Genomic DNA, 144,179 nt, shown 5'->3' on the forward strand with positions numbered 1-144,179 from the left:
ATAGGTCTAGTATCAGATAGTAGCACCAGTGGAGTAAAGTAACTATTTACTCAAGTACTGTAGTACAATTTTGTAGTATTTTTACTTTACTGGAGTATTTCCAGTTTTCAATACTTGTACTTCTACTCCACTATATCTCAGAATATCTACAATTATTTGAAAACTTTAGTTACTAGTTACTTTGTAGATTTTGATTATCATTACAAAACATACAACCACTTGTACAACCGCCAATATTGTGAGCTTGTAGATATGCTATTTTCAAAAGATTTTTTTAGACATACTGCACAATGAGTACTTTCCACTTAATTTTGTACTTTTAGTAAATGTTGAATTCCGGACTTTTACTTGTAAACAGTATTTCTACATTGCAGTATTGATACTTTTACTTAAGTAAAAAATGTGAATACTTTTTCCACCACTGATATATACACAGCTAAACTGACGTATGTGCAGTTAATATACTATGTGGCTCCAACTCAAAACAGGCAAACAGAACCCAAAGCAGACGAATTGATTAAATAAATAAATATATTTTTGGACAAAAAAGTAGCTTTTGGCAACTTCTGGCTGCACTTAATATCGGCAATAAAGCAATGTCTCACCTTGTTGATGTTTGATTTATTTCCCCTCTTGAACAGAAAAAAAGAGATCCTCTATCATTTGATACTTTTAGTTGTATACTACTTCGTTACGTCCACAGTGTCCCGTGCGCTCACCGTTGTGTCGTGCGCTTTGCATGCGCGGGTTATGCTGTTACAACGACATCAGTGCCTTAACGAATTAGGTGACCCCAGAGAGGTTGTACGTTTTCTCGGTTTCATCAGTGGTGGAAAAAGTAGGCTACTCACATGTTTTTACTTAAGTAAAAGTATCAACACTGTAATGTAGAAATAAATACACTGTTACAGGTAAAAGTCCGGAATTCAAAATGTACTTACTAAAATTAAGCTTGTAGATCAGCTATTTTCAAATGACCAAGCAAAGTGGTTAGTGTAGGTTTTTAATAATAATCAAAATCTACAAAGTAACAAGTTTTAACTAAATGTTTCAAATCATTTAGTGGAGTAAGTATAATATTTGCCTCTGTCATGTGGTGGAGTAGAAGTAAAAGTACTGAAAATTGGAAATACCCCAGTAAAGTAAAAAAAATACCTCAAAATTGAAGGCCTACTCAAGTACAGTACTTGAGTAAATTTACTTAGTTACTTTACACCACTGCTTTTGGTTGCCTACATCGGCCTATTTATGACATCAGAGCACTTGCCATTTTGTGTGCGTGGCATCAGATTAATAGTGAGGATGAGGATTATACCCAGTGTATGTGGACAGAGTAGCTATGTGTTCAAAAGGTATTCAAAAGTTATTTTCAGCCTTTTGAAGATCACGTGAATGTGATCCTCTGGCGTCAAATAATTCAATAGGTAACCAAGTTCGGTGTAACAGCAAAGTGGAGGACTGACACTGGGCAAATGTCCAGTGGGGTTTGGCTCATAACACCTGCATGGTTAATAATATGGATGCATTCTGGATTAATCATGGATTATTACATGCCTTTTGTGACACAGTTTGTCTAGGTTTAGCTAGCTAAACATCGATAAAACATTTAATGGCATCTAATAGGTCTTATTTCGTTTCCTGTAAAAGGAAACCAGTGTAAAGTGGATTTGAATCAACTGTTTCAGTAAGTAAGAGCTTCTTAATGTGATCTGTTGGCAAGACACCTAAGGAGTGACCCATGATGTCAAGCTTTGCCATTCTAAGTAAAGTTCAGATTGCAAATAGTGTGGCTAGACTGGGGAGAATGTTGCAGACACTATACTCACTTCACTTTAGAGTGATTTAACCACTTTCAATCTGGCCTCCCTGTATGGCACAAAAGGCAAAAATTGCTAAAATGGCATTTCTACAAGTAATGGTCCACAATGTGTGGTCTTGAAGAATGGCTACTTTCACTATTTTTTGCCACTTAAATGGTTAATACAATACCATATAATAAGGCTTAATGACAAGAATACGTTGTCTCCTTAACTATAAAAAAGTATACAGAATAGTCAGTTGTAAATGTAGGAAATAATTCTACATCATAAGTTAAGCTGCCATCAGATACACAGAATTGTGAAATCATGATCACCCATGCATCCAAACATGCATGGAGTGTAAATTCAACCACATTCAGCATGGTGGCCAGCCAGTGAAATGCAATCAAGTGACAAGTGATCCTGAAACTTAATATGAGAATTACATGGCAATGTTGTTGAACTTGAATGGAACTGAATACATATAGGCTACTGCCATCACTTATGCAGCTGGCCAGTTTACGCCACTATTTATATCTTGCATAAGAAGTCTGTGTGAGGAAAGAAAAAACGCACTAATTGTAATTGACCAATGGAAAAATGTCCCTGGGGAGTGCGCAGTAGCAGAAAGAGAGAGAGAGAGAGAGAGAGAGAGAGAGAGAGTGCGCAGTAGCAGTAGTGAGAAAGAGGCCTTGGGGAAGAGGAAGACTAGACAGAATTGTGAGCTTGTAGATCGGCTATTTTCACTATTTGAAGTCAATAATTAAAAAAGATCAATTAAAATGTGTTGCATCGATTTTCTGATATAAAAAAAAGTTCAATTATTGGATTAATTGAAAAAGTTATCAATAGAATAATCGCTAAGAAAATAAATAAATCGATAGTTGCAGACCTGTTGGAGACCGAGCTGCATGTCTTTCTAAACTGTCAGGTATCAAAAGTCCAAAAAATATCTGCACAATGTCTACACAGTAAAAACCTCAGTGATGATTTAACTCCAACAGTGTGTATAGAATGAAACCAAATGCTCCCTTGCACCTGCCGAAAGGCTACACAGAAAATTTAGGGGTCACCTTCAATTTATTGTGTATCCTTTTGGCAGGTGCAGCAAAATATTAATTAATTTTTTTCCTCTCTCCCCAATAAGCCAATTTATTTCACTGTGCCATTTCTCTTGTCACTGCTGACCCCTACTGTTGGTCCAAGGAAGGGTGTAGTCGACAACCATGTCTCCTCTCACACACACATTCACTAGCACAGGGGTAGCAACAGGGGTCCGGGACCCCTAGGGGGTCCTCAGAGTTACTACAGGGGGTCCGCCAAATCTTTGTGTGATATGATTTTTTTTTACATTAACCACTTGAACCCTAACATCCCTTTTCTGAGGAGAACTCTTTGCCAAAAATAGCAGATCTACAAGCTCACAACGCCGGCCTCGCCCAGCACTAACAGCTTCTTCTCACCTGACAGTGAGGAGTTTCACCTGGAGCGAGTAACGCGTGTGGAGGAACCATTGAGTTATGATATATCGGGAGGAACACGTTACACGCTATCCCTCCCAGTTCCTCTGGCTCTAATTGAGTGTTAATATGCTCTGTGCAAATGTCATAAAAAATTCCAACTAGTTACTCAAATGTGATTCTGACTTTGTGCCACCAGGGGGCAGATCGAATCCATCTTTTCATACATGACATCCAAGTGGTGGCAATCACTGGAGTGTCAGAGGTGACACATTAGAACCTATGATTAGAATGCAATGATGCATTAAGCTGGAACCATCTGCATCCGTGCACTTTACTTTCCGGGCTAGAAGACATAGCAGGTGATATAATACTGCTCTATAAGGCTATAGTGGAGTATACCTGCATAGTGGGGAAACGACAAAGTTTATCTTTTGCACTTTAAAGCTTATGTCCACCCAGGGATTTGAACCTGCATCCCCCGGGTACCACTGAGCACACCTCATTGCTCAGGGTAAATATTGAACTTTCAGACAGTGTCACTTTGTCAACCAGTAGTGGTACCTAGTACCAGACCACTCAATAGGGCATAGCAGTGGCGGCCATTTTGTGGTGCCACAGATAGAAAACCCATTAATTTTCCCATCCAGACTCCTGGTGAATCGTGACCATGAAGCATTTGATTCTGTGTAAAAAGAAACACTGAAAACTGCAAAAAGAGGTATTTATTAAATATAGTATAAAATAAAATAACGTATTCAAATATGTTTTGACACAGAATCAAATGTTTTATAGTCATGATTCACAAGGAGACCGGAGGGCTTGGTTCGAGGCTTAAAATAATTTATATAAATATTTTCTGAAATCTCTATGGGGGAAATGAACGGGTTTTCCATCTGTGGCACAACATAATGGCTGCCACTGCTATGCCCTATCCATAGACATATAAAGGTAGACGCCTTCTCTGGCTCTAAAGCGTGTGTATGGGGACGCACTTCCGCTTCTGGGGGGCAGCTGGAAATTTCCGCGTATGTCACAGAAGGGGGCGTTCAGTAGGCCAATGAGAGGCAGGTGGGGGCGGGACAACTAGATTCTGACAAGTCCTGGAAAAGACGTGCTGTGATTGGCCAGTAGTCAACGCGCTGTGATTGGCCAGTGCCCGTGCCCCCCGGAAATATGGCGGCCACCATACCAAGCACGTCGCTCCAATGAACTGCAGAGGCCAATGAGGTATCTAGGTTTCTATATCTGTGGCCCTATCCACCTGTTTCCTAGGCTTTTCACTGTGTTCCACTTCCTGTCTTTTGATCCAATGAAATCCAATGAAACCAGATGACTAATGATATCCAATGAAATCCGACAGGAAGTGGAAAACACACAGCCAAGAAACAGGTGGATAGAAGAGCAGGGAGATCAAATACAACCACCGCAGTTGTGTTAGTTGTATTGTATTAACCATACATTGATTGGTCAAATTAAAATTGTATTCACAAAAAAAAAGTTGCATAGTATTAGTGCAGCTTTAAGTAATGTCGTTACAGACAAGGATAATGTTGAGTAGCATTGTTGAAGCTTCTACATTATACATTTGCTTATTTGAAATCTAAACCCTAGTCATGATCTTTGACACAAAAATGTTGTCTCTGCTGCTTCCTTTTATAGGGCACAAGATGATTTGAAGCCAGTGATAAAATCATTAGACTAGATTACTATAGTGACTAACAAACATGCTGCTGTATTCAGACTTTTTGTGCTCATTTCCATTCTTCACTTCTAATTATTTTCTTGAACTGCAAATGTGAAAGCTTGACACAGAGGTTTACCTGCAATTGTATTGTGACAATAAAGTTGATTGATTGATTGGGGTGGGGGGTGGCTAAAACACCTGGTTTTAGGGCTGTAATAAGAAGGCAGAGGCGATAATGACTAGGTCTGTGTACATTAAAGTAACAACTTTAATGTGAGACAACTCTAAGTAGACGAAGAGACTGGTAGACACTTTATAATGGTGCCCTTGTAAAGCTCAGACATTAAACTGTCTAGTAACATCTGGAAATGTTTGGTAAATACAGATTGATGCTGTGTAAGCATTTATTAACTTGTAATGCATCGGTACAAGTGTATTACAATTGCAAAACAATACAAGTGCCACCAGTTATGTTTGTGTTAAGGCTTCAACTGATTAATAAAACACGTTTACCCTCTGAGGGAATATATACAACCTGTAAAGTAAAATACTATAGCATAAAGTGAGAACGTTATAAAGTAGGCCTACTTGTGTTCAGGGGACATCAAGAGTCAAGATTTCAGATTCGCCACCTCTATAACTTTATGGTGATGTTAAATATATGAAGGCATTAAAATTAATGCATCACGTCTATTTTTTGGCAATTAATTTAAGGAAATCAAAAACTGGATATTCTAGATGCTAAGTATTTAAAATTAATAGCGCTCTTTTTTCCCTTCCACCGGTATCATTTTACAAACATGGTTTGGATTTATTAATTTATTAAGTATAATGTCTGACACATTTTTTTTATTCCTGAGCCTTGTGAAGCCAATGTTCAGTATTGCTGTCTATTAGTAATTAGCTTCTTGTACAGGGGCTAAATGTGTCCACAGCAAAATGCTCATTGTTAGTTAAAACTGTATGTTTTTACACTCTCAGAGTGAAATTAACACTGAGGATTTTGCTGTGTACCAAACTCTCAGCCCTGTGTTTATTCTGAGCACACTGTGAGACAAATTCCTAACAGCACTTTGTTGATATGGCGATAAACTACCGAATTCTGGGTAATTGATGTTGCCAGTGGCGGACATTCACAACATTTATAAAGTACTGTACTAATTTTGAGGCACTATTACTTTTGCTTGAGTATTTCCATTTTTAAACACGTATACTTCTATGGCACTACATCTCTGAGGAAAATATTGTACTTTTTACTCCACTACAGTTATTTGAAAACTTTATTTACTAGCTACTTTGCAGATTTAAGTTATTACAAAACATACATTAACCAAGTAAGCCCTATTTAACACTTAGGCAATTTTACATTTTTTTTGACAAATTTGGAAAATCTTTTCTGCGTAATGGGTTAGTATTTGTACTTTTGGTACTTAATTTTTTGATGCCAATACTTTTGTACTTTTACTCACGTAAAAAATGTGATACAGGACTTTTACTTAATAATAATAATAACAGAGTATTTCTACTTTAGGGTAGTGCTACTTTTACTTAAGTGAAGAAACAGAATACTTCTTCCACCACTGGATGTTGCTAAGTCATCCCCCTGCCTCAGCATATTGCAGTGTGAGATTCCAAACTCCCTGCTGGCTGGCTGGCTGCTGCGATAGCGTTCCATGGAGGATTGTGAACGGCTGATGTGATTCGTGCAGACAGAGCAGGCGAGCGGACGGACGCGGGCTGCACTGTACCCTGTAACAGCTTCCAGATTCTGTCATGGTCACGCAGCATCCAAACCCCAGCGGCTCCACACCATACAGAGCCTCCACCATATTGATTCAATGTGTGGTGTGTCAGGGGCCTGCAGACTCCAGGGGCCAACAGACATGATCCAGAGAGGTCACTCTCTGTGGTTCCAGCAGGTTTGGAGGTCTGAGTTGGGGCTGAATCTTGATTATTTTGATAGATATTGTTTACCTTTGATTATTTTAATATCCATTTCTGTTTCAATGGGCAGTATATTGAAGAGACGCATGCATGAGACAGAAGGGATGACGTATGTCACAGGACATGAGTTTGGACTCAAAACCATCAGTGGTGTAAAGTAACTAAGTACATTTACTCAAGTACTGTACCTAATTAAGTACCATTTTCAGGTGTTTTTACTTTACTGGAGTATTTCCAATTTTCAGTACTTTTACTTCTACTCCACTACATCTCAGAGGCAATAAATGTACATTTACTCCACTACAATTATTTGAAAACTTTAGTTACTAGTTTACTTAGATTTTGATTATTATTACAAAACACACATTAACCAATTCAGCCCTATATACATTTCGGCCATTTGAAAATAGCCGATCTACAAGCTCACAAAGCGTCGCATCGCGACGCTTTGTGAGCTTGTAGATCTGATATTTAAAAAATATTTGTATACATTTTATACATTTGAAAACGTGTGAAATGGGACAGTCTGCATAATGTGTTCTTTCTACTTTTGGTACTTTAAGTATATTTTGATACCAATCCTTTCGTAATTTTACTCAAGTCAATTTGAATTCCGGACTTTTACTTGTAACAGAGTATTTCTACATTGCAGTATTGATACTTTTACTCAAGTAAAACATGTGAGTACTTTTTCCACCACTGAAAACCATGGCGTTCCATTTCACAAATCACAGCATAGTGTGACCACAGTTGTTAATAACGTTTATTATTCTAAAGGAATTGAGGGAAAATATTAGGTTGAATAATATCCAAACCTACTGCTATGACTGAACTAAATTAAATGCTTCAATTACAGTAAGCTATACCGTACATCAGTGGTTCTGAAGCAATCATGAAAAAAGCCTTTCATGAACAAAAATCCTGCACAGGGTCTTGATGTCTAGACACTCTTGATGAAGGTCCAGAGGGACCGAAACATCTGTCAATTTGAATAAAAGCTGATGCTGCCGAGCAAGAGCAGTGTGCGGGATTTTTGTTCATGAAATGCTTTTTTTCATGATTGCTTCAGTTGCTACTGTCCAACGCACCTGCATCTGAACAAAGTGGATGTGCGAATATTCCCTTTGCATAGATCAGTGATTCTGAAACTTTGTTTGCTTCAGTACTACCCCCGTTCCCCGATTTCTGAACCCAAGAACCCCCTGTACGTCCTGACAACAGCATTATAAACTGCAAGAGAAAACCATATAGCGTATGATTCTGAATGCATGATAATACACCTTTTGAAGAATATAATATAATAAGAAATAGAGTGAAAGTTGAAATTGGTGCCTACTGAGCAGATATATATGTATACTGTGTGGGCAACATCTCTGTAAGCAAGGTTTGAATATGTTCAAACAAGTATTGTTTTCTATAATAACAGTTGTACTAGTTACATTATTGTATTCATTTGGTTTAACACAATACTGACCAGCGACTTCAAAAGTTTGTCAATGTTTCAACACAATAAATTATTCCATTTTCCACTTTCTCTCACGTACACCCTGTAGTACCTGTCAAACACTACTGTAGAAGATTAATAGGACAAGCCTAATTTGTGTTAAAAAAGGCAGGAAATCTCTGAAACATTCAGACTGTTGGAACGTTTTGCTGCGGTGTTGTAATGCTTAATTTATGCTGTGTCATTTAATTGTGAAAAAGATTATGTATCCTGGCAATACAGACAAAACCCTCCCCCCGACTCTTTTGCATACTGCCCCCCCCCCCTCCTCAAGCAGTAAAAGTAGGGGATAAACTGTTTGCTGATGTTGTCCCAGCATCTACAGCCCCCATATAAGTCTAAAGTAAAAAGCGACAGTTTAAAGCAGCTCAATTCAGTCTCATTGAAAAGGCTGGGTACAACCTAATTTACATGGATGCAACATACTAGCCTAAATTCTGGATATCGTCTCTGTCGGGTGGAAACCTCATATGTCCAATACTGTTACTTTTCAGAATCAAATAAAAAACATGGCCTTCATACTGTATGCAATATGCATGGATACAATATAGCCTACATACTGCATACATGGATACAACATAGACATATTTGTCTCAAAGGATAGGGGATTCTGATCCCAAACCTTGATTTATGTCAAATTCTGAACCCGGCGTGAGATGACGAGGCGTGACGTCATCACATGCCGAAGCTTATTGGACCCCATTTAATGAAAGGTGCAGCTTCGGATAGACCAGAGGAACTGGTAGAAGAGCAGTAAGAAGGCGAATAAGGAATAGAGGACGTTTTGTTGTCATTACAGGATGAGTAGCATTGAGCATCCCAAGGTGACCACCGTCCCTCACATCATGTCAGAAGAGGTCGTTGCAACAGGGAAATGGCTCCAGCTTGAGAAGACAACATATGTGGACCCTGCAGGAAGCACAAGAACCTGGGAGACTGTAAAAAGGACAACCAGACCCGCCAACACAGAAGCTGATGGTGTGGGGATAATTGCCCTGCTGAAAAGGACCCTCCATAAAGATTGTGTTGTTATGGTAAAGCAGTTCCGGCCTCCTCTAGGTCGTTGCACTCTGGAGTTTCCTGCGGGACTGATTGACGAGGGGGAGAGTGCAGACGTAGCTGCACTGAGAGAACTCAAGGAAGAGACGGGTTACAAAGGAGAGGTGGTGAGAGTCACCCCAGTGACCTGTTTGGACCCGGGCCTGTCCAACAGCACCACCCAGATTGTCACAGTTGACATCAACGGAGATGATCCGGAGAACATCAACCCCACACAGCAGCTTGGTGATGGGGAATTTGTTGAAGTCATTCTTATACCTCTTGGTGAATTCCAACAGAAAATAGATGAGCTGCTCAAGAAGGAACAGATAGTTGTGGATTCTAAAGTCTACATCTTTGCCATGGGTATGGTCCAGGCATCCTTCAATCCCAATGAGCTCCCTGTCATCAAACAGTGACAAGAAAGAGATCTGTTTATGTTACATGACATCCTATATTAAAATTGCTTTGTGGGGTCGACGGCAGACGTCACAAACGTAACATGGCCATATATAGACTGTTCTTTTTTTTCATTTTTTTTGGGAGCAAGTTTAATATTTTATTTTTGTAAAAAACAGGTTTGAAATGATTTATATCAAGAGCTTTTCATCCATACTGTGTCACCATCTCACCAATTCAACAAGTCAACACAGTTTGATTTAATTTAGATTTTCACTGAAACAAATATGCATCCATTTCAGATTAGAAAAGGTCTTAGGATATTTTCAACAGTACACAACAGTGTTATTTTCACGACAGTAATGATTTTTGACAAAGAATTAAATGTATTCAAATTATGGATATTTAATTTCAAAATGGAGCTCTTCACTTCCTGCCTTGCTTGTGGTGTGTGTTTTCTGGATCCCAGTTGAAACAAATGACCTGATAAGGACATCTGCTTAGAGGTGCCAGTTCACAATAAGTTGATATCGAAGGGCGGCGTGTTGAGACAAAGGAAAATGCTGTCGCTTAAGCTGCGTATTTCAGTGAGAGAATTCCATATGCTATTTTTGCTTATGACACATGAAATATAATAATAACAATAATTTAAAAAAAAAAATCAGGAACTATCAGGAAGAATCAGATGTATTCTAAACAAAAAATATGTCTCTGCAGCAGATATCATTCACTATAACTTGGCAAGCACTTCACTCTCGTCAGTGTATTTGTTTCCGTTTGTGTTACGAGTCAGCTCTGTCTGTGGGGCTGCCTTCTGTCTGGGCTGAGTGAGCGTCTCCGTTTACCCCATCCTGTGGGTTCTGTGTCCCGGTACTGTTCTTGGTGAGCACACTGTTCTCAGCCTCACCATCAGAGTCACTGTCGGAGTCTTTGCCATCCCGGTCCAGGGGCGTGGCTCCTTTCCTCTGAGGCAGCACGGTGAAGAAGGCCTCCTGCCAGTCGCCTTTCTCCAGGTACGCCAGAACGATCTCGAACACATGATTCACGGTCAGCACTTTGCGACTGCTCATCTTGACAAAGCTGCTCAGTGGAAGCTGTGCGTGTTCGATGCCCAGTTCCTTGGCCTTCTCAAAGGTTATACCCTTGTGGTGGTTGTGGTCCACCAGGCCTCCTATAACGTAGGCCTTGGTTTGGTCCAGCTGTGTCAGCACGTTGGGCGAGTCTGACGTCAAGTAGACCACCTCTTCCTTGGACAGGACTTCATGGTAGTGCTCCGATTTAACGGTAATGTGCTTCCAGTTGAGCCAGCCTTTGTCATTGTCATCCATGTACTGTTTCAATTGCCCACCCATGCTTGTCAGATAGAACTGAACTGGGTGTAAGGCCCGCCTGTTCTCTGCGTAGCACCGCCGGATCTGTTTGTGAAGCTTTCGAATGTCCTTCAGTGACATGAGGCTGTCAAAGCCACAGTCCACCACCAGGCGTAGAGAGCTGGCCACCAGTGGCTGGCGGAACCTCTTCCTGGAGCTGCAGTCTTCATCACCCTGGGTCTGTCTCTCTGCTCGCCGCTGCTGTTTCTTCTCTTTACGCTTCTGCTTTCTGACTTCTCTCTCTTCCTCCCATTTCTGGTGTTTCAGGAGCTTCTTGCGTTGCCGTTTGGAAAGAGATGCACTTTCATTCCCATCACTGGTACCAGTACCAGTACCAGTTACTGGTCCATCATCGCTGGTACCAGTACCAGTTACTGGTCCATCACTGGTTCTGTTCTGTCCATGATTGTCCTCCTCCTGGGTAGATGGAGCAGCTTCTACAGTCTCATGATGATCAGACATCCGTTGTAAATTATAAACAAATTCTCAATGAATAATCACTGTCTGTCTGTAGCTACAGCTATTAGCTGGTCGGCTAACAACAGCCTGGTACTGATGATGAAGTGTAAACAAACAGGATAAAGTTGAACAAATGGTTCTGGATGACCTTGCGAAGCTGTGTACAGAATTCAGTGGTGCTAATGATGAAGTGACAAATCTTTTACCTAAAGAAGAGGTTACTGCTGATCAGAATAATTGGTATGAACCGAAGATAGCACCAGTCAGAGATTGTCATAGCAACTCAAAAATGGATTGATGGCGTGCGTGAAATAAATAAAGAAGGCCCTCTCAAAGAGGGTGAAGAGGAAGATGACATCAAGCCTGGTGACAGTGCTTCTAATGTGCAATCTTCAAGAGCTGTTTGGAAATATACAAGACAGTAGCACAGCTACTGAAGGAAAACCAAAGAGCAGTTTTGATACCAAGACCCTGAAGTCTACCAAGCCAAAGGGAAGAAGTTTTGTTACAACTGTAACTTCTGCTGAAGAGGAGAAGTCACAATACTCACCTTCCAAGAAGAATGTACCATCCAACACTGTAAATGCTTTCCAGAAACCCTGCTTGTTCTGCCAGAAGAATCACGCTCTGGATGTATGCAGAAATATAAGAGAAAAGAAGGGTAAAGACAGAGTTGAGTTCCTGAAGAAAAGAGGCCTCTGCTTTGGTTGTCTTACGCAGGGACACTTAAGTAAAGACTGCAAAAAGAGGATGACATGTCGACATCTTGCATGTCGACAAAGAAGACAGTGTTCAGTCAAAGAAGAATGAGGACAGCAACACTGAGGAAAGGAGCATCACAAACGCCCTTGTGTCACTAGAGCAAGAGACCTGTGGACGCACGGGGGCCGGAGATGAATGTATCCTTGCAATAAAAATGATACGGTGTAATCTTCACCTGTCTGACAATCAGAGCAGTTCATATCGAAGTAGCCCACTCTTTGGATACCGATTCTTGTATCAACGCTCTGCGTCGCTTCATCAGTAGAAGAGGACAGGTGGCTGTAATTCGTTCAGATAATGGTACGAATTTTGTCGGAGCAGAGAGGGAACTGCGTGAAGCTATTAAGAAACTTGATCAATCCAAAATACAGGATGTGATGATGAAGAAAGGGATCAAGTGGACATTCAATCCACCAGCTGCTTCCCACCATGGAGGGGTATGGGAAAGGCAGATCCGAACAGTAAGGAAGATTCTGAATTCAGTGCTCAAGCAGCAGACCATGGATGATGAAGGTCTTCAGACTGTCTTGTGTGAGGTTGAGGCCATCATAAATGATCGTCCCATCACCAAGGTCTCAGATGATCCGAACGATCTCGAGGCACTTACTCCGAATCATTTGTTGTTGTTGAAGACACAACCAAATGTGCCTCCAGGAGTTTTCAAGAGAGAAGATCTGTACGCGTGACGGAGATGGAGACAAATCCAGTACCTTGCTGACCTGTTCTGGTCAAGATGGACCCATGAGTACTTGCCGCTCCTTCAGGAACGGAAGAAATGGTCGGCAGTAAGAAGGAATTTCCAACCTGGAGACGTCGTTCTGATTGTGGATGACTCCGCTCCTAGAAATTCATGGATGATGGGAAGAATCCTCAAAACCATGATTCAAGGGGAGTTGTGCGTTGTGTCAGTGTGCAGACGAAAACCAGCACCCTTGAGAGACCAATTACGAAGCTCTGTCTGCTACAAGAGGCAGTGTGAAGAGTTCCTAACATCAGTAAAAGAATGTATTTCAGTTGATTTGTTGATATTGTTATGTATGGCTCTAAGTAATGCTAAGTTGTAATTGTTATGCTTCCCGCCTAGCCAATTAGGGGCCGGAAATGTGAGAGCCATATTTAAAAGAAATCTGTATTAGAGTATTTTTGAGTATTTTGAGTATTTGGATTACATTGCGTGATTGCTATTATTTTGTACATGCATGTGGGTTTGCAGCTAATTAAGTTCATTGAGCCAGTTGCTAGAACAGCCTTTGATTAGAAGCTTTCTGTATTAACAGCACCTGTGTCTAGCAAAGTTTGTCAGTCTAGAGCTGGAAGCCTAAGAGCAAAGACAGTTTTTTGACCCTACAAAACGTGTTAAGTTAGAACTAGCCCTGAAACATGACTGTCATTCCATGACAGTCATGGTGCCAGTTGCCCCTGGGTTTTCGCGGATTTCTTTTTGTTTAGATTGCCAACTCTCACATGTACATAAACGTTCAGATTTCAAATATAAAGTGCTTACCACAGAGCCACGGATGTTACCTCGCGATGCGGACCACATTAAGCACCCTTATCTCCCGTATTGTTCAATAAAAAGCATTTTAATCCGATCGCCGGCCATTTTCTCCAAATTTTCTCCGATACTTTCAACCATGCGACACCTAATGGTTGGGAGGTGTATTGCACTCTGATACATTAAAAAAAAAAAAAACCTGAAAAAAGGAAATGGCCGGCGACGGGCTTAAAATGCTTTTTATTGAACAATACGGGAGATACGGGTACTTAATGTGGTCCGCATCGCGAGGTAACATCCGTGGCTCTGTGGTAAGCACTTTATATTTGAAATCTGAACGTTTATGTACATGTGAGAGTTGGCAATCTAAACAAAAAGAAATCCGCGAAAACCCAGGGGCAACTGGCACCATGACGCTTGTGTATACAAGCGTCATGTGAACCATGGCTAAGTTAGAACCACCTTTGACACATACATCCAACACTTTGGATGTATATGTCATGTTTGTTTTTTCTGTGCACCTTTTTCTTCACTAAAAAGTTAAACTCATCAAGGTGTGATTTTTTTGGAGTCAAGCTTATTGTTTTTTGGGCTTTCACTGGAATTAAGAATTGGGACCAACACTTATTCTTCTTAATCAGTTAGATGAAAATAAACCCTTGTAAAGAGTCTCTTGGGCAACTAGCAACAGTTGACAACTCTCCCCACTGTGTATACTGTAGCCTTGTGTCTTTCTGATGTATCTCGTTATGAGCTAGGGTAGAGGACCGCTTCATGGGACCTATGGTCATTAACCAACCAGAGAACAGGCAGCATGCTACCCATGGATTAATTATTATTATTAGAAAACAGTGATAAAGACAAATGACTCATGAGTCATTAAAGCCTATAAGGTATACTGGGTTGCCAACCGCCCCGAAAACAGCACACCCACAAGCCCACAACGTGCCGTGCTGCGACACATTGTGAGCCCGCAGATAGGCCAGCCACCCCCAGTACGAGACACCAGTGCGCAACAAAGCATAAATCAGGCGTCAAGGCCAAGATATTATGGAGCAAATAAGCTCTCTGGTTATAGTTCACCTGAGCAAGAGTACACTTTTGTTTTGAGAGGGATCTTCATTTTAAAGCTACAATCCGCAAATTATGGACATCAGATGTCCATACCCACTTTTTTACCTTGTAAACCTGTGATGTGACAATAAACCTGATTCTGATTCTGATTCTGATTATTTTGATGAACAAATATTACTTTAACCAATCTATATGGTATAGCATGTTGATATACAATATAACTAGCACATCTGCAGTGGTTGTTATTTTAACCAATTGAAATCCCTGGTGCTACAGTAGCAATAAACATAACATAAAACTTACAGATTACAGCTTTAAATTACTTATTCAAAACACATCCAAGTAATGTTAATCAAGTAATGTTAATTCAGGATTCCCAGGAGGGAGAATCAAGGATAACGGCAAATGAAGAAAAAAAAAAGGAAAAAAAAATAGCAACTGGGAGAGAGCTGGGTTTGTAAGCGGGACCAGAAAATGCACCAATGTGAATTGTACATAACACACATCATCTGTTTGTGGCCCTGCCTGTGAACACCCCTAAACCCTTCATATAGTATTCTCCAAACTTTAGCCTCTCACACACTCCTTTGCATGGTAGGGCTGAATCATAGCCTATCAACAGCCAAACCTCCACCTGTCCAATACAGAAAGTCCAGTTATAAATCACAAGGGGGCGTCTAGCCACCCCGCCCCAAGTCATCCTCCCCAAGCAGAGAGAGAGAGGGGGCAGCCCCGGGTAGGTGACCTCTTAGTTGGCTTTGGCACGGATCTGTGCCCTCTTGCCGGTTACAGCCTGGAATCCGGTCCTGATGGTAGCGACCGAGCGGCGGGAGTGGCAGGTCTCACATTGTAGGAAGTAGAGACGAGTGTCCTTTTGAAGGATGGTGTCTGGAGAGCGGCAAGTGCTACACGTCACATAATCCTTGATATATCCTCTCAATATATGTTCTATCTGTTTCTGCTGAAATCTGCCTTTAATCACAAGCTGGTTATTTCCATCTATGGAACCACTTGTACCCAACTCAGCCAAGAGGAAAGCCAGGAGATGCTTTGGCTGACGATGCAACTGTTTGCAGATGTCTGTGAAGTTCACAAAGGACGTTTTCTTGGTACCCACACGCACCACCTGAGGAGGCTTTATCACAAACTTCCTCTTCTCTCCAGCCACCATGTCTGGGTTCTTCTCCCTCATGAAGTTGAAGACTCGGTTGAGCAGCTCGTCATATGAGTAGTCTCTCTCTGCACCAGCCCAGGCTGGTTCTGTGGAGGAGCTAAATTCGATTCCATCATCGTTTTCCCCCTCATCATCATCCTCAAGAGCGTCATCCTTCTCCAGCAACTCTCCCTCCTCAAAGTTTACTTTCTTTGGCTTCTTCTTTTTGGCTGGAAACATGAGATCATGATCATCCTCCTCCATAACCTCAATCTGCTCACCTTCAATCTTCAGCTCCTTAATTCCCTCCTCAAATTCATTATCAAACACTTTCTTCGGTTTCTTCTTTTTTTTCTTCTGGTTGAAGAAGTTTAGGTCATCCAGATCTTCAGATTGTTCTTTCTTCTTTCCTTCATCCTCATCTAGACCAAACTCCTTGTCTTCTCCCTCTGGTTCCACCTCCTTCGCCTCCATCTCCTTGGACTCCTCTCCTCCGACCCCCTCTCCTCCCTCCTCATCCAACATGAATGGCTTCTTCTTCTTCTTCTTAGTCATGTTGGGGTCGAAAATCATCTCATCTCCTGACATGTTTGTGGACTGGAAATTGCCTGGAATCTGTTCTAAATCTCACTCACTGCGCCGAAAAAATAAAATGATACAGAAACTGTTCTGTCACAGACAGTTGTACCATGCTGGTGTCACATGATGATGTCATGCTCGCTAGCATCATCGCTGACGTCATTGCTTATATTGAGTTCCCTGATGTCATATGATATCATAGTACTGATATGGAGTCCTTGCCTGGACTCCATATTTGGGCATGCCTCACACAGAACTCCTCTATATGGGCATCAAAAGAACACAGGTCAGTAGGAATCCACTGAGGACACTAGCTGGAGCACTGAGGACAATAGCTGGTGCACTCATCCAATGTCATTTTGACTATGCATGCACGAGACAAAGATATGGCTCGCAACTCACTTTTGTGCTCCAGGTTTTATTCAAACAAAACAGCTGATGATACGTCGTTTCGACCCTTTCTGTCTTTTTCAAGTATAGTATATCATATATCATACTTGAAAAAGACCGAAAGGGTCGAAACGTCGTATCATCAGCTGTTTTGTTTGAATAAAACCTGGATCACAAAAGTGAGTTGCGAGCCATATCTTTGTCTCATTATCACTGTTTTTACAGTTTAAGCTCAGCACCAAAGAACGGAGGATGTGCGTTATTTGTTTTTCTGACTATGCATGCACCTCATGGTACTCTAGCACCTCAAGGGCACTAAAGTCAAAACTACAGACCTCTCAAAACAAACTAGTCAGACTACTATTAGACCTCACACCCAGAATTCACCTACTTCACCCCTATTCACCATTCACCCCTACTCATTATGCTAGGGTGGGATGGCTCAGGGTAGAGGACAGGGTACTGCAATTTGTAATGGGCCTGGTTTTCAAGATACTCAAGGGACCAGTGCCCATGTACCTGTCTAATTACTTCAGAAAAGTGATAAACGCCCACCGGCACAACACTAGAGGGAGCTCCACTGATCTTGTTCCCCCCAGATTCGGCACAAACATGGGGATGAATTAATTCTACTATTTTGCCATAAAAGAGCACCTGTCTACAATTTGCAACTGGACCTAGACAAGTCTTCTAGCTTGCTACAAGAAATTACATTTCTTGTGGCAATTTCTGTAAATATATATTTTACTGCTCCTAGTATTGATGATCTCTTGTATAGTATTGTATGTATTTATATGTCTTGATTAATTTTAATACATAGGACCACAATTGAAACAAGCCCTCAGGGGTGTTTGTGTTATCCTTTTAGCATTGTTGTATAACTGTACATCTGTACTTTTTGCAAACTGTTTAATAAGGTATTCAATCAATCAATCAAAGATACATGCCTAAGCCTTGCTGCACCTTTGGGGTGGTAAAGGTCAATGGCAGGTTTTGTTACATTGCTGCTATAATGTGGAATATGGCAAATGTCCTACATAGTATTTGTGATAATTATGAAAACATTCCTAATCCTAACCCATGCTAACATTACTTTGCTTAATTACAATGTAATTCGCCACAGAGGAGTAAAGACTAGTCTTTACTGGAACATTGTGACCAAGCTACTGTACTTAACATATTCCAGCCCAATACTCAGAAGACTAGCTTACGGCCGCCACATTGTCGAGTATTTTACAATTGCTTAGTTACGATCACCCACTACCCACTACTAGCGGAAATTGCCAGCTATTCAGCAACAGTTACTCTAGCTCTGTCTGAAGCTGCCATTTTTGTTAACCCAGATGTTAAGGGAACTGGACAGCCATCCTGAGGATCAATTACCACTCTAGCCGGAAACATGGCTGCTGTGTCACACTTGTAGTACAGAAAATTATAATTTTCAATTGCCCATATAGCCTACATACTATATACATTGTATATAGGACTATATAGGCTTTGTTGTATTCATGTACATACATAATACACCATTGCCTACATATCGATGCATATCATTGTCGGATTGAAATGTTTATGTTTTTTCATAAATTATTGCCCTACTTAACTGCCCTAACCCTAACCCATCATACAAGATTGTCACACAAAAGTAGTGAAAATAGCAGATCTACAAGCTCAACGTGTCGCACCTGTGATCTTGTAGATCTACTATTTTCACTATTTTATTTAATATTTTAAATAGTAATTAAAAAGGAACGGTTTTGGACATACAAGTTTTCCACCCGACAGCTACGATATATTGTATGCATGATTAGCCCACATACGGTATACATGAATACATAAAAACTGTACTTACCAAAACACACACCAAACAACACTACCTGTGCAATACTAAACACACTTGGCCTTGTTGCAAACATGCAAAAAGAGCCATAGAGATATACTGTGCATGATCATACTGTACCTAATCATGCTAAATCACAGCATTGTAAAGCATAAATGCTGGCTTGGCATTGGTAAGAATGGGGAGAGATTGACAGACAGCTGTTAAACATGGACCAGAATGCAATGAGGATCAATAACTCATCGCCAGTTGCTAATCAGCCCGGCCCAACAACCGTTAGTCACGCACCACAAACTGTCCACCCCATTTAATCAAAGCCGGGGTACGAGGGGACAGTAAACCGCTGGAGCAATATGTCACACAGTCTGTTAAGAAATGGACAGAGCTAATTAGCCAAATGAAGGCAGAAAAGCAAGGACAGCCAGCGGTAGGTTCGGGAACTGTTAGAGACGACGTGTTGCCTATTAATTTGTTGCACGCCGAACTGTGTCTCCATCTCCCTTGGTGGGAGTGCTGCCATAGCAGACGATGATATATAGAACTAGAAAAAGTGCTCCTCGGAGCACAGGTCTCCGCCAGGTCAGGTAGGTTATTGTGGCCTCCTGGTGGCGCTATAATAGGCCAATGTGAAAAGGGTGGCATTTCTTCTTAGGCCTTTCAATGGGATGACACTGCATTCATGATTTGAGGCATTTTGTTCCAAAAATGTGTTTTGCTAAATTAGACCTGCTGGTGGCGCTATAAAGGCCAATGTGAATGTGAAAAGGGGGGCATTTCTTCCTCGGCCTAGTGGGAATCTGCATGCAAACTTTCACGGAAATTGCACACTGCATTCATGTTTTGAGGCATTTTGTTTAAAACTGACCAATCCTGCAAACTTTGGAAGCCACTGTAAGCCAAATAGGATGGAATATGAAATATCGGACAGATCCATCAGAATCACATGAAATTGCGTGTTTTTTGGACATAATCTGAAGGAATAATCTCCAAAAATGTATTTTACATAAATCGGCCTCCTGGTGGCGCTGTAAAAAGCAGATGTGAAAAATGCAGTCCAATGTTTTTCCTTGGCCTCTAGGGAGTGTGCGTGCAAAGTTTCACGCAGATCGGTGCAGTTATAGTTAAAAATGCAAATCGGCCAGTTATAGCGCCACCATGAGGCTGATTTGAAAATGTTCAAGTGGCATTTCTTCCTCGGCCTAGTGGGAATGTGCGTGTGCAATTTTATGGAAATGGCAAGCTGCGTTCATGATTGGAGGCAGTTTGTTCAAAACAGACCAATCCTGCAAACTTTGGAAGCCAACCTTAGCCAATGAGGATGCAATATGGGAAATCGGACAGATCCGGGTTGATCACATGACTATAGAGATACTGTGTACCGATTTGCATGACGTTTGGTTAAAAGCTGTAGGTGTAATGAGAAAAAATGGGTTTTGCACAAATCGGCCTCCTGGTGGCGCTATAACAGGCCCATGTGAAAAATGTGGGGCAGAGGTTCTGAATTGGCATCCATGGAGTGGGTGTGCACAGTTTCGCAGCGACCGGGCCAACGGTGCCGGAGATTAGCTGTTAACACACAGACAGGACACACACACACACGGACGGACGGACGGACGGACGGAGGGTAAAACATACTCTCTCGCCATGCCTTTCGGCCTGGCGGAGACAATAACAAAGTGTGTTTGTTCAAGGGAGTGTGAGAGTGATTCTCGTTTTCCTTTGGTGTTTTCATATTCTCAACCTCTGTGAACTCTCAGCAGTTCAAAGACATCTCAGAGACCCTGCTTGGTGCCATTATATCATGACAGGCTGAGATGCAACAAGTCCATAAAAAGAAACGTATAAAGCAACATATATAAAGCCTATATACTTAGGTGACAAAGAATCATGCAACACGTCCCTTGACACTTGACACATTTACTGTATGCGGATCGCTTGATAGTCGCACATTCGCACAAATATTTGGTGTTAATTTAAAACTCCAGTGTGTACAGAGTAGATGCGGATAGAGCAGATACAGTATAGCCAATGTCCTGTAAATGGAGCTCACAGGTTCAATCCCTTCAGCAGCCAATGTGTCCACACCCACTCATCAGTGTCCTTGAACAAGACACTAAACCCCTGCCTGCTTACTCACCAACTGCTTCTCTGGATAACAGCGACAGGTTGAAACCATAAATGTAAATCAGTGTTTTTTGTTTTAATCCAAGGGTCTGTCATTACGAAGACCCTCTACAGTAGCCTACCTTTGCATGCAGAGGACTGACTTATACATGCAAATCCATGCATTACAGGTTAAAGTGCTGAAACAAAGCTCATAGCTCAGGTAAATGTAATTGGAATTCATTCAAGACATGGACGTGGGCACGGATTTATATGATTAACTGAAAAACAACACGTCAGATCTGCACAATTAATCATATCCTACAGCAGGATCATATCACTCAGTCACAGAATATTGGCATGCAGCAAATTGAAACACTTCATTTCATTTACATCACCTCCTGTAGTTGACACGAAAAATACATAAAATGACTTTGTTTTCCAAAAATAACAATTAAGATTAATTATAAAATCAAACAAATAAAAGTAATAATTAAAATTATAGCCACCTCCATCTTTATCAGAGGATCATGCCTTGTGTCTCACATAATAAGAATAAGAATAAGAATAAGAATAAGAATAAGAATAAGAATAAGAATAAGAATTTAGGGCCCTTTGTTTTGGTCATAATAGTGTCACTGTACATTTGCACATACATGAAATTTGTCCTCTGCACTTACGTAACCCAGCAGGGAAGTGTCATTAATACGACACTCAGGGAGCAGTTAGGGTCTAAATAATTGTCTTGCTCACCGTTATCATGACACATTGACCCTGGGCAAGCCGAGGGAAAAATTGGTAACCTTCTGATTACCAGACGGCATCTATTGTATACCCACTCGGCTACGAGCCGATCCCATCCCCATATAGTCTTACATCCTGCTTCTTTACAAATTCTCTGTAAATGTGACTATGTGAGCAGAAATGTTCCTGACAGACAGACACACACACACACACACACATCGCTGAGTAATGCTCCAGTGTTATACGATATGAATGAAGGCTACCAAAGCTTTATTTTCACATTTCAGACTTTGAAATTGCACTATAAATCAAGTGTGGCGTCGGCAAAACATTTCCCCCATAACATGGCGTCCTGGTATAAAAACGTTTGAGAACCCCTCATCTATCCGGTTCTAACGTTCACCTAAATGAGCTCTCATCTCTCATGTCTCTCCAGGTCCTCTACTTCTACTACACCCCCTCTCCTATTTTGGCATGCCTGTGCCAGGTATTTGTTCAAATTCCTCACATCCCGTAGGGATAGGTATGTCCTCCCCCTCCCCCCTGCCCACCCTCTACTCTTTACTGCGTGTCTCTGTCTATGTATGCCAACACATGTATGAAGCAGCCAGTGTGCACCCTCTGTGTCTCAACATTAAAATGTTTAATGGCATTAAATGATCCAATCCAGAGTGACAAACCAAAAACTGAAGCAAAATTGGACATTAACCACTTTCAACCTGGCGGGTCACTATAGACAAAACTGTCACTTTTTTATTCTACAGTTTTCCAAATAGCAAAAATAGATGTATTTTATACCTAGTCATGGTGTCGCATAGAGTCAATAGCCGATCTATAAGCTCACATTGCATTGCAATGCATGGGGATGTGAGCTTGTAGATTGGCCATGTTTCGCTAGTTTTAAAAAAGTTTGAAAATTATGGATTTTTGCTTAAATATAGTATACTTCTTTTTGCAAAGTGGTTAAGCTTCAGTTCAGCTGACCAACATTCAGCAGTGGTGAGAAATATAAGGGCCAGAGCCACAGTGGTCCATACAATATTCTTACAAAGCTAGAGATCACTTATGCTAGCACGAATCGTGCAGTCAACAGCCAAAATGACTGTCTGGCTGGTCACTACTAAACCAATTCTAACCTCTCAGCTGCTCAGAGTGCAGAGTTAGCATACCCACAGGCAGCTGTGGGTTTCCAGTTTGCACGGCCAAAACCAACTATAGCGGCTTACAAGCAACCCTAAAGTCTCTTTTGATAACTCTGAAAAGAGCCACTGAATCTGTGACATCACGCATACTGAGCTAAAAGCCAGGCCACTTATTAGCGTACCGCATTTGAACTTTTCCTCTGACATGGAGAAATGTTGTTGTAGGGAGCCACTGAACGCTAATACTTAATCACCGCAATAAATTCAGACATCAAATCGCCATATAAAGTCATGTGTGTGAGTCGTGTGAGACGCCAATGTGTTGGGAGATTCAGTGGGACATGGTATTGACTTTGGGTCGGAGACAAGGTGTACGTTAGTTTATTGCAGCGGCTTTATGAAATGACAGCAAATAACCACATCTTGGTGGTGTGTCAGCGTGCCTGACCGTCTGCCAGGCCTGCTGAAACTCTGAGCTCTCATGACTCATCCTCATTCTTACTGGAAGGGGCCCGTACACCAAGGCCATGGCTTTTGCATTTAGTTTTAGAATGGTTTGGAAGAGCATTTATGGAATACTATACAGTATATCCATGTTGGTACAAAGGATCAATATCTGCCTAATTCATTTTGCAAAAAAAGAGGGGGGGGGGGGCAAAGTGACCCACTGTCCTCTAAAAAGTGTTATTTGTTTAATGTTATGCAAAAGTGGGTGGCGGTTATTGTGGGTGTCTTTTCTTCCTGACATACTTTGTGAATGTGGATAGCTCTGTGTTTTAATAAATAAGTGATTTCATTGGCGTGTGATGTCCATGCTATGACTTTATATTCAACTATTTTGGGAGATTCGGCACCCAAAGACCAGAGACTTACAGAAACATTTAATCAGTAATAAATACATTCATACAATTTACAAGACAACTAAAATAATAAAAGACTAAATGGGTATATGGAACCTGGCTGTGATAACTCAAATAATCATCGATGGTTATAATCAGGTCCAGCTGCTATTCAGCCACCTCTTTATGGAGGACAATAGAGCTAATGGGCTTAAGGCTTGCAGCAGGTAACCCAGTTTAGCTCTGCTCTGACTTTTGTGCCGATCTTTTGATTAGGGTACAATCTCCTTGCCAACCCATAGGCACTCTATAATTGAGTAAGTGATGGAGAATAAACTGTCAGAGAATAAAAGATCAGTGTGAAGAAGGAACAAAGGAGATCACGGTAGCTTTGCACATCCAAACAAAAAGTGACATTTCTTCAGACATAAAGAAGATTATGGCTAAATGGTGAAATGTCACTTTTTGTTTGGATGTGGCAATACATTTGCAATTAAGGGAGCTACAGTGTACGGATCTTCTTTGTTGCTTCTATGATTATCTTCCTTTGATCCAGCACCTGCCTTATTTTGTCCATAGAAAGTCAACAGATGCTCTTTTAAAGTGACAACCTGTTTCACATTCATACAGACCTCCTCCACCCCTGAGAGCAGCCCTGTAAAACCACACTCTTCAGCAGCTCCTCTGAGGCAATACAATATAGGCATTTAGCAGACACTCATATCCAGAGCGACTTACAATAAGCAAGGTAATCACATACATACAAGACAGTGTAGTGCCTCAATATACTAGGATCCCGTAAACCAAGAACATAGCATCTGTCTAAACAATACACTATCAAAATAACAATCTGTACATTGAAATTATAGGAAGGATACCAGGTAAACAATGAACCTATAGCATCCGTTTAAATAACATGCTATCTAAATTACATTCTTAACATTGTGGTCAAGAAAACAAACCAAAGTAACAAAAACATGAGCACGGGTGAGCAAGATACGTCTGCATGATAGCCATATCTTGGTAATTTGCTAGCATCAATCAAGGCAGATGATAGCAAGGGGTACAGGGAGAGTGAAGTGCTAGGGGGGGGGCGAGGTGGAGTCTGAAGAGGTGAGTCTTTGCTCAGCAAACAGGGGTTTGCTCAGTTGTTGAGGGAAGAGAGGGCTTTTTCCATTACATTTCCACACCTTTCCCAGTTGGGATTTGAACCCTGTGCCCACCTTACCTTTCTCAATATACAGTACCACACATGATAAATAAATAGTATAAGCCATCCACATGATAGGACATGAATAGGGTTGGCTTCCCTAATATTCCATAAATTAACTATTCATTCAACACCGTTTTGTCTAGAGTCAATGCAACAGAATGCCACAACAAACATTAACACATAACCCAGTCCATATCCATACAGACTATAGCATTACGATTAAATAAATCCACCACCATATGCTATAGGTGCTTTGTAAAATGTAGACCTTGATGTAACCGCCCATACCTCTGACTTACAGCTGTCGACTGTGTGCCAAAATATGATGCTCAGTCACCATTTATGGTCATCTGCTTGGAATTTGTGGAAAATATTGTTCCAGTATGGTTGTATAGTGAGATGTTCTCCTGGCTCGCAAAGTATCGAACCCCCTACTACTGAGTCATCAAGTTTCAGACTCAAAATTTCACAAGCATGCAAGGTTATCCACTTAAGCTCTCTGCTCTAGTCTACAGTATACTTTGTCATATGAAAAATAATGAGAATTCAAAGTGGTGGAAAAGGAAAGAATTGAAATTGAGTTATTGAATAGAATGAAATCATTACTGCAATTAGGCTACCATATAAAATACATAAGACAGATGATATTCTGGGATTCTGCTGTCACTGCCATTGACAACTGAATTTCCCTTGTGGGATCATTATAATTGGGTTGTATGGAAGATGTATGTTCCTGCACTAGGCCTAAAATGAAAATAAAAAATGCAACAAGAAGATAATACAAAGAGAGATCATTTCTGAAGAACGTTCAACAAATGAGCCATACTTGCAACATGTTTTTTTCAGATTTTTTTCAAAAATAGTGAAGCTTCTATCTATTGTAGAAGTGTGTAGATCAGCTATTTTCGCTATTCCTCATGACATAGTAAAATTATTGAATTGATCATTTCAGTGGTGTAAAGTAACTAAATACATTTACTTAAGTACTGTGTACTTAAGTAAAATGTTGAGGTACTTTTACTTTACTGGAGTATTTCCAATTTGTTATACTTTCACTTCTACTCCACTACATCTCAGAGTCAAATATTGTACTTCTACTCCACTACAATTATTTGATAACCTAGTTAGGCCTACTAGTTACTTTGTAGATTTTGATTATTATTACAAAACATACATTACCCACTTCAGCCCTATATACATTTCGGCCATCATGATGGGATGCATTGTGAGCTTGTAGATCTGCTATTTCCTAAAGATTTGTATACATATTATACATTTGAAAACTTGTGAAATGGGACATTCTGCATAATGACTACTTTTACTTTTGTACTTTAAGTATATTTTGATACCAATACTTTTGTACTTTTACTCAAGTATCATGGTATTGATACTTTCACTAAAGTAAAAAAAAAAAAAAAAACTTTTTCCACCACTGTGTAATTTAAGAATCTGCCTAATTTAGCCTATTTAAGACCCTCACCCTGCACACTCCCTCATCCATCCATACACTCCAACCCCCTGCACCCTCCCAACCCCCGCACTCACACGCACGCGTTCGGCACTCCCCTCGCAGACACATCAAACACACAGAGGAGACAGACAGACAGGACACACACCAGCAACAGGAGAAGTCAAGAGAGATCCGCACTAAGTTCTGACCAAACGTGTTCCGCCGTTCATGAAGAACATTATTCTACATTTTATCCTCTCAACGGAGATCATTGGGAATTCCTCACAACAAGAGAAGACGAGGATAATTCACCATGGAAAATGAAGATAAATCATCCCAAAAACTCCACGGAATATGATTTTCACAGCGCCTGATACTAGGTAAGCACAAATACAAATTGTTAATTACACTAACTTTGCACACATGCCTTTGATTTGGTAAAACAAATATATAGGCTACTTTTACAAAAGTTTACAATTAACAAATGCATTCTCGATTAATTGAATAAACAGGACCACAATGGAAATAAGCCCTGCTTAGGTTTTTTTTTGTGTTATTCTTTTAACACCTTTTGTATACATTTGTACCACTTTTTTGCCAACTGTTAAAAAAGTATTCAATCAATCAATTCTATATTAGTCCTCTCAGGAATTTATTCTATGATCTTTCCATGCAAGCAGACACTTTAAATTCTAGTCTAATCATCAATTTTTGACATTTTTTAGTCACCAGTGATTTTTTTTTTAATTACAGCCTAGATTAGCTACAACAATTGCCAAACAATAGCTTATTTGTCTAAGAATTATCAAATAAACCTAAATGATGCTAAACCTTATTTTAAAAAAAATATTTATAACCATACGGGCAAGTCTAGTCTACAGGCTAGTTGACTTAAAGCATGTAGGATAGGCCTGTTACTGTTGCGAATTGCGTCTGACGATCGTCTCAAAGAAATCATTTGAAAGGTTGTGATGAAAACACAAATGTTATATTATATGACAACAGAATGAAATGGCCATGATGTGTGATGTTATTTAAAGGGACCGGTAGGGTGAACGTCTGGGGCCGCTCCTCCTCCGTGGGGGTTCGGCTCTGCTTCCACAGTTCAACAGTAGCTCTTAACCCCGCGTCTGACCGGGTCAAACACCCCCCCGTGGAGGCTTTGATGTCAGCGGCGTATACATTTCTGCTGCAAATTTAGCTTCTTTGAAGAAGAAAAAAAAGGACCGTCGTATGTGGCACAAATCAAATTAAAAGGTAGCCTATGATTAGGCTCTATATGCACAGCAGCCATATTAGAAAGAAATCGGGCCTCTTCCTTACTTCCTTCACAGGTCTTACCAATTATACTAATGAAGGCTCCGTTCCATTTGGCATAGTGGTTCTCAAACATTTATTTCAAGGATCCCCATAACTCTGAGAAAATACAAATGGAACCAAGAGTTACACACCCGTAAAGGGTCCATTTGGAACACCCCCAAGGAACCACGAGGGTCCCTGGACCACACTTTGAGACCCACTGGTTTAGCAGAGTGTTTCCAGTGAGTCAACATGCGCAATATCAGCACCCTGACTGACTCTGTTTGACCAGAATGGAACAGGACCTTCATTTAGTAGGCTATCATTGGTAACACCCGTGAAGGAAGTAAGGAAGAGGCCCAATTTCTTTCTAATATGGTTGCTGTGCATAGAGCCTAATATTCTTTTTCTTCTTTCTCCTCTTGTTCGGGCGCGCCACGTGTGGTTGTGTGAAATGCAAAGTGCGAATTGGTTCAATTATCCTATTAAATTAGGCCTATTGTAAAGGCAGCTGGCCTGTAAAGTGGCCGCAAGCAGATTTATTTTTCTTGACTTAAAGGTCCCAGCAAGTGAAAGGAATTTGATAACCCAGTGAGGAATACGTAGTTAAGTGTCCAAAGCCCTATGGCACTGATGCGCAAAAGCACACAACATATAGGTCTACATACAAGTCAAAACATGTAGGCTAGAAGTCTGGGAGGCAGAATAGATACCACCTGTTTGCAAAACAAGCTGTGTTAAGCTCCTAAATAACAACTTTTTTTTTTGTTCAATGGTTACAGGTTGAGGTTATATATGAATTGCTTTTTCTTCTGCAGTGAAAGTGTTGAGCAACAGCGCGGCCTGGCATGCCTTCAGGTGGCTGGCGGGGGGTCTAGATTTACAACCGTGTGTTGCCCCCCAGGCTCTGAAAATCCGATTATTAAACAAAAAAACATGCAGGACTCCCTGACCTGACAGGCTGAAAAACGACAGGGCCAAGTAGATGAGCCTACTGTTAAAACGATAAGCCTTTGTGTTGACATGGGTGGTTAGGTTTCCACTATGTGTTTAGGAACATTTGTCTGGATGATTCAACTATTTATTGATAGAAATGTAATTACCACACATGTATTCCACTTATATTTAACTAAATATATACCAATAGCTTTGATTATACAATAAGAGACAGTAATCATTTTATTGAGTGATATTGCCTGTTAATTAATTTCCCATTTTCTCTCTTTTATTTCTCCCCCTCATCTGATTTCTCCTAACCCTTCTGTCTCTTCTAAAATGACTTGCCATTTTTTAGACAGTTATCTGTCTTTTAGCAATCACTGGCCATACATTCCTCCAAAATTTCCAAACCATTTTTCTAACTCCCAACAATGGAGGCCATAGGCTCTGTGCCTCCTTCTACCTCTCCGTACACTTTTCCTCTCATCCCCAACTCATCTGTCCCCTCATCCATCCCCTCCATCTCTCCATCCATGAGCTCGGTGTCGACGCCTCTGTTCTGCTGCGTCCTGTCGCTCCTCTCGCTGCTGGGCATCTCAGGAAACCTGTACACCCTGATCCTCCTCCTCCGGCGCAGGAGGGGCAAGAGGAGACGGGGAACAGGGATCACCTGCTGCTCCCTAAGCGTCCCCGTCCCGTCCTGTCTCGCCAAGTCCTTCTCTTCCTCCCTGTCCCATTCCTCCTCTCCCGTCTCCTCCTCTTCGTCCTCCTACCTTCACATGCAGGTGCTCAGCCTGGCCCTGGCGGACCTGCTGTACCTGTTCACGGCGCCCTTCATCGTGTACGACAGCCTGGGGAACGGCTGGGCGTTCGGGGAGCTGGGCTGCCGCCTGCTGCTGAGCCTGGACCTGCTCACCATGCACGCCTCCATCTTCACCCTGACCGCCATGAGCCTGGACCGCTACCGCGCCGTGGCGGACCCGCTCCACGCCTCCTCGTCCAAGTCCTCGGGCCTGCTGCGCGTGGGCCTAGCCTGGGGGCTGGCGGTGGCCCTCAGCCTGCCCATGATGATCACCCTGCACCTGGAGGACAGTGTGGAGGGCCAGCTGTGCGTTCCGGCCTGGGACGAGCAGAGCTCTAAGGTGTACCTCAGCATCCTGTTCTGCACCAGCATCCTGGGCCCGGGCCTGGCCATCGGAGCCCTGTATGCCACCCTCGGTCGCCTCTACTGGGTGTCCCAGACCCAGCCCGCCTGGGCGAGAGGCGGAGGCAGCAGCACCTCGTACCCGCCCAGAGCGCCCAAGCCCAAAGTCCTGCTCCTCATCCTGGGGATCGTCCTGGCGTTCTGGGCCTGCTTCCTGCCGTTCTGGGTGTGGCAGCTGCTTCCGCTGTACCAGCCGGACATGCTGCGGACATTGCCTGTGAGTACACAGGTGACGGTGAACCGGATCCTCACGTGTCTGACGTACGGGAACTCTTGCGTGAATCCGTTCTTCTACACGCTGCTGACGGGCAAACGTAGACGAACCCGACAGACGCTGTCTTCAGCGAACCAGCTCTGTCGCAAGAGCAGTCCGCTGCAGTAGAGTGAAAGTCTCTCTGGAACTGTAGATGTCAAAGGTTTATATTTGTGTGTGCGTGTGTGTGTGTGTGTGTGTGTGCGTGTATGCTGACTAGTTATACTAGTTATATTTGAACACTGTTTATGTGTTCCATAACCAGCACCAAAGACCATGGCTTTAGCCAGTGATTTAACCACATTATCCATGGTGGCCCTACTTTGGGCACATTTTCAGAAAATGTTTGTACAATCTCCTTTTTTGTTGTTGAAAAATGTTTTGTTTTCTTCTAAATAGAATATCTACAATCTCAACGCGACACGTTGTGAGCTTGTAGATCGGCTATGTTTTGCTATTTGTCATATGGTGGAGTATATAGGGCCTAAGTTAAAAGAAGGACAATAGCACTTTGTATGTAAGCTTTGTTATCAGACCATATTTCCTGTCAGGAGATTAAATTAATATTAGCTTTATCTGCATTCAACATATTTTTTTCCAGGTGATTTGGTTACTGAAGTAGTAACAAACATCATTTTGGTTTTTAAACAATTCAATTATGTAAACTTTATCATTTTTACAGTAAACCAGGTTTTCAGACAAATGCTCAGGTTAACTTAAGATCAAGTGATATGAGAGAATAGAGATAGAGGGCTTAGCAGTCAGAGTTGACCTGTTCAACAATAACATATATATGATACGATAACAAATATATACAGTACAAACATTTCCAGTCGTATGATAGTGCACTTCAACTTGACTTTTGAGCATTATCAAAAAAGTTTACTGTTGGAGAACAACTGGCTGTGACCACTTGTCAGACATAGTCGGAGCATGTTTCTTTTGTTGACACAACAAATTGTTTGAGGGCTTTGGCGAGGCTGGCTTTGCTTTCCTTGACGCTTGACACATTTAAATACAACAGAGGTTCTTTTTTTATTATCACCACCTGCATGTTGGTTGGCAAATGTATATTTTTGTATAAATCATGCAATGCTTAGCATGGCTTCAATGAGTTATGCTTATTCTAAGTGATATTTCTGATGTTATGTAATATAGCCTTTGAATAAAGAATACTCTTTCTATATGTTACTCTGTGTCATGGGCTATCTGTTCCCCTAGCATGGTGATATTCAAACATTTCCCCATGAGCACCCCCCTTTACTGTAAGTCAACATTAATACAATTGATTATTAAGTAATATGTTTAGAAGTAAAAATAATAATATATATATATCCTTTGGCACAGTCATGTAAATTATTCATATTGGGCATGCTATGACCCCCTTGGAATTCCCCTCCTGTCCCACTAGGGGGGCCCACCCCAGAGCTTGAATATCACTGCACATAGCGAGTGGAGGCGCGTGAGGTCCCTTCTTCTTGGCCCCTTGAACAAGAACACAACGTGCAAAATCCATGTGCTTTGGGGGTTTATGGTCATAGCAGATGTAGAGAGACATGGAGAGATGGAGAGAGAGAGAGAGAGAGAGAGAGAGAGAGAGAGAGAGAGAGAGAGAGAGAGAGAGAGAGAGAGAGAGAGAGAGAGACATGGGGAAATAATATCACAGTGACTATATCAAATTTGGCCCGTGGGTATGAAATGGCTGAAGTCAGAGGGGGGGGGGGGGGGGGGGGGTACTATAGCGATACTATTTAGACAGACAGACACAGACCACAATGGAAACAAGCCCCAAGGGCTTTTTGTGTTATCTAACAATCATTGTAAAATCGTACCTCTGTACTATTTGCAAACTGTTAATAAAGTATTCAATTAATCACAGACATTGATATGTCAATTGATATTGTAATAGCATTACCACAGTGTAGATGAAACAAAGAAACAGGTACAGTATGGGTAGAGAATTAGTACAGAATAAGTGGTAGGGTAACACTAATTAAAATGTTGACAATATAAAAGATAACATCATACGGCTGTTCAGGTATGCATAAAGTAGATAGGAATAGAGGTGTAGGAAGAGACCTAAAGACTGAACTGGCCATCGGTACTTGGACTGACTGGGTTAGCATAGGATATGAACCATTTGGAGATCTAAGTATTGGAATGAACATCATGTGCAATCTACCACTAGTAAAACAGGGCATATAATAGATGTGTATCAACAGTAATTTATGGATCAATATGTACATAAATAGGCATTTCATTTATAGGGTACAGTAGGTCCCAAGTGGGATGGTACAGGACAGTGATGGATGCCAAACGGGTGATGGCAGGGAATTGGGTGAGAACTTGAAGAAAAGAACATAAGAAAAAAAGAAATCCTCAAGTTTGTGTTGGGAACTTTTATTTGTGTGTCTGTGTCAGCGTGTCTGTGATGGGTGAAGGTGTTCCCCCGTCCTTGGTGTGTGTGTGCCCACCGGCCCCTCCTGTGTCTCCCCTTGTAGCTTGGGAACCGAACCGTCTCTGTCTGTCTGGCTCAAAGAGAGCTCTGTACTGTATCGCAAACCCTGCTGCTCTTTGACGCAGATGAGCAAATATTGTTGTTTGACAGAGAGGAGCGAGGCTGGGCCGGGGGATGGGACAGTGGGATGAGAGGGTGGTGGTGTATTGCATGAGGGTGGAGCTCACTGTGGTGGTCTATTTACCATAGTGACTCCAGAATCAGTATTAAGTGGTGCTCAAACTTTTTCATGTCAAGGACCCCCAAATGTACACATCAGCCCACGGACCCCCATTTGAAAAGATATGCCAGGGACCCCTACCCGGCGAAGCTCCACAGCAGTCATTCTCAACCTCAAGTGCCCCCAGTTTGATATGCATTAGGCCCCTAGACCCTCATTTGATGCCATAATCTACACTGTAAAATGCTAATTTACAAATGGAACCAAATGGACCCTTAAGGGTCCATTGTTGTGTGTGCAGGATATGGGGGGACATTAATTAGCCGGATAGAATGTGCAATAAAAGGTATACACATAATGTCTTTCTAGACAGTTATATAACATAATGAGCTGTTGATGTAGGCCAACTGTGCATTTTACAGCAGACAACTGGTCTGTACTCTATAATCTATCTTAACATAAACCACCAGTGTATGAGAAAAGTGGAAATGTACCTTAAAATAGCATTATAACCACAATTTATAACACTGCCATACTACCGTACTAAAGTCAGCCTTTGTTTGGTGAAAGGTTGCCCTACCATGACATAGTGCTGACACCCAACCAGACCAAAGTGGTTTGAAACGATCAACATTGCAATCTCAACAGTGGGCCTAAAAAGGATTTAAAACTCCAATCTGGGACTTTTAATGGATAAAATCGTCTTCATTGTAGTTTGTACATTGTTGCAATTACCTCTCTCCAGGGGGAGAGGGAAACGGGTTTAAATAACCACTTAAAACCTATATACTTCCGGAGTCTCCCAGGGCGCTATAGGCTACTATGCCCCCTCCTGTTTTTGCTTTACACTATATATCTTTGCCGAAAACAAAAGCTCAGGCTACAAGCTTGTAGATCTGCCATTATTGCCAAATGTTGACGCCAGAATAGGGACACTAACGGGTTGTCAATTGCCTGGCTACACAAAGGCAACTTCTATCGTGCAAGGCTATTGCAAATGTTGCTAATGCTGCAACGTAAACGGAAAACACACCAACCACCTCAGCCTTCACCCATGTTACTCATCTAAGCACAGCAAAAACAAAAATGCCCCACCTTGCCCAAGCCTATAACATATCCTATTCTGGAAAGTTTGGTGCAAGGGTGGCGCTAGAGAAAAGGCAATAGGGACGGCCATAACCATATAAGGAGTTGCAAATGCATACTGTACACCCAAATATGGAGTGTGTTGTCTAATCTCAATGTGTCATCATGGCATCAGGCGCAAACAAATCAGCCAGCTCCATATATGGGCACAAAAGGGGGCATGCTCATATATGGGCACATACTTTTGACACAGCGATCTCCATATATGGGCATAAAAGGGACAAGGACTTACAGATTCAGAGATACGGTTGTCCAGAGCCACAGTTCCGACCTCTATGCCCATATATGGTCATGTGCACTGCATGTGCATAAATGGGACCGACAGACTTCAAACTCGGTGCGCGCAGAGGAAAGGACTCGAGGGAGAGCGGTGCCCGCCGTCGAGTATTTCGTATATATACAGTTGTCAGAACCGCTGATTCAACCAAAATGCCCATATATGGGTATTCCAACATATATGGGCATATTCTGATGACATCAGGGATCTCCCATATGGGCATAAAAGGGACACAGGTAGCCGGACAGAAACAGACATCTCCATATATGGGCACAAAAGAGACACAGACAGACGAGTACAAAGGGGACCCTGACAAAGCCCCTGACACTAAGACATAGTGGTCGGATCGGCAGTGCGACGTAGGTGTGAGCGGCCCAAACCTCTGGTTATGATAAATGAGCTATATGGTAGTATAGCCACTGAAAAGGAAACAGAGAAAGAGGTTGTTTTTTATGACATAATAGCCCTTTGAAATATTTTCTTTTAGATGGATATTCAGGAGCAACACTGATCCATCATGTCGAGTTTTTAATTTCATCGCCACAGTTAAAAGGCCCGTGTAATGTTACAAATCTGATTTAATGGTGTTTGTCTTTGTTCGGGCAAATCACAGAGGGACCACTGAACGCTGTTAACAGCATGTGTTTTCATCTACTTTCAAGAACTTCTGTCTACTTAGTGCACCTATGAGACTTAACAAATTTCATGCTACGGTATACTGGAGCGAGCCTACAAAACTGTGTAAAGTGAGAACCAGGGTCTGGATTCATTTATTTGCACATAAAGTGGATGCATACAGAATACAGAAGGTGGACGTATGAAGCAAAGAGAAAAGACATAACAAGGCATGGGCCAGGAGCCCAGAAACCCAACATGGGTATGACCCACAGGGTCACTCAGTTAAACTGCAAATTATCGCGTTATGAACCCAGACAAAAGTGATGGAAAATAATACAGTCTTCTCTGAACACAAGTACAAACATATATGAAATCGCAGACGTGTTTTGACTACACACACTACATGTCATGACTCCATGGTGAGTAAGTTAGCCAAAATATTTCAGTGAATTAATACTGTTCTTGAGTGCACATTTTTCACCAACCTAATAGTGTCAAGGTCAACAGACATTTGTCAAGGGCGGGGTTCTTCTGCAACAGCTGGTGATGCCCACCGAAGCCATTCATTTAGAAACTGTAGGGGTTTTCTGCAGTCTATCGTCCATTCTGCCGTCCATGTGTTTCCATTTACCTGGCCTGGTTACCTCTGAGCGTAACGTTCCCACTGCTGTTATAACCCAGCGCTATGTGCGGTAACACCATGGGGGGTGCCTCTGTTGTGAACCTAATGCAATAGCCATTCACCTTCAGCAGACAACCACTCTGAAGCTCTCAGGCTATGCTCACACCGGCAACCCTAATCCGTTTTTTTCAGAGACTGAATACTGTGCATTATGTATCCTGGCTTAATCTTGAATGTATAAGTTAAATTGTATGTAAACTTGCACTTCAGACTGGCAGCCTAAATCAGAGTTTTGGCCTATCCAGATTGGAATCAGTTCTGGTTCTATCAACTCTGACTCTAAAAAGCTAAAAAGAAAAACACATGGAAATACATTTTTGAAAATCCGATTTGAACCACATTCCTAGATTTAAAATGTGATTCAAATCAGATTTTTAAAGATGTGTTTCAGTCTGTACACTGAAGCCTGATGTAGTATACTTTGTTGTACGACGGTGTCACTTGCCAAAAAATAGCCGATCTACAAGCTCACAACGCATTGCACTACAACACGTTGTAGTAGCCTATTTTCAGAGAGCATAACTATCATACGACAGAGTACAAGTTCAGCCTTATTCACGCCTATCTCATTATGCAGATAGGTAGGCGATGTCTGAATACACAATTCTGATTTGATCATTTGCAAATAACAGTGTGTGGTCAGTCAGTCTTAAAGATCAGATTTGAGATACAGATCGGATTTGCCAGCAGTCTGAATAGCCATATGGGAATTTATTTTGGGAAAGGATTAATGGAGACACACAGTAGGAAAGCTGAGAAGGACAACCCGTAGGGAAGAAGACTGATGGGATTCGGATTCGATCCCAAGTCAGGAAGTGATACAGTTCGGTTCCTAACCACTGCTACGCCATCACCGGGCACTGGCCGTTTTTCAAGAAACTTTAGTAGACAAAGGTCTTTTTGAAAACTCTCTCATGGGAGTTTTGGACCCTTGGGCCATACCAACATGACAGAAGATGGAGGGGGTGCAACTTATGTAAGAGATGAGGCTTATCCAAGAACGACATTTAGGCGGCGGTGTGGATATTAAAGCACAGAGGGGTCAGTTGTTTTAATCAGAGGCTGGCCAACTCTCTCCAACCATAACTTTTGTCGTCCCTTGGCTCCACAGAAACTCCTGATTTCACCTCTAGATTGACCCAGCGGCCCGGCTCACCATCTCCTACGCCCTTCTCCTGTCTATCCACAAGGAGAGACCAAGAAGACAAATATTTTCTTTTGGGAGCGTCGCTCCGGCGTACCTGAGCGTTTCATAAATCCAACACATGTCCGTTTCCTGGAACTAACCAAGTGTCTTTCCATCCCCAGTGCCCCCCACCACCGCCCCCTCTCACTCAACACTCTCGCGCCCCTCACCCCCGCCCAGTTGGAGCCCTCCTCTCCGCCAGTGTTTGAGGCTGAAGCAGGTGCCCCTCCCCTGGGCAGCTGGCTCAGGAAAGCACCCTGCTGTGTAGACGAGACTGGGCCGCAGTCCGGGCCAAAGTCACGCTGTGAGGTGTATAAGAGGCTCCCTTTCTCTCCAGACACACACACACACAAAAAAGATTCCCTTAGCACTTCTCCTCCTCCTCTTCCACCTCTCTTCCAAAATTCAATCTCCACATCTGTTTTCTCTCTCTCAATCACTCTTTTTCTCCCCACTCCACTTTCTACCATTGCCTCTTTGCTTTCTTTTCTCCATGTACTGTAAGCCCTTCACCTCATTTGACATTCGTCTTGATGAGTTGGGTTTGAAAGAGAGTTCATGGAGGGATAGGGATGAACATTATGAACCATTATGGACCATTACAAACCAAAACATTAAGGGCCTTCACAAAGGCGACTGCCGTAAAAGGAAGATTTATCACTCAAATCACATCTTTAAAAAACACGAATGGGGTAATTTATAATCCAACAACAGAGCATATCAAAGAAGACCCAAGCACAGTATTTTTTATGCCATTCACATATGTAGTCAACACAATAAAAATAAATAAACACACACCCTTCTACTTGTAATCGCTGGTTTGACGACAAACATTCAAAGCTTGCGACTTTGACAGAGTCTCTTTGTTCGTCCCGGAGCAGCCTCTGCCGTGAGGCGCCCTGCTCCCCATCACGTCCCCTGCCTTCGCACCCTTGTGTCAGCCGCCATGATCAGGCGAGGCCTGGGTTGGCATGTCTTGAGGGCCAGAGGGGTTACATAAACCGACATACGCGCAGCAGTTCGCACATGGGCTCTTACTAGGAGAGACGGTAAATATGGCATGCCTGGCCCCCGTCTCTCCCTCCCTCCCGTCGGTCTCTCTCTATCTCTCTTTCTGATTCCCCGTCCTTCTCTCCTGTCGCCATCTCACTCTCTCTGTGTACCGCCTGTAAACAGCCATTCCCGTCAACTCAGGCGTCAAAGCTCCCCCGACCTTCGACCTTCTGACACTTCACTCATGTGAACCTTGTCGGTGAGCATGCAGACAGACGGTGGGCCATGTCCTGGAGGTGAGCATGCAGACAGAGGCCCTTGTCCATGGAAGGACATTATATGTCACACCAAAAGCACGATTCAACATTTTGCTGCATTGGCCTTGATCAAAAATTGTAACTGTTGAATAATATGTTTTAGAATATCATGGCTTTGTAGCAGGAGAACTGGGCCCTTCAGATAACTGGGCTGAAATAGTATTTCACGTAACATTTGAATTTGATTGACATTATATTTAGGCTATAATTCAAAGTTTCAGTACATCTGGACCAAATTATTCTCACGGCCTCACATTTTGTAGTGAAAAACACTGTACTGTACTTTTAGTAATCACTCCTTATATATTTTGCTTTTGTTCCCAAGCTTGTTTGGGCTTTCACGATCACAACGTGTGATAATAACAAAAATAACAATAATAATAATTGAATCCCCTTTAGTTAAATTGTTTGTTTTTTTTGGGGGGGGGGGGCATTCTGATCACCAGACTCTATGGCCGCCTGCTCATTTAATAGCAATAGATTGGTTTCTCATAATTGTAGTGGTGGTGCCGAGTGAAATCCTTTACATTCGTCTGGCCTTGGAGAATTACAATATGATTTGTGGTCAATTATGTGGCTACTTCTGTTGACTATAGGCTATTAACATTTCTGTCTGTCATCATAGCCAGTGGCCAGATTGCATTAAACGGCTTTAGGCACAGTGCATCTGATTTGTGTGTGTGTGTGTGTGTGTGTGTGTGTGTGTGTGTGTGTGTGTGTGTGTGTGTGTGTGTGTGTGTGTGTGTGTGTGTGTGTGTACATAATAATGAAATGAAATAATTAATGTAATGCTTAAGACATAGATATAGACAGATGTATACATTTGTACTGTGTCCACTTAGCAAAAGGGCCCTGTTCTCTTGCACTCCATGGGTTCCCTGGGGGGCTGCCTTATGTTGAGCCAAACAGTGAGTGCCAGTAGTAAGTGAATGGGCACCGTTCAAAACAGTGTTAAAATAAGGAGTGAATCTGAGTGGATACGTCAGAGTACTTAGAATAGACCAGCTTGTTTTGTCGGGTGGGGGGGATGTTACAATAGGATCTATAAAGTTTTAATGTTTTTCTCTAAGAATGCATTATACAGCATAGGCTACAATTTGCATTAGAGTGCCCCCTGCAGGCGTATCTACAAATAGAAATGCCAAAACTACCAAGAAGACAGTCAGAAACACTTGCTCCAGCTAGCTGGGTTAGAGAGTTATGTCGGAATAAGTGTTCTGACATAACTAATAATTCCAAGCATTGTATCTTCTCTGACATTCCAGTTGAACACATTTCAGTTACTTTCCACAGCAAAAATCTTTTGTTGTTGCTGTTTTAATGTATCCATTCGTAACTCAGAGTTAAATGAACAGAGGATTTGACTGTGTGAGAAAACATAGCATGCTTTCCATGACTCACAGTCAAAGTAATTAATTAAAGAGAAAGTCCACTCCGATCCTAAAACAGCATTTACATTGTGCTGCTTTTCCAATTACCATGGACATTTAAGTCAATATGTAATGTAAACATAGACAAGACAACTGTCTCCCTAAGCTTGAAATCAGAGTATCTATTGCCATGGTGACACTATTTATATGGAGTTGGTCCACTGACTTTGAATGAAAATTTTAAACGGAGCTGTACAATATTACAAACATAACATATATGAATTATATTTTAGGATGGATTTTCCTTTTTTTTTCAATCTGTATAAAGTATGTTAAGACAAACTGTCACTAACACAACTGTGGCGGTTGTAGTTGGTCTCTCGCTGCTCTTCTCTTGAGACATTTAGATCCTGTGGTTGGGTAGGGCCACTACTGGTTGACAAGTGGTATTGCATGAAGGTGTGCAATAAATCCTCTACCCAAACAGGCATTCCCCTCATGCAGTAGCAATTTTGGAGCTCATGGGCGCGACCATGCTTAGATTCCAGGGAAGAACATAAAAGTTACACATTGCAGCTTTAAGTTGAACTACTCATGTATGGAGGTTTATTCCTTGCCTCAAACCGACCTTCCTACACGAGAGGATCACGTACTTGGAACTTAAAGAAACGCTGTACAAAGTCTGCCTGCTACCAGCGGGAGGTTTGGGGGGGGTGACAGAGTTCAACCACTATCAATCTGAAATTGTGAGCAACCGCAGGAATAACAGACGTGCACATTTAATCCAGCCAGCCGTTTCAAAAGGAGCGTCTATACTGAGCGGGACTGTGGCTGTCATGAAGTCATCTGTGGTCAGGTTGGCTCTGTACCTCACTGTCTGGCCCGGAGACGAGGCCCTATATCACCTGATATAGGCTTGTGGGCGATATTTTCACAGGTTTAGTTTAAACAGCAAAGCCAGGCAGAAGTTATACTCAATTCCCGTTCAATGTGGTTCACAGCACTGACAGCTTCAAAATACATTTAAAACACATGCATAATCATGGAGGCCCCATCATTCCTTGGGCCAAGTTCAGTCAATCAATTTAAAGCCGCAATTCGTGACCTTTATTTCCTTCCCAGGAATCCAATACATAATGGAACGTCAACAGGATCTAAATGTCTCAATATAAGAGCAACTACAACCACCTCACTTGTGTCAGTTATATTAACATACTCTACCATACAGATTGGTCAAAAATAAAGTTTCATTCACTGACAAAAGTGATAGATTGCAGCTTCAAGAGTAGAGTAAAATACCTTGGTCCCAAGTAGATCAACCTAAACCAAGCCAGTGAAGGAGAGATCGGATTTTCTTAAGCCTATAATATTTATACTTTGTTGAACAACATCTGTTATTTTCATACGACAAAGAATAAACTGTGATTTTAACCACTTAAAGCCTCACCATGTAACTTAATTAATAAAATGTAATTTTGTTCAATCTGTATGGTAGAGTATGTTAATACAATATAACTTATATAATTGGGGTGGTCGTATTTAGCCTCCCTGCTCTTCTATTCAGACATCGGTAATTAGATCGTGTCAAAGGTCATGTCTCACCTAGACACAGGATCTGACACGAATTTTGACCTGATGGTCAAGATTCAATTTATCCCCAGAGCAAGCAGGCCGGCTCTATTAGCTCAATGGTAAAAATGTCAGCACTTAAGCAGGAAGCCAAGTTCAAATCCAGAGTAGAGTTACACATAGTGCTGCTTTAAGCCCTATCTTCTACTTAAGTTATTCAAAAATAAAAAAAGAAATGTGGAAAATAGTGGAACACACACACACACACACACACACACACACACACACACACACACACACACACACACACACACACACACACACACACACACACACACACACACACACACACACACACACACACACAGGGTGTTGTGACGCTAAAGGTGAAAGCGATTTACCTTTACAAAACAAAACAAAACCCCCAAAAAATCTAATTGCTCTGAACAAGTGCTCCTTTCCCAATCAAACTCAAGGAAAGTTTTCCAGACACACTTTCAACAACTTGGATCATGGTAAAATAGAAATTCAACAAGGCTTTGGTGGGTGGGAGCCATGTTGTCCCACCCCACACGGCGTTATCACCTTCCACAGTGTAAACCTGTATACCTCCTCCTGACTGTCTGCGTGTCTGTGCTCCTGTGTGGTCAGTAACAGAACACCTGTACCTGCTACACTGGCTTTTAGTAACCCTGTCTTACCACAAAAGGCCGGCAGCCAGTAGGGAGGATGTAGTTGGCACTCTCTATGATGTTAAACCAGAGTAGGGGCTAGCTGAGAAGGCTTTCAGCCATTTACCAACCCACAGGATCTGATGACACAACCTCTTGTATGTCTTGAACTTGGGAATTATTATCCCACAAAAGTTCAGCAGGTTTGTTTTTGTATTTACTTGAAATACAAATGCCAAATGAAACAGCAATGTCTCCTGAAATGCTTTGCAAAGACAAGTAGATAGACCAGTCAATGTGACAAGCAATGCTGATATGGATATTCATTGCGAATGTTCCAAAGTTAATGCATATTTTAATAATACATTTAAGTTTGTTTGATCACCTGGGCTATATTTAAGAGTAACTATAACTCTACACTAATTAGCTAGTTAAAAAACAAACAAAAGACACATGAATGTAAACAATTCCTTAGGGTTGCCTTGCTAATTTGAAAGTTGACCTCCTAGTTTTACTTAGGAGGCTACAGGTTGTCGAAGTGCACTTATAGCACTATGCATTTGTTGACATTTTAAGCAATGACACAACTTCAATGTGTGTCCAGTGTAGCCAGCACATACCAAAACAAACAAATGCTGGCATCCCTTTCTAAAACGTCATTATAAACATAATTATAGAGGCCTAAATCGATGCAATGTGAACAGATTTGTAAGAAGTCATTAACAAAAAAAAAGGTTTACGAAAGTGATGGACCCCCACCTTACCTTATGAGAAGAGAGAGGTCCAACCCTATAAAGCTCTCTGTGGTGTTCTGCGTGGCCGTGGCGGCGTTCTTCGCATGGAAAGTTTGTGGCCTCCACCTCCTGTGAGACGAGAAGAGCTCTGGGGTGGCACCCTATGGGTGGCACAGACCTGGCTGGTGGTGACAGAAAGGCCATACTGGCGCAGGCAGGTGAGCTACAGTATCAGCACACCTGCTGCTGCCTGGGTGGGGAGCAGCTCAGTTCTGTGATGATGTCCCTGAGGAGCGCTATGGAGGGAGGAGGGGAATCCATGGTTCATTGCGACCCCTTGTGGTGGTGCCTAGTTTTGTAAATCAGTGGTTCTCAACCTTTTCAGGCCGCCCGCGACCCCCCAAAATAATCATATTTGAACTGGGGACCCCCCACCCTGACAAGCATTTGGAATGAGGCATCACATTTAGCTTGACTGTCCACAGATAAATATTGTGAAAATAGCAGATCTAGATTACAAGCTCACTAGGTCGGCTATTTTCACAATTTTTGCCTCTTTCTTATATTATTTGACAATTTAGCCAATGTTTGACCAGTTATTATAGTATAGCTTGTTGATAGCCATGGTTCACATGACGCTTGTATGGAATGACAGTCATGTTTCAGGGCTAGCTTGTTGATTACTTTTGATGCAGTAATGTAAAATGTTCTTTTTCTTTTTTTTTGGTAGGTATTAAAAAGCTCTTAAATCCCTTGTCTCTTCTTCACCTTCACCTTGGGACCCCCCCCAAAAAAAATAATAATAATAATAATCATGTAGGGACCCACCTGGGGATGGGGATCCCCCACCCACAGGTTGAGAACCACTGTTGTAAATGACAGAGTAGTAGCCAAGACAGACAAAGTAGCCCGGACTGGCTAGAAATAAACATTATTACAATAAACAAATTAAAATAATATTAAGTAGGCTACACGCACAAAGCCGCAGTAATGTACACAACACGTGTTCGCTCCCTCACTGTAGTTCTACGTCTTGTATGGAATGAATACAATGTAACAGATGTGTAGCCTACAGCGCTGCTGATTGGCTGACTGTTATGAACCCGGAAGTGATAGTAACAGCTGAGGCAAACTCGTAAACTAGTCGGGCTTTTTGTCTCAACAACATTGTTTTCAAAAACACATATTACCGATTTAGCAAATAGGGGCAATATTTTATTAAATTAGCTTCACTTAATTTAGGTTATTATTTTTTACAGGAAGACAGTAGCGCACGACCATGGAAGATGTGACAGGAGCTCAGCTTATTGCAGAAGCTCTGAAAAATCAGGTAAAGAAAACATTTAAAAACTCTAATCCAGTTAATCTGAAGGATGAGTAAATGCAGTGAACATAGTTCGGCTTTGCAGTGACAGAATTATGCACCTTTCTAACATTCATCATGTAGTTTATCATGGGTTGCAAAAGTGTGTGAAAGGTCATGCATTCTACTTTCAAGTTTGATAAAAATGATGTTATGTCATTGCAGACATTATTTAATGGCTAATAATTCACTTGAAACTGGTGTCACTCAGAAATTAATAAACTTAGATGACTACACTTTAACATTCATCATAATACAGTTATTACAGTAGGTTGCAAAAGTGTGTCAAGGGTCATGCATTCTACTTTCAGGTCAACATGATGAACTTGATACAACAACACTTTTAATGTGTGTGTGTGTGTGTGTGTGTGTGTGTGTGTGTGTGTGTGTGTGTGTGTGTGTGTGTGTGTGTGTGTGTGTGTGTGTGTATATATGTAAAAAAAATCCCTTCTTTTTTCCATTCAATTTCAGCTCCACCCAGCTGATGGCTGCTCAGATGGATTGGGCTTTAATGGTTTTATTGACTAAACTAAAGCATACACAATTCATAACCATGTGTGTCTCCCTACAGAATGTGGAGTATATGTTTGGTATAGTTGGTGTTCCAATCATTGAAGTGGCCATGGCCGCTCAAGCTGCAGGGATCAAGTACGTGGGAATGCGTAACGAACAAGCGGTAAATGTTTTGATTCAGCGGCTATCGGCTGTAATTGATATACAATACATACAATAAACTATTGGGATTGTAAATACGATGAAAAGAACCTGACATGCTCTTAATTTGCCACCCAACAGGCCTGCTATGCTGCTTCGGCCATTGGGTACCTCACTGGACGGTATGTTGATTACAAGCAATGCAAGTTACAGTTTAGGCATGTAGCAGATGGCCTTATCCAGGGCCACTTACATGTGCAAAATCAGAATAAGCAGAGTAAGCATATTAGATAGACAGACAGACAGACACCTTTATTGATCCCGCAGAAAGTCAGGCGCCAAAGTATGAACCCTAGTCAACAAACAAGGTAAATATTCACAGTAGAATGCAAAGTGAATATTGTGCTTCAAAGAAACTATAATACCAGGTAGAACTAACTTCTGTCTAAACAACATGCTATCTAAATAACATTGTTAGCATGGTCAGTCAACACAAATAAAAAGTAAAACGTGAACAAATAAATAATATAGTATCATTACACTATTACGTTTCCCTTTGACTTCACCTGAAATCAATCTATTTCTGTGTCATTATATCGCCTCTTGATGTCTTGTTCCAGGCCAGGTGCCTGCCTGGTCGTCTCCGGTCCTGGACTCATCCACGCCCTTGGTGGGATGGCTAATGCTAACGTGAACTGCTGGTAGGGCTCAGCAAACAGCCTGTGGCATTTTTGTTATTATTTCTTATAATGTAAGAGTTTTGAAATGTTTGTTGGCTGTATTGGTAAACCCTTTGCTATATTAACGTACAGGCCGGTGGTGGTCATTGGAGGGTCGTCTGATCAAAACCAGGAAACAACTGGAGCCTTCCAAGAATTTCCTCAGGTAAATCATTAAAGAAAATATACCAAAAAATATCACTTACCCTACCTTTAACTTTTCCATTTTAGTTTTAGTCTTGTGGGTTGTAAGCCATATTCAAACTCATGATCTTGTGATTGGGTCTGTGAGTGACACACTCTATAGAGCACCGAAGTCTGACGTCACTGCCGCTAGAGGGCGCTATCTCCCTGTGTCGCAACGTTATTTTTTGTGTTGAAATCTCCATAGGGGAATCTTAGATCACGTCATATAAGAACTGTGTTCCAAAAATAAACACATTATCCAAATGGCATAACTTGTTCAATTTGTTGACATTTTGTTAGGTTGAAGCATGTCGTCTGTATAGTAAGTTCTCTGCCAGACCCAGCAGCCTTGAGGCCATCCCTGCAGTCATCGAAAAGGTAGCTGAAGAATAACAAGTCTAATGTCTACATCCCATGTACTGTAGTTTTTTTTGTGTTCAGATGTGATGAAAATCAATATAATTCCAATCTGGATAGATACAAAATCTGATTCAGGCAGCCAGTCTGAACATAGCCCAAGTGTCACAATGTTTGCTTTCTTGCAGGCAGTTCGTACCAGCATGTATGGCCGTCCGGGTGCTTGTTATGTGGACATATCAGGGGATATGGTTAACGACAAAGTAGCCAGGAACAAAGTCAGGTTGGCAGCTATTCTTCTCATTATTTTATGATATTATTTCATATTTAGACTATTTTCGATCTATTGTCAGTTAATGAATATACAAGTATAACCATTAGTAATACTATAAAGGAATAACCAAGTAATAACATAAATATTCCTTCTGTTTCCAGGGTTGTGTCCTGCTGTCCTCCTCCGCCTGTGGGTTTGGCTGATCACTCAGCAATCACAGAAGCCCTTTCTGTCTTAAAAGCGTCTGAAAGACCCCTAATCATCATCGGCAAAGGTAATTCTTAAATTGCAAAGACGGGGCACACCATTAGCTAATTGCATCATTGCTGGTGTGATGCCAAGTATAGCACATGCTCTCTGTGCTCAATTTCCTGTTAATCTACAGTACTGTACTGTATAAATACGTTTAAAACTGTAAAAAAAAAAAAAAAAAAGAACTAAAAAGACAAACGTATTTTTTTGGAAAGCTTAATTTGAAATGGCACTATTCTGCTCTTAGAGACCGTTGGTTAGCTACCTGCTTGCTTCCACCATCTGCACATCGTATAACTGCATACAGCTAGACTCAGTATATCAGTGATGAAGAACAGGGTGTTGTTTTGACCAATAGGAGCAGCCTATAGCCGGGCAGAGAAAGCGGTGAGGCAGCTGGTGGAGGACACTGGTGTCCCCTTCCTGCCGACCCCCATGGGGAAAGGAGTGCTGCCCGATGACCACCCCAACTGTGTGGGTGCCTCTCGCTCCAGGTCAGCCTCCGCTTTCAGACGTGTACACCTACATTTGAGTTAGTGGCTCCTGAGGCGACAGTATAATAACCCATGATGCATTGGGCGAACAGCCAGAATCTAGCACAACTTATCTAACTTCAGCTGCTGTACAACATTATCAACATTATCCAAAACATAACAATTGTACATTTGTAGAGTTGGTTAAGTTCAGGTATGAGATTTTAAAAAATAGTTTTGTTTATAGGCATTAGGTTAAAGATTGCATGAGCTCAAACCCCAGGATTCGGAGCTTATAGAAGTTGTGTACTAATTCAGGGGACACAACCTTTATTTCATCGATCGATCGTTCAGCGTTTGTAGTTAAGCTTTATTTTGTTATTGTGCTGTATAGTAATCATTGAATTCCCTATTGTATCTAAATAGTTATACCTTTATTGATCCGGCGGGGGAAATTCAGTTTCAGCTTCATGCAGCTGATGGCTGCTCAGATGGTCGCGATGAGCGCACGGGGGTGTGGGGAGCAGTGAGAGGTTAAGTGTCTTGCTCAGGGACACTTTGACAGATAGACTGGGCAGGCTGGCCTGCAAACCGGTGACCCTCAGATTCCCAGGTGGCCTCCACCCACTCAGCTACTGAATCTGATGCTTCCTACTGTACTGTATTTTCCGCACTATAAGGCGCATCTGAGTAGGGATGTCCGATATTATCTGCCTCCCGATATTATCGGCCGATATTAGCATAAAAATCGATATCGGGAAAATATCGGTATCGGTTTTTGCTTTATAAATAAGTTACAGGAGTTTTTACTGTATATGGTGTGTGTGATATGAAATTTAAGCTTACCCTAATCACAGTAATCCCCGCATATATCGGTATCGGTTGATATCGGTATCGGTAATTAAGAGTTGGACAATATCGGTATATCGGTTATCGGTAAAAAAGCCAATATCGGACAACCCTACATCTGAGTATAAGGCGCACCTTCAATAAATGTATTATTTTCATATATAGGGCGCACCGCATTATAAGGCGCATCCGCACTATAAGGCGCACTGACGGCGCGCCTTATAGTGCGGAAACCAAGGAAACCAATATTGATACATATATAAGGCGCATCGGATTATAAGGCGCATCCGCACTATAAGGCGCACGTTAGTGCGCCTTATAGTGCGGAAACCAAGGAAACCAATATTGATACATAAGGCGCATCGGATTATAAGGTGCATCCGCACTATAAGGAGCACTGACCATGCCCCTTATTGTGCGGAAAATACGGTACATCTGCAGTCATTTACCAACCTCAGATCTTCTCTCTTCATACTATGTTCTCTCCTTCGCAGAGCTCTGCTCCAGGCTGATGTTGTAGTGCTGCTTGGAGCCAGGTTAAACTGGATCCTGCACTTTGGTCTCCCGCCCAGATTTGACCCAAATGTCAAGGTCATCCAGGTAGGTGAAAGGTCAAGGCAAAGTTGCGTTGCCCTGAATCATTTTTAAATGGCTCAGTGCCATGTCTCCAGTTGTCAAAAAGACTTATTGGATGGCAGTGCTTTGATATCTCCTCAAGTTTAAGCTGTTTACGTCATTGGTTCTCAAAGTGGGGTCTGGGGACCCCCAGGGGTCCTTGATGGGGTTCCAGGGGGACCCCAGCATAATGAGGAACAGTTTAACCACTTGATGTGGCACGTTGTGAGCTGCTATAAAAAAATCAGATACAAAATTAATAATGTTTTACTTATGGGGGTCCCTGTTACAAAATTGTGTCAAAAGGGGTCCGCGACACATATCAATTTTGGGGTCCTTGGCATAAAAATGTTTCAGAACCACTGGTTCAGCTGACACTCATAAGTTGCATCGTGGCTAATAAAATGATTTGAGATTGTTTTTCATACTGGAGCCACAAACCACCAGGAAACAAAGGTTGCAATCGAATATCCAGTTTATTTAGCCGGATAATGATGAATAGGGTTGACATTGGGTTTCATGATGATGCCATGGTTCTAAACAAAGACACAAAGAAACAAATTATAATATCATGCCAGATAAAATATCAAACATAAATATGGCCTTTAAATCATATCATACATTAAGGTATATCATCAAAATAATAATAGGCCAAGTATTTACTTCATAATATTAAACATCTAAATATCCATATAACTCAAGTTCATCAATTCTTCAATAATCATATAATCCACATCACTAGAAGTAAAACACTGGAACTTACATTATACCAGGTTTAACAGACGCATGGCAAACATCAGAGGCATGGGCAGCACACGGCAAACACACAGGCCAGCCGCATGTGTTTGGAAACAAAGGACAAGGGGAGAATGGGAATCCAGTCCTGCTTTTATAGTGGGAGGAAGTGAGGTCACCACTACAGGTACCAGTCTGAATCCCATTGTGGTGTCTCCTTGTGGAGCGGAGGGGAAATTAACTTTTGCAGTTTCTGACAGTGATGGTGATGCACATGTCTTCCTGAAGGTGGACCTTTGCGCTGAGGAGATGGGCAACAATGTGAGGCCGGCCGCTGCTCTTCTTGGAGACATCAACGCTGTTGTCACGCAGGTACAGTGACTGCAAAGCAGTCAGTAACTTAACATCCATATGCAACTGGTTCCCCTTTCTGCTCATTCTCTGTCTGTTGCTGTTCTATAAAGCAGCAATTAATGTTTTGAAATTCCAGGACCAATATTTTTCATTTGCATTAGGCCACCATTTGATACTATTTTTATATATGGGACCCCTCTCCACACTGTAAAAATGTCAGTGTTAATTTTACCTGCAAGGGTCAAATTGGTCCATTTGGTTCCATAACACGCGGTAACACACCGTGCAACCTCTTTTTGAGCAGGAGCACGTCGCACACGCATACGCATCGATTTAAAACAACCCTTAATGCACACCTCAACAAAGTTTACAAAGGCTCCCGACTGCCACTCCAGCATGAATTAACATAGGAATGAGCATAGATGCATATCAATTGTCCATTGTGTGACCTGTAGTGTAGGTGTAGCGTCCCACCACTAACAAAATCGCCAATACAACACTGCTGTCAATCATTTAGCTGTGGAACCCCTGGATGTGATGCACATTTTGTCCTGGTTGCTGAGCCAGGTAGTAACACAGTATATAGGAAGAACTACCCACAACAACCTGTGTTTGAATCCAACTCATATCCTGTGTCACATACCATACCATCCCCTCTCCCTTTGTCATATCTCTGATGTTGTTTTTTCACTGTACTATTCAACAAAGCCATGCAGTAAAAAGAACTACAACTAAAAAGAATGTATTTGCTGTGGAACTTTATTTGTAGTTTATGGTTATGTTTCCATTGTTTCTTCCTCCAGCTCTTGGATTGTGTCCGCAGAGATGGCTGGAAATATCCTTCTGATACGACATGGTGGAGCACATTAAGGGAGAAGATTGCTGACAATGCAAAGATGACAAAGGTGGGCTTTGGTGGTGCCATGAAAAGCCTATTAGATAGACAGAGTGACAGACATGATTTTAGTATGTTTTTACTGAAGATGGATTAGAGTCTGCATTATAGATGCATTTTGACATGGTGTGAGTAGTTACTTTTATAAGTATGTAAAGAAAGACACAAACCTTTTCCACAATCTTTTGAAAGACATTTTTGTATTTTGTCATTATCAAGTGAGACTACTAGGATAGCAGAGATAGACAGCATACGACAAGAAGCAGTTTGACCTCAGGTCAGGGAAGAGGCCTTAAGTCTGTGGTTATTAACCACACCTTTGTTAGTTTTACTGTTTTCATTCCAGGCGCTGGCCACGCAGTCCACAGTGCCTATGAACTACTACACAGTGTTCCATCACATCTCCCAGATGCTGCCTCATGACTGCATCATCGTCAGTGAGGGGGCCAACACCATGGATATAGGACGCACCATGCTACACAACTACCTCCCTCGACACAGGCAAGGCAGGCTCCATTGCTGTATATACTGTATTTTGGCCTGCACTAAGGGATGTGCTGTAGGATAACATTTTGCGCCCTATACACAAGCAGTCTCCGTGGGAAACTCCTCTCTTGATCCATGTCTCTCATGCATCTTATGAAAATGTAGTGCAATTTATTGAGCCAACAATTATTATTATTATTAATAACTATTATTATGTTACCATTAGGTCGTGTGTCTGAGTTGAAAATATTTAAACTCTCGCCGAGCAGATAAAATGCCAGACGTGAGCGCAGAATAGATGCTCTAGCGCCTTGTCACAATGATGAGTATGGACTGACTGAATACAATCTTACAGGTTGGATGCCGGTACATTTGGGACAATGGGAGTGGGCCTGGGCTTCGCCATAGCTGCAGCAGCGCTGGAGATGGGCCGCGGTGGACGGCAGAGGGTAGTGTGTGTGGAGGGGGACAGCGCATTCGGCTTCTCTGGCATGGAGGTAGAGACCATGTGCAGGTTGGTGTGTTTTTCCCACTAGTTTCACTTTACAGGGTTTCACACCTACTTCTAGACACGTTTATGAATGGAATAATCATCTTTAGTATCGATCGGCTGTGCAGGCCTCAGCGATTCACTGCAGATGGTGCTTTAAAGAAATAAATCTTGTACCTTCAAGCAGCCCCAGAAAGCATTATCTTTCTGGGGCTCTTCCAGGTTCAACTTTAAACCTTCAGCACGATAAAAGACTTCTGTTCTCAATTATTTCAGACCCTGTGGACACCCTGCCTGGGCTCACAAAATACAGCCTGTGTTAGCTTTGTGCTTTGGAGTGCGACAAAAATAGCTGATCTACAGGCTCGCAGTGCGATGCGTTGTGAGCTTGTAGATCGACAATTTTTCGCTGTGATCTTGTATAAATTAAGCATACCCAACTCACAGCTCAATAATTCACATTGTGATACTGTGTCCTACAGGTATAAGATGCCTGTGGTCATCATTGTGGTTAATAACAATGGGATATACAGCGGTGTGGATCCTGACACCTGGAAAGAGATGTCAAAGATGGGTGATCTGACCACAATGTGAGTCAAACTATTTGATCCAAGACCAATGTGTCAGAATGAAGGCATAAAAAATAAAGGCATACAAAAGTTTGATATCTGAATGAGATTAGATGAAAGGGGGTGGGGTTTTAACTAAACTAAAATAGTTTTTTAAGAACTAATTCAAAGTCAAAGCTAAATAGAAATAAAAACTAATAACAAATGTAGAACTATAATAACTTTGGTTCCTCCTCAGAGCTCCACCTGTGACCCTCCTCCCTGAGGCGCGCTACGATGAGGTGATGACGGCGTTCGGTGGCCGAGGGTTCCTGGTTCGGACAGCGGAGGAGCTGCGTAGCGCCTTGGAGGCCAGTCTGAGTGACTGGGACACACCCAGCCTCCTCAACGTCCTCATAGACCCCGCCTCTGACAGGAAGCAGCAGGTAAGGAACTTAGTAAACAAGTCAAATAACGTCTCTCCATATTTAAACTAATTTATGTTTTTTCGTAAATTAGTGCTACAGTGTCACCCGAAAGAAGCAAAAATAGCCGCTCTACATGCTCAAAACCGGTCCTGTACCTGCCCACTCATAACCGCCCCCCACAACACACGCACACACACACACACACACGCTTTTGAGTGACAGCCATTACTGCAGTTTTAAATCCATTCGACTCCAGGTGCGCAGAAGAGCTGTTGTATTATACACACACACACACACACACACACACACACACACACACACACTGCCTCGCACCGACCCGACCTTTCTATTTTGAGGGTCCCCGTAATTAGAAAGCTACAGCCCCCCTCTCTGTTTATGTTGGACGTATCCACGCAACGCTGCACAGGGTGATGTGTAGTCGGGTTGTATTGAGGCCAGGGTTGCATCCATGGCGATCGTCTCCATGGCGACAAATGATGTGTGGCCAGTAGAGAAAGGCCCAGTAAAACTTTTCATACCTTTCACACACACACACACACACACACACACACACACACACACACACACACACACACAGGGACACTTGCACTGCTGCACAGCATGTACATCTCGTTTGCATGTCCATGCAGAAGAGAACATGAAAACAATATATTTAATTCTAAAGTCTCTGTGAACAATTGTCTATGACAAGAATATTCGATGCTTGAGTCAATAATCAAGCTCAAATAGTTTCTACTCAAGGTGCTTTCAGCACCTTGAGTAGTAGTACAGTAGTACAGTAGAACTTACGATTGCTACTACATTAACTCATTGAGTGCCATTAACGTGTTTGACGTGTTTTTACCGCTATGGCTCAACGTGCCAATGACGTGTTTGACGTGTTTTTGAAAAAATAGTAAAAAAAAACAAACATTTTTTTTTAAAACATGTTCAGAACCCAAGATATCATCATCTGAAGGTTTGCAGCTCCATCCACTCCTTGTTTAACTTAGAACTGAAAAAGGCTGTATCTCCCTTCCTAAGCACTTTTTTTTTACTGTGAAAAAAACGCTGGCACTGGGACAACATCATTCTGAAATAATTCTGGCAATTCTGGCACTCAATGAGTTGATGCATTATGTGAGATGTAACCTTTCTCTCTTCTATTGTGTTTACAGGAGTTCCCTTGGCTGACGCGCTCCAACCTGTAGACAGAAAGCACAACCTCTCCCTTTCCCTGTATCTGACACAAGAACAGTTCTCCCTAGCTAAAGGGGGTGTAAGTGATATTCTTTTGTTCAAAAAGTTGCTTTGTATTCTGACAGCAATTATTGATTTAGAGTGTTTGTTCATTAACTGGGGTCTCCCTTATCTCCCCGTCTCTCCAACTCTTTAGTAAACAGAATATATGTGTTTAGGTAGCGATACCAATTTGATCCCATCAGGAGAGATAACTCATGATACAGGATAAAGAAGTGGAAGTGATTAACCCACCCAGTGTATGAGTAGCGCGGCTTGGGTAAGTGAGTTGATGGTTGGCGTTGCGCTCCACCTCAGCAATCTATCTCCCACGGCTCTAGTGAATGGAAAAGGAGATAGACAACCTTTGTTCTTGGCTGTTACCGACAATATGCCACTCGGACCTACTTAAACCAAAAAAAATGACACGTTTTAAATTGGAACACGATAAAATTCAATCTCTCCGGATCAGATACAATTGTATCCAAACTGAAAATATATTTTCTGTATACTAAAGAGCTAGAGAGATGGGAAAGACCCCTTACTAGACAAACAGCAATATTTACTATTTCCTTTTTAACTCATTCCCTGTCAATTACGTCTTTTGACGGCTGTTTTTGTAAGCCCACACCGCCAATGACGTCTTTTGACGTCTCTTCACACAGAACCAGGAGATAACGCGATACAAAGATTGTGAATTAGTTAAGAAAGAACGTTTCTTTTCCTCCTTTTCTCCTCCATTTGTACAAAAGAATATCGTTGTCTTACACCTCAAGATGAGGCTGGAAATAACAGGTGTGCTTATGTACTGTAAAAAAATAACTGATTGTTTCTATGAAATGTTTCAAATTATACTCACTACTCAGTAGTATTTAATGGAATTTACTAAGTGATTAATAAAGAATGTATAAATGAATGACACATATATTTATTGACAAACAATCTACTGAGCACTGTTGCAGTATTTCGTTTAAGTTTCCACATTCCACTGGGCAAAGCAAATAACTAGGTTAATTTACAATTATTCCTGCTTTTCAATCCCTCCAGGAAGTTATGTCATTCCCCTGGCCACCTGGTCCTTTTAGCTAAATAGTCAGGGACCACACAGTAGTAAAACCTGGAACAGCTGAATGTTGTAAGTACCAAGTAATTGATTAACCTGAGAACAAAGGTTTTGTTTGTACTTAATTTAGTTTATTTCATTCAGTTTATTATCTAACACCTCACAACTACAAAACAATTAGCGAAAATAGCCAGTCTACAAGCTCGCAACACGCGGAGTGATCTGAGTTTGTAGATCTGCTATTTTTGCAATTTTGGGGGAATTTTTAAATATTTTCCTTTAGATTTTTGCCTATAATGACACACCACACAATGGTAAATAAATGGTAAATGGTGCATGTATGTTTCAAATCTTTTTTATTGTGAAGCACAGGGTAGGACCATACATCTCTGTTCATACACATGGGTTGCTTCCTTTTTTTCAAAAACAAACAAACATATACACAAAATGACAGGTAAAATGAAAAGAAAACACTCAAACTTAAGCAAAAAACAAAGGGACCCCCCCCGCCTCCCTTTCCCCTCCCCAGAAGTGCTGCCCCAAATTACGTGCGACACGGGTCATCCACAAGGATTAGCCTTTCAACCTTTAAGAAAGGACACTAAAGGCTTCCAAATCTTTTCAAAATATTTCAGTTTGTCTTTGAGTATAAATCTGATTCTTTCTAAATGTAAATATTCTGTCATCTCGTTGAGCCAGAGTTTGATTGTGGGGGCCTCTTTCTTCTTCCAAAATAAGAGTATATTTTTTTTTTGCAGCGATAAGGCCGTATGAGAGAAGGCGCTGTTGAGAGAGTTGTAATTTCTTCATCCCTTCTGACACTCCCAGGATGACTAACACTGGCAAGGCACCAACCTGCTCATCGGGAGCAATTAGGGGTTCAGCGTCTTGCTCAAGGACACTTCGACACTAGCTCTAGGGGAGCCCCCCAGTCCGGGATCGAACTGGGAATCTTGCGGTTTCCAGTTCACTCTACCCGGCCACCCTACCGCTGAGCCACTGCCACCCCCGCCACCCACTGTCACAATGATGACAGATTGACATTGGTTCTAGAATCTCTAATATCTCTTAGCAGTGCTTCACAGCTGTTCAAGGAATTCAAGAATTACCCCCGTAGGAAATGCAGACATTTAATTAATTTGTGGGACAGACCACACAAGAAGACTAATCAATACCCCCATGCACACAGCTTTATACTGTAAAGGGCTGCATGAAAAATATGGCCATGATGTGAACAACCATGCAAGATATATCGGCGCTGTCGGGTGGAAACCTTGTATGTCCAAAACGGTTCCTTTTTTATTATTAAAATAAATAATGATATTATAAAATGTTGCCGGTCTACAAGCTCACAACGTGTCACATCTATTTTCATTACTTTTGGGCGACACCTTGTGTGACGAAGTAGCGCATTGATTTACGGAAAGAAACATAAAAAGTTGAAATATGGAGATACAGAACAAGGTTTCTGCCAACAATATGCAACCACAACAATATGCAACCAAAGAGATATTAGGCATTCTAAAAGCAATTTCTATCTGGCGTCCGGAACCACGCAGAGTACAGGGTATGTAAAAATACTGTATTAGTTTTTGTATAGCACATTTCAACAAGGCAATTCAAAGTGGTTGACATAAAACATTAAGTATCGATACCTAAGACACGGAGAGCTTTAAGAGCATGCAAAACAAACACATAAAAGTATGTAAGCATCATCAGTTTTCATCGTCATGAAACAAGTTTGTTGTTGTTTTTTCCACTGACAGATATATGGCACACTATAAAAAGGACATAGCACATTATAAAAAGCAAGGGTGCCAATAACGTTTACCCAGAAGTGTGCCGGGATCTTAGTGTGTGTTTCCACTCTCCCTGTGGGTGGGACTGGAAACAAAGGCTCTTGCAGTAGTAAGGGTCTAATATTGGCACGGAGCGGAGCAGCTGGCAGGCTCACTCCTGTAATTTTAGCGCACACTGATGCAGAGGAAAGATTTAATGGGCATTGGTTGGCATACCCCCCCCTTTCCTTCTCCTGCTGCTCCTCCTCCTCCTCCTAAAGGCGTAGGGACACCGAGAAGGGAGGGAGGGAGGGAGGGTGTGGGGAGAACCTGTGTAAAGAAACGGGAGACGAGTCGGAGTGAGCGTGGAGTGCTGTGTGCCGTGAATCTCCAGCAGCATGGTTGTTCTAACGCTTGGACTGTACCTTCCACTGTTGTCCTGTTATGTCCTGGCGGACGCCTCCTACTTGGACACTATTCTTTCATTCCCAGCAGGTAAGTGTGTGTGTGTGTGTGTGTGTGTGTGTGTGTGTATGTGTGTGTGCCTGTTAGAGGGAGAGAGAGTATGTGTGTGCGTGTTAGAGGGAGAGAGAGAGTGTGTGTGTGTATGTGTATGTGTGTACACGTGTGTGTACGTGTGTGATGCGAATGCTTGTGTGTGTGTGTTTGTTTACCTACATGCAAGGATAGGTGTTTGTGCCTATATTTACTATTATTATTATTATTATTATTATTATTATAGGAGGGTGCAGGACATGCATGGATGCAATGAGATAATGATGACATGTCACCATGTCATCATCATTTGGTTTGATGATGATGGTCCGTAACTACTCTCAACCTGGCATCCCAATTTTTGGGCATGTCATTATAGGCCAAGATTTTCAAACATTCTACAGAAATGTCTAAACATGTTTGAACTTCCCAAATTTCAAAATATCCCTTCTACAAACTCACAGGTTGTAGATGGGATATTTGCACTATTCATCATAGTATACGTATATACTATATATAAAAAAAAGAAACAGAAGAAAAAAAGAAACACACTTGTTTTTATTTATTTTCCGGTAACCGTGGAGGTGTCTATAAATATCCAGGCCATCTACAGTTCCTCAGCTGGTCCTGGAGGTGCAGGCAGGGGTTCTTCATGACACTGCACCCAGCGTCAGGAACCCTTCTGTCGGCCTGTCACGATTTGATAGTTTGCACCTGTTACCTTCATCCACGTCCTGTGTCCGTCCATCTGTCCGTCTGTCTGTGTTTTGTCTCAAGTTCCTCCTCTCTGCTGTGCATGAAGGAACGTCTCAAGCATGTGCACAGTGTCATATGTTGTTGACCTTTTAGATTTATACTTTGTTGCGCGCCGTGTTGTGCAAGTGAAGTCTATACATCAGGCATGAGGGGATCGCTGTGCGGAAACAGCCAGGAAGTTGCTGTAGGAGATAAGTACACGGGTCAATTAATATAGAAAAGAATGCACAGCAGAGTGTAGAATATACCACTGATCCTCAACCTTTTTAAATTCATCTATTGATATAGATTAGGCCACAAATTAATAAAATAAACAAACAAATACAAATTATACAAAAGTGTTATCACCCAATCAACACTGTAAAATCCTCAGTTTATATTTAACTCTGAGAGTGTACAACTGGTATACAAATTTGGTTAAATGTTTGTACACTCTCTGAGTTACAGACTGGACAAGGGTCCATTTGGACCCCTGGTGGTCCCCAGACCCCACGTTGAGTACCAGTGTAATATACTGTAATACATACGGCAGGTGTGCAAGTACACTACCAGCTACGAGGACATTCAAGATTCAAGATTTGTATTGTTACTTAATATAGCTTTTATTGTTACTTATATGTTACTTATATACCTGTATATCTTATATACGAGTACACAAATTAAAATACTATGCATTTGGTCTCAACACTAGCAGCAAACATAGCAAGAAATAATTAAGGAGACTAGAGGGGGGAAATTAAGTAGAAAAATGCAAAGTACAGTATATACATTAGACATCATGGCACACCTTGAGGGTGCTGTGTGCATGGGTCTTACTTCCAAATATTATATCCATATAGTACTGTACTGTATGTGCATGCTGTGCAGTGCACAGTGCAGTATATGTCAACTTCAACTTTATTGTCACATCACAGGTTTACAGGTGTTAACATTTTTTCAAAAAAAGTGTGTGAAATCCTTTGTCATACAGGCTCCATCATTGGAGTTTTCAAGAAAGGGGAAAAGAATAGAGATGGAAGTAAACAGGGAAATGTGTCAGAAGTGTCAAATATTCCTAGTATGAGTGGATAAAAATATACATGAGGGGCGTGGTTAAAAGAAAAAAAATGGCATTGAAATAAGGTAGTTAAAGTATTAGCATAATATAATAACAGATATACAGTATAAAGACATTATGGTGCATGTGTGTGAATGTGTGCAGTGTATGAGTATATCGTCTCTGTCAGGTGGAAACCTCATATGTCCAGAACTGTTATTTTTCAGGATTCAAATTCAAAAACTGCAAAAGTAGCAGATCTACAAGCTCAAAACGCGTCGCTTCGCGCCACATTTCAAGCTTGCAGATCTGGTACTTTTGACGTTTTTGTGTGACGTTGTAGTATGATCAATTAGGACATTGTATTTTACGAAAAAAACATAACGTTCAAATATGGAGATTAGAGGCTTCTGCCCGACGTAGCAACGATATGCATGGATGTAACCTCTTGCAAAGTGATCTGTCACCCAGTTTTGACACCTGGCTGACATCATTGCCCCATCGTGACTGACCATGTGTCCGCTGTCACCGCAGCTCTCAGGCAGCCGGACCGGCAGAAGAGCTTCAGCCCCTGCTGTTTACTGAGTCCTCCCCCGCCCCCCCTCTTCCCTCCACCCCCTACGCTTTGGCGCCGCCATGCTCTTGTGAGTCAAAGTCATGTGACTTGTCCTTGTTGGAGGGGTTCTGATTGTTGATGTGTCCTTGGGTGGTATCCAACCTGCCTCTATCTCTCTCTCTTTCTGGTCCCCAGGCTAAAAGCAGACATACTCTCACACTCGGGTAACATTAATAATAAGACTCCAAGGGCACACTGGATTACAGGGCCCTCCAAGATCATGCCACGGTTGATACATCTTTACTGTTTTATGTGTGGGGGGTCCCAGTGTGATGTTTCGTTTCTAGGGCCCTGTAGGTTTCCTATGACATAAGTGATTCTCAACCTTTTACATTTTTAATGACCCCCAGTTTGATATTGTATGCATTAATCCCTTTGTTTAGTTTTTGTTTTAATCTCTGGGACCCCAATCTACACAGTAAACTCCTGGGGGTCCCTGGACATGTTGAGAACCAGTGCCCATAAGTGCCCATGTGCTCTGCAAGGGTGATAATAAAAAAAAAGAAGAAAAGCATATTTATTATTTGTATAACATTTTAGAATACACAGTTTACAAAGTGCTTTAAAATTCTTGTGCTGCGTGCAAGTTGACCCTTATTGGGGATAATATTGTCTTCATGGTCCTCACTAATGCTTAATAATAAGATGGCACCATTTCTGTCTACTCGCTCTGTGTCTCAGAGGTGGACTGTGGACAGCACAGAAACCTGCCTACCAGTGACATCATTAGTGGGTATTCCGAGCAAATGGAAACTCCAGCCTTTAACTTCCTGGAAAGTTTGCATGCTGAAATACAAGCCATTGTTCTTGCATCAATAAAAGATCAATCATGTGGATCCGGGATCCAAATGGCAGCATGGCTCCAGTGTGTGGTGGATCTCAGACTTCATGTGAACACCCTGTGCTGTCAGTCATCTATGTCAGTAGTTATCAACCTGTGTGGGTCAGGACCCCCAGGGGGGACCCCACATGATCTTTTTTGGGGGGGGTCCCCAGATGACAGTGAAGTGACAATGTAAGGACTTTTAAGACCTTTTTAATACCTAAAAAAACTGGTCAAACATTGGTCAAATTGTCAAATAAAATAAGAAAGAGGCAAAAGGTTTAATTGGTTTAACTCATCTACAAGCTCACAATGGCTTGCAACGCGAGCTTGTAGATCTGCTATTGTCACAATATTTATCTGTGGAACCGAGTCAAACTAAATGTAATGCCTCAACTCCTACATTCCAGGTGCTTATGACGTATGACTCAGAATTCTGGCAAGGTTTCAGCCTGATCAGCGCCCCATTGACTCCCAATTATTATCCAGTATATTTTTTTAAAAGTATAAAACGTGAAAAGATTGTGGAGGTATTTCTGTGGCCAACTAGCAGCGTACGCACATTTTGGCACTGATCGGTCCAGCTCTTTGCAAGATTAGCTCCGGACACACACACACTGGCTAGCCTCCTGCAGAGCCATGTGTAAAATAAATTATAATATTTTTTTTCTTGTTCTTGTTTTTCTTGTTTGAAATGACCACAGATGATGTCATCGATAGGCACATTTTCGAACCATCCACAGTCCACCTCCGAGACACAGTGACAGCATGTAGACAGAAATGGCATCGTCCTATGGGCATCAGTATAGGATCCATATATGAAGATGATGTTGAAAAAGGCAAAATGCTAAATGATTTTGTGTGTGTGTGTTAAAAATAATTGTTAAATAGCTCTATTTTCTGATAGTAATCATTGCTAGTATATCTTCAGTAACAGGGTTCTCCCCATCTCTCCAGCTTTTTAGTAAACAGAAAATACATTAACACGTCGGAATACCAATTTCATCCAACCAGGAGAGAGAATTCACACCGGATACAGGGGTCAAACAAGTTCAATTGAAATTGATTAAAAAAAGATGGGCAGACAGATTTGGAACTGGAACACGAGAAAAACTGAAGCGGATAAATGGATTCTCTCTCCTGATTGGATGAAAATGGTGAACCTCCTGGAAATGTATTTATTGTTTATTAAAGAGCTGGAGAGATAGAGAGACCCCTGTTACAGAAAAAACGCTCTATACTATAGCAATGATTTTCTCCTTTCTAAATGAACATTTGGCAAAGTTCTGAGAAACATTACATACTGTAACGTGTATTGATTGATTATTTTTCAGGATGACAACGTTTCAAGTGGTCATGGAGATATTACAGACAGAGACGACAAGAAAGACACTACGAAAGGTGCTATGTGTCTCCCGGGTCCCCCAGGCCCAGCCGGCCCCTCTGGACCTGAGGTAGGAACCATAACACTCGCCCCAAACAGTTGACAAGATAAGGTTCAACTTTTTCCAATTCGGTCATCAAAGCAGCCACCACCAAAATACACAAGACGTAGATTGACAAAATCTAAAATATTGCAAAATCAGGACAATGTTGACTGACTGGTTCCTGAGCATGTGGACGTTTTGTATTTGCATTGCTTACAGGTGTCAGAGGACTTAGTTCTTCCAGGACGTGTCGCCCCCCCCCTCTCCTATAACAACTTGAGACATGTCAGGGATGGTTGGAGGACCGGAGCCCGGGGTGGGTGGGGTGGGGATGATGGGGATATTGGGGGGGTAGGAAGGGGGTCCACTTTGGCACCCTGCAACACAGCAGCCCATTAACGCGCCAGATTTAGCCCAGACACAAATAGCCTTTTTCCACTGCCTGCCAGTACTCTGCACACCATTCTTAGAAACAGCCCAAAGAGTTTTGTCTGTGCATGGGACGGCATACTCAGTCGCGTAAATTCCAGCGATGGCCCACCACACACAAACAGAGTAAATGGGACATGTGTTTCTGTGCTTTGGTCGCTGGGAAAGTTATAGACGATCCGTTTGGTTCAAAAGGTGAGCCTAGTCATTGACGTTTCGTAAACGAAAAGCATTTTCACTTATCGGCATTTTTTGCTTGGTTTGCCCATTTGGTGTTTCTCTTTAATCATGGCTATTAGACGGCCACCTGCATCATATACTGCAGCAGTCAGGGCATCAGTATATCAAGGGGAGGCACACGAGGCACTTGGTAAATCAATAGCGGCCACTCAGCCCTTAGCTAATTGAAACTGCAGGGGGAATTGGGCTTCAGGGAACAGCAGTGAATTTCTCAGTGGATGTGGTGGGAAACGAGACTATTAAGCAAGATTAGATAACTCTTTTATTTTTGTTTCTTCCTCTCATCAGGGTCCACCTGGTTTACCCGGTATAGAAGGGCCCAAGGGAGAGAAGGTAACGTTGTGAAATGATTAGTGGTTATTTTCTGATGTCTTCCATCATCCTAGTGGACCTAATCTTGTATACACAAATCTGTTTGGACCGTTATAGAATTTATATTTTCAAAAGCCACACGTTATCCTTCCAGCAGGGGCTTTTGTTTGAGTGTGAGCCGGGAAATGCAGTTGTCATGACTACTGTTTCTGTTTCTCCCCCTCCTCTCCCTCATCCTGCCGTCAGGGAGAACTTGGAAGACCTGGACAAAAGGTGAGAGTCTACATTAATCACTCCTCTTCCCTCTTCGCTAAGTGGATTTACTCACACACAAAAAAAAAGAAAGAGCTCAGAGCCTTATCCCTGGCTGTGGCTGTAAGTCACAGTGCTGCCAGCGGCGCTCTGCTGTGCATGGACATTATGAAATTGCAAGCAGGTACAACCTTGACAGGATACTGCAGAGCTGCTGAGATGGCAGATGGGGGTACCTCACCTCTCCTCTGTTTGAAGGGGACCTTACAGCAGTGCTCCTCAACCTTTGTCATTTCAAGGACCCCCAGTTTGATATGCATTTGGCCATGGACGCCCATTTGATATGATTTTTAAAAGAACAAAAGCGAGCTGAGTGCTTCTTAGAGTTCACTGGCTGATATGATTTTTAACTTTAGAACCCCAATCTGCTCGAGTGTACATTTGGACCCCTGCTGGTCCCCGCACCCCACGTTGAAGGAAGAATCAGTGCCTAACAGTGACAGCGCCCAGTGCCTAACAGTGACAGCGCCCTCATCAAGCCTTTGAAAGACACCCAGCTCCCCCCCTCGTAAGATGGCCCTCACGCTGTCATTGGAACAGGGACTGTCCCCTTCCCAGCTTCATTTGGAATCCGCCCCAGCTTCATTGGGAATTCAGCGGAGCATGTTGGATGGGGACCGTCATAAGAGAAGTGACCTCCTAAATGATTGGTCATTGTGGTTAACCAGTAATACAGTCCCACTGGGAGAGCTCCGGTGGCGCGCTGCTCTGATCGAGTGGAACCCGCAGCACCAGCCGAGCAATTTTGCTTAGTGCTTCCAGCCGAGCCCATAAATCATTTTATTTCCCACAAGCACCGGCTCCTGTTCTATATACAGACCATCATTTAATTAAAGAGAACAAAGTGACAGGGCTCGTTAAAGTCATTCCGCCTCCACATGTGCAGCTACAGTATGCTTGTTGTGGCTGACAAATGCTGCAGCGGGTGGGCAGGTTTGTCAAACCCGGCATAGGCCTAGCAGCAGGTCTTGCACTTGTTCATTTTGCTGGGGGGGAGGGTTCTGAAAAAGGACAAAGTTTTATGACTGTTGCGCTGGTCACAATGTTGTTTCCCTGCCATCTATAAGAGGGTATGTGTGTATATCAATCAGCACCAAATGTCTTTTGCACAATTATTTTATATATTTTTAAATATTTAACTTAATTAACATTAATTATAATGGAAGTCAATGGGGCTCAGATTGGGCTGAAACTTTGGAGATGACAAAATGTCAACAATATGACATTATCGATACGCCAGAAATACATTCTAAAGGCTGTGTGCAATGTGCCTTTATTGTCATTAGTACAGCATTGCTCTAGTTTTTACTTACAACACGATGCCCTGAATCATGCAACGTGCAGAATGAAATAGATGCATTAATGACCAAGCATGGTCAATACATTTTATTGACCATGCTTGGTCATTAAATACTGACATCATCATCAGTATTATGTCAGAGATCCACATGGGAGCCACGCTGTTATTGTTTGCTGTGAGTCGTCTGACTGTTGCTTCAGTTTGGGCTGCAGCACAGCACAGTGTACCGTAGCATCAGTGTTACATGATGTTATTGCAAACTTGTGTGCCAGGAGATAAGATAACAGGGGTTCAAATGGATCCTAGCTCCCAAGTGTACACAGTGTTAATTTAACACAGTGTTAATTTAACTCTGAGAGTGTACAAATGGAACCAAATGGACCCTTGCAGGGTCCATTTGTTTCCATTTGTACACTCTCAGAGTTACAGACCAGCAAGGGTACATTTGGACCCCTTGTTCAATCCCCAGACCCAACGTTGAGAACCAATGATAGTGAAAAATAGTGCCATTGAACTATAAAGTAGCATGCTATTTGCACAGGATACAACAAATACATGTCCATAGATGCTACCAGTGTATAAACTGAATATGCAAGTGGAACATACTGTATGTGTGGAATAAATCCAGTATATGTATGATCGATTGCATACGTGTGTGTGTGTGTGTGTGTGTGTGTGTGTGTGTGTGTGTGTGTGTGTGTGTGTGTGTGTGTGTGTGTGTGTGTGTGTGTGTGTGTGTGTGTGTGTGTGTGTGTGTGTGTGTGTGTGTGTGTGTGTGTGTGTGTGTGTGATATCGTATGTACAGGACATGCATGATGGCTATGTTGGTAACATTTTGATGTTGCTGTTCAGGGTCGGACAGGTCCTCCAGGACTCCCAGGGAAGCCGGGATCAGCTGGGTGGAACGGACCAAATGGACCCAAAGTGAGTAAGTCCACTGTCATGATGTAGACATATTATACTGAAAATACCAGCTCTATAAGCTCACAACGCGCCGCACTGCAACGCATTGAGACTTGTGAGTTTGCGGTATTTTCAGTGTTCAACACAACGCACAATCAACTATAACTCAGGCTTAACTGATCTGGTCTAATGTGAAAAGATCTGATACGATATGATGTGACACTTGTAAACCTGTGCCTAAAAGTGTTCATTTGTTTAGTGTTTGAGCTTTAAAAGTGAAACCATTCTACTGTATGTGTTTGGTCCAGGGTGAGAAAGGGGACTCTGGCCTGATGGGATTGCCTGGACCAAGAGGACCAATCGGGCCCAAGGTAGGTGCAGAATCCAGAAGATGATGATGACAGTGATGGAAGTATGACGTTAGATTAGTGTCTCTTGGCACCGACCATGAAGTCTAAAGCCAGTACAGTATATGACATAAGAGAAGATCCCTCTCCATCCTTATCAGAAAATAACTTACGACCCAATTTTAGGTCCCTCGTTCTGTCCACAGGGGTTGAGAAACCTTGCTTTGTGGCTTTAAATTATTTCTATGCTCTGGATAGAAACCGTAGATTTTTATATCATCTAAATATGCATCCATATTATTATTTATGTTCATAGGATAGATATTTCTTTGACTCCAAACATGACCCTCACTCACTCTTCTGCTTGGTTTTGACTCTATAGGGCTTAACAGGATACAAAGGAGAAAAGGTGGGTGACTGGCTTCATGATCACCATGTCATTGACGATGATGAGTGCCCATCAGATTGACATTGTATTTCCTGATCTGTCAGAGGTTTGTTGCTGGTAACATACTGTGATTTGTCCCCCATCAGGGCTCCCGTGGTGACCGTGGTGTGTTTGGAACGAAAGGGGACAAGGTGGGCAGAGTTCTGCCTGATTTATATGTTGTCGTATGGCGGTGTTGTGTGCCGGAAATAGCCGATCTACAAGCTCACAGCGCGTCACATTTCGACGCGTTGTGAGCTTATAGATCGTCTATTTTCGGCACAGGACTACGGCGTACGCCGGAGTATAAATTGGCTATTCCACATAGAGAACTTTAAGTCTCACATTACTGATGAGATAAGACATGATTATATGAAGAAAAATAACATCATTTCAATATAATATTTACTACATTAATTGGCAATTCAAATACTTCTGGTTTGAGTTTCACAAGAACATTGTCTTCAATATAAATCTGACATATTATTTACTGTTTCCTACTCCCAGGGCACAATGGGATTCCCAGGAATGCTTGGACAGAAAGTGAGTAGAATGATCAAGCAATCCCACACACATATACACACACACATATACACGCACATATTCACGCACGCACGCACGCACGCACGCACGCACGCACGCACGCACGCACGCACGCACGCACGCACGCACGCACACACACACACACACACACACACACACACACACACACACACACACACACACACACACACACACACACACACACACACACACACACACACACACACACACACACACACACACACACACACACACAACTATCCTTGTGGGTACATCAAAAGCAATGTGTCTTTTAAAAATGCATTTATTTTACTTCACTTGCTGGTCAAACCAAAGCCTAATATTAACCACACCGAACCTCTAAATTCCTATCCCTAACCATAAACTTAACCCCTAACTCTAAACCTAAGCCAAAATTCATGAATCCTAAACCTAACCCCAACCTTAATCGTTTAATAATTGTAACCCACTAGAGGTTCGGGCCGCTGCGCGGCCCTCCTGTCTAGTTTGCATACTGGTTGCTGCATAGGGGTTGGTTGCGTCATAGTGGTTGCTTGTTTGGCGCGCAAAACCTGGAAACCTGCCAACCCTGTAGCTCCACCCCAGACCCAGACACACAGACACACAAACAGACACACAGCCACCACAGGCCACTTGCCAATTGTATAGATAGATACAAATGACCTTTTCCCTCAGGTGGTCTGGTACTACTTAACAGTATTTATGGAATCTGGGTCCGCACAAGGATAGTAATGCACACACCCCCCCCCACACACACACACACACACACACACACACACACACACACACACACACACACACACACACACACACACACACACACACACACACACACACACACACACACACACACACACACACACACACACACACACACACACACTTTGGTTTGTTTAGAAATGTGCACAGTGTGTATTTATCATTATGGTGGGTTGTTTAGGGTGAAATGGGTCCAAAAGGAGAACCTGGACTCTCAGGAAACAGAGGACCCACCGGGCGACCGGGGAAGAGAGGCAAACAGGTAAGGACGACATATTTATAAGAGTAAAACAAGATAATGTAAATTGCAGAACAGAATGTAACGTAATCAATGTAACAACATAAATTGGCTAATCCCTGGCTGTCGAGAAACGTGTGTTGTTACAGCAGCAAGAAATATATAGAGCTGCAATAGAAGTAAGGTTTAACACTGAAAGATAATTCAATTGGAAGATAAATATAAAGACAAAATAAAATATAGAATAAAAATATGTGTGTGATATAGTGTGGTATTGTTGTATAGAATTCCTATGATTTGATCATTTGACGTTTTGATCCACTCTCAGGTTTATGGCATTAATATGTGATGTGTGTGTTATTCAGGGAACGAAGGGAGACACAGGACGCATAGGACCTATAGGTCCATCAGGCCCTCAAGGACCAATTGGACACCCAGGTCCTCCAGGCTCGCCAGCCACAGGTAAAAAAAAGACAGCTGCAGTACTATGTATTCAGTTTGTGAACAAAGCCGGACAAATCACAGTTATGGTGGTGGTGAAGCTGCACTATAAAGACTGGCTGTGTGTGTTCATGTTCTAGTGTGGCCACAGTCTACGCCTCATTAGGGCAAATGGAAATAACGATCTTTATAATTGCTTAAACTACAGTACAAAGTAAAAGTGCTTCAGAAGAACAGAATTACACCATACACACATTACACCACACATACATACACTATACAGACAGATAGACAGACAAATCCTGTTGTTGCCTCTTCTACTACTGCCTGCATCCTCTGGGTCAATGTTTGTCAACCTGCGGGTCAGGACCTAAAAGTGGTCTTGTAAAGGTCTGTCAGGAACGTGGACAGAGAAACACTTAAAGCTGTATTAAATAACATCCCGTTGTGTTGTTAAAAATACCCCTCCAGACCTTGTAGTCAATGCAATGTTCTTTGAGAGCCACTGCTTGAGGGCTTTACACTTGAGGCTATTTTGCTGCAACGTAAATATCCTGATTGAGGGTTGTGTGAGGATGCAAGGTCAGAGAGTTTCCGCTTGAGAGCGTCTTGTCAGTTGCTCTGCACATTTTCTTGTCTTGGAGTGTTTGCATGGGGGAAAAGCTGATTGTGTGTGCACACTACTGCCGTGAAGAGTAGTGAACCACACGTATCAGCGAAAGGAAGAGCACATTAGACACAGAGCATAAGTATTGCCACGCAAGTACTTGCATTTAGCACTGGAGAAACCTGACCTTAACAAGGACAAACAGATGATACACTAGGGAGGATTCTCAAGGTATGACATCATGACCCTTAAACTGACTTACAGAAGGCCTGACGCTGCTTGCAGATTAACATTATGTCACCACATCAGCAAAGTGACAGCTGCCATCTTGTTCAGGTTTCTGAATAGATAAAACTAAGTGGTCCGACCTCTTGATAGATGGATATGTGTGTGATACACTGCTCCTGGGAGTGTTTATTTAGACATTGAGGTATTTATATCTGTTCTTGTGACCCCTGCTATTAAACAATATTCTGTTGTTAATGCAAGGGAAGCCTTGGCTTCTCTTTTTGTCTTTTGTTTCTATATAACTGCAACCAGAGCTATTTTTAGGTCTACTGGTGCACGGCTAAGTCAAGTCTCTCGTCTTTCGAGACGAGACCAAGACAAGTCACGATAGATTTTGGGACAGATTTTTGCAATTTCAGTCCAACTAGATGCAAACCTCCAGCTCTGCCCTTCCCCATAATTGAATATTCACGCCAGTTTGGCAGTGCCCCGCCAGTTACCAGGGTTCCCGCTAATGCTATTTTCACTATTTTGGAAATGTTTTGCTAAGTTTGGAATACATTTTTTACAACAATGACATGCCAAAAATAGTGGCACCAGGTTTAAAGTGGTCAAACTGGGCACAATAATGTTTTTATTTATTTATTTAATATTTGAATTGTTTTTCTTTGTTTCCCCTGGGGTCGGCGGCCCCCCAAAACCACTTGTGTACAATCAATCAGAGTGTGATATGTTCTCTTTTCCGCTTCAGGACTGTATGTGGTTGGACCAAAGGGGGAGCGGGGTCTGCCCGGACCCGCTGGAAGGTGCAACTGTAACTCTCTGGCCACCTCTCCCTTTGATGAGCACGGCTCCAGAGGAGCTTATCCCAAAGTGCCAGCGGTGAGCGAGTCGGCCATCTTGTTACAATCTAAACTGACCTGGTCGTCATATCTCTTTGTAGTTCACCACACCCTACCCTCCTTGTGTAATCTCATTCTGTGTCCCGGTGCATTCAGCATGGAATTATTTAGCTTAGTGGTGTGACACAGGATTTAACCACTTAAACCCTGTATACTTGGTTGACCAGAATCCCCCAGGGGCCTATTACTAGACCCACTGCTTTTTTCCCTCTACACCTGCGGTTTGTCAAATAATTGGCAAAACACTAATGATCATATAACATACAACATTAATAAAAAGTCATAGTATTTCTTTCATTAAAACCTTAAAAAATATGAGTTTTCTACATGCTCTGAAAATGCACCCGGCCCACCCATCTGACCACTTAACACAGCAGCCGATAGGCCGATCAGCAGTTGTCAGATGGGTGGGCCGCTAAATATTGAATTTGTGGCTTTAATAACAAATGTAATTCTGTCTCAGATATTTGTGGTGAGCAATGAAGAGGAACTGGAACGTGTCCACACAGACAATGCATTTGCCTTCCGCAAAGATCAAAGATCCCTTTATTTTAAAGACATCGACGGCTGGATGCCAATACAAGTATGCCCTGAAACGTTTCTAATTCTTGTTTTCATTCAGATGTGTATTTATTTTCAAATGTTATGTAAATTACATCTTTACACGATATTTGTATTTAATTTTCAAGTATGACTGTTATTATTATTTTTAGGGTTGTCCGATATTGGCTTTTTTACCGATAACCGATATACCGATATTGTCAAACTCTTAATTACCGATACCGATATCAACCGATACCGATATATGCGGGGATTATTATGATTAGGGTAAGCTCAAATTTCATATCACACACACCATACAGTAAGAACTACTGTAAATTATATAAAAAATTTAAAAAAAACGATACCGATATTTTCCGATATCGATTTTTATGCTAATATCGGCCGATAATATCGGGAGGCCGATAATATCGAACATCCCTAATTATTTTCATTCAGGATGATAATTTTCATAATGGTTCATTATATCTTTTTGTGATATTTCATAACAGGTGAAAATGTATGTGACAGTGTGGCTATCCACGCTGTGTTTCTTCATTTTATATTTCCCTTTTAAGCTTCCTAAGTGTGTGAGGGTTTTTGTCATTGCAGTTAACACCGTTCCAGTCGACGGAGAACGCGCCAGACGATGAAGGATACTGCGGCGACGGGATCGTACAGATCCCCAACGGAGAGGAGTGTGACGACAGCAACAGAGTGGTCACCGATGGTTGTGTCAGTAAGTCATCCCTGCTTCATAGCTGGCCATGTTACCATAACGCCTCAATTCACACAGACAGTGATGTGAGATATGTTTTATTCCTGTTTCCTATTCAAATATATTTATATTGAATTTTTTCAAAAGGTTATACACACACACAAACACATGAACAACTACAAAACACCACAGACACTAGTATTCAAAACAAAATGAAACGGGAACACATACTATCCAATTACTGATTGACCAAAAATGAAAGGACATTTTTGTACAATATATTGGCATAGAAAGCGGCATGGTCAGACTGAATTAAATAAGGTACCTATCAAGGTACCTTTTGCGTCCGATGCTGACATAGTGGGTGGCGATTTGCATATCTCTGCTGTCGGGCAGAAACCAGCTATGTCCAAAATATAAACTTTTCAGAAAATAAAAAACCCACACACAGACCTAAAGGGTGTTCAATAGCACTGATGTATTAAATGGAGATAGCTGGTTTCTACCCGACAGCGGTGATATGCACAGTTTTCCTCTAAGTGTATTTCCGCTAATTGAGTGTGTCAAAAACATCCTAGACATTCGTGCTGCCTTCATGTGTACACCTTCTTCACGTCTAGTTCAGACCACAGCCAGCTTCTGTTTGACGCCGCTTTGTCTCACCGCAAACCTCAGCAAAAAAAAGTTGAGCTTTACGCAAACCTTTCACACCGACTCCGCCTGCTGTCGCAGGGAATCACTCCTTGACATAGACCAGGCGTTCCCAAACTTTTCCATGCTAAGGACCACCAAATAGCCTGGCTGTATGTGGCTCCCCTATTGTGAAACAAAAATGAATAGCGAAAACAGCCGATCTACAATCTAACAACAACGCCACGCCACTATTTTTCACGAGCGACCCCATCAAACGATGAAGTATGAATCATGCTTAAGTGTAAATTAAGCGCTTTAAAGGTAAAATAAATGACAGCTTTATCCAACAGAGAGTCTGTTTTCTTTCCAGCCAGACGTCTAAACTGATCCTTGTATCCTCTATCCCATCCTAATTCCCACAGAATGTAAACATGCCTACTGTGGAGATGGCTACCGCTACGAAGGTGCTGAGGAGTGCGATGGAAAGGACTTTGGCTACCAAACCTGCAATTCATATCTTCCAGGGTAAATACAAGCACCACTGATCTATAATTCCTGCTTGATGATGTTACGCATTGTGGATTTCCCAGTAGCTAGGGTTGGGATCCTTTAGGATTTCAACGATTCCGGTTTCTTAACGATGACCTCTTTACGATTCCAATTCCTTAACAGTTACCTTTAACGACTCCTATAGGGGGTTCCAAATGGACCTTTACATGTTTGTAAACCGGTTCCGGAAACGGTTCCAAATGTGACGGAACCGATTCCGGTTCCTCAATGTTGGATCCGGTTCCTCCGGTTCCTCTTGTTCAGGAACCCAACCCTAGCAGTAGCTAGTATCTGTGAATTCTGTTGACATTTTTGAATGATCTATGGGTTTCATTTCCTGTTGTTCTGCAGGTCATATGGCCGTCTCAGGTGCACGCCGTACTGTGTCATTGACTCTACAAACTGCAAGTACTTCACATGAGGAGGCACCTCGGACAGTGTCGCCTAACATCCAAAATAGGGATTTTTTTTAGATGCAAACAAATAAAAAAAAGAACAGCGATGCTACAAACAGGAGGCACAGATGGAAGTGGCAGCAAATGAACCTATGAGAAAAGAAACACACACACACAGACACACACACACACACACACATACATGTATCTCTATATAAAACTACTCTGTGTTGCTGCTGAGATGCCACGTACAGCTCCCAGGGTTCCAAGAGTCCATCTGTGAGACTCGCCCCCCCTCTACTGTTCACAAGAAACGCACAGGACGATTGCACTCTGTCTTAACACACTGGACCGGTGCCTGGCCTCCCCTCTCCCTGACCTTGAATAGGACCAGAACCGGCGTCTGGACGAGGCAGTGGTTGTACTGTATCACAGCCAACCAGAGTTCATTAAAGCACCGATCGATTCGCAAGACGCCGCAGAGATGTGCTGCACTGGATGGGACGTCTTCTCATCTTGACTTAATACTGTTAAAAAAAAAGAAAATAGACAAAAGCCGTAGGAGGACATCCGCAACCATGGTGCTGTCTGTTCTACTGCAATGTGAATGACCATGCACAGCGTTTGCATGAGGCTGAGATCACTACGACCTGCAGCAAAGGCTGTCTCTACCTGAGCATGTAACCCTATCACCACTATACTTTCATTTTGCCATGACAAGCTTTGTACTGTGTATTCTTAATATCACGTTTACATCTTGGGTTGTTGAATGCTGGAATTTGCCAAACGGCCGTATGGTAATGTGATGTAGCCATCTGAATTTGAAACCAAAAATCTACATTAAGGCTTCTGGGCTACAGGCAGGGCTACCCTGCTACGTTCATCCCCACTTTGGCTGCTAGGGAGCTTCAAAGAGCCTGGCATGGCTCCAGTAGTCTGTGATGGTACAGCTCTTGACAGGGAGAGGAGGGAGCATTCAGATTCTGGACATGGTCAAGTCGGTTTGGCGTTGACATATCCATGGAACTACTCAGGAACCAACCAAGGTAGATGTAGCTCTCATTGGGCATGCTTCACCAGGTATCCTCTTTGGTACGCTGTGTAAATGGAAATGTGCAGTGACTGCACACCGAGGCACACAGGTCAAGTAACTCATTGTGATCACAAGCATCAGTTGTGCGCAAGCGCCCTGTGCTTCACTGAGAAACGATTTATGCCGTATGCAATGGCTTAAAACTGTTATATTCTTAATTTCCTCATGGCACAGTTAAAGTGGAAACAGTTTATAGCTGCTATATACACAATGGGGGGAATGTTAATTCCGGTGTAAAAGCCCACATTCTGTTTTTATGGTCGACTACTGACTGTAAATACCTCTTCATCTAGACTTTCTGTCTTACAGTATACAGGAACTGAGAAACTCTCAACACTGAAACTTAACAACGTAGATGTAGTGTGCTATGTCTTGAACACCCATAGTGTGAAAGAACACTGTATACCGGTATAAGCTGACGTCTTTCTATAAGCTACTGTACAAGTCGCCGTGCCAAGGGAGAAGCTATCCTCAACCACACTGAGACGAGTGGTGTGGTGTGAGGCGTTATAATGTGTAGTGGGTGTACAGAAAATGCAATCCAAAGTTATGACTGTTACTGTTAACTGTACTTGCATGTTTGTGATACTGCATTCATGAGTTTGAAATAAAAAAGCAGGTGTCTTAAATACCATACTAGTGTAGCTAGGTATTGTTTATATAAAACACACAGTACTGCTGTTTGTATGATGGTTGCGTGATCAATTGTGTCATGTGCTAGCCCTACACCAAGCCAAAAATACAGAATACTGTCTATTTCTTTTCCACATTGCGTTGTATGTTCCGTATGTGGTCTATTCAGCTGTAGTGTATCCTGTACTGTGTACGCACAACAGTGTTAAAACATAAGATGCATGTGGTAACATAATGCTTATGGAATATAGTGTACACACTGTGTTGCAGACAGTGAAATGTAAATCTGTTTCATTACTCAGACATACTTTATATACTAGTTGTGGAGAATTTGAAAAGGGCAAAAAATAAAATTGCCAAATAAAATGAGAACCAAACCATTCAACGCAACTTGCTCATTCTTATACAGTATGTTTCTCGATCAAGAGTAGAGCCAAACCAACATGTTGGCCATTCGTTTTTTTTACGACATTTGGTATCGGCAATTATGTGACCAATGTGTCACAATTTTTAACCACTTTCATCCTGCCGTACCTATTTCGGACATGTCATTATAGGCAACATTGTTCAACTTTTTAAAGGTTTGAAAGATTTACAAGTGTCACAACATGCCACATTGCCATTATGTTGTGATCTTGTAGGCTCTTATTGAAGATTTTTGAATAGGGCTCAAGTGGTTCAATTCATGTGACCCCTAGGGCTATTAGCACACATCGTGGCCCAAAAGTGGATCACAAGCTTGACCCTATAGGTCACAAGTTGACAAGGTCTGATCTGAAAGCACTCTATTCAAAGGGTTGTCAGCAGTCGAGTCCTCTCGTCCGTGGGCGGACGGAAAGCGACAGTGATTGGGATCTGTGCAGGAGACAGGCTGACAACGATTGAGATGTTATTGATGTTCTTGTCTGGGCAGAGGGTGCGCTGTGTGCAAAACCAAGCAGACATGCATCAAGCTGAATAACAACGCTGTCAGCGGCTCCCCACAAAGTGCTGCGTCAGTCTAAGTGGTGAAGAGACCAGGCGGTGAACTCCCACTGGCTGTGTCGAGCTCTTTAGAGACAGCAGGGTTTTCAGATATCCCTCGCTGTGTAGCCGCTCACAGCTGACTCTGTGCTCCCGAGTCGAGATCGGGAGAGCCTGCAAACATGGCAGCCAGCCAAGGACACAGGAGAGAGATGTTTGAGGCAGGGTACGAGCCACTAACTCGATTAGCGTGCCATATTTCTCTCCCAAATCACATCAGGACAATTTGCCTGCTGAGAAGCCCAAGTAAAAGCTTACCTAGGCGTATTTATCCTATCACACGCATTCCCCTGACCAGGCCAATCAGATTTGTGGCAAAGATGTCTCTGTACCGTACTAAAATGCCACCGGATATGCAGGGTTCATCCCGATGCTGCTGAGACCATATAGTTCTCGGATGCTCTCACAGAAATAGCGGAAACAGAAAGCTCTTGAGGCAGACGCCATGAATCAAGGAATGTCTGGCAACATTCTATTTATTTGTTTTTAAACTGAAAACACACAGCAGATTTAATCCAGTATCCTTGGAAGACAAATGAGTCTCATCCTGGTGTCTCTAAAAAGCATGGGGTTCTATAGAAGTCATGGGGTTCTATAGAACGACCCCCGGGAACCCCCTCAAGGACCCCCCTGGGGGTCCCTGGACTCCACGTTGAGAACCAGTGGTCTGAAAGGGTCTGAATACCAATCAGCCAATCACAGTACAGCGAAAGACAAATTTTCACGACGGAAAGAAAAACTTTCACCACGGATGGGTCCCAAACCCACTTATAGGAGCGGCTACACAGCTCAAAAACACTCTCCCCACAATTGCAAAAGACTGTAGTTACCAATTAACTAAAACTAACCAAATAATGAAAACAATCCAAATAAATACCAGGCTTTACAAAGAAACTAACTGAAACTGTACTGTGTGTTTATAAAACAAACTAAAATCATACAGAAAATGTCCTTTGTCAATATCCAATATTTTTCTTAAAGAATAGCAAAAATAGCCAATCTGTAGTGTAGTTGCAGGAGCTTGTAGCTCACAGCACATTGTGAGCTTGTAGATGGGCTACTTTTGCTATTTTTTATAATCTCACTCCTGAACACTAAAACTAATCAAAACTAAACTATAACTATGCCTTTTCTCAAAATAACTTCTCAAAAACTAGCAAACCCGCTCTAAAAGCTAATTAATACTAACTGAAAATGAAAAGATGAACGAAAGAAAAAGAAAAAGAATAATTCACAACTGTAATAACTTTGACAGCCAACTCTCCTCCACTTATATGTGCTACAGTATATATTTTACTAATATATTTTACTTCTATTTCTGTCTGACTATAGCCTACACTGGCTACTTCATAGTCTGTTGTATAGTCCTAGTTTCCAGAGACGGGTGTTGAAAATGAGTGTAAGCTACACCCCAATGGTTCAACACATCTGATCATGATGGTGTGTTCCAATTTGTCAGTGTGCGTTTATATCTGTCCCTATTACACCATACTAGGTGTCAAAGTCATGCAAATCAGATTCAAATATCACATCTACTGTAAACACTGTGGTATGTCAGTCGTATAACAGTTGCGTGTAAGTCGGATGATGTTAGAAGGGCTGCTTCCTTGTCAAGATTTAATCTGTAGGAGTAGTATCAATAAATGTGTTTTGTACATATCGGCCTCCTGGTGGCGCTATAACAGGCCAATCTGAAAATTTTGAATCTGAATTTGGCATCCAGGGAGTGTACGTGCAGTTTCGCAGCGGCCGGGCCAACGGTGCCAGAGATTAGCTGCTAACGGACGGACGCACGGACGGACGGACGGACAGAGGGTAAAACATACTCTCTCGAGACAATAACCACGAATATAGAATTCTGTTTCTTCTGATGATGGATACAGGTGAATTGGGCACTATGCTCAGAGAAGAACTGGTAAAACAGGGCATGGGCCATGACCCCCCCCCCCCCCCCCCACACAAAAAAAGCAAAACAAACAGAACCTGCTTTTCTCTCAATTGCCCTGTTCTGCTGAGAAAACAGGCCCGATTCTCTTAAGTGCCCAGTTCTCCAGTTACCCTCGAGGAAAACCGCCATGATGAATGGTATAACTTTGACCCCTGTACTTTAAAATCCACATTATAATTGGTTTTTTTAAGTGAAAACGGGGGTTAGTTCAGTGCAGATGGGTTGGCTACAACATGGCATCATCATGGACTGCATTGACCGAGGGAGGCCCCATGGGGCAGGAAGCAGGCGGGGGCCCAGCTGTTGGCTCCGGGCCCGGCGAAAATCCCTGACCTATAGGGAGGAATGGCCGGCATGCAGGGTGCTGTGGGACAGGCCAGGGGACACGCGGCCACAGGGAAACAGGCCTCATTTAAACTCAATGCCAATGTCATTCAGGGAAACCAACAGACACACACTTAGAATTATACAGCTTGCTCGTTGATCATGGACCCTCATTGACGGGTGAGGCTGCAGAACGTTGAACATCAAATACTTGGTGATACAAGCTGTTGAAATAGGTACAGTTGTCTTTAACCACATTACCCCTAGGCGTCCCCATTTGTTCCAAAATTGTTCAAGTTCCTTTTTAAAATGTTACTGTAATGGCTAGGCTCCAACAAATGTGACTAGTCCAAGAACAGTACAGTTTTTTGGTGTTTTTATTCACCTCCAAAAAGTCACCAAAGTCCCATGCAGGAATATGTACAGTGAGGCCCCATGAAAACAATAATTCAAATACTTGAATAACAAAACAGAAGACTGGCCAAAACATTTAGAATTGAAATATACTAGTCTCTAGCTCACCCTAAGCAAAACAAAAGCAAACACTTAACAGCTCCTTCGTCTTATGCCAGGTGAGCCATACCAAGAGAAAATGAGTAATTGGCATCAATTAACTCAACCCAGGCTAACCACAGCCCATGAGTTACATACACAATCACATCCATATTTACAAACTATTTCAAATACATTTCAGTGCCAATTCCATCACAAGATATCAATAAACAAAACATGACAAACACCCCTCTTCCTCTACAGTGCTTGGCACCCTCCAATCGACTGAGAATGCCAGCACTGCAGAGACAGGTGAGGTGATCACCATAATTAACTTATACCACATTCAATGAACATTTGTTATGTATTGGGAGATATTGTATTCAAACATAGAATGTCACAAATATACGGACAGTGTGTTGACAGGTGGAACCAATACAAAAGATTAGGCATACTTCAAGTTAATTTCATTGGGTTTATTGCATAAAAATCAAATAGCATCTTATGTACATTGATAGAAAACAAACAGTAAGATACAATGGCATATTGTCAGGATTTGAAGGGGGTGTAAGTGATACGTTTTTGTAAAAAGGAGAACAAAAAGTTTAAAAAGTGAAAGCTCTATATATTCCAATTAAACACTGCTACTGTATACAGCTCTGCAGCTCTTTAGTAAACAGAACATACATCTTCTGGTTGGGATTCCAATTTTATCCAATCAACTCCAAAAAGATCATTTATCAGCATTAATTCAGTGCTCCAGTTCCAATTTTGTCTGCTCATTTTGTTTCGTTTCATCACTTCCAATTTCACCTGTATGAGTTATTTTCTCCTGAATGGATAAAATTGGTATCCCGACTTGAAAATGTATTTTCTGTTTACTAGAGAGATTGGGAGACTCCAGTTACTGAACAAAGTCTAGACTCTATAGCAATGATTAATATCAGAATATAGAGCTAATTAACACTTATTTTAACAAAATAATGTCACTTATCACCACCTTCAACATTGGGAACAACACATTGGGAACAACAATCCATTATTATTGCAGTGATTCTCAACCGTGAGGATATTGCAAGTGGGCCCCCAAATAATTGGCAAAACACTTAAGTTTTAATTATATATGACATTAAAATAAAAATAAATATTATGTAGAAACAATTCCAAGGCATCTTTTCTTTAAAACCTTGAAAAAATGTTAATTAAGGGCTTAACAAACTACGTTAATACCATTGATCCAAGCAGGAACACAATTTATTGATTGATCATTAAAATAAACATGCTCTGAAAATGCACGCGGCATCGGCTGCCGTGTTAAGAGGTCAGATGGGTGGGGCCGCGAATGCTTTCAAGATTTTGAAGTGGGCCCTGATCCAGAAAAGGTTGAGAACCACTGCACATGGTTGTGCATGGAATCATTACTGCAGTCGTTCCCGTAAACTCAAGGACTTGTGGAGAGAGAATACTGTTCTAGTACGTTGGTAGTATGTTTTCAAACCACCAGATGGAACGTTCATGCTTCATTCGAATGGCTCAGTGATTCTGTGGCAAAAGAGGGCATCTACAGTATGCCTATACATATATAACACTGTATCTAGTCTAATTGGTATCTAGATTATACTTTGCAGCATGATGGTGTCGCTCGCAGGAAATAATGATTTTTAATGGAATTACGTCATGCTTAGCAAGCGTCATCAATGTGGGACAAAGTATAAACTACACTTTACAATTGGACAAAGCATCGCTTTCAAATGTTTTGTTATTATTGAATTGACAGTATAACATAATTAGCAGTAGGCTGGTAATGCTTAATACATGTAGAATAGAGCGCAAATGAATGGAAAAACTAAAGCTGACATTCAGGTAGAACGTAGGTCATCATAGCAAGTGTTATAACGACCATCCATTTTCACATAGTTTACTTAATTACGGTTTACTGTGCAGAACAGGAGGAGAGAGATGAGACCGAAGCAAAGCGTTATGACATGAACAATGCGTTATGACATGAACAATCAGCCCCCTTGGTAAATACAGTAACCCTAGCATCCCTATTTGGGGGAAATTTTTGAAAAGTGAAAAATAGCCGATAGCTAAAATAGCTGATCTACAAGCTCACAACGCGTCGGACTGAGCTTGTAGATTGGCTATGTTCGCCATTTGTCATACGTCAATGTATATAGGTCTCAAGTGGTTAATACATTAGTAAGTAAGTTCAAGGCCTTGGTGTTCTAGGCTATAGTGTGTTTAATTTAGTCATGCATTTTATAACCATGCTCTATGGATTGGATGCAAACATTGATGACCGTTAACATTTACCATTTCACTGAACAGTTAATAAATAGGCACGTGCGCACACACAAACACACACAAACACACACATACACGCGGCCAACTATGAATTGGTTTGTGCAGATGTCTAAATAAATATGCTGCTACTGAGTTCAGAACTCAGACAGTTGTATATATGATCTTCCTGTGTATGGTAGGCAGCTCAATCTCAACACCATTCTCATGAAACCTCCCGTTTGGTCCCATGGCAAATCTATCTGGAGCTATAGCTTATGACAAGGGTCTTCAACAAGGGGTCCGGGACCCCTCGGGGGTCCTCAGAGATACTACAGGGGTCCTTGGTATGAAAAAGGTTGAAGACCCCTGGCTTATGACATGATATTAGTACTGTAAAAAAAGACAAGCAATACATTGAGGGATATGGAAGGGAAAAGCTATCAGGACTGATGATAAATTCCAATGGTCTAAGATACTGATTGAGTGACAAGTTAAAAGAAAAAACAGCAGCGACATAAGTGTCATAAAAAGGTGTTGTTGGGCCGGCTTCAACGCACCTTGTCATAGATTGTACAGGTCTCTGGTACTCGACTGGAAGGATGGAAGACCATTCTAACAAAGATCATTTGGTGTTTTGATGATGGTGCAGGGGAGCATGTCGGTTCAAAATCTCACATACTGTAGTTGTTCAATTTTCCATTTGCCAATGACTTTTACTGAGGTTTTTGAGGTTATTTTGCACCTTAATGCTGTTGATGTTTTGTGCAAAGCACTTTGAATTGCCTTGTTAAAAGTACTATAGAAATAAACCTGCCTTGCCTTGGTGTACACCACACACTCAATTTGTGGAGAATACAATCAAGGATCCCCCCCCCCCCCACACACACACATCTCCGGCGACTATGATTTTTGCACCACTTAACTCTTTCAATGTGCATTTGTCTTTGTAATGATGGGTTAATGAACTGCGACCATACTCTATAACATCCCTCTCTATGTAATTGTTGATGGACTGTTCTTGCTGACACAGTCTGAGCAAGAAGAGATTCAGTCACTGCTCTTACTTAAAAACTAGCCAGTTGAGCAGTCTTTGTGATCTGAAGCTCCTGCCATCCGTGCCACTAATAATAAACCCTCTTTCATATTCACCTGCTCAGCATTTTTATACATGCCAGAGCATTATCGTATAACTGCTTAATTGTATCATGCAGTACGTCTGTACACAAGCATCTGCCTATGATAGGTTTCTCCACTCGTTTATTCCTTTAATTTGTCACCTGTCTGGATATCTAAGAGGCACCGCATAGTTATTGGGCAAAGTAATCATCCGCTAACATGGTTTCTGTCAAATGATGCTATGTGCCAGTAGCAAGTTATGTCCTAGTCCTTGGTCCTCATAAAACAGAGTAATCTTGATTTAAAAAAGGTTCTTTTCAGCCAATGGGAAAAATGGAGAAAAGAAAAAAAAGTCATGATGCATGGTGTCTTGAAAGGAATACCCTGTTTGTGTACCTACTCACAGTACATTAAAGCCAGATAAACTGCGCTCTGAAGACAAATGTCACAACAAACCATAATGGTTGGAGTCTGCGTTTGAGGGAAGCATCCTTGATTAAAAACTCACCAACGAATGCCTTTAAGTTACATCCCCGGAAGCAGGTTTTAATCAAACCATTACTTCTGCCTATTGTTAATGCTCGTCTTACCCCCCCCCCCAGAGGGCTACTGAAAACATGTCGTTCATTAACTACACCCCTCTTACTGCCAGCGCAGTTGGTGAAGCACTAGAAAACATCTCACATTGAACGTCGCTTAGACTACTTTGTACCCAGGATGCTTTTTGCAGCGAGCGTTCACACCCAGCTCTACTGTACTTCCTGTCCCTCGGTGACGAGTCACCGCAACGCCTCATCAAGGGTTCAGGATCCTGCACTTGAAGTGGGCTCCACTCTCCTCCGAGTTTGCTTTGCGGGGCCTCACACCACCTCGTCGGACTCTAGGTTGTACTCCTCGTACAGGGCGTCCAGGATGGCCAGTTGGTTCTCCATGGCGGGCAGGTACACCCCCAGGTCTCTGTGCATGCCGCTGACGAAGCCTTCCTTCAACTCGTCGCCTTGCGTGGACACCAAGGCAGCAGAGAAGCTCTCGTAGGTTGGGGCGGCTCTCAGGGCCAGCTATTAAGACATGGAGCCATAAATTAAACCAGATTCATGAGATGGAAAAATACCTCGAAAGAGAATTTAAATATACTCGTAGATTCTAATATAACGGCGTGGCCTCCCTGTCCAATCATTAGCTGTCAATAGTGAGTTACTGTGTGTGCAGTTTGTGAAAGCTTGTTACCTTGTGGTCATGTCCTAGCGTGGTGGCAAACTATGCCTCACTTGGCCAAATGCAAATGGTGATCTTCATAAATACATCACCAACTAGAAAAAGTGCTCCTCGGAGCACAGGTCTCCGCCAGGTCAGGTACGTTATTGTGGCCTCCTGGTGGCGCTATAATAGGCCAATGTGAAAAGGGTGCCCGTTTCTTCTTAGGCCTTTCACGGCAATGGGACACTGCATTCATGATTTGAGGCATTTTGTTACAAAAATGTGTTTTGCTAAATCAGACCTGCTGGTGGCGCTATAACAGGCCAATGTGAAAGGGGTGGCATTGCTTCCTCAGCCTAGTGGGAATGTGCGTATGACGTGTGCAACGTAAATACATACTTACATAAAAGACAAACCCTATTATACAATGTAAGGCCTATAACCACACCGTACAAACATGGAGTGCGTTATCAAAGAAGTGGAGCAGGTAAGGAATACGTACGGCAAACACGCCTCGCACCACCCATCCATGGTACTGGCGAAGGGTCTTTCCATAAGCGTTATCTGGGCAAAAGAAACAAGGAAATGTGAGGAAATGTTATGTCTGAAAATATATTTTTTAATACACTTCAATATACAAGTGCATATCTGTTTAATCTGTTACTTTTTCAAAAGACGACGTTTTGTGAGATATACAATCTCACAAAACATTGTGAGCTTGTAGATTGGCTATTTTCGCTACTTTTGGACAGTTCCATACAACAAAGTATAAAATAGGGATCATGCATCAATATATGAAAAACATAAGATGAAATATTGAGATACAATGTTTCTGCCTGATGATGATATACAGTATATGAGTGCATGCAAGTATGGATGAATGCGTCTAGATATCTTTTTTTACTCTCTCCTCAAAAGAGCACTCACTGAGAGCACCCTGGATGTCTTTCTGTCCCACGTGGACCTCTGACAGGAACTCCTTGAGGAACTTGAGGCCTCGTCGGAGCCACAGCAGGGCCTCGGTGGCCGAGTTTCGCACCCGGGACACGTTTGTCCGCACCTCGTGCAGCACTATGGACTGAAGCGTGGGGAAGTTCTCGGAGGAAGACACCAGCTTCTGATGAATTTTCTACAGTTGTCATGTAGGATCACACACACAGAGTTCATTGAAATCAATTTATAGCAGTGGTGCCATGTTTAAAGAGGTATAAGTGATTTTCTTATGTTGTTGTTGTTAAATAGCTCTATACTATGATTTTGATAGAAATCATCTCTACAGAGTGCTTGTTCCGTAAAAGGAGTCTCCTGTCTCTGCAGCTTTTTAGTAAACATCACATTTTCAGGTCGGGATACCAATTTTATCCAGTCAGGAGAGAGAACTCATACAGGATAAACAAGTGAAATTGGAAGTGATGAGCAGACACAATGTTAGTGTTAATGAACCTGAAAATATATTCTCTGCTCACTAAGAACTGAAGAGACAGAGACAACACTCTATAGCAATGATTACTATCAGAATATACTGTAGAGCTTTTACCCCAAAAAAAACACTTACACAGCCTTTAATTAAGCATTACAATTGTAGACATGCAGCTACATTTGAAAATACTTGATAAACATTCATATATCAGTTTATATGAGGGCCTTTATGTACTTTCTGTAGGAGACAAAACCATCGCCCCCCTGTGGAGATGTAAAGAACTGCTATAAATGTTTCCTGGTGAGGAAAGTTAATTGTCTGGGGTCATAGCACATTCAAGGTTATTTTAAATGTGTTCGTTTTATGAGTGAATTTGTTTAAAATAAAAAGGTAAACAGTATTTAACTGACATTCACACTTACCTTGATGTTTCCAACAAAATCCATTTTAACTGGTGCAAACACTGTGGAGCCCAGCTTGTCTGAAGAGAGAGAGTCCTTAGTCATTGGTCTGTGGTTTATTTAGCACAGATGCTCATCTCCATTTGTCCCATTTTCAACTACCTTTGCAGTTTCCCCACAAGGATCAATTAGAGTATCAATCTATCCATTACTGTAAGTATGTGGTTGTTGGTACTATCATTATTATTATTAGTTGGAACACAAACAGAACAAACAATGATGAACAGTTTAGCTGGCATCAGGAGGTGATCCCTAAAACAAATCTCCTGTAATGAGAACTTATTAAACAGTAATGTAGTGATTTAGGAGCACATTAAAAAATGTGCATGTGGTAGGGAAAACAGTGGACAGAAATGCAGCAAAGACACTGATATTTCTGATAAATGAGTGAGACACATGTGAATAATGCAGCTTGATTTGTAGGGTTAAACACTTCGGAAGGTTCCCTGAAATAGATTTCGTCCTTAAACCAAAAAATCTATTCATGGATCTCGGGATCCACATGGGAACGGCGTGGTTCCAATGTGGATCTCAGACTTCATGTGGCCAGCATGTGATATCAGCCATCTGTGACATATCTATAATAATGTATATATAAATGTTTCTAAAAGTATAAAACACACGTGCATTTGAAAACAAATGAGTGGAGGCGGTGTAAATAAATACATGGTTTGGCTCAGATCGGCTCAGTGGTCTGCAAGATTAGCTCCGGAGAAAAAGACTGTTATAGACGGCAGCCTCCAGTAAGCCAAGCCGTAAAATATAATATATAGCTATAAAATAATATAAATATAATATCACTATATAACTCTATAGTGAGTTTCGATTAATTTACAGTATGTTGTGTAGCCTTAAACTGTCAATTCCATCATGTACATTCCAGGTGAATCACAGGGCCTATAAGGTAACGCAGCCTAAACATGACACACAAACACTGACACGTGAACACAGTGAGAGAAAAGGACATCATTTAGATGCAGGGGGAAAATATGCAGATGGGTGGCCATGCAAGAACAGGTTAGAGGTTAAATAAGGAGGCGAGACAGTCAGGCGGTGGCCGCGGGATGAAGGAGAGAACATGCCAGCATGCTAGCATACGCAATTGCAGGATGACGGCTCCATTTTTAGCATAGCTTTCATTAGCCCCATTATAGTTACAGCAAGAAAGCTGTGGTTCTCATCTGCAGTCCTGGGGTCAGACACTGTGCGTTCAATGCATATACCACACCATGAGATGCAGATGAGAACCATGAGTATTAGTGGATGTAAAATGATTGAATGCACAGATAAGATTGTCGCTGTTGGCCCGGAAACCTTGTACTGGATGTCCAAAACCGTTACATTTCAGGAAATGGAAAGAAGAACCTGTGTTCCAGTAGTTATTTTAGTCACAAGCTCTTGTTAATACTTGTCATTGGTTAAGCAGATGTAAGAACCCACAGACACACTTAACCACTTTCAACATGGCGTCCCTATGTCATTATGGGTTAGGGTACAGTACATCAGAAATGTTCAACAATTTTCCCAAATGGCTAAAAATAGACAATATATAAGCTCACAATGGGATGCGTGAGCTTGTATATCTGGTATTTTTTTGCGATGCGATGAAGCATAAATTTGGGAATTTATGAAAGAAAAGAAAAGAAAGAAAGATGAAATATGGAGATACAAGGTTTCTGACGGACAGCGACTATATGCAGAATGAGAGAGAGGGCGGACAAAGACAGGAGAGACTGAAAGTGACTTGTATCCTACCTAATACTGGTACTATTGCATAGCATGAGTCCAAAAACTCTTGTGTGGGGATACCATTGTCCTCGATGAGTCTTATATCACTAAATCTATGAAGAAAATAAAAAATAAAGAAAAGTAACACACATCCCAACAGTGTCATAGATTAGAGAAAGGTCCAACCAGTTCAACTTTTTTATTTGATCAAACCAAATGAATTAAAATAACAGGTTACATACAAAACCAAGCCATACAAACGATTCACACACAAAGTGATGCAGTTTGACTTGCCTGTCAGTACCTGAGATTATTAGGCTACTACTGGTGGTGGTCTAGAGCTGGACAGTAGGGATACACAAACCATGACACACAATCATGTCCCACTGACTTACAAATATGAGCTTATTTCCTAGCTGCACTTGTTAGGAGTTATATAACACTGGATAGGAGAGTAAGATATACCGTAAGTTAACTAAAACTTAAAAAGTGTAACGTTCCTTTGCCTTGCACTTTTAATACTGGTTTATCAAAACTACTAAGCCTTATTAGTCATTCCAGCAATGCTTTTTCTCTTCCATAACAGAAAATAAAAAAGGAATAAATAGTTCAAAGAAAGAGCAAAAAGGGTAACAAAGAAACTTTACAAACCCAAATGTCAGAAGAGGGCATCTCTGTACGTGTCATGTGATCAAGAGAAAACACACTAATATAAAAACACTCATCGTAACATCTTCAAACGGATTGTTATTATATAAATAATAATATTTTATAATTGTTCATATACGGTAGTCATTCAGCCTTGTGCAAAGTAGCTACTTTTTGACAAACACATAATGGTGGCGACTGACCTCTTCATATGCACTGCACCTTTAGGCCTGGCTCCGACTACAGTACAATTCACATAAGATCTGTTCAAACCAGGGGTGGACCCAGCATCGGCTTTAATATCAACTCTGTTCCATGTTATATGGTGATTACGCTGGCCGATAAAGCTGAAATTCTTCCCTTTTATGAGATGCATCGGGCTCTATCGTGTCTAGTTTAGTGCCTACTCCGTGCATTTTGTAATTAAATTCCATTGAATTTAATTCAAATGCTGTACAGTATGTTTGAGAGAAGTTATTATATTAAACATACTTATGTTAATTCAAATCCATATTAAAACATTTACATCTACCGCAATTAAATAATGGTACAACAGATCGGCAATCGAACATTTGGTAGTGGCCCTGAAAAAAAAACAATTATCGGTCAACCCCTAGTACAAACCCAATTGATTCTGAAGTAGTACTAACCACTTAAACCCTAAATACTTAGAAAACTAATACTTAGTTGACCGGGGTCTGCTCTCTACTTGGTCCGCTCTTTTTTCCCTCTGCATCAAATCTCTAAGCGACGCGTTGTGAGCTTTTAGACCATTTTTTTCCCCGGCTAATGTTCTCCCCCAGGAATGGGGACGCTAGGGTTCAAGTGGTTAACTGTCTACAGTTGAAATGTCACAGCCGGTCATGTTTCTAAAGCCACTAACGTGTCCTAAAGGATGTGACCCTCCTGAGGCGTGTTGCCGTACCTGTGGCTCATTGTGCTGAAGAAGGTCTCCACCTGCTCCTCCTCTTCCTGCTGCACTGAATCCTGGGAGGGAGTCTCTTCCTGTTGCTGGACCTCGTCTCTCGAATCGGCAGGGACATCTTCCTGTTGGTCTGAGGGAGAGGCGGGGCTCCCTGGCTCTTTGTGGCGTTCCTCCTCCTTCTCCTCCTCCTCCTCCTGGCTTTGGTCCGCCGTGTGCTTCTGATCTTTCTCCTCTTCGTCATCGGCGTCACCCTTCTCTTCCTCCTCCTCACCTGCTCGTTGGTCGGTGTGTTCGGCTTCAGGGGCATTCTGGGTAACGTGGGGAGGAGCGTGTTCAGCTACTTCCTCTTTGATTGAGCTGGTGCCGCTGATGGTACTGGAGTCTGGATGGTGCACAAGAACAGACACAGACACAGACACACACACACACACACACACACACACAGTCACACACACAGTCACACACGCACAGAGGGAAATAGTGCTTACATTTTCTGTTAATGGATAAACTTGCAAACTACACAACACAATATTTTTCAATGCCAGGTTTAAGACAACGGCTAAAGCATTTCGTCCTACAGTAGGTTAGAACCAGAGTTATTGAGAGAGAGTTACAACACTCCCATAGACTTCCACTGTAAACAACGACGTTATTCAATGTAATATTCAATCATTTACTTCAGGTGATTTGGAATTTGATTGGTGTGCTCAGAGATAACAAAAATAAGAAGAATGTGGAAGTAACGCTTGTCATAGAGTGTTCCAAACACTACTGTACAATACGTTGAAAGCTCATAATGGGTGTTGTTGATGAAGCACGCGTGTAATCGCATTGTGGCAAGATGAAAGGGTGTCCGAACTCTCTCTTTCAATGTGTCTGGTTTGAACCTGATACCTATTAAAACACCATTACTATCTGGCTATATAAGTTGGCTACATGTTTATTATCAGCCTCAGTTGAAATGCAAAGACATCACTGGGCATGTTGGTGGTGAGAAATTCATGGAGAGAAGTATTTGTAGAGATGTGTCCCAAATTAAGAAGGTCTGCAGTTGAAATGTAAAGTGTCATCATCATCCGACTCTGTGCATATGGTACAGCAGTACTTCAAACGGCAAAATTGCAGCTTTGTTCACTATGCAAAAAATACATGGCATGACATGTCATCTACTGTCATTTATTCAAATATGATGAGATAAGGTTATCGCAAAACAAGACAGGGTCTAATTACGGTCTAATAACTTCCCTGTGCAATCTGTACGTGTTATTGACAGAGAGTTACTACAGTAGGTGTGCAGTTTGAGAACGAAGCAGCGATGAAATGCTAACGTGAGCTTAGCAGGGTGAGGTGAGCTGTGATTGACATAGACGTGTCAGCTGAATAGTGACTTCGGTGCCACACCATAAAAACGTGCAGACGGTTACGTCATTTTGTTCTCTAAATACCATCCAGGCGCCACACTCCCCCCCTCCCACCCCACACACACACACACACACACACACACATCAGCGTCTTAATGTAGCCAACAGGCATTTGTTTCTACAACTCAAATACTCCTTAAGTGCCAAATATACCGTTAGCGATGCAGTCCTCTAAATGTCTAAATAAGCCATGCTACTTTAACAAACCCTATATATACACAGTTGAACAGGATTCCCCAGGGATCTATACTTGTGGGAATAGCCAATCTAGAAGCTCTCTGCTTCTATTTTCACTCAATGTTCGCAGAATGTTTGCCTATAATGACATGGCCTGAATAGGGACCAGGGTTCATGTTGCAACACATTTTCCTCTGGCCACTCTGCAGCCACAAAGCAGCATTGTGTTGGCTTCCTGTTTATGGCAGTACTGTACATTACACACTGACTCAGCACTTTTCGGAATCCCCCTAAAAACACTGATATTGTTTTTCCACCGGAAATGGAGTGCTGCATAGATGCAAATTGGATATAGGATTGTGTCGACTACTTACTTCAGCCCTAATGATGTTTACGTTACTATGTTACATTTGAGCATAATGCTGGGGTTTAAAATTAGTCAAAACTCAACGGATTGGCAGGGAATGTGCATTCTCTCCACACGGCTGCCATTTGTTGCCCTGCATGTAAGTTCGGTTGATTAAATGAATGCTGAGGGTAATGCAATAATGCAGCTGGGCATACATCATTGTCCACCCTCTAAAATACATTAATCTATCCACATCATTTCAAACGCGCCCCACACACACACACAAACACACACACGTCAGGTCTCATTTGTGTCTGGGTTGTTCCCTGAAGGCAAGTGTATTTTTCCTTTCTGGAATGCAGTAATGGTCTCTGGTTCAAGGAGCCTGCAGCAGAAATGGAACCGAACGCTGACCTGTGAGAGACAGCTGGTTTTTCTGTGGGGGGGCTGTGTTATTTGGTCCGTCAGGTTCATCTGGTCCCTCCGCACCAGAGTCCAGGCTCTGGCTGTCATGTGCTATGGATCCCCCTGAGATTTCACCCGATTCTCTCTGTCTGAAAATAAGTTGCAGTTACTTCTAGACAGCTGTGATGCACTTTTTGGGTGCAGCTCTAGTAGTGGACCACACTGCCCCAAGAACTGGCCTAAGCAATGCTATGTTGTTATGTTAACCACTTGAACCCGAGTATGCCTATTCCGGGGTGAACATTCGCCAGAAATAGCCGATCTACAAGCTCAAAACGCGTATTGAGCTTATAGATCGGCTATTTTTGGCGAAGAGATTTGGTGTAGACGGGGGAAAAAACGGACTTAGTACAGCTGTAATTCAAGTCTGTTTCACTAAGACTAAAGGGTTTAAGTGGTTAACTCTCAATGGCTATGCATACATGCAAACAGACCATGCATTATTTGTCATTATTCAGAATAGACCACATTCCATTTAAGCTAGTTACATGATGAGTTGCCTAAATATTTTTGTTTACATGCACTGAAGCATTGTCTGATTGATCGATGAGCAAAGACATCTAAGGCCCTTGCACTTAACCCACTTAAGCCATATACTTCGTCTTATGACAAATACCAAAAGTTATTTGAAAATAGTAGATCTACAAGCTCACAATGTGTCACATTGGGAGCTCGTAGATCTACTATTTTCAAATAACTTTTGCCTATAATGACATGCCCATAATAGAGATGCCCGGTTGAAAATGGTTCTATTCGTACATCATGAAACATTTGAGTCGATATTTGACTCTCTTTGTCAGTGTGTTGGGTGAGGCGAGGAACACAGGCCATATTGTTGCTATCAGAAATGAGCTAATGTGAGAGCCTGCCTGGGGCAGCAGGGTGCAACAAAAGAGTAGCATTAATAGACCATGAAGCAACCTACTTTTCTCCAATGTTCTGATTCAAATGATTGACGGGCTTGATCTGTGGGGGAGAACAAGCAAGACATTAACAATTAGTGTTTAGGAACAACCAGATTGAGAAGTCACAGTTTAGTTCAGTCAGGAACAGAAACACGGTCGCCATGTATTGCAACAAACGGAAATACAGTATATCCAATTATTTCACTGCAATTTCCGGATCATTGAGCTTCTGTTCAGTTCCGGGAGATTAGCAGTAAACACCACCAGTGCAATAGAGTATAATAGTATAGAATAGAGCAGTAGAACAGACCGTTTTTGGTGCATTTTTTAAAAGATAAGACCTTTAAAGCAATAAACAACCACAGTGTGCTCATTAACCAAACTAAGTAGCCTTGGGAACCAATGGTTCCGGACTACCGAGCCATGCGCACCATAGTTCAGCAGCCTGTTTCCATAGCGTAAGGCAGCTTGACATACAAGTACACCCCCTGAACATGATGATAGCTTGTCACAGGGATTTACACCTGGTCCAACCCTTGATGCTGAGTGCCAGGCAAGCAGGGAGGCATTGGGTACCATTTTGATGGCATGACTCGGCCTGGGATTGAACCACTGGGCGGACACTCTAACCACAAGGCCACTGAGTTTGTAAACCAAGTTAACCAAATATCAAAGTTCTGTCTCCGTTTATTGCACGACTTGGTTGAATGCTTGATTCGGAATGGTCAGTCACTGCTATTTCTCGACAGCAGACCGCTGCTATGAAGATAAGACGTTGCTGTGGAAGGAGTGTGCGCACCTGAATCAATCAATGGGCGGCGGGTGCACCCGGCATAATCTAATGGACTATTTTCTTTACCGTAAGCAATTAAATATTTTTTTTTCGTCAATTTATCTCTATATTAAGCAGCTGCGTAATAAGTGGTATGATTAACAGTGAGCCGGTCATTGTTGAGAACTAAACCCCTTCAGTGTGATAAAGAACCCTCTGCTTCGTGTCTGTCTGGGTTTATTTCTCAACAAAGACCTGCTCACCATTAATTATCCCATCCATAATGCGTTCAAAATTGGCCCACCAGAGGACTTCAGGGAACTGATTCATGTCTACATAAGTGACGTGACTCTCATGTATTTTGGACGACCATTGTCGCCACTCCCTCATTACACACTCCGGATGGAGTCATATTTAAATTGACTGCCTTGTTGTGACAATGGGCTGTGATTGGTCCATGACTGATTAGAAACACAGATTCGATCTGCAGGCTGTCAACTGATCACAGCTGGGACATATGACTTCTGTGTCCTGCATGAACTAACATGCAGGACACAGATGCTCCGTTTATTGCATTTGGGCAACAACCTTAGGATAACATCACAATAGCTATGGACCAAACATTTATATTCAAACTTAATTTGAAATTAGAGAATGTACCTTTGTGTATTATAAAAGTTAATATGTATAGATTTTAGACCATCTTCTCTTATCTTGCTCTGTTTGTCTTTCACACTAGTAGCACTTGTGGTGAACATTATAGTTAGTAGGGAACAATGGAGAGATAAGGATGAGACAGTTAGTTCCCCTTTCACTAAAAAGAGGCATATTTGCAATTACTCAATAATACTGTACTGAACACCGTTAAGTCTGATTCATGCTTCATCATACGCCGGTGTCACGTGGCAAAAAATAGCCAAGTTCACAATGCACAGGGTTAAGTTTTATTCAAATATAGAAACCCCACCAGAGAGCTGGATATTCTTTAGTCAGCACTCAGCACTACTACATCCACAGAGATGAGGTAAATAAAGGAACATACCTTCTGTGGTTTGATAGCTGCCACTGGAGGAGAGCCGGGCGGGCTCTGCTTTATCACGTCTGTGTTGAAAGTGCGGTTGGCTATCTGCATGCACTCCTCCAGGGTCTTCAGAAATGTGGTGCATGTGGATTTCACCATGTTTCCACTGTCCACATCCGTCTGAAAGAAAAATGTTATACAATAAATATTAAATACACACCGTCTCCACTGACTATGGCTGTCAAATAAATAACCGAGTCTCGGAATAATGGTCGACTTTGGGGTGAAAATGCGCAATCAATTGTAAAAATAAATATTCATTTGGTGGGCATGGCAACCAAAGCAGTGCACGCTGGCGGTCTTCAACGCTGGACAAAAGAGTCCAGGGATTAAGTGGTTAAGGGCTCGACGAGACTGAAACACTTCCGTATGACGGTGGCATCACTGACGTAGCCTTTGTATGTTTATCCAGCCTTTTGCCAATCAACCTTGAGGAGCTTCAATGCTCCAACGCACTGTCGTTTTTGATGCTCTGAAAACACTGGCAGGATTACTGCTGCGGTACGCTACACAAGTCATTATTTCATGTTTGACAACATTCAAGTAGAACTATGAGGAGGTAAAATAGCAGGTTACTCTGCAATAAATAGTTTATGGGTGTCGACCTTTCCAAAGTCAGTTTAACTCTGAGACAACATGAAATCTTGACAGTCGGCGGTGAGTGCCATGACCAGTTATAAACAGCATATCGTCGCTGTCGGACAGAAACCACAAACCAGCTAACTCCATTTTTCAACTTTTTTATTTTTCCAAATAAGATCAGTGCTATTGAACACCCTTTACGTCTGTGTGTGGGTTTTACAAATATTGAACCAATGAAAAGTATTAAAAAGCACTTCTGAGTCTGACTAAACCTCCTAACTCCATTGGATCCTCAAAACTGTCATTCAAACCACCTAAACTCCAACTTTGGAGATAGCTGTTTTTTCCATCATTGATTAGAATGACAAAGTCAGACGGGGAAAAAACAATCTCATGGTAAAAACCTCCCAAATCCACTTGAGCTGTAATTGGGTACATTGATGATAATATAAGGACATGTTCAAGTATCTAACAATGTATAAAGTCAAGTGATCGTACAAACTTTTTTTTTCATTTCCTGAAAAGTTAATATTTTGGACATAGCTGCCCGACAGCATAGATATAATAATACACAAATATAACCAAATATGATAAAGGCAGTTGACACATAAAACATTCACCTGAATATCTTGGCCCTGTGTCAGGTATAAATAGACACTGACAGGATGCCATTCAGCAGTGTGCAACTAAATCTGCTGACGTCAAGCAGGTCTGACCTGAAAAGTCAACTGGTTTTAAAAATGCATTGACGACACTAAACTGTTTGCTGGTTGACTGGAAGAATAAAAACCCATCTTTCAGGCAACAGCACTTTTCAATGTGACGAGTCACTGTTTTACAGGTGATCAGGTGCCCCCTGTGCTGCAGTTCATCACCACATCAATGAAATGCTTCTCTTATTTCAAAAACTCAACCCCTGTCTCACCTCTGCGGAGTCTTCCAGCTCATCAGTGTCCTTGATCTTGTTTACTTGTTGGAGGAGAAGGTCACAGTACAATCTTAGTTCAGACATCTTGGTTTTCAGTGCTTCTGTGCTCTCCTGGATCTCTGGTTTGGGCAAAGAATAAACAGGAGGAATAAGTTACAAAGCACTAGCTATAGGAGCAAAAATAAATAAGCCTTTACATCAGGAAGGGATTTATAATTATCAAAGAGAGATGAATAAAACCTCCACACAATGGAACATGAGCTTAAAAGTGTTACAACGTGAATGAAATTAAGACAAAGCCAGAGAATGAGAAAAGGGCTAAAATGTTGTACATATGTAATCAGCTGTGTGAAAGTCGAAACCATTGTTATGTCATCAGTATCCAAAGCTATCATGTTACCTTTCTCTCTCTTTGTGCGGTTGTCTGTAAGGCAGGCCTTGGCTGTTCCCAGAGCCACCAGCCATTTCTGCCTCTCTGCTGCGTTGATGGCTCGCAGGTAGAAATACTGCTCCCCTGGGATGGTCAGGTCCACTCGCGTAAAGTCCGATGAATTAACTATAAAATAACATAACAGCGGGTGAGGAGACAATAAGAAGAAGAAAACCCTTACTTTATATACTGTAGCATTTGGAACATAATTTAGCTCAAATAGGCTCTATGCACAGCAGCCATTTTGGAGAGAAATTGGGCCTCTTCTTACTTCCTTCACAGGTGTTACCAATGATACTAATGAAGGCTCTGTTCCATTCTGGAGTCATGGTGCTGATATTGTGCATGTTGGCTCACTAGAAACACTAGTGGGTCTCAAAGTGCGGTCCAGGGACCCTCATGGTTCCTTGAGGGGGTGTAACTCTGAGAGTGTACAAATGGAACCAAATGGACCCTCCCGGGCCCATTTGGTTCCATTTGTACACTCTCAGAGTTATGGGGGTCCTTGAAATTTAAAAGTTTGAGAACCACTGTATGGAACAGAGCCTTCATTAGTATCATTGGTAACACCTGTGAAGGAAGCAAGGAAGGGGCCCAATTTCTTTCCAATATGGCTGCTGTGCATAGAGCCTATTGCTTTAAAACAGCACTATTGCCAAACTTAGCCAAGTAACAGTTACCGTGCAGTGTATTTGACTATTGAAAATGCATGATGTTTGGACCTTCATTATTGGCACGAAGACACCGTTTAAAGATCTAAAAACAACCTGCCCAAGGAACTGACCACCAACCTTGAATTTCACAAACTGAAATCTTAATGCTGCCCTTGCATCCTTTCCACGCGTCTTCCTGAGAGTCATAGTAGGACAGGGTCCCTCCGTCCAGGACGAACCAACGAGGCTGCCAACCTGAGACAGTCATCAGAGTTTATTTCTATTGCACATTACAGAGTAAACTCCATATGCTATGATTAAGACATACTGTATTATGTACAAATTCAGTAGAACCCCCCCCCCCCCCCCCCCCCCCCCCACAGTATATAATACAGCATTTATAACCCCCATTAATCCACAGATTCACATGACACTTTATCTCCCCCCCATACACACATACTGGCTATATATACACACAAAATACAGCATTTATAAACCCCATTAATCCACACATTCACATGACAACTATATTTATGACACCCCACACACACACACACACACACACACACACACACACACACACACACACACACACACACACACACACACACACCCTTTTCAGAATTGACATTAGAGCACCAAACCAAGTATTGACATACTTATAAGATATAAAAACCTTACTGCGTTAGGGTTAAACAGCAACCAAAATAACTTGGGATTATCTTGTTGGCTGGCTGACAGGTGGTGGTACAGCTATAGCAGCTAATGCTATGTATATGAAGTATTTTTCATACAGGTTATAACGTTTGAACTAGCATTTAACAACTTACATTACAACACTGAGTGTGGACAGTGGAGTATAACATGACTTTCAATCATTTCAACCCAGGCTTTTATTTGCTGTAACGCTAATAGCTAACCCCAGTGTTGCCATGTCGGATTATTATAAGCGACTTGGGGCTTCTTTTTCTGTAAAGTTGCTTGTAAAAAATGGTAGTTGCGGGTTGTTACTTATTTAGGCTTGCTTCCAAAAAATGTTAAACCAGTGGTTCTCAAATATTTTCATGAAAATGTTTTGTGCCAGGGAGCATTTGTGTTGTAAGAATGTTTCAATATAATATTCCAAATATTCCACATTTTATTTCAAGATTTTTTGAAAATAGCAGATCTACAAATATAATGTAAAATAGCCAATGCATACTGTAGAGGTGGCCTAGTTGCTTATTTTGGGCATGTTTTCCTTAGACATGGTTACCTATTTATCTCTCAAAATCTGGCAACACTGTAGCTAACCCCCCGTTAGCTACATAGCCTAGCTTATTACAACTACTCAACACAATGATGACTATCGACTACACACACACACACACACACACACACACACACACCATAGAAACCATGCTCAGTAAAAAACCTACCACTGATGTAATTAGTCCACTTGTAGAGAATCCCCTCCATGGTGTAAAGTTATTGGTTCATTACTTGTTGTGTGTGTTGTTGATCATATTCAGATAAGGTGCCCAGCTGATCGCAGCACGGACTCCATCGGGTCTCCAAGTAAAACAAAGTCTGTGTATTTTACGGAGTAACGTTGCCGTCCAGTCTTTACATCTCGCCTGCTACGAGGATTAAAGTGCGTAAAGTTGTTGGTGAATCGACGTCCGTCACGAGAGGATCACACAATCCTCCCACTTGTCATGTCAAAGGGATTGTGTCTAGAATATCCCATAGCCCTGATGCACGACTGGGTGTCATGGACTAACTTTAACATAGTGTTTACACTTTCTCCCTTTTAGCCCTTAGATCTACTTAAACTTTCCAGATGTCAAATTTAAAGTGCTTACCCCATGGCCACGGATGTTAAAATGATGTACGGCCCCTCAAAACTACCCGTATTTTCTGTATTGTTCAATAAAAAGCATTTCAATCTGATCAGTGGTCATTTCAGTCTATACTTTCATCTACGGTCCTATTGGTTGGGAGAAGTATTGCACTCTAATATATTATAACTCTATGAGAAAATGGCCACCAATAGGATTAATAGGCTTTTTATTGAACAATACGGAAGAAAAGGGTACTTCTGTGGGCCCGTACGTAATTTTAATATTTGTGGCCATAGAACAAGCACTTTATATTTGAAATATAAACGTTTTTGTAGATGTATGGGCTAAAAAGAGAGAAAGTGCAAACTTTATGTTGAAGTTCATCCATGACGGTCCGTCTTGGATCCATGGCTAGAATATCCCATAGCCCCGGATGGACCTTCACGCTGTGATTGGCTGATGGGTTTTTTGTTTAGTCTTTTTAAAGGCATTACGGCACTGCGGGGGCGTGCCTTTTACACTGACCACCAATGATTAAAGCTATTTTAAGAAAGTGGGTGTGGTTCACGAGTAGCTCCGGCCAATCAGTAAAGGGAGGAGGTGACACACACATCCGGACAGTGGATACATTTTTGTTGCCAAGGGTGGAACTTAGTTGTTGGTTGCCACGTACGAAGCTGGCATTCTTTGGCTGTGTAACATAAATCTCATGCAGCCTCTGGGCATGGTTTAGCTTTTGGATACTTTGTAGCAAGAGGAGTATTGTTAATTGGGTCATAAATTGTCGTCATAACTTGAAAATGATACTGCTGTATTTGTGGCCCATAATAATCTCCTCGCTGTTTGTGTACGTGAGTGGGGGCAAACTGCCCGAGCCACAGGTGAACATTGAAGTTGTACACAAGCCCTTTATTTGTTTTCGGAAGTCGAAATATGGAGATATGCTTCTTGTTCATTTCGAGGGATTTCTGGAGAGCAATGGCACCATGTTTCATTCCAGGTGATTTGATGAAGCACTATTTATTTACTGCAGATTGCATGCTGCTTGGATTGATTCACCAGATTTGTCATGACTCTACTATACCTTTACATACTTGTCAACATAAAACATATAAATGGCTTCAAGTTTATTTCCTGTTGAAGTGTTTGTGAACATCAGTCAGTAGCTGACTGACAGGAAATTAAGTTGGATCCAGCCTTGGATCAAGACTAAATATGTATTTGATTTTGAGATACGAAAGTAAAAGTCAGACTCGATAAAATACATCTGGTAGTCTTGATCCAAGGCTAAGTTGGACCAAAGCTGTTCCCTAGCAACGCAATTCCACTGACAAGATCTCTTACATGACCAAAAGTCAATGACAATCTACAAGACAATTGTGTTTGTGTGCTTCCAATTTTGTGGCAACAGTTTGTGGAAGCCAGGCAGTTTCATGTTTTAGAATCACAAAGCCCCAGTGCCCACTGCCCCCCACACTCCCCCTCACAGTAATGATTTGTTGAGAAGAATGAGGAAGAACTCGACTGGCCTTCACAGAGCCATGGTCTTAATCCTATCAAATACTTTTGGAATGAATTGGAGCACCACAGTAAATGCAGGCCAGGCCTAATCGCCAAACATGAAGTGTGTCTGACCTCACTAATGCTCTTGTGGCTGAATGGAAGCAAATTGCAGCAGCAATGTTCCAACTTTCAACTAGTGAAAAGCCATCCCAGAATAGTGGACAATGTTATAGTAGCAAATGGGGGACCAAATCCATGCCTGTGGTTGATTGGGAAATTGGCAAAGATTAGTCCAAATTAAATATATGCTTTATTCCAAGATGACAATTTGTCTGCCCGTAGATGGATAGAAGGCGTTATTAACAGCAGAAAATACTGGCTATGAGCTTGAAACAAAACATTTTGGTTTAATATCAGCATATCGTCTCTGTCGGGTGGAAACCTCATATGTCCAAAACTGTCACTTTTCAGCGTTCAACTTCAAAACTAGGAGGTCGACAAGCTCAAAACGCGTTGCTTCGCGCCGCTTTTCGAGCTTGTAGATCTGCAATTTTTGATGCTTTTGTGTGACGCTGTGGTGAGATCAAGTAGGGCGTTAATGTACGAGAAAACACAAGTTTAAATATGGAGATAAGTGGTTTCTGCCCGACAGCAACGATATAAAAGCCCATATCTGTCAGATTGTAAAATCCCAGAGCAGCGATGTGTTTCTCTGATGTTAAACCCTGAGAGTTATACGTGTGCACTGGGCTTTCTGTCTTAAAGAGCACTGTGATGGATCTGTGTGACTCTTGACAGCCGTCATCAGGGGGATAAGAACCCAGTGTGGTTTACTCTTGGGATCCGTGAGGTGCTGAAGGGCTGGGATAAAGGTCTGCAGGACATGTGCGCAGGAGAACGCAGGAAGATCACCATCCCTCCTGCCCTGGCATATGGGAAGGAAGGAAAAGGTATGTTAAACTAAAAGTTACACAAAGTGCATGCTGTACTCAGGACTTACCAGGGAACAAAAGTAATTTGTGGCTGATAGATTTTAAAAACTAACTATAGCGGCCACACCGCTATAAACAAAAGTATCCCTTTAGGCAGAATCATTAACAGATGATGTTTGAACATTCAGAAATTAAGCAGGTTCCGTTGGCTCCTAATTATTTTACACACCAGAGTGGCTGGTTAGTCAAAAAGGAAATCTACATGCCATTGCCGGTTGGCTGGTGTTAATTTGGTTCCCTGCTTACAGTACTACTACATATTACTGTTGAGGTACCTTTGGGCAAGGCATTAACAGTTACTCAGGACACAAGGCATTGAAAATAAATAAATCTGTGGTCAGTCAACCTTCCCTGATAAAATGAGGGTTAAAGACACAGGAAGACAAAGTCTGTAGACTTGGGAACTTCATTTAAATGTATTTACTGATGGTTGTTTGATTCATATGTTGACCTGATGAAAACTGACACAGAATCAAAATACAGTCAGTAAATGAAGATGCAGAAATGTGTGGGGGTTCTCTTTAGCCTACTTTCTTTTAGTAGGAAAGGTACAAGATAATTATATATGGGGCGGCCATAGCTGAATGGGTATAGAGGCCATCTGGGAAACAGAAGGTCAAAGTGTTCCTGAGCAAGATGCTTAACCCCTATCTGCTCCCCCCGAGCAGTGAAGCAGTGAAGTTGAAACTGAATTTATGCAGCAGAGCGGTTAATTCCCTCTCTCCCTCCCTCCAATGCCACAGGTTTGTGAAATGCAAAGCATGAAATGCGTGAATCTGAATATCCTTCATGCCTCACCTTGTTTTACCTCTCGGACTATGCTTCATGGATTCACAGGCAAAATCCCCCCAAGCAGTACCCTGCTCTTTGACATCGAGCTCATGGAGATACAAAACGGTCCGAGGTCACACGATACCTTCCATGAGATGGATCTTAATGATGACTGGAAGCTATCCAGAGAAGAGGTGTGGAACTGTGTGTTTCAGAACTCATGTTTGCATTCCTTCGTACACTTTAAACACTTTATCTACCGCTGTTACACAGAGCAACATCTGTGGAATCAGCTTCTATTCCTTGATCACCGACATTACAAGTATCATGATGGCAGAAGACATTGACGTAGACGATGCTTAAATGCAGTAATTATTATAGCATCCTGCATGATATCCATTTTTACTGCGTGACTCTGCAGAAGGTTAGCCATCTATAAGAGGATCAGTGTGTAGGTCTGTCTGTGTGCCTTGTGTCTTGCAAACCGCTGCACTGATCAGTGCCAAATTTCTTGTGCACGCTGTCAGTAGGCCACAGAAGTACCTCCAGTTATTTTTCTTTCTCTATTCAAGTTTTATACTCTTTGAAATATTTAAAATTTAAATGTCAAGTCAAAGGGTCTGTGATCGAGTTGAGTGGATAAATATATAGATAACTGACAGCATAGCAGACTGGCTGTCACAGGCTGGCCAGATGAAGTCTGAGATTCTAATTGGAGCCACGCTGTTCCCATATGGATCGCAAGATCATGATTTGGTCACGCACGCACGCACACACATTTACACACACAGTGTACATATCATGTCCTAAATATTGGCTGTGTTTTACAGGTCAGAGATTACCTGAAGAAAGAGTTTGAAAAGCATGGGTATGCTGGTGATGACACGCATCATGAAGTGATGGTGGACGACATCTTCGCAAAGGAAGACGAGGACAATGATGGCTTCATATCCGTCAGAGAGTTCACCTTCCAACATGATGAACTGTAGAAGTGCTTCCCTTCATTACACGTCTCCTTTGTGTCTTTCTGATGTGAACGCCTTAGTTTTTTTGGCTTCCTAAAGCAGTGATTCTCAAGCCCCCCCCCCCCACAACGACCCCTGGGGACACTACGTTGTACTGTGCCTCTTGGCAGGCTGCCACTACAGGGATTAGAACCCACGTTGTCTCAAACCAACCACTGCGTTTCCAAGTTTATTCGAGATAATTGCACAACTCACTGCACAACACAGTAATTACTGGTAAAATAGTAATTACCTTTTCCGTTATTCTTTATTGAGGTGTTTTATGTTTCTGAAAGTGCAATATTTGGCTTTTTTATAAGCCCAATGAATTGCATTTCTTTTTTTTAAATCTCTGTTTATATACAATCAACTGCAAACCATGTAGCACTTACCTCTTGGTCAACTGTAAAAAAGAAACTGTACATGCAAGTTCTAGAAAGAGTCTTGAAATCCATTCAACATGCACTGAATACTTGCCTAAATGTATCATGCACATTATACATAATACAGTATTGCAGTGTTTTGGAAATGATCTACCATTACTGAATTAAACATTTTCACAACAAAAGAAACATGATCTGTATTATAATCAGTTCTATGTGAACAGTTCAAATCCTGGTGATCTGTAACTATTGGTTTGTTGTAAATTTGAATGAATCACTAGAGGGAGCTGTTGTCCATGTCTTGTATTGTAAGGCTTACAGATAGATCAAGCCTGCATGCATACTGTACATGCATACACTTTGATCCTCCCTGGCATGTGATTGGACATCCATACCTTGGGCATGAGCATCCAAATGCTTAAAACCATCAACGGAGAATAACAGAGTTATTTAATCATTTACCGATTTCAGGCATTCTTGACTTTAACCATTGGAAGGAAAGTGTAAAATAAACCAAGCTAGAAACATGAGAGAAAAAGACCCTCATATTTAATTGAAATACACTTTATTAATTGGCTCCATGAAAATGCATGCAAATGTGTAAACCATGTAGACACAGTAACTACTGTTTTACATGTTTGCTAATAAACAATAGAAATAATAAAGCATAGCAGCAATAATAAACAATGACAAAGAATAATTAAGAATAGCAATACAATACAATGTAGTAAGAAGGCAAAAGGTCAAACGGCATAGCACAGAATATGAACATTGCTCACAGTATGCTTGCGGTGCTTGAAGATGCTGTGTGCATGGTTCCTACTTCTAAGTGTTATCCATGTGTGTATGTGCACACTCACTGCACATTCAGAGTATGTCAGAGGTGTTGTAGCACATCCTTATCAGCTGGTGTCACTCTGACCAGGATCCAGCTGGGATTGAGTCCTATAGTTTCTGAGCTTGGTGTCAAGACTAGAGGGGCTGCCACCTCCTCCCTGTCATCTATGGTGCTTCCTGCCTCCCTGTCTTCTATGCAGAGGCGGATTAACCCTTCGTGGTGCCCGGTGCTACGACCCTTCTATGGTGCTTCCTATTGTGCTTCCCCACCTTCTATGTGCTTTCCCCCTTCCCCGTCTTCTATGGTGCATCCTATGGTGCTTCCCTGTGCTTCATATGATGCTTCCCTGTCTTCTATGGTGCTTCCTATGGTGCTTCCCTGTCTTCTATGGTGCTTCCTATGGTGCTTCCCTGTCTTCCATCATGGTGCTTCCTATGGTGCTTCCCTGTCTTCTATGGTACTTCCCTGTAGGTGTTGACTGTTGAGCTGTAATCCTTTGTTTCTCAACGTCAGGTCCGGGGACAGGTCTGTTTCGTTCCATTTGTACACTCTCAGAGTTAAATTAGCACTGAGGATTTTACAGTGTAGATTGAGGTATAGTTTAGTTCAGTGATTCTCAACCTTTTTAATATAATTCTAATATAATTCTGAGTGTACAAATGGAACCAAATGGACCTGTTAGGGTCCATTTGTACACTCTCAGAACACACTCTCCATTTACAGTCTCAAATGGAGCCGTAAGGGTTCATTTGGTTCTATTATTTACAGAGTTACAGACCCGTAACGGTCCATTTGGATCCCTGGTGGGACCCGGACCAGATGCTGAGAAACAGTGCTGTAATCTGTGAACAACATTCTCACGTAGGAGTTCCTCTGCTCCAGGTGGATGAAGTGTTGTGACTAGGCTGTCTATTATGACATTAAGACATTAAATACTTGAGTGTGCACATTCAGCTCCCAATTTGTCTTCCGTTAGAGTAGACGGTTACCGTGTACGTTTTTATAAAGACATCTTGTGTTTTATAGAATGTTGCACTGCTTTTGTATTTCATATTTCATACATTTCCTGTGGAGAGCATTGAGTTTCCTTGTAAAATGTGATATAAAAATAAAGTTTCAAAACAAGTGAACAAAGCACGCACATCCACTCTATAAAGTGCCAAAAATAGAGTCTGCACACTGGATCATGCTCAAAAAGTTTAGAATGGTGTTCTCCACCATAGTACGTGACGTTTCGAGCCTAAGAGGCTCTTTCTCAGACTGAGGAAGAGCCGCTTGGGCTCAAAACGTCACGTAGGCCTACTATTATAGTGGAGAATAAATTTAAAAATTTTGGAGCTTGATCCAGTGTGCAGACTCTATTTTGACTAGTTGACTAGTAAATACAGACTTGTTATACAGCTAAATCCTCAGTGTTTGTTTAACTCTGGAAAACCTAAAAAAGTGTGAGTGTAACATTCAGGGTTTTGCTGTGTTCTATTGACCTTAACTTTGGTCATGGCAATAGATTTGTGACACAGGAAGAGGATGCAACCTGTGGAAATTATGTCAGCGTTTATCCACCAAAGTGGTTGATCCACCTAAGTGGATAAACCTGAATTAGATTCAATAAAATTATGCAACCGTTCACAATGCATAGTTCTGTTCAATGTTTGGCCAAAAGACACGTTGCCAGGGAGGGATTCATCACCACCACCACACCCCAGCAGTGAGTAATTAGAAATTGCTTCCCTGTTGTGATGAGTTTATCTATCAGTCTGACAACCTTTTGCATTGTTTCTCAGCCAAGTGGGTCGGGGCGCCTCAAAGCAGGTAGCGACTGTACATGTTTTGACAGGGTCACAGACATAGGTCCTGACTCCATGCTTAATATACATTTTGTAGAAAATCCAAAGACGCAAGATCCTGCACACTGCTCATGAAAAAGCAATTTAACTTTCAAGTTCAAGTTTATTGACACATCACTAGTTTACAGGTGTAAAAGAGTGTGTGTAAGTGTTTTCCATACAATCTTCCACAAATTGCCGTTTGAATAGGTAATCATAAGAAAAGGACAATGTCAAATAAAACAATATCAAATACTGTACATAAGGTGTGTACCCACAAAATAAAATTGAAATAAGGCAGTACAGTATATTGTGCAAGTACAGTAAGAGACATCACTTATTGAAGTACTTAGTAAGCTACTTCAACATATGTATGCAAGAACAGTGTGCAAGATCTTGCTTGTTTGCCTTTACACTATTGATTTTATTGTATGCACCTGCATTAAGATGTAATGCAAATATTTCCATTGCTTATTATAAATGTTAAAACCATAAGAACCACTTGACTTGTTGACTTAGGAGAGAGCTATTTCAGTATCCCAATAGTACCATAAATACTTTCAACAAGACACTCAAATACAAGTAAACATTTGTTATTATGCATTTCAATAATTCATCTTTTAACAATAATTAGCTTTCCCTAATAAATGACATACAGTACTCTGACATACAGTACATGTTCTATTATGCCACAATACAATACAGTTGAATCCTTCATGTCAGCTATTTCACATATATTTCCTGTTATGTTTGATTTTTTGTTTGTTCATGTTTGTTTTGTTTTGGTTGTTGCGATGCCATAACTAACTGATCTGAACCATTCCATGCTGCTTTAAACCGCCGATTAGTCTGCAAGAAGGACATTATGGAAAGTAAAACATAATATATACATACAAACAAAGAATATGACATCAAGTGTTAGGTACAGGCATAAACTGTAACAAAAACATGTTCAATTAGTGGGCTCATGTAATGTAATGATCAGCTATTTAGCAGTAACAGGCAGGGCCATATTTCCCTCAGAAAAGTTATTGCTCTCCGGCATAGCAACCCGCACTCTCCTCTTTTCTTTAAAACGTCCAGATCGAGAAATCCTCAGATTTCGCCTGCATGTTTGCTGACTGAATCCTGTCTCCAAGTCTCCCTGTAGACAGGTTTCCTCAGTAAATATGTTTTCCATAGACGAGGGGATGTCCGTTGATGCAGGGAGGTCTGCGATATCTCCACTCTGCTCTGGGTCTGTAGACACTGGGCCACTCCTACGCCTCGTTGTGAAGGCTCTCCACCAGGGTAATGCTGCTGTTGCTGCCATCACAATGCTTTTAGAATTTAAGCCAATAACCTTGAACCCACTGCAAGACAGGTAGCAAAAATGTTAGCAGAGAGCATTTATACACACACACACACACACACACACACACACACACACACACACACACACACACACACACACACACACACACACACACACACACACACACACACACACACACACACACACACACACACACACACACACACACAAACTCCTCATCCTTGCTCTCCATCCACCCTCACTCCATCATAGAAGGACGGTCAAGGTCCAATGACTAATTACTTGTATTGTAAATTTCAAATGAAGTACTCTCATTACTGTAGACCTGATTTTGTTACTTTTTAATGTACAGTAATTGTTCTTTTTTTAGTACGTTCTAAAATCATTAATTCCGCTTCAACTTAAGATTTTTTTACGTATTGTACTGTAGGCTACCAAACTAGTTACAATTAAGCTGTTATGACACAAGCAAGAGGATATTCATTGTCTAACCTATTTTAACAAATACATTTTTAAGAAAGCTTTCTATTGTTTAAGAAAGCTCATTTAGAAGTAAGTAGTCTTACTTCGAAATGAGAATATAAGTCCAGCAACAGAACTTCTACCAAGGAACCACCAAGCTGTCTAAACAAAAGCAAGCAAATTACTGCCAACTACAGTATTGATAAAAATATTACATGCTTGTTGCTATAGGCTTCTGCAGTCACACAACTCATCATACCATGATTTTACAGCTGATACATTTGTGTTATATAACAGGCTCTATTGATGTAGACTTACATAGTGATGCAGTGAAAACTCAATAGATATCAGTCTTCAGTTGAGGGTGTCACTGAGGCAGCTACACATTATCCATGTCTCAGACAGTTGAGGGACTACTTCAGTATGGACCCACTGGTGCACAATGCCTCAGTGTTTTCTTCTGTACTTCATCTGTTTATATACTGAAGCCTCCTGGCATGCAAGCAAAGTCCCACCCCCTGGCTGCACCTAGGCAACAGGTAAAACTGAAAGGGTGGGAAAGTTAGAGGAATTCCTTGTGAAAATGCCAGGCAAATTACGGGCATTAGACGGTTACCACATAACCGTGGCACTCACTCTGTGCCCTAGGGCAGACACCCAGGGATGATGAGCAACAAAGATGATTAGCTGTTTTGAAGAGTTTAGTCTAAACACAAATGGTATTTTTGTCATCTTATTTAACCATTTCCTACCTGCCACCCCTATTTGGGGTTTGTCATTAAAGGCAGAAATGTCCAAAAATCAAAGAATTATAGGAGAATATTTCCTGACAAAATCCCCAAACTAAAAGTTTTAATGAATGAATGATCAAGGATGCTATTTTCACTATGTTACAGGGTTATACATACAGGTATAGTATACAGGGTTTAAGTGGTTAAAACCATCATGCAGAAAAGGGAAGAAAACTAATTCACAAGGGCATTACTTTTTTTCACATAAGTTTTACATCCTTTAATAAATTCTCATTTGATAAATTACAATTTTAATTGCAACCATCACAAAAATACATTTTAATAAAATGGATTTGTAGAAAGGATTCACTTAATTACAGAAAAACAAAAGTGACAGGAACTTGGTTTGGGGTCTAACTAATATCTACAGAGGGGTCAAAGACAACGGTACCAGTATGAGCAATGGTGAGTAAAAAATAAAATATATTAACTGGGTCCAGGTCCTACCATTTATTTTAAAATATTCCACAGTGCAACATGTAAATAGATATTCTTTTCTCTTTTGGCAAAATAGGCAACCATTACTGTAAGTCTAGAATACAGTCCTTATTATAAATATGCTGCAACAATACAGCAGCTACAATATTATCTTAGTCATTATTCAATCCACATGAATTCACCAAAATAGTCCTGTTGTGTTGAAAATAATTGCTGAAAACTAACATTGGGGCTCCTCCAAACTGTTGCCTGGTTAATTTATCTAATTTCGTTGGCCGTTCGACTTCAAATATGAGTCTCACACACTCTCAACATCATGGCAACAAAGATCATGAGGCTGACAAAAAGGCAAGAATAAAACATCTTTACAAAATAAACCCTTAAACTCTTTGAATAAAAAGTGCTTAAAGAGCTATCAATTGTCTCAGCTCTCGTTGTTATTGTAAACACAGTTAAAAATATTGATCATGGCATGATCCAATTTGATCTAAAATAAAAGGAACTGGAATTATTTTTGTATTACAAATTCCCACAGATGTATTCCCACACATTATGTTATGCACACATGATTCAGTTGATTTGACTATCAGTGTGGGAACACTGTGCATGCTGGTGCTGTGAGGCCTGGTGTAGTACCAGGCCCTCACGAGTTGTAACGACCACCTGCATATTATGGATATCATTGCTGTCAGGCAGAAACCTTGCACTGTATGTTCAAATCCATTCATTTCTATAAATAATTTTTGGGGGCATTTTAATCCTGCATTTGACAGAGACAGGAAAACACAGGACGAGAGTAGGCGAGCGACATGCAGCAAATGGTCCGGCCAGCCGGGAATCGAACCAGAGACATTTGAGCCCATATGGTACACGTCCTAACAACTCAGCTATCTGGTCACCCCTAAAACAGTTACTTGTCAGGAAATTAAAAAGATCCTGTGTTCTAATGAATCCAATGTACTTATTATTTACTTAATTAATTTAAATTACCTGCCCACCACCATGGAGGTTGTGGGTTGGAATCCACCGTGGTGCATTCGGCTTTGTCGGGCGTCTATGCGAACACAATTGGCCCGTGTTCGGGGTAGGGAAGCCGGGCGGGGAAGGTGATATTAGTCACTGATCGCATTCCTACAGGCTGGGGCGGCACCTGTCAGCGGGGAGTGCTGGGCGGTAGGAGTACAGTAGGACAAAGGCCCTACGTCCTCTTGGTGGGGGCTCCTCACTGGCAGGTGAGTCAGTAGGATACAACAGCTGTGACAACACAGAAATGTGTGTGGGGAGGAAATAATTGGCTACTCTAAATAAAAATAAAAATAAATAAACAATGGCAAAAATATCCAACATATAAGCTCACAATGGGTCGCGATGAGCTTGCAGATAAGCTATTTCCACTACTTTTGCATGACACTGTCATACAGATGAAGTATAAAATAAGGCATTAATTTACAAAAAAAAGACAAAATATGGATATACAAGTTTTCTGCCCGACAGTGACGATGTTCTGCCCAGAAGCAGATATCACACAGCTATTGTCATGTCTGTCACATACACTGGGTAGTGGCAAATTCTAATTCCAAGTTTTAAATGAACAGCACTGGTAAGTACTGTAGTTATAAATACTAGAGCCGTGACTAGCATACAACAAATAAAACAAAATGTTGGTCTTGACCGTAGAGAGAGTACAAAAACTCTGAATGTACAGTAACAGGAACTAAACGTCAACATTTAGCCAACTCGAACTATAAACAGGTCATGCGAGAAACAGGCATTCAAGTTTAAATTTCAATCTCAATAGACACAACACTGGACACCTCATCAGACTCAGGGGGGGGGGGGGTGTGGTGGTGGTGGGGGGTTGGCTTCAATTTCCTCTCGTACAGAATAAATAACTGTCCTTGGTTTCCTTGTGTCGTCTGTCCTCAGAATAAGACATCTTCATGCTCTACCAGGAGCTGCACCACCAGTTTCTGTTGCCTCATGTCGTTCAGGGTCAGCAAGGCGTTCTGCTCCGGCGGCTGCATTAACGTTGGTCCAAACACAATGCCCAGGTTCTCAGAATTCATTAAATTGTCTTTTTCAAACATTGTCACCCTGAGGGGAAAAACAATTAAATATGTATATTATTAATTATCCCAGTGTACAAGTTGGGGAAGAATTAAGTATTATGCAAGTCAATGAACATTGGAGGTCTTGACTATATTACTTTTTTCAAACACTACATCAGGCGATTTCACTAATTAGAACATCTTCAATCAGAGCAGATGCAACTAATTAGTGTCTACTAATCTACAACATCAGGAGGATTCGCCCCTTCCTCACGGAGAAAACAGCCCAGGTGCTCATCCAGGCTCTTGTCATCTCCCGCCTGGACTACTGCAACTCCCTCCTTGCTGGTGCTCCGGCATCAGCCATCAGACCTCTGGAGCTTGTTCAGAAAGCTGCGGCTCGTCTGGTGTTCAACCGCCCCAAGTTCTCCCACACAACTATCCTTCTCCGTTCTCTGCACTGGCTCCCCGTAGCAGCTCGCATTCAGTTTAAAACCCTGGTGCTAGCCTATAGGGCAGTGAAAGGAACAGCTCCTTCTTACCTCCGGGTTTTGGTCAATGCCCACACCCCTGCCCGACCACTCCGGTCTGCCACCTCGGGGCGACTGATTCCCTCGCCACTCAACGGTCCTTCTGGTCGATCGACACGGTCACGACTTTTTTCTGTTCTGGCCCCACAGTGGTGGAATGAACTTCCCACTGATGTCAGGACAGCAGAGTCACTGCCCATCTTTCGCCGCAGGCTGAAAACCCACCTCTTCAGGTAACACTACCCTTCCTCTTTGCCTGGCCTACTTGTTGTTAACTAGTTGTACAAACTCTTGTTTTATTTTTGTATTGTTTTTTGGATCTTGTTTAGTCGATACACTTATTTGTTTTAGCTCGTGCTCATTTGATTTTGCCATTTTTGTCTCATCTGTTTAAGAAAGTAGGTAGCTGATATATTGCACTTTTACCTTAGCGCTAGGTATACTCTTGGTTGCTTGTTTTTGCAGGAAATGCACTTAAAACTTCTGGTGATTAGTCGTTTTCGTTCCCTACCTATGTTGAATACACTTATTGTAAGTCGCTTTGGATAAAAGCGTCTGCTAAATGACTGTAATGTAATGTAATGTAGTGAAATGAACTGATGTAGCATTTATTATAGTAAAAAAAAAAGAAAAAATTGACAAAATAATTGTGTTTCCTTTTTTTGCTAATGACTTCTCCGTGTGAACTGACCTCTTGAGATGTGCCATGAGGTAACGTAAGGTCTCATAGTGGGCTGGAGGCAGCTGCAGTAAACTGTCGTGGATGGCCTCCAGTCTGGAGTCAGCATTTGGATGTTCTACAAGAAGACACAGTACAGGTCATCTCAACTCATTCCACCTCATCGCATCTCATTTTGTTTCTGTGTACAATCTCCTGTTAACAACATAGAACAGCATTTTTCTTTTCGTTTTCTTATATAAGTTTTGTCTCATTAAAAATTTACAAAATGTAACTGGGGAAAACATCTTCTCATCTCATCTCATCCAATAGGAAAGCTGAGAGGGGGGCACAGGAGAGAAAGCTCTGATAGAATTCAGTGCCAGGCCAGTAGAGACCCATGTGGATCCAGATACAGTATTACACAACTATTATACCACTAAGCACTAATGTTGCACAGCTGATGAGCTCTTACTTGCAGCTTGAATGAATTTGGAGTACAAGTCAAATGTAATGACTGGAATTGGCAAGTCTCTCAAGTAAAGCTTCAAAGCACCGGCAATGATGTTGATGTCTGCGTAGGCGTCAGCACTGATATCAGCCTTTTCGCCATCTGTTGATAACAAAAAGAGATAGTGTGATTTATGTGTAAACGTGTATTAATTTACAAAAGGACTATTAAACAAACAAAAAAAAGGATCAGGAAAAATCACAAAATTGTCCCGCTGTCAAGACATGGATAGACAGAAAAAGTAAAAGTCACACACACCTCGATCGAAAGCCAGCCTCACGTCCTCTATGTGCTCCGAGAATCCAGACACGCGGTAGAGTCCTTCTGATTTCAGACCTACATATGGAAAATTGGGAAGCTGTCATTTTTGTTTTTCTTTCCTGACCCAATTTGTACAGATAGGCCTAATAAAAGGGGAATGTTTCTTTAGAGACAAATCAATGAACAATAGTGGCTTTTACTCTAACTCAGTCAGTATTCACGCACGCACGCACGCACGCACGCACGCACGCACGCACGCACGCACGCACGCACGCACGCACACACACACACACACACACACACACACACACACACACACACACACACACACACACACACACACACACACACACACACACACACACACACACACACACACACACACACACACACACACACACACACACACACACACACACACACACACACACACACACACAAGGTGCATGTTAAATGTATCTACACCCTCCCCTATGACCAACTATAGAGGTTAGCAGTCACGTATTACACGTGAGTGTGGGGGAAATCGAGAATTGGCATAACAACTAAATTAGTAGAAAATTGGAAAAGATACCAAGGTGTTCTAGAAATGCAGACCATTTGTTTTGCTGAGTACATTCACACTTCCATGAGGATGAACCCTACTGACCTTGCTGACCCCATGGCTTTTCCTCTAGTGTCCCCTTCAGTGAATATACAACATATGCCCCTGTCCTTCCCAATTCTGCCCCTAATAATAATTGCACATTTTACATTATGTTTTAAGTTGTACTCCCCCCATAATGAGAGCGCAGGGCTCTAAGGATGGCATTGTGGGTCGATTTAAACCCCTTTTAGACTCTTACCAATACCAACATATTCTCACCCTCACTCAGGTCATACTAAAGTGACAACAAGTTGTGGAAAAACACCTGTTGTGTCACCCATTTGACATGATGACACTACTCTGTCATGTAGTTTTTCAATGTTCCCGGTAGTCTCACCCACTGGAATGTGGAAGTGCCATTCTAACCCCCAACTTGTAACCAACCAAATAGACCCTTGCTGATCCATTTGGTTCCATTAGCACAGATTCCATTAGTACAGATTTTACAGTGTAGAGATTTAAAAAGAAACATCACATAAAACAGGGTCTAATGCAACAACAACTGAAAAGGTTGAGAAGTAGCCGATGTACTGTACAACAGTGGTTCTCAAAGTGGATTTCAGGGACTCTCTGGGTTCCTTTAGGAGAGTCTAAATTGACCCTTACAAGTATGTAACTCTGACAGTATACAATTTGTATACTGTCAGAGTTAAGGGGACACCTTGAAATGTAAAAGTTTGAGAACCATTGCTGTACAAGCTCACAAGGTGGCCTGCTGCGACGCATGATGAGCTTGTACATCAGCTATTTTCGGCGAACAGATTTGGTGTAGAGGAAAAAGAGAGCAGATCAAGTACAGAGCCAAAGGTGAAGTTCACTAAGTACTGAGGGTTTAAGTGGTTAAGGGCTTGAACTGGAGGAGATGTTGCGACGAGCCGTACTTTACCTCTCAGCTCGATCTCTCGGATGCACATGTCCACCACCATGGGACGCGTGGTGTTGTGGGCTTTGACCAGCGTGGTGAGGTCACAGCTGAACACTTTCTTTATCCTGCGCAGGTCTGGCTGGCAGTCACTGGGAACCAGTTTGGAGCATTGCTTGTGTACGTTCAGCCCACAGTCTGGGATATGAGAGCATGTGAGAAAGAGAGAGGGGGGGGGGGTCAGAAGGAGAATTATGAAGTGTGCAGAGATAGATAAGCTTCAGACTCAATAAACCACACTTAAAGGAACACTTTCAATCTATTTTCAACCTTATCTGCACATAATTGGCCCTCAACAATGCTGCTCATTCTAAGATAGCGCCATTTCTGTCTACTCGCTCTGCATCTCAGAGGTGGGCGGTGGACAGTTCAGGAATTTGCCTACCAATGACATCATTGGTGGGGATCCCAAGCTAATAGAAACTACAGTCTTACTCCTCCTGGAAAATTACCATGCTGAAATAGAAGCCTCCGTTGTTACATCAATAAAAAAAGAAAACGTTTTAAATCTAGTTCGAACCAATGATGTCATTAGAACGAAATGTTAACTATCCACAGTCTACCTCCGAGACATAGAGCATGTAGACAGAAATAGCATTAGTGAGGACCCATATATGGAGAAGATGTTGAAATCAAATCATGTGGATCTCAGGAGCAGGTGGAGCATGTGATGTCAGTCATTTATGACAGTCAGTCGTCTCTATGACATATCTAGAACATATGACTCAAACGTTGGAGTCATAAAGTTTCAGAGCCCCATTGACTTCCGTTATGAAATGAAAGTTAAATGTTTCAAAAGGTAATAAACATTATGTGGAAAAAGAAAATGAGTGTAGGTACTTCTGTGGCCTATACTGGCAGTGTGCGCAAGTAATGGCCGTCTAGATGGCTTGCCTCTGAGGAGTCACGCCGTAAAGAAGGTGAAATGTTCCTCTGACAGCCGTGTGAAAGGGCTTGGCAGGGTCCGAGATAAACTGCACTGTCAGACAACAGAGCAAGTCGTTCAGTCGGTGTAAGCTGGTGTGTTCCCTGCACTGTGCCAACAGAGGACAACAGCGGGGGGCGGAGGGGGGAGGGGGGTTGTCTGAGTGTCAGTATTGTAGCCATAGTCATGGAGAGGGCGTTGGGCAGAGATTGAAGAGAGAATGAGAGAATGCCTGCTTGTGGCACCATTGACAGAGAGAAGAGGGAGACGCCTCAGGAATGTGTGTGTGTGCATGTGTGTGTGTGTGTGCGTGTGTGTGTGTGTGTGTGTGTGTGTGTGTGTGTGTGTGTGTGTGTGTGTGTGTGTGTGTGTGTGTGTGTGTGTGTGTGTGTGTGTGTGTGTGTGTGTGTGTGTGTGTGTGTGCCTGTCTGTCTGTCTGTCTGTTTGTCTGTACGTGGCCACCCTTTTTTGATTGATTGAAACTACTTTATTAGTCAGAAATGTAAACAGCACGAGGTTCAGTCAGACATTAAGGTTAAAAGGATAACACAAAAAAGTCCTGGGGACTTGTTTCCGTTGTATTCAATTCATCAACATAGCATGAACAAATCGCACAATAATAATACATGTCAATGGATTGATTCTGTTTCATGATTGAAACAAGACAGCCACTCAGCAAAATCTATAATATTGATTGAACTTATAAAACACATTTGACAGTCAGAGGTGAATAAACACCATGGGTTTGACTGTGCAGTCTTATATGCCTCGTCACACGGGCGTCTTACTGCCAGGCAGCGCAACATTAACGTTCCACTGCTGACTGGGGACCTTATTCTGAGCTCCTGCCGCCAGAGAGAAAGAGGGAGACTGTGTGTGTGCGTGTGTGCGTGTGTGTGCGTGTGTGTGTGTGTGTGTGTGTGTGTGTGTGTGTGTGTGTGGAGGGATAAGGAAGAGTAGAGACTACAGATAAGGAAAAGGTAAGAGAGAGAGAGAGAAATAGAGAGAGAAACAGAGAGAGAAACAGAGAGGAGAAACAGAGAGGAGAAATAGAGAGAGAGAGAGAGAGAGAGAGAGAGAGAGAGAGAGAGAGAGAGAGAGAGAGAGAGAGAGAGAGAGAAATAGAGAGAGAGAGAGAGAGAGAGAGAGAGAGAGTGAGAGTACAAAGAGCACTCTCCTGTTTTCCCATATAGCACATGGGGTGTCTGATGACACCAGTGTTTGCCTGAGGCTTATCAGCATGGCTAACGCCTGAACAACACACACTCTGTCTGGGGAGGAAGCCAACCAATAAACACATCAATGTCAGGGTTGTATCTGTACCTAATGAAAAAGGGGGTCTTGTGACCTCTGAAGAAACCCTCCGCTGACCTGCAGCACAACAAGCAATCCATCTGATACTGTTACTATCCTTAGACACGCCGTTCATATCTTTATTTCTACAGCATGGCTCTGCAAGAGGCTACCCATCTATGAGAGGCTCTGTGTGTCTGTGTCCGGGGCTAATCTAGCAAACCGCTGGACTGATCAGCAACAAACTTTGCATGCATGCTGCTAGTAGGCCACACTCAATGTTTTCACGTTTTATACTTACTTATATAATATATATTTATAACTATAATGCAAGTCAATGGGGATCAGGCTGAAACCCTGCCCACTTTCGGAGTCAGACGTCATAGACGTCTAGATACAGGCTGGTCACATGACGTCTGAGATCCGCATTATAGCCACACCGTTTCCATGGGGATCCCGAGATCCACATAATTTCCTCGCTATGCTTTATTTTCATGGCTGTAGCACATACTGCAGTGTACTATCATAAAGCGCTTGCTTGCTGGGCACCCTCCTCAATTGAATATCCATTACACTGAATTTAGAAAGTCTTGAGTCAAGTTATGATTAAGTAATGCCATTGCTGAACCAGAAACCAAGTTATGCAACTTAAAATATAATCTGGGAATCAACGTAACAAACTACTGCAGATGACATTTTGACAACATATGATTATAGTGACAGCTATACCCACAAGTGTCAAGCTAGAGAGAGATTAGAAACAAACCAAGTGTTGTGTATGGATTGGGATAAATCACGTACTGGGCCCATTAAGTATGCGGGCTGTTGACACAGTTTGGCATACCTCTACAGTGCACCCAGTTAAAAAGTGAAACATGAAACTAAAGACATGCAGAGTTTGTTTTTCTTTCATTTCAATTTCACAGCAATGAGCTAAGCAGCGTTAAAGAAACCACAGTAGCCTCAAGTCTGGTCATGCAGCACGTCTTTGTTTTACTGGGTTTTCCCACAGCGGTGTCATTTGGTTAAGTTCACAGCAACATCCGGAGTGTTAAAGTAATTCTTGGAGTGTACAAATTCAGTTAAAGGTATTCCCATGGCAATCATCGCTATACACTGTTTGTTCAATAACGGGTCTCCCCGTCTCTCCAGCTCTTTAATAAACAAAAAATATATATATTTTCAGGCCGGGATACACATTTTTTAGTATACCTTTTTAGATATTTTTTTTGTAACACTCTATAGCAATGATTACTACCAGAATACAGAGCTTTAAATTTTAAACTTTTGTCCCAGCTGTCACAGACAAAATGATAAATGGTCTGAATGGAGTGAATTATGCGTGACAATATTGTGAATTCCTAGCATGGCACAGCATCTTAAGTCTGGAGTCGTGCTACAGTATGGTGGTAAGAGATTACCAGGACAAAGCAGTTAAACTTGTATGTTTTAAGGTGTCATAGATTAAACCTTTACTATGCAAGATGTTACTTGTGTTATAAGAATAATGACAATGAAATAGCTGCGGCATACTTCTTGCTGGCGTAGTTTGGCGAGGTCTTAAGAACAGAATGACATAATTGCGGGCCAAAACAAACAAACAAATTGCCCTGCCGAAGATTGTTTCAACAGTTCTTGCACCTTCAAGATGTTCTAACTGGCCGAAGATCACATGTAGAGATGCCAATGCCAACATAGTGTGTGATTGGACAGAAATTCAAGCTGCTTGTGATTATTTATTTATCTATTTCCGCAATCAGATTCAGGTGGCAAAATCACCATTCCAGCACTGTATGTGTATACAATGGGCAGGGTCTAACGTTCAGCACTCAAAGCAGAGCCGCATCGAGTATAAAATTGTGTAGAGAACTTGTTTGGTTTTGGCAATGAAAAAGTACTGTACAGTTCATAGCCTAGGGAACCAATTCCGCAAGCCATGTGGCCCATAGGTCAGGAGCCTATCTCGTGTTTCCGTAACAAGAGGCAGCTTTAGGTACAAGTACACCCCCTGGACATGATGCTAATGTACTATGTCGCAGGGAATTACCCCCAATCCAAGTCTTTCGTATGACTTTGTCTGCGATTGAACCCCCAACCTCGGAATCTCAGGGCGGATAGACACACTCTAACCACAAGGCCCCTGAGCTGGTTCTTTTGAAGTATGCTGCCAGCTTAACGGTTTAATAACTTCCATATCTAGAGTGCAGCTCAAAGTGCTTGGCCAGCAACACCGGGAAACATACTGTACGCAAAGATGAGACAAAGTTAACAGAACAATGAACAATATATTCGGGACAATGATTGTCAAGAGAGATGAAATAAAAACAGGTTAATGCAACAGTTGCATTACAAGGACAGTGTCCTGTAGGGTTTGAATAAGATGTTTACCTGAACAACGGACACCCTGGGCAATGAGGCCCCACATGAAGTTGGCACAATATTCACACCAGTGTGGCCCCCGGAATGTGTGCACCTATGAGAACAGACACATTGATTATACACACTGGAAAAACAATATGTCCAAATGTTTTTTAGATACTTTTTTAAATAAATATAAAACAACATGTTGAGTGAACAAGTGTACATCAAATTAATCCTAAATTCATTAGGTTTTCTCAACTAGAAGATTTGAGGTTTAAAATAGACTTAAATTGGTTTATGCAGACAGGAGAGTAGTACTTTGGGTCAGACTAAATAACAGCAACACGTTCGCTTTCTGCAGTGTTGGAGTCGTTTGAACATTTGCTAACAAATCATGAGCAGATCTGTAGTAGCGCAAGAGGAAAGGCCATGGGATCGCCAAAATCAGTAGTTTTCATCCATGCTAAGCATATGTTGTAAGTGATTTTTTTTGTTAAACATTAAAGTCTGATATGTTCAGTAACAGGGTCTCCCAGTCTCTCCAGCTCTTTAGTAAACAGGAAATACATTTTCAGTTCAGGATACCAGTTTTATCCAATCAGGAGAGAACCCCACAAAGAGAATTCATCAGCTTAAAGCAGTTTTATAGTTTTCTGTTGCAAATTTTGTTTCATCACCAATTTCACTTGTTTATCCTGTATGAGTTCTGATGGATAAAATTGGTATCCTGAGCTGATTCTTCTTTTTCTGTTGACTGAATAGCTGGGAGAGACAGGGAGACCCATGTTACTGAACAAACACTCTCTACATGTTTACTATCAATATATTGAACACTTATTTTAACAAAATAATATCACTTACACCACATTTACATTTCATGGCAATCTACCCATTAGATTTTGATATATCTTTTATGCAATTGTAAATTTTGGTCTAATGGTGGCATAGAGGAAAGAGGAAAGGCCATTGGGTCACCAAAAGCAGGGGCCATCCTCTGGGGAGCATGACGGTGCACAGAAGATTCCATGTCACCCCAGACAGTAGTTTTCAAGATCATGTTTTTTGGGCCCAAAGTAGTGGATGGATGGACCGGATATCCATCCTAATGTTGCGCTCACACTAACAGAGACAAAGCTATAGGTGGTTCCAAAGACACTGGACTTCTCTACTACACTTTCTTCAAGTCTGGGTGTTTTTCAAAACTAGGCCCTTTTTACTGTTGATTTTTCTCTTCTGTTTGAACCCTTTCAGTAATGTTTATATGTGCTCTTTTTGTAATGTTCTAAATCCGGTGTATTTACACAGCATTGTATGTGTGGTGTTCATTAATATGCGCTGTCCCTTCCAAATACACGTATAAAATAAAATGCATTTCAAAGAAGAAGAAATGAGGAAATAGCTACACATAGTTGACCAGATTCAGATACTACGACCCTTCCTGTTCTCAATCTACACTTGATATTTTCGGCAACAATAGCCGATCTACAAGCTCACAACGCGTCTTAACACGCAAGCTACCACATCTGCTATTTTTGCCAGAATAGGGATGCTAGGGTTCAAGTGGTTAAAGAAGTAAATAAAGCCTTTGTGTGAGTTCTTCCTGGTTATGTAAGTGTTCATATCTGAAGCAGTTGCACAGGAGACGTTATGCAACATTGTTGTCTTCAGACATCACCCACCCAAACATGAGACATGTGACACAGCATGACCAATTACTTACATTCAACCTATAGGCTTGCGCAAATACTGCCAAAAGAATACAAATCTACTGCGATTCACAAAACTCCTGTGAGGAAGACCTTGAGAGTTCAAATCCAGGTGGATTCACAGAGAGAAAGAAAATAACTGAAACAAGCTGCAATGGTAATTCACATCGCTAATGTTTGCCAGAAACATTTCAACATGATCCTTTTTTGTCAACATAAAGAAGCCCAAATGTAAATGTAATCACATCCAGTCACACACGTACATTTGATCTCTCCACATTGTGAAGGGTTTAACTATACCAGTGATTCTAAAACGTTTTCATTTCAAGGACCCCGAGTTTGATATGCATTAAGCCATGGACCCCCATCTGATTCGATTTATTTTTTTAATCTCTGAGACCCCAATCTACACTGTAAAAGATCTCAGTCTCAATTTAACTCTGAGAGTGTGCAAATGCTTTGGTTCCATTTGTACACTCTCAAAGTTACACACCCGGGGTCCATTTACTTTCTAACTATCAATCATTTCGCTGGGGACCGCCTGGAACCCCCTCAAGGGCCCCTGGGGCTCCCTGGATTAGTACAGTGGCCATTCAAACTGTGGTGACAGATGATATCATGTATCAGATATGTCATATCTATCGTGTGTCAGACAGTAAAATAAATCTTAATTGCTTATAATTATTATTTAGACACACTAGATTCTAAAGGTTGTGTTTTTAGCTCCCTTCTCAAATAGGGTAGCCATCTTGAAGCTGGTTTTCATTGTTTGGCTCCACCATCTATGATCTATATTATTGTACTCTGTGGACACATTGATGAAAACGTCAGCGGAGGAGAATCACAGATTACCGTCCGCTGATCACAGACGGTAGCAGATGAACCCCCTGCTGACTAAATGACTGCGTTTGTATGCACCAGGCAGATTAAGGGATTTATAGTAACATGTCTGGCATCTGTTGCTGGGCTGTTGGACAGGTTGCCAACATCTTCACAACACGCAGTGTCTGCAAGGCAAAAATAACAGATGCGAACGAACACGCACACAAACAAACAGTATACACCCTCAAGACACAGATACACCAGCACGTGGTGTCCACACACACACACACACACACACACACACACACACACACACACACACACACACACACACACACACACACACACACACACACACACACACACACACACACACACACACACACACACACACACACACACACACACACACAGAAGTATGGACACAGAAAAGCACACACAGGGAGGAAACATATAGATAGGGGGAACACACACATTCAGACAAAAAGACACACACACACACACACACACACACACACACACACACACACACACACACACACACACACACACACACGTGTCGCACGCACGCACACGCACACGCACACAGAAGTATGGACACAGAAAAGCACACACAGGGAGGAAACATATAGATAGGGGGAACACACACATTCAGACAAAAAGACACACACACACACACACACACACACACACACACACACACACACACACACACGTGTCGCACGCACGTACGCACACACACACACACACACACACACACACACACACACACACACACACACACACACACACACACACACACACACACACACACACACACACACACACACACACACACACACACACACACACCACAGGTAATTGACACGTTGGTTAGGTTCTAGTGGGCTGATGCATAAAGGAGATAAAAGTCCAGACAGGTGGTGAATGAATGTCTCTTTTCAAAAGGAGCAGCAGACATGCTGCTGGGGGGTCATTCTGAACTGCAGGTTGACTGTAACCTGAGATACAATAAGAACAATGTTCGGCTGCCCAGAGGCAAACTATCTCTGTATTTCAAGCTCTCTTTGAACACGTTTCTGCCTTTCCTTTTTCTTCCTTCCTTCCTTTCCTTTTTTTTTAATGATTATGTCTTGGCACTGCATGCTTTATCAACCACTTAAGCCTTATACAGTATACTTCATCGTACGCCAAATAGTGAAAATAGCCGATCTACAAGCTCACAACGCCCTGTGAGCTACTACATCTGCTATTTTTTAAGACTTGAAAATGTGTTGAAGACATTTGAAATGGTTTTCGCCTATAATAACATGCCCAAAATAGGGAAGCCAGGTTGAAAGTGTTTCAGTGTAGAGAGACCACACACCCAGGGCAGAGAGAGAGAGAGGGGACACAACAGGAGTCGGATTCGAACTTAGGGTCTTCAGGGACTCACAATGAGCATATGGTCAGTGAGTGCACTAACAAACTGACCCGCCTGTCTTGCCTTTTCTGTTGCTTAATAACATGACGTGCAGTAACCGAGCTCGGCTTTACAGCGCTACAGTTAAACACGTGCCAACAATCGATCGTAAACTATTTTACGAACGGTAAGACCGCACTTACAAGTGGACAGCGTCAGACAGACCATGGGGTGCTGGGAGTGCTTGAAAATCAATGACAATCAATGCCGCGCTGCTGTTAATGGGTTAAGGTATAGTGTATCCATTAGACATGCTTGTTGCCCTTGCGCCTGACAGCTGCATGCGTTCTCATGACTGCAGGAAAACACGCTATGCTGCCCTGACGCTAACACTGTTCAAAACCCCTATCTAACTGGTCATAACGCATTTCTGTAAATGTCTCTTTGTCTTTTACAGTCCAGATACGTGTAGCAGTATTAACCAGTGCAATGTTATTGCTATATTTCTAACCAGTCTGTACACTATTAGATAATACATAGAGTCTGCCTTGTCTCGTTATAGCATATACACGTCCAATACTGCTCCCACCGTTTATTCACACTTGGTCTTGTTCATATTACTTACTTTTTGATACTTAACTTTTACAATTTGTTCTTTTTCTCATCTGCTGTGTATTTTATTCCCTTTACATCAATACGTCTGGGAGCAACACACCAAGTTAAAACACACTCAGACAACAAACAGATTCTGCTTGTGATAATCATACTTGGACAACAAACAGATTTTTGCCATGGATAATCATGAGAGAAAAAGAGAAATGTGTTGAAAAGGAATCTTTTGCTGAGAGAAAGAGAGAGAGCAAGAGAGGGAGAGAGAGAGGGAGAGAGGGGGGGGGGGGACTTCAAAAGGAGGTTTGAACACAGAATCTTCAGAGGAGGACTGCCTCTGCCTCCCCATCCCCCCCGCACCCACCCCCCACCCCCCTCTTTACCACATCCTCTGCGTTAGACAGAAGCTCTCCCACTCACCTTGAAGTTGTGGATCTTCTCGTAGGAGCACTGCTTCTCCGGGCTGTCCCTCACGGCGCTCCGGCGGACCGGCGGCGAGGACGAGATCTGTGGACAGGAGGCCAACAGTTTAACGGGCTTCCAGAGGAGCGTTCCCTTGCAGCCCAGCCTGATCCCCAGCGCCAGAGCCAACAGCTCCTGGCGCTTGCGATCCGGCCTCTTTGCCCGGTGGGTCATCAGCTCCGCCGGCGCCCCTCCTCGGCCCTCCTCTGCCTCCATGGCCTGGTTCTGCTTCTTCTTCTTCTTCTTCCCACAGGCTCTCTCCGGCCCCTATGGGGGGGGGTGGGGACGGTTGAGAGCGCGCGGTCGAAAAGGGTGGAAGTCGATTGGCTGAGTGCTGAGCGGCCAGACGGTGCCGGGGCCAACAGCCCTGTGTGTGCAGAGAGAGACGGCAGCTGCACTCCGCTCCCCTGCGACCCAGGAGGGCTGACTGACGACAGGCAGGCATCTGATCTGATTCCAGCAAAGCAACAGGAGGAAAGAGGGAGGAGAAGGGGGGGGGGGGGGCAGGGAGGTGGAGCACGAGTGGGAAGCCTGGGGGCAGGAGGAGTGTGTCTCACACAAAGGCCCTCATTCACACTCATTCACGCACACACACACACACACACAGAAAACACAGAGAGAGAGAGAGAGAGAGAGAGTAAGGGTCCCTGGTAGGGGGGGGGGGTTATGCGGGAGGTGGTCCGCTGTCAGGATCGTTCCACGCGGCTCAGCAGCTCTCCAAAGCGGGATCAACGGTCCAACAAGCCTCTCTGTAAAGCAGCCACCACTAAGCGCACACACGCCCATTATAGCACACTGCCTTCCGGACAAACTCCACTTCACTTAGCCGGAGATAATACCTTGTGTCCACTGTCTGGTATACCTCTCTAACCCCCTGTTTACAATCCAGACATAACACAGTATGTATCGACTCAAGCCTCTCCTTCAGGCCTGTCTGTGTTCACAGCAACACCTTCAGTCGATGTTGAGCTTTACTTGTGGCTATTTGCTGCAGATACAGAACTCCCCAAACGGTCTCTCCAGAACACTATAGCCCCAAACACAGTGATTGCACATTCTTCCCGCCAGTCAGGCTTTGTTCAGAGTCAGACCGAATCCAATTTGTTTCTCAAATACTGTATGATCTTTAGTACTGTACTCCACACTGTTATATTGCAAGTGATCAGTCTGTGTATTCAGACATCGTCAACCTATCTAATGGTATTAATGTAATGTAGAACTTATTAATCTCACGGGGGAGGAATTCAGTTCCAGCTTCACCCAGCTGATGGCTGCTCAGGTGGTCCTACGGAGCGCTCGGGGGGTGGGACAGATAGTGGTTAAGTGTCTTGCTCATGGACACCTCGACACATATAGCCTGGGACCTTCTGTTTGTTTCCCATCAGACCGCTCTCTGTCTTTACCCATTCAGCTATGGCTATACCCTATATCTGCATTGGTTGCTGTGGTAACGACATAATGACATAGGCATGAATAATGCTCAACAGTCAAGCTTTATACTCTGTTGGCTATTTCCAGCAGGATACACCGTTGTATGACGAAGTCTAAATCAGGCTTCAGAGTGTCCAGACCGATACACATCTTTAGAAATCACATTTGATTTCATTGCTGTCGGGCAGAAACCTCTTGTCTCCATATTTTATTCTCCATAAACTTTTTGTGCTTTTTTCGTAAATGAATGTCCTACTTGATCATATTACAGCATCACACAAAAGCATAAAAAGTAGCAGATCTACAAGCTCGAAGCGTGGCACGAAGCGACGCGTTTCGAGCTTGTCGATCTGCTACTTTCGAATTTAAATCCTAAAAAGTAAAAGTTTTGGACAGGTTTCCCCCCGACAGAGACGATTTGCATTTTAAACCACCTAGGAATGTGGCTCAAATTTGATTTGATTCACATTGTGCCATACAAACCTGATAAAAAACTATGGCCCGAACGGCTGGCGCAGCGGTCCGGGCAGCTAGCCTGACAGCATGTCGCATGTTCAAATCCCGATCCCGACGACGTTTGATGCGTGTCACTCCCCATCTCTCTCTCCCTATTTCCTGTCAGCCTACTGTATACTATGTATCAATAAAGGCAGAAAAGCAACAAAATAAATCTTTAAAAATAAATACATCTGATTCCAATCTGGATAGGCCATAAATCTGATTTGGGCTGCCAGTCTGAACATATCCTTATAATTCCTTTTTAACAGGTCGTTCATGAAAGTCCTTGCGGTCTTGTTTCCAATGAAAACCTGTGAGCAATTAGGGGTTAAGAGTCTTGCTCAGGGACAAATTTAATTTCATCGACACATATGCTGACCTGGCCTGGAATCGAACCTGGGGCAACCTGGGCCTCTGGCTCCCTAGGCGGGTTCACTAACCATTCAGCTATGGCCGCCCCATTTGCTCTCAGATCACCAGCCCCAATCCCAGTATGCCAAATATACTGGGATTGGGAGGGATTACGACAATAAACCTAAACCTACTGTGTAATCCTGCAGTGCCCAATCAAGAACAAAATCCTTCAGTAAAAATCCCACAGAGGAGCTTCTTTTGCAGCAGGGCCTGCAGCCATGATTTGTGCCAACATTATTACTGTGTCAAACACTGCGTTCATCCCCATCGATATAATGGCTTCTGCAACACCTACAGTAGCAGCCAACCTTTAGTTAACCCATTCAATCCGGGAACGCATACTGTGTCATTTTAGATTTTTAGCTATAACCATTATTTCATACTTTGGGCCATTCAAAAATAGCAGATATACAAGCTCATAGCACTGCACCAAGTGCCACGCTACGAGCTTGTATATCTGCTATTTTTTAATAACCAAAGACATCTAAAATGACAGAGATGCTTTCCCGGTCTTAATGGGTTAATCAACAAACTCAGAACCCGGGGATGACAGGACAGAAAATAGCAGTACACTTAAATAAATGTTAAATAAATGACATTACGAGTCAAATACCAAATATCACACAGATTCCGCTCATAACCTTTTCTAAACCGGCTCCTGCTTCAACGAGAAGCTGAGAAAGCAAAGTATAAAAGGAAGACATATAATATTTGTCGAAAGAATACGCGTGAAAATAAAGTCACAAAAAAGAGAGAGGGTATTGTGTAAAATAATGAAAAAGGTCAGCGAGCGAATAAAGAGTAGGATTTGTGAGCTGGAACGACCAGCGAGTGGGATGGAATGGAATTCTAGGGGAGAGGAGAAAGACGCAAAGGGCGACTGCAAAGCTGAGATAAAAAAAAGTAAGAGGATTGTGAGCTTGCGGTCCTGATAGACACAGAAGCCATACTTAAAAGAAATTGCTTTGGGGCGGCAATGCACCCCGTTTCACACCACGCAGCCACTCGTTGACAGTCTGAGAAGCAGTGACTGAGAAGTCACAGTGGGCTGGGAGAGAGAGGACCAGGGTAGGAGACAAAACAGGTCATGTGAGGACATTTATCATCAGGGTTTGGCATCTTTTGAAAGGACACAATGTACAGCCACAATGTACAGCCACAATGTACAGCCACAATGTACTGCCACAATGCACTGCCACAATGTACAACCATAATGTACAGCATCAATGTACAGTACAGCCACAATGTACAACCATAATGTACAACCATAATGTACAGCCTCAGTTTACTGCCACAAAGTACAGCCACAATGTTCACCTAAAATGTACAGCCACAATGTACTGTCACAATGTACTGTCATGATGTACAGTCAAACCAGATGAGAACATGAAGGAGTCATGTTGATGGAAGGACCAGCAAGAGATATTAACTCCTGGGGGGAGGGGGGTCACAGAAAGGGAGAGAGTGACTGTGTGTGTGTGTGTGTGTGTGTGTGTGTGTGTGTGTGTGTGTGTGTGTGTGTGTGTGTGCGGGGGGGGGGGGGGGGGGTATATATCTTTGTCCCCGAGGCAGATGGCTCCTTGTCTTCTTAAAGAAGAGCCAGAGAAGAAAGGGCACAAAAGGTAGACAAAAAAAATAAAAGCTCTGCTTTCTTTACAACGGCCTGACCCCTTTTATTCCCACAAAGCACTGTGTGCGGGCACAGCTGAGCAGACTCTGTGGTGGCCGCATGGAATCATGGGAAAAACAACACCGGCCTTTCTGTGGGCACTAGCCCATTAAGAGCAACAGGGCCGACCCGTGCGCGTCCCACAGAACGAGCCCTGACAACAGAAAAATAGACGTTCTGTGCTGGCGTACAGAAGCCAAAGAATATCATACAGTGTCCACGAATGGAAGACACGGACCCTTTGTAAAAATGGGACTAGAAATAGCTACTGTGTCCCAAGCCGACTGTAAGTCACATCATTGTCAAAGGGCTGTTGTTGAACATGTATGCATGCGATGCCACGCAAGGAGTGCCCCTTGTTTTCACAAGTCACAATCAAAAGAGAGATAAATAGGCGTCAATTATTTTTTACATGCTCTCAGCAGACAAAGCTGGAGAGAGAAGCCATTGCGTTACTGCAAAAAACAACGCACACAGTCATCTGTCCTGAAATGTTTTATGCAAGCGGGGCCGGCCCCGAGCGAAGAACTAATGATACATACTGTACTGTCGCATACAGTAGTTCCCTCTTATGCTGCGTTCACACAAGGGGCAAGCCGGCAACAAAGCTACAAATGACCGACCACACGTGACCAGCTACATTGCTGCTGAGTCGCTGTTGAAATGAAAAGTATAGGGTTAAATAGCACAGTGTACTGGTTAACGGCAGGAATGAGTTTTTCTTTAATTTACAGAACAGGAATTATGGGGATATAGAAGGGACGTGGAAATGGTGAACTAAAAACATCATGATTGTTTGACTGCATCAATGGAGCGCTGAAAAAACAGTTCAGTTTATCTTTTTTTTGGTAGCGCATCACGCAGCGACAAGTGATGGACGTCACTTTGTAGCTTCCTGTCGCTGGCTTCCATTAAAAATGATGTGAAGCCCGTCGTTTCGTCGCCGCCAGCCAGCCAGCGTGCCGTGCATACAGCATTGGAAGCTTTGCAGTGATCAAAACCAGTGTGGCGAGTGATTATACGCCACTGTAGTGACACTGACATGTAAAATGGATGGGGTGTGTGGGCGCGCACATGTGCATGTATGAGAATGTTTCTTTGTTTGTGTGTGTGTGTGCGTGCATGCATGAGTGCAAAGAAAAGTATATGCGCAAGGTGGCCAGACAGATTAAAGCAAATCCCTCACGCCTCGTGGGAGAATTCTGCCTACAGTACTAAACCCTATGCACTCATGACAATTACAAAGTATCAACAACACATGAAGTGAATACATGGGAGTGTTGGCTATACGGCGAGGCCATCTCTCGCACTAATGGGTGTGGTGTATTTTGTCAACATGAACCGATAAAAGTAAAACTCTGCTTCAGGCAATTGGACAAGGCCTCCATTCCCTCTCACATCCATTCGTACTGTACCCAGGGTTCAATTAGTAAAAAACATGTAAGCACTTAAGTCCTATATTCTTCTTTGTATGACAAATAGTGAAAACAGCCGATCTACAAGCTCACAACGAGTTGTGATATGTGATGCGTTGTGACTGTGAGCTAGCTAGTACAGTAGATACTGTACTAGCTGTACTGCTATTTTAGCTATTTTTTAATACAAATTAAAAGAAAGATTTTGAACATTTTGACAACTTTGCCCAAAATACGGACGGTAGCGTTAATGTGCTTAACATAATTTCTTTGATTGAATTGTGAAATAGTGATATCATTCAACAGAAATACAGAACATATCAGACAGTCTACATTTCCCAAAAGGAAATGCATTCATTTAATTCAGTCTGAAGATCATTTTTAGGCATTTTCTGTCTTATTAGATCTCAAAAGTGAAGGGAGACATGAGAGTGGAGGTTAAAAAGGACAGGATGACACAGGTGGTTGTGATTAGATCTGTGCTCATGCAGTACACGGCCTTATCTGTGCGCAACACTCTGTTTATATTGACAGAGAGAAGGCAGGTGCTTCGTCAACTACGATGCTGTGTGAAGCCTGCAATCACTTGTGCCGGCAGCCTCTCAGCTCCTGCTGTATTAAAGTGGGCAGCTGAAGTAGGTGCTTTATTAAGCCACAGAGTGAACTGACAGTCCAGACATCTAGACATCCACAAATGTCTGTATCTGTAAATGTTTACTCGCCAAAGGGGAGCTTTTCCCAGCACTGAGTAGCTCTGGTTGTCGTTATTTGACAAGGATGTGGATTGATTTGTGTGTTTAGCAGTTGCACAGTAGTAGGCGCAGTCGGTGTGGTTTAGGGCAGTGATTGTCAAACTTTTTGAATTTCAAGGGTTCCCAGTTTGACATGCATTAAGCCATGGACCCTCCATTTCATACCATTAGTTTTTTGGGTGGTGTAAGCATCGGCTTCCATGAATGACCAAGCCAACCCATTGACCTCACGGATTGTCCGAGATATGCGTTAGGTTTGTGACACTACACACGTGTAAGTGGTATCGTGCACAATATAACGTCTGTCTCCCATGTATGCCCACATGTATGTCATCAACATGACGTTTTTGACAACATCAGCATCCCCATATCTCCATATTTGGTCGATCGGTCGTATGGTAGTGGGTAAGGCACTGGGTACTCTGACAATAAGTACCACAGGTACTCTGACTACAAGTACAGCAAGTACAACTGGTACTGCATAAACAGGGTGCATGCATTCACAACTTGCATCGTTCCCGACTAGAATCGTTCCCGAGTAGGCCTGTGCACATTTATAAATTACCCATTGAGTGTAATATCTAATGTTATTAAGAACTGTGGTAACAGGTACCACACTGGGTAATCTAACAACACGTACAGCGAGTACTCTGACAACAGGTACAACGGGTATTTAAATGTGATGATTCCAATAGCGAGCGGTTTCATACCTCTACCATCCACCCTCTCTCATCCATACTGTATATTCTCATCTCTGAAAACAGCTCATTCAATATTATGTTCTCTATTGGTTCGCAATTTTGCTTGAAATTTGGCCATCAAAACGTTTGGGTGCATTATGTGTGACCATTTTCAACTGAAATGTATTTTTTCAGTTCAGAATATCTCAATATGTCATTCTTCTTAAGCAACGCTTGTAGAAAGGGTCTTGCGAGCGACAAACTATAAATTAGCCTTAACTTTTACAAATTGCTGCAGTACTGCTGCTGACACATTTCCCAGCTCCATAGTGCAACATGTTAATAACACTGCCTTCTGACAGGTCTGTCATATCCCTGCCGTTCACCGGCTGTCAGGCTGACAAACTATCAGTCGGCGTATGAAGACATATTACCCTCCTCAAGTAATTTATTTGATCGTCAAGCTAAAAGTCACATAAAGGGTAAAAACCCCTATGAAAGGCATGTTCTATGATTTCAACATTGCTAACAAAAATAGTGGTGTTTCTTATAATGAACCACTTTAACCCTAACCTCCCTATTTAGTGCATGTCATCCTAGGCAAAACTGTTGAAAATAGTACAGCTATTCTGGGGGTGAGTGGGGTTCATTTTTCACAATTTTTAAAAATACTTAAAAGGTTAAAAGACTAGATAATGCTAAGTCCCTGCATCTGTCAGGAGACAGGGGAAAGACGACAGCAGCTCTGTTGGATTGCCATCTAGTGGAGGTAAGGCTTGCCTCCCCAGGCAGAAAACAGGACACTCTACTCAACGCATTCCTCGAGCAGACAGTTAATCATTGACAGACTATCGTTCAGCAGCAGCGTGTTGGAAAAACAAAAGGCTACTGTATGCGGTTCGTCTCAGCCAAGAACGCTGTCTGTCTGATTACATGACGGCGGGCAGGACAAGTCCCCGGTCCCCTCAGTCATCATTACCTTTCAGAGGACGCAGTGAAGCGCAGCAGATGAAGTGAATACGCACTGCTGGCGGCGGGTGTGGGGGGTGGGGGGGGGGGGGGGGGGTGGAGGGGAGGCGAGGGGATAATGTACCTCTGCCTGTCCACCAGACAAGAGAGGCAATCCACCTCCCACACAAGCCCTGCAATCTTACTGTAGATGGCAATTTTACCGTGCTGTGGGAAATCGACAAATGCGAAACGAGGCCTTGGTACCTTAAGCACACACACACTGTTGAAGGGCAAATGCAAATGCATAAAAATGTTAACCCAGATCTTTTTGGAATGTTAGTAATGTGTATTCTGGAGAGTTGCATTTGCTCCAAATGAGATCGTACAGGAAAATGACACTGTTGTTCATATGCTGTAGAATGATTTATGACAGAAACTTAGAATAATTTGTGCTATTTAGAGTTTTTCCTCAATCGCTTGCATGCATTTCTTAGAACCCTAACCTCCTTCTTTCAACATTGCCTCAAAACCCCATGCCATTAAGGTTGGGCTGGCCAATGCAATATTTCACTTCTCATTGTGTTTGTACAGAATGCAAAAACACTATAAACACAGTTGTCATAGTGTGGGGCAAATTCTCATTCCAGCTAAAAACAGATTGTTTTTCGTTCCTCTCCATTTCCCATTCACATTGACACAGTTGTTCCTTGGGTAAATCATTGCGTGCAAAGTACTATGTACAATGAGCACTGTGTTTGTCCAAAAGATAAGGCCAGCATGGTGGGTGATTGGAGTGAGTAACCTCCCTTTACACAACTGATGAGTAACGGAGAACACATGCTGTCAATTCCTTGTGTCAGGTAAAGGTTTATGCAATGATCAGGAGATGACATTGTTGTAGAGATTGACCTACTTAGTCTTTTGACGCATGCGGTTATCATTTTGATTCTCATGCACGGTAAATGGACAGCATTCATATAGCGCCAAAGCAATTTATTTCACATTCACCCATTCAGACACACAATCCCGCACCGACAGCAGAGGAAACCATGCAAGGCACCAACCTGCCCATCGGGAGCAGTTAGGGGTTCAGGGACACTTTGACTCGCAGCCAGGAGGTGCCGGGCATTGACCGATTCCAAGACGCCCGCTCTACCTCCTGAGCCACTGCTGCCACTGCACGGGTGGTACAGCATTAACCCATTTATACCTGAGGCTGACCTAAAAACACCTTCTAAATCCTGACCTACGTTTTCTGAAAAACACCAAATCTATTCAAAAACATATATATTTTTATATTGCTATATATAGCAACAACTAAAATGACACAAAGCTTGAAAGGTATAACAATCTATAGGTGTAACAGGGCTAAATAGATAAAAGCTTTCACTGTAAACTAAGGAAGATGACCAAAGTCAGTGGTTGGAAATATAGTAAATAAACATGAACCTCAGGTAGTTCTTCCCCAAATGGTTCAATAATATAAAATAACGATACCGAATGAGATGTTAACCACTTACTGTAAGCTCTATTCAAACATTTTCAAAAGGAGACGATCTACAAGCTCACAACGTGCTGCATCTGGATGTTGTGAGCTTGTAGATAAGCTATTTTCAAAAATGTTTGTTCCTAGGTGGTTTGAGATGTAATTCAAATCGGATTTCTATATACTGTATGTGTCTCAGTCTAGACACTAGGAATACACAAATATAGAATATACTGCATTGCCACTACTGTTGTAGTTCTGTTGCTGACCCGCCCAAATAAAAAAATAAAGAAATACAAATCCGATCTCATCCCTTGCAAATAAGTGTGGACAGTCAGTCCTAAAGAATGTATTTGAGAAACAAATCAGATTTGCCTGCAGTCTCAACAAAGCAATTGAGCTGAACTAAATTCCATAACTTGATAGATCATAAAGTTTAATGGAACAGAGTATAATGGAGTCCTCACCCTCTCGTCTCTCTGGAAGGTGACTCGACGGCGTTCCGTCCGCCCGTGGTTCAGCCGGTGTACCATCTTGTCTTTGAGCAGCGAGGTGTAGCCCAGGTGCTCGTAGATGGGGTTGGTGGTCATCTTGGCAATGTACTCCGCTGCCTTGGTCTCGATGTAGAGCGTGATGAGGCCGTCGGTCACGAGGTCGTGGACCGACTCAAACCGCTTTTCCCCGACAAAGTGCTTCCCGTCGTAAAATAACCTGTAGTTGAGAGTCTGGTGGCCGAATCTGCCAGCAAGGAGATAATGGCATAATGTTAGCTGAGTGAGTGAGTGAGTGAGTGAGTGAGTGAGTGAGTGAGTGAGTGAGTGAGAGACTGACTGACTGACTGACTGACTGACTGAATGAAAGAGTGATAGATTGATTGATTTGAGTGTGATTGAGTGTACAGTACAAGATGTCATGAGTGACTGACAGAGTCAATGCTATAGCAGACCTTTAGGGGTGTGTGTTCTTCTGTCACTATACAGTACCTTAAGGCCAGGGTGTGCGTCCCTGGCTGTCTTTGGCTCTCTCTGATGAGGTAAGCCCCCTCCGATCCCACCAGCAGCTGATCTGCATATTCACGAGAGATGACGCCGTGGAATCTGAAGCAACATGACAGATTCACCGTGACTACCCAGACAAACAACTCTCAGACGACGATGACCGTTTTTCTAGAGATGCTTGGTATACTGTAACATGTATACCATATGTGGCTTCTATGCCTCAAACTTTTTGTTTCATCTCATGCGTCTGACTTATTTGACATCTAAATATGACACGAAGTACCTAAAAATGTCCCATTTTAACACAAACATTAGTAATGTATGGCTGATGTAGTGCATACTCTGCATATAATACATGGAAGAATCCTACTGGATTTTTATGGGTCCTCCGATGCTTTTATTCAGATTAATTATTTTTACGGCTTCAGTTTATTCCCAGACATTTTGTATCTATTCTATCACGCGCACACACACGCACACGCACACGCACACAAGCAAATACGTACACAAACATGTACCCATATATACACACAGAACACATAAGTATACACACTGACACACACCCATGCAGATGCACCCCCCCCACACACACACACATACACACACACACACACACACAAGCCCACAAAAGCCCACCCACGTCCATACACACATACATACACCCATTCACCCACAAGTCTTGGGAGCCCCAAACCACATCTAATACTAAGCAATAATGACAGATAACACCCAACCCAACCCCCTGTGCAGAGCAGGCGGGTGTTATTAAGAAAAGGAATGAAGTTACAGTACACTCACTCTCTGCCGTAGTACTTGGGCCTGTTCTCCATCTGGAAGCCAGAAAAGATATATTGGCTGACGGAGTGATATCATACCAAAGAAAAGCTTCAATTTAATGGCTTTAGCAATCTCTCCTCTGGCAGTGTGTGTGTGAAAGATAAAGGAGTCCATGCTATGGGACAGAAATCACAGTGGCTGTCTGCATCCCTGTCTGCAAGCTGCTGAACCATTTGTCCTGGGCGGAGGAGGGTTAAGTACAAGCATATCGTTGCTGTCGGGCAGAAACCTCATATCTCCATATTATTTCAACTTTTTACGATTTTTTTTTCATAGTAAATTCATGCCCTACTACTTCATCGTACAACAATGTCCCGCAAAAGCCGCGAAAATAGCCGATCTACAAGCTCACAACACGTTGCGATGTCATCATCATCATAACCTTTATTTCAGCTCGGGGTACAGTTGAGGGGCAGGCCCTCATTTTCAATGTAGCCGAGATGTGACACATTGTGAGCTTGTAGATCAGCTATTTGTTGCTATTTTTCGAAGATGTTTGAAAGTGAAAGTGGTTAAGTGTGCGTGGCCATGGGTTTTTATAAATATTGAACCAATGAAAAGTATTAACGAGAGCTTGTGAAATAACTATCATGGATCCATTGAAACACAGGTTATTTGTGTCCATTTCCTGAAAAGTTAACAGTTGAGGACATACAAGGTTTCCGTCAGCGACGATAGAGAACGCAGACAGCATGGTGACGGATGGAGAATGAATGATTACAGTGTGATGTTAGGGTGTGTGTAGTCTTATCCGCAGTGGAAGTCTCACAAGCATAGGGAACAGTTCAGATCAATATACTTTTCATCATGTGCTTCACTGGGTGGGGTCAAAATGAAGGAAATACCAGCACAAAGTCTTAATTCGGAGATGGTGACCTGAGGAAGTAGGGCGTCTTTTAGTATCGCAGCTTTCAGTCTAGTTATATCTTCTAAAAGGCAAGGTTGGTGCTTTTAAATATCAACCCAGCCAAAAAAGAAAGTGCTTCGGAAAGAAAATCTCATTATTCCTTGCAGATATTTTACATGAACGTGTCCCATTTTCTTAGAGGTGTTTTATAAGACATTATATACCATATGGTTTCTACTAGTTCTCTCGAAAAGGAAACTTTTCACATGACATAAAAATGTAAAGCCATTTATATATATATATATATATATATATATATATATATATATATATATATATACATACACACATGTGTGTGTATATATATAATAATATAATAAGTATATATAAGAACATAATCAACAATGACTTTGAATCACAATCTACATATTGGAAGTCGAAAACACAATCTCCTATTTTTGTGAATTCCCAGTTGTCGATTTTGAATAAAGGTCTAGCTTAGCTCATGGCTGCAGTCACAGTCGTTCTCTTCAAACTAATGGTGCCATCATAAGTGCTTTGTCAATAAGGTACACACTGCTCCCATCAGAAATGGATTGCACTGGCACAATCGTTACACATGACACGTGCCAACTCCTCTTAGGTTTGATTTGATTGATAACAGGAAAGTACAGAACCATAAGTAGAGAGACATAAAAACCCTCTAGTGTACACAGTCAAATTCACATTTGAAGGGGGTGTAAGTAATATGTTTTTGAGGTTTATGGTTTTTGTTAAAAGTTAAAACTCTGTATTCCAAAAGTAATCGTTGCTATCAGTGTTTGTTTCTTTAGTGAACAAACAGGATATAAAAAAATCAGGTCAGGATACTAATTGTATCTAATCAGGAATGAGAACCCTGACAAAGATCATTCATAAGCTTCAATTGTATAGTGTTCCAGTTCCAAGTTCATCACTTCCAATTTCACTTTTATGCTGTATCCTGTATGACAAGATTGGCATCCCAACCTGTAAATGTATTTTTTGTTTTCTAAAAAGCTGGAGAGACGGGGAGACCCCTGTTACTAAACAAACACTCTATGATGACGATAATTACTATCGGAACAACAACAAAAGAATTATCACTTACATCCCCTTTAACTCAGAGATACATTAAACCTCAGTAATTTACAGGGCACTATAGCCGTGTTGACTGTTAGTGTGACTTTTAACGTGACCCTGGCCTGTAGCCTGGCACCATATCTATTTACAGATACTATATATACTGACCTCCTGAGGACATGTGACCCTCTTGGGCCTGGGGGCCTCCTGCTGTAGCTGGTACACTGTCAGAGACAAACATGGAAGTTAATGGGGTCTTCTGTCCCCTGGGTGCTCAGCGCAGAATGTAAACACATCAAGTGCAAATGCGTGACAATGGTGTATGACAGCAAAGACAGGGCAGAGAGAGAGGCAAGCACAGGCCATAGGTGTGTTCGCACACAAAATGTGGTAAGTCGGTCTGACTCAGGTCTGAATTTCAATAGCCACATTAAGACAAAATACAAAGTCAGCCTCTGACATTTACCATGTTAATAAAATATAAAAAATTAAAGGATTTAGGCTACAGTCACACATACGCGGGGGGAGTTGCCAACGCATGCCGAAGCGTCAGACACATACATTTCCCATGTTGTCTTGCAGATTGTGGGCAGTGCTGGTTGTTTGGTATGTAGTTCGTGGAGTGGTTGGCTCACAAAAAGAAAACTACAAGCCTGTCAAGTGGGGTCAACAACACACTTCTTTCCCATTGCTGACGCCCCGGTCAAAGTTCAACAGTGTTGAATTCCATGCTTCAGGCGCGTTGACCGCGAAATGCTGCAGCGGGACACTCCACCCCATTGCTTCCATAGAATGGAAGTGAACGGGACGCGGATGTGTGGACATGCCCTTATGTCTTAACAAGATTTGGAAAAACGTGTCCATGCATTCATCTTCATTAGACTCTGTAATTACTGTATCTGTGTTTTTTTCAGGTCTCCCAAAAAAATCGATCAGACGACTACTGCACGAGTCCTTACTAGTATAGTACCAGGAAAGTGGATGATATCTCTCCAGTTCTTAGATTTTACACTGCCTGTCAAAGAATAGATTTCAAAATACTGCTGTTGGTTTATAAAGCACTGAATGGTTTATGGCCAAAAATACATTCCTGAACTTGGCTACACCATGAACCATCCACCGAACCCAGAGTCAGAACTAAACATGGATGAGCTGCGTTCAGTTTTTATGCATCGCATGCTGTATCTGGAATAAATTACAAGAAAACTGCAGGTCTGCTACAACTCTCAGTTCTTATAAATCAAAGCTGAAACCCTTTCTGTTTGCAGCATGCTTTTACAGAGTTTTCATTCTGCACTGTAATTGTGTTTATTGCGTATTCAAAATGTCCTTTTATAATGTGATTCTTTTGCACCCTCACAATGGTCTGTCTTAATGTCTCAATGCTTAATGTAAATTTAAACATTGCCTTGCCTTGTCTACTGTATAGTACGTGACATGCATAGTAATCAGTTGTGTCACCACCATGCCCCAAATTTCCATTTCAGTTACTTAGCTGGTGCTCTTATTCAGAGACTTCCTGTCAGTGAGGATGTACAGTATGGCTCAGTGTTTATTTTGGGTTGACAAGTGTGGATTTGGGAGCTGTCACTCACAGTGTGGATATGGCTTCGGGGGCAGGCGTTCCTCAAGTGTGATTGAATATATCACAAGTGTTCAACGAACTCTGGCAGAGTTTCACCCCTTTCAACCTGGCATCCCTCTTTTGGGCATGTCATTATAGTAGAACATTTCCAAATATTAGACTGGTGCCCGTTGGGAATGCATGCCCCACACGGTTATGCAATACCCGCTTTACCTGTCACCTGTTTGAGTCACTTTTAAACCCATATATGGAGTTCCGTGTGATGCATCCAGGCCAGTCTATGACGTCAGTAATATGACATCATATTGATGCCATCAGGGTACTCCATTTTAGATGGGGATTTGCGGATTTATCTATTTCTTTGGGAGATCTGCTGAACTGACCGACTTCCCACTTAGGACGCCACACCCTCAAGGCCTCGGCGATACGCACGGCGAGTTCCAAGTCAACCGGCAGTTCTCGAGATACGCTGGTGACAAACTCACTCACTCACTCACTCACTAGATAGATTTCCAAAAAAATTCAAACAATTTCAAGATTGTTTGAATAGAATAGCAAATGTAGCTGATCTATAAGCTCACAACAAGTGACACGTTGTGATCTTGTACGAATGTAGCTCATCTATTTTCGCTATTTGTCATACGACAAAGTATATTTGTATAAGTGGTTAAAATAATACACTGACATGGTGGTCATATAAACACTGGCATAGTATTTATACAAATACTGGCATAGTATTTATACTAACACTATAGTGTTTATGCAAGTCTGTTCTTACACTCTGCTGAGTTAAATAACACTGAGAATGCTTTACATTTAGCTGATGCTCTTAGAGCAGCTACGCTACGGATACAAGTATCTTGCTCAAGGTCACTTTACTGTGGCAGGGATTGAACCTGTGGCCCTTTTGGTTTCCAGACAGTTCTATTATTGACACTACTGTAAGTGCAGGTGTAACCACCTAGATTCAAACCCGGGTTTCCTGTATGTGAAACTAGACATTGACCACTGAGCCAAAGGGAGGTATTAAGCTACTGCAGACTGTTGCACCAATTGGGTGAAAGTTCTCTCTTCAGAATGAACTTGATGGTGCAACAGTAGGTGCAACAGTAGGTGTCAGATTTAGGTAGTAACTTTTTTTTGGTGTAAAGTTTGGGGGCAGCTTTTCTGAGTCTTCATTTGACAGGTACAGTGGAGAGAGTCAGGGAAAATATAGAGAGTATGAGAGCAACATGCAGCAAATAGTCCGGCCAGAGGCTAGAGGACGAAACAGGGACAAGGAATTGAAAGAGGGAATTGAAACAGGGAATCGAAACAGGGACTTCTCATACCTAGTTGAACCTTTTCAGGTGCTGCAACACCAATTAGAAATGACGTTCAATCTACTACAGTTTACCTTGGTGCAACCTAGTGCTGGTCTTCAGGATGCTGTGGACCAACAGTGCAACTGATCACTCATTGCTTGATGTCCTTGTCCACTGCAAAGGCAGCAGAAGAGGTCTAACAGGAGCCATTAGCCTAGAAGTACACAGTACACCTAGAAGTACACAGCTAATCCCTCAGTGCTTTATATGACAGCAACCGTATACCTGCGATCCCCTTTGTGTGAATGGGGACCATATTTCACAACGACAGCCCTGCTCGAGCGCTAATGCGGGATGCTAACGGTATACATTAATCCTTTTGACCTGAATGAGGACACGCACAAATACACACACACACGCACACGCGCGTGCACACACACCGATATGAACACTACCAAGCTTCTGTAGGATTAGCCATACTTGAAAGTGCTTGGCAGAGCTCAGAGAAAATCACCGAAACCATTGAAAAAGGAAATGAAGAATGTGAGGCATGCAGGAGAGAAAATCACCCAGACATAACAGTATCACAGCTGGGCAGAATTCATCTGTTAAATAAAAGATAGCTTAACTGCTGTTTCCACAGTTTCACCATGATATTTGACAGATATTGACATGTAAATCATGATATATAGGCCTACAGTACATACAGTAAGTATGCTTGGAAATATTGTCACATTGCTACAGTATGTTACAGTAGCAACACTCTGTTTTGATTTGGCTTCTTGGTATCTAAAAGGAGAGTTTGGTGAATGTTTATTTATTTAGTTAGTTAGTTAATTAGTTAACTAGATGGTGGTCAACTTGAGACATTTTTTTTCAAGGAAAGACTTGAAGCAGCATGGTAAGGTAAAATGACACTTTAGTAGAGGTTTGGGTTGCATAGCCGAGATACGTTCAGTTGCTCCGATGAACGGTAACTCAGGTCTCAAAGTCCCCCTTTTAGAACATAAACAAATGTAAACGAAGCAAATTCTACCAGTATGTACTGTAACATTACAATAAGAATAAACATTTCAACTTTCTGTTGATTTGGAGTTGCTGAATTGGCAAGGTAACTACACAAACTAAAACAAAAAGATCACCAGCGTTCACTGCCAAGTCCTTTTAGGATATTTTATTGTCTAGCACGGACAGCACTAGAAGTCGAGTCACGTTTATTTATATAGCACATTCATACGGCAAGCGCTAACTCAATGTGCTTCAAAATAAAAGCAGAACAAATGCAAAGGTCAACGATGACAGCGAGAGCCTTCCTCAGCATGTGACATGCTGAAGGAAGAAGGCTCACGGCGAAACGCATCCGTTTGTAGTTAGTCCTAAAAGGACTGATCTTTTAGTTTTAGTTTTAATTCATTCTGAACCGTGCACCCGGTTAGAGACTGTTGTTTGTGATGAGCACTCACATTCCTTTTGCAGTTACAAGGTAACTACACAACCTGAACCTCTACCAAAGTGCAATTTATAGCTTTAAAACAGACCTGAAAGCACAGCATGTTAAAACACATAAGAACAGATGAGTCAATAAAATAGCTGGAATAGACTGGTGCAGGCAGTTCAGGGTCAGTCAATGTTGAGCTTTGCAAGGCAAAGCAGCCAACTCCCAATGGTGTCACCCACACGCCCTTCAGAAGCATGTCAAATTCTCTTTAAGCATTAACTGGCCTTGGCACACTGAGTGTTCTGTCTAATACTCTATCAGTTAAAACTATTCGTATTGGTTGCCAAAACCGGTTGCATAAACCGATAAAAGAAAAGCACCATTTAAAGCCGTTCTCTGCTAAATGATTGATAGCTAGGAACCAAATGAACCCTCACGGGTCTGTAGCCCTAAGAGTCTACGAATGGAACCAAATGGACCCCTACTGGTCCATTTGGTTCCATTTGTACACTCTCAGTGTTAAGGAGGGTGTGCGTGGCCTAATGCATATCAAACTGGGGGTCAATGAAACTAAAAAGGCGGAGAATCACTGATTTAAAGAAACGGCTGCTACATAATGTAGCCCCTGTTTTTTAATAACCTTTAATATTTCTTCCAGTTTGACAAGACACGGTCCTTCTGGCTCGGGGTAGGGTAACCGTTGCCAGAAATGATGCACAGTGCACTGTGTGCTTTTTTCCCCCGACTGCGCTGTACAGTCCTAGCGGATAGAGAAACTGCTGTGTAAGGCTGAGCTACAGTACGTCTCAACCACGGCAGGAGGGAAGGAGAAGTCCTGACTGTGAAATTGTGTTATTTTGTCAGGGTGACTTAAGTCACACCGGCAAAGATGCTGGGAAATCTTCCACTTCCAGGACTGGGACATACGGAGGTCTAAAAATACACCTGAGTGCAGAGGGCAGAGGGGATGCGGGGAGGGGTGGGGGGGGCAGGGGGAGATGAGAGGAGGCATCAGGCAAGCACTAACGTAGGAGAATGGTGCACAGAAATAATTCGACTGAGCCATGAACATACAGCAAACCATACTGTAGCTGAGTATCCTACTATGGAATAAACTAAACTGTCCGTCCTTCCATCGCTCCTCATCCATCTCTCTCCTCAGTGGGTTGACCAATCGATCTGAACTTGCACAAGGGGAGTTACCATTGGCATATCAACGCTGTCGGGTGGAAACCGTGTATGTACAAAGAACGTTCCTTTTCTTTTTTTGATAAAAACGCGTTGTGAGCTTGCAGATCTGCTATTTTGCCTACGTTTGTGCGACACTCTTATGTGACAAAGTAAGGCATTAAATTACGAGAAAACATAAAAAGTTGAGATATGGAGAATGAGATACAAGGTTTCCGCCCGCCCCGACCACAATGATATGCAGCGAGTGAGGAAGCCAATGTTTCACTTTTCACAAATGTACGCTATTTATTAGCATCTTTGCCACTGGTTGTGGAATCTGTTGTTGCGGTCCCATAGTACGGATGGACTGCAATGCCACTGCAATGGTTCTATGATGGGATTTGTAGTCACAGACGCTGGTCCCATAGCCTGGACGGACGGTGGGTGGGAAATGCCTATCTTCTATCTCCAACTGAATCAATAGTATACAATATATATATAGTATATAGCATACAGTAAATAGCCTGTCACGGTGAGATAATGGGGTGCACTAGTGGGTGACTGGGTAGTGCATTGATCACATTATTGCAAAGTTACTGTTTCGATTCTGGCGGAAAACCTGTGTTGCGTTTACTGTAAATAAAGCTAAGTAAATAAACCTTTTTTTAAAGATGAGATGCCGCACTGGATACAGTAAAAACAGTACACAGTAAAGACAGGTACCATACTGTGCAAATACTCCGAACTCCAAATGTATATGGAGTTCGGAACAACATTATTTGTTGATGTTTTAATCTCATCTTCATCTCATCAGAATGAGGATGATGAAGAATAAATGTGTTGCCTTTACCTTCTCTAGACCTAATGTACAGTACCTAATCTAAGCTAATGTAAGCTAATGTAATGTATCCAGCTCAAAGTAAGCCACAGACACGGTCCCTTCCTCAACATGCTGTTGCGTGAAAAAGTAATTTTTGCTGAGTTCCTGCAGTTTGTAGCAGATGCCATGCAGATATTCTGGGGAGTCAACCCATTTCCTCTGCGCTCCACACAGCAGCGTTTAATGAGCTGACTGTTCCCAAACACATCGCCATTTTTAACTGAGCCGCTTTGCAGGTACAGTAGGAATTGCATTTCCTGGCTGATGCCAACCTATTTTCTTCAGAGACCTGGGATTTGCCTTTGTGTGTGACTGTGTGTGTGTGTGTGTGTGTGTGTGTGTGTGTGTGTGTGTGTGTGTGTGTGTGTGTGTGTGTGTGTGTGTGTGTGTGTGTGTGAGTGTGTGTGCATCATGTGGCTGTGTATGTCTGGGTATGTGATCACTTATTTGCATGAGTATAAGCTTGTGCATGCTTGTGTGTACGTGTGCATGTTGTGTGTGTGTGTGTGTTTGGCATTTAACTGCATTGTGCGTGTGTGCGTGTGCGCGCGTGCGTGCGTGCGTGTGCGTACCGGTATGCTTGTGCCTTTGATCCCTGATGTGAGTATGTTTGTGCATGTTTAAGTGTGTGTGTGTGTGTGTGTGTGTGTGTGTGTGTGTGTGTGTGTGAGTCATTTAACTGCAACATATTGACTTCCCCCTATAGTGTGAAAACCCAATTCTTCCACATGCAGGAAATAAATGCTATACCTGTTATTTATAGATCATAGAACATAAACGCTCCTTTATTTTGACAAGCATCGGCATGGAGGCAGGGGGGGGGGGGGGTTCAGGCTTACACATTCTTAATCAACGCACATGACTCGACAGATACAGTACTTACAGTAGGACTTCCATATGGGCGGCTGGTAATCCTCTGGGTCTGCAAAGGAAACAAGGGAGAGGTAGTGTTACAAACCCAGCACGGTGTTAATAGACTCTCTCATTAAAAGTCTCTGCTACTTTTCCCTCCCCTGTGGGCTGGCGGTGAGCTCATCCCACAGGGTAGGGTATGTCAACACTGTTTATCTTCTCTGCTATAATTATGCATGAGATTTCACACCGGGCCGATGCCTCTGGAGAGCCACCGGTGAACACACTTTTGTTCTGTTCGGTGTCCCCTGACGAAAGGCCGATCGATACAGATTCTCCGCTTGTTTTTTTTTTTGCTTACCGCATGTCTCCACCGGGTCAATATTACCGCCTATTATTATTTAAAACCCTATGTACTAAGTTGACCGGGGTCTCCCAGCGCTCTATATTTGTTCGTCTCCGTTTTTCCCCTCTACGCCTTTGCGACGCAACGCGTTGTGATCTTGTCGATCAGTGGCGTGCACAGACATTTTGAGGGGCAGGTGCTCAAGTAAATTATACTTTTTATTGTTTACTTGGTCTACTCTTTTTTCCCTCTACACCTATACCTCTTTGCCAAAAATAGCCGATCTACAAGCCCACAACGCCTCGCAGCGCGAGGCGTTGTGGGCTTGTGGATATGCTATTTTTGGCCAAAGTTCTCCTCAGAAAAGGGATGCTAGGTTATGGTAAAAAGAAAAATCATATCACATAAAGATTTGGCGGACCCCTGTCGTAACTCTGAGGACCCCCGGACCCCCTGTTGAAGACCCCTGCTGTAAACTGGGAAAAAAAAGCTTTTTTTTTTTTCTTTTTTTCAAAAGGGCACTTCTGGTCAAGAGGGCAAAGGGCAGGTGCTCTAGCGCCACCTAGAGTCTATCTGTGCACGTCCCTGTTGTCGATGGCATATTTTCACTGAATGTTTGCCCCAGAATAGGGACAGTGGGATTCATGTTGTTAAATCGATCCCCATTCTGTCCAGTTACATGTGTCAAAGTGTCCCTGAGCAAGACATTTCCCTAACAGCCCCAACGACCATCTGAGCAGCCATCAGCTGGGTGAAGCTCAAACTGACTTAATAAAGGTCTACCTACCTTACCCAGGTGGTACAAACAAACAGGTTCAAACAATGCTATTTAATTAAATGAGGGAAGGAGATATCATTCCAAAACTTGACACCCGGGAGATTATTTTTTATTCCTCAGGGGAGAAAGCGGTGGAATGATTAAGCGGCTGATGTCTTCGATGGTTGATGTCTGATTAGGCTGCCGTGATCACGTTCCTGGAATGCCTGCTAATGGGGAGGCTAAAAATATCCCATGAGTGGAATGTCTCCGG

The 144,179-nt window shown here is 42.2% G+C and overlaps 9 protein-coding genes across 12 annotated transcripts in view; 5 read left to right on the forward strand and 4 right to left on the reverse strand.

The window, feature by feature from the left end:
- Positions 1–9,194: 9,194 nt before the first annotated feature.
- Positions 9,195–9,851, forward strand: LOC311041439 (ADP-sugar pyrophosphatase-like; the record flags this gene model as incomplete). Its single annotated transcript, XM_084051813.1, has 1 exon — positions 9,195–9,851. The coding sequence occupies one exon, from the start codon at positions 9,195–9,197 to the stop codon at positions 9,849–9,851; it is 657 nt and encodes a 218-aa protein (XP_083907939.1).
- Positions 9,852–10,613: 762 nt separating this feature from the next.
- On the reverse strand, positions 10,614–11,663 carry LOC311041717 (tRNA methyltransferase 10 homolog A-like; the record flags this gene model as incomplete). Its single annotated transcript, XM_084052200.1, has 1 exon — positions 10,614–11,663. One exon carries the CDS (start codon positions 11,661–11,663, stop codon positions 10,614–10,616), a length of 1,050 nt encoding a protein of 349 aa, XP_083908326.1.
- Positions 11,664–15,739: 4,076 nt separating this feature from the next.
- Positions 15,740–16,732, reverse strand: LOC311041662 (eukaryotic translation initiation factor 2 subunit 2-like; the record flags this gene model as incomplete). Its single annotated transcript, XM_084052143.1, has 1 exon — positions 15,740–16,732. The coding sequence occupies one exon, from the start codon at positions 16,730–16,732 to the stop codon at positions 15,740–15,742; it is 993 nt and encodes a 330-aa protein (XP_083908269.1).
- A 9,894-nt stretch (positions 16,733–26,626) lies between these two features.
- Positions 26,627–30,563, forward strand: uts2r3 (urotensin-2 receptor 3). Its single transcript, XM_084052914.1, has 2 exons — positions 26,627–26,824; positions 29,038–30,563. Exon 2 carries the CDS (start codon positions 29,114–29,116, stop codon positions 30,266–30,268), a length of 1,155 nt encoding a protein of 384 aa, XP_083909040.1. The 5' UTR covers positions 26,627–26,824; positions 29,038–29,113; the 3' UTR covers positions 30,269–30,563.
- Positions 30,564–43,501: 12,938 nt separating this feature from the next.
- hacl1 (2-hydroxyacyl-CoA lyase 1) lies at positions 43,502–54,160 on the forward strand. 2 transcript variants are annotated; one of them, XM_084052948.1, is made up of 17 exons: positions 43,502–43,710; positions 44,315–44,419; positions 44,539–44,579; positions 45,018–45,098; positions 45,210–45,282; positions 45,603–45,680; positions 45,848–45,942; positions 46,095–46,207; positions 46,544–46,679; positions 48,002–48,107; positions 49,146–49,229; positions 50,015–50,116; positions 50,453–50,607; positions 50,948–51,106; positions 51,565–51,672; positions 51,890–52,076; positions 53,237–54,160. In XM_084052948.1, the coding sequence occupies exons 1-17, from the start codon at positions 43,660–43,662 to the stop codon at positions 53,267–53,269; spliced, it is 1,707 nt and encodes a 568-aa protein (XP_083909074.1). In that variant the 5' UTR covers positions 43,502–43,659; the 3' UTR covers positions 53,270–54,160. The 2 variants fall into 2 exon arrangements, with proteins under 2 accessions (XP_083909074.1, XP_083909075.1); XM_084052949.1 differs by having other exon boundaries at positions 43,679–43,710; positions 45,023–45,098.
- A 2,327-nt stretch (positions 54,161–56,487) lies between these two features.
- colq (collagen-like tail subunit (single strand of homotrimer) of asymmetric acetylcholinesterase) lies at positions 56,488–74,232 on the forward strand. The gene is made up of 17 exons (XM_084052123.1): positions 56,488–56,633; positions 58,960–59,069; positions 61,199–61,318; positions 62,249–62,293; positions 62,519–62,545; positions 64,737–64,808; positions 65,096–65,158; positions 65,517–65,543; positions 65,669–65,713; positions 66,069–66,104; positions 67,066–67,146; positions 67,488–67,584; positions 69,150–69,280; positions 69,764–69,883; positions 70,453–70,579; positions 71,614–71,716; positions 72,092–74,232. Exons 1-17 carry the CDS (start codon positions 56,537–56,539, stop codon positions 72,159–72,161), a joined length of 1,371 nt encoding a protein of 456 aa, XP_083908249.1. The 5' UTR covers positions 56,488–56,536; the 3' UTR covers positions 72,162–74,232.
- Positions 74,233–77,669: 3,437 nt separating this feature from the next.
- Positions 77,670–96,858, reverse strand: plekha8 (pleckstrin homology domain containing, family A (phosphoinositide binding specific) member 8). Its single transcript, XM_084050204.1, has 13 exons — positions 96,611–96,858; positions 95,331–95,447; positions 94,510–94,665; positions 94,107–94,228; positions 92,561–92,719; positions 90,767–90,807; positions 89,791–89,930; positions 87,430–87,811; positions 85,884–85,969; positions 84,090–84,148; positions 83,175–83,376; positions 82,750–82,811; positions 77,670–82,108 (listed from the first exon to the last, which is right to left on the reverse strand). The coding sequence occupies exons 1-13, from the start codon at positions 96,648–96,650 to the stop codon at positions 81,911–81,913; spliced, it is 1,764 nt and encodes a 587-aa protein (XP_083906330.1). The 5' UTR covers positions 96,651–96,858; the 3' UTR covers positions 77,670–81,910.
- A 794-nt stretch (positions 96,859–97,652) lies between these two features.
- Positions 97,653–101,860, forward strand: fkbp14 (FKBP prolyl isomerase 14). Of its 2 annotated transcripts, none has more exons than XM_084052980.1 (4): positions 97,653–98,015; positions 99,317–99,468; positions 100,348–100,485; positions 101,112–101,860. In XM_084052980.1, exons 1-4 carry the CDS (start codon positions 97,816–97,818, stop codon positions 101,138–101,140), a joined length of 519 nt encoding a protein of 172 aa, XP_083909106.1. In that variant the 5' UTR covers positions 97,653–97,815; the 3' UTR covers positions 101,141–101,860. The 2 variants fall into 2 exon arrangements, with proteins under 2 accessions (XP_083909106.1, XP_083909105.1); XM_084052979.1 differs by having other exon boundaries at positions 100,348–100,475.
- Positions 101,861–106,433: 4,573 nt separating this feature from the next.
- chn2 (chimerin 2) overlaps positions 106,434–144,179 on the reverse strand; it is a 50,417-nt gene continuing 12,671 nt past the window's right edge. Inside the window, exons 2-14 of one of the 2 annotated variants that reach the window (XR_014600476.1) lie at positions 142,834–142,872; positions 135,742–135,797; positions 133,587–133,618; positions 132,774–132,887; positions 132,258–132,528; positions 122,453–122,539; positions 117,521–117,605; positions 112,879–113,052; positions 111,344–111,421; positions 111,050–111,187; positions 110,608–110,713; positions 108,329–109,432; positions 106,434–106,654 (exon numbers count right to left, since the gene is read on the reverse strand). Coding sequence is in view for 1 of the 2 variants with exons in the window: in XM_084052833.1 (XP_083908959.1) it covers positions 109,261–109,432; positions 110,608–110,713; positions 111,050–111,187; positions 111,344–111,421; positions 112,879–113,052; positions 117,521–117,605; positions 122,453–122,539; positions 132,258–132,528; positions 132,774–132,887; positions 133,587–133,618; positions 135,742–135,797; positions 142,834–142,872 (1,352 nt within the window). In the remaining variant the exon portion in view is untranslated. Of the gene's footprint in view, positions 106,655–107,090; positions 109,433–110,607; positions 110,714–111,049; positions 111,188–111,343; positions 111,422–112,878; positions 113,053–117,520; positions 117,606–122,452; positions 122,540–132,257; positions 132,529–132,773; positions 132,888–133,586; positions 133,619–135,741; positions 135,798–142,833; positions 142,873–144,179 lie in introns of those variants that run through there. The other variant, XM_084052833.1, reaches the window with a different exon arrangement.

The sequence above is a fragment of the Gymnoscopelus microlampas genome (assembly GCF_963454915.1).
Source record: "Gymnoscopelus microlampas genome assembly, chromosome: 3".
Lineage (NCBI taxonomy): Eukaryota > Metazoa > Chordata > Actinopteri > Myctophiformes > Myctophidae > Gymnoscopelus > Gymnoscopelus microlampas.

Bases quoted from the DNA above. Each gene is read 5' to 3' on its own strand.
- uts2r3 (XM_084052914.1), top strand. From the start codon at position 29,114: ATGGAGGCCATAGGCTCTGTGCCTCCTTCTACCTCTCCGTACACTTTT.
- hacl1 (XM_084052948.1), top strand. From the start codon at position 43,660: ATGGAAGATGTGACAGGAGCTCAGCTTATTGCAGAAGCTCTGAAAAAT. The intron at 43,711-44,314 runs GTAAAGAAAACA...GTCTCCCTACAG, and splicing joins CAGAAGCTCTGAAAAATCAG to AATGTGGAGTATATGTTTGG. The intron at 50,608-50,947 runs GCAAGGCAGGCT...ACAATCTTACAG, and splicing joins AACTACCTCCCTCGACACAG to GTTGGATGCCGGTACATTTG.
- colq (XM_084052123.1), top strand. From the start codon at position 56,537: ATGGTTGTTCTAACGCTTGGACTGTACCTTCCACTGTTGTCCTGTTAT. The intron at 56,634-58,959 runs GTAAGTGTGTGT...CTGTCACCGCAG, and splicing joins TATTCTTTCATTCCCAGCAG to CTCTCAGGCAGCCGGACCGG. The intron at 65,544-65,668 runs GTGGGTGACTGG...GTCCCCCATCAG, and splicing joins CAGGATACAAAGGAGAAAAG to GGCTCCCGTGGTGACCGTGG.
- plekha8 (XM_084050204.1), bottom strand. From the start codon at position 96,650: ATGGAGGGGATTCTCTACAAGTGGACTAATTACATCAGTG. The intron at 94,229-94,509 runs GTAACATGATAG...TGCCCAAACCAG, and splicing joins CCGCACAAAGAGAGAGAAAG to AGATCCAGGAGAGCACAGAA. The intron at 87,812-89,790 runs GTCAGCGTTCGG...TGCACCATCCAG, and splicing joins AAACCAGCTGTCTCTCACAG to ACTCCAGTACCATCAGCGGC.
- fkbp14 (XM_084052979.1), top strand. From the start codon at position 97,816: ATGATACTGCTGTATTTGTGGCCCATAATAATCTCCTCGCTGTTTGTG. The intron at 98,016-99,316 runs GTGATTTGATGA...GACTCTTGACAG, and splicing joins GGCACCATGTTTCATTCCAG to CCGTCATCAGGGGGATAAGA. The intron at 99,469-100,347 runs GTATGTTAAACT...ATGGATTCACAG, and splicing joins ATATGGGAAGGAAGGAAAAG to GCAAAATCCCCCCAAGCAGT.